At 39.7% G+C, this 144,179-nt stretch overlaps 1 protein-coding gene across 4 annotated transcripts; it reads left to right on the top strand.

Annotated features, from left to right (window-relative positions):
• The first annotated feature begins 34,537 nt into the window (after positions 1 to 34,537).
• On the top strand, positions 34,538 to 115,289 carry LOC143173118 (transducin-like enhancer protein 1). 4 transcript variants are annotated; one of them, XM_076363182.1, is made up of 20 exons: positions 34,538 to 34,839; positions 35,535 to 35,635; positions 37,318 to 37,381; positions 37,475 to 37,519; positions 56,551 to 56,613; positions 57,552 to 57,626; positions 76,416 to 76,617; positions 77,363 to 77,379; positions 85,652 to 85,768; positions 88,897 to 88,950; positions 90,487 to 90,639; positions 91,471 to 91,615; positions 92,333 to 92,523; positions 93,946 to 94,022; positions 102,372 to 102,621; positions 104,398 to 104,645; positions 106,636 to 106,783; positions 107,205 to 107,355; positions 107,799 to 107,875; positions 108,036 to 115,289. In XM_076363182.1, exons 1-20 carry the CDS (start codon positions 34,816 to 34,818, stop codon positions 108,141 to 108,143), a joined length of 2,310 nt encoding a protein of 769 aa, XP_076219297.1. In that variant the 5' UTR covers positions 34,538 to 34,815; the 3' UTR covers positions 108,144 to 115,289. The 4 variants fall into 4 exon arrangements, with proteins under 4 accessions (XP_076219297.1, XP_076219296.1, XP_076219295.1 ...); XM_076363181.1 differs by having other exon boundaries at positions 76,413 to 76,617; XM_076363180.1 differs by having other exon boundaries at positions 57,552 to 57,656.
• The last annotated feature ends 28,890 nt before the right edge of the window (positions 115,290 to 144,179 follow it).

Below are 144,179 nucleotides of genomic sequence, written 5' to 3'. Positions count from 1 at the left end.
AGAAATGGTAGTGAATTGTACTCAGGTCTTAAAGCTGAGCAATTGAGAAAACCGTGAACCATGCCACTGCTTTTCAAGTATTTTTCTCCAGGTCAACCTTGAACACCCAGAGTACTACATTAGGTTAGGTTATATTTTCTTCTTTATTAACTATATTTCTGTTACTGAGGTCAATGAGCTCCAATGTTCTGAATTGAGGCACTTACCTGATCAGTAAGTCCTAAGTTCTTTAGTCTTTGCAAGGACAGGAATCGTGGTGCTTGGGTGCTACTCTAATGCCTGTGCAGTTATCTAAGCAAGTTCTTTGGGAGCTGTAGGCCAATTTTTTTTAAAGGTGTCTAGATGCCTAAAAATATGATAGAAATAAAGTAAATCTATAGGGATCCTGCAGTCTTTGAAAATGAAACTAGTGATGGGATTACTCTGTCCAAATTGACATGTCTACATATAAGCTAGTTTTCTGGGCTTTCCTTATAGTCAGCACAGAAAGGCAATTCTAGGTAGTCATTCCTCTCACCCTAAGGCATTTTTTTTGCAATAGCTTAGATGAATCGTGTTCTAGAAGTGCCCATTTCTCTCCATTGACCCTCAGAGGTTCCTAGCTAAGACATAGATGTTCACACTGTAAGCCATTTAGGTGAACTGCACCTCACCCTTGGTGCCTGCTTGCATCTCTCAATGTAAAAGAAAATCTACAAATCATCCCACTGTGTTTACAGATTCTTAAATTCTGACTCTTCATGTACTTAGCAAAAAATGTTGCTACCCTCCAGCTTCCCCAGTGAGATTACTATCTGAATCAGTACAGTGATATTCAAGGTTTAAAAATTATTACAGCAACATGTAAACACATTCTTGACATATTGCAAAAAGCATTCTTTCCTAGCAGGCCGCTGCCATTCATATGTAAGAGGGCATACTGTGTTATTAAAAAAAAAATTTCGCAAATGAAAGCCACAAATTGGAAAAGAAGCCTATAAAATAAAAGTGCATCATGTTTTGTCTGGTTTTGAAATATGGCCAGACTAAACCATTAAATAGGGATCTTATTGCACAAAGTCTGCAGAATTCAACCACGAAGCCACTACACCAAGAACGTTGTGCCAAACAAAACATATCAAGACTAGTTATGCTCAATAAAATCTCTAAATCAAATGAATGTTCTTCATGCTCAGAACACTTCCTGATGTCAGGGAAAATACATATGAGTTTGCTTAGATATGGGGACGTCTTTTGGTGTCAATCTATTAATAAATAAAACAAAACAAAACAAAGTCCAAATTCAAGATAGAAAAAAAGAAAGGCCAGGTAATTCTTTATCCAGCTTAGTAGATTTTTAGTGGGTAAATTTGCATCAGCCAAGGTATGCATGGGATTAAGGGTTACTGTAGTGGGTGCAGAATCTTCTTCATTTCTGATGAAACTTGGAGGCAGGGATGTAGGAATTATGACAAGTAAGACTGAACAGTTTGTATGAATATACATATATATATGTGTGTGTGTGTGTAAGGTTTGGGGAGAAGCCATATAAGCTCAAACTTGAGGAAGGAGTAAGGTAATCTTCACATGCCATGACCTATAACAGAAGTACGTTGTATGTTTTATATTTATAATACTGTGGTGGGTTGACCCTGGCCAGCAGCCAAGCACCTACACAGCTGCTCACTCACTCCCCCCTGCCCAGCAAGACGGGGGAGACAACAGGAAGAGCAAAAGCAAGAAAACTCATGGGTCAAGAAAAAGACAGTTTAGTAAATGAAGGAAAGATAAAAAACAAGTGATGCAGAGGTAATCAATCACCACCTCCCACAAGCAGACTGATGCTCAGCCAGTCTCTGAGCAACAGCCACCCTGGGAAACATAAAAACCCCAAACATCCCTTTCTTCTGCTACACCAGCTTTATTGCTGAGCATGACGTCACATGGTATGGAATATCCCTTTGGCCAATTTGGGTCAACTGTCCTGGCTGTGTTCCTTTCCAATTTCTTGCCTGACCGCAGCCTACTCACTGTGGAGTTGGACAGAGTGGGAAAAAGAGAAGGCCTTGACAGTGTGCAAGGACTATTTAGTAACAGAAAAAACATTGGTGTGTTATCAACACTGGTTTAGTCACAAATACAAAATACAGCACCACACTGCCTGCTAACAAAAAAGTTAACTCCATCACAGCCAGACCCAGTACAAACATTGAAACAGTTAAATGGCAGAATGCGTAATGCATTCAAATAATTTCTCTCTATAATAATTGTATCCAGTTGCATTGCTTTTATCAGCAATCATTACTATGTGTCATACAATATGCTTCACTCAAAAGGACTCTGGTTTTCTTCAGTGCATTCCAGTTTCTCTACAGCTTCAGCCCTAGAAAAAAATTATTCAAAATACTGCTTTGCGATACACAAACCTTTATCAGCCTGGTTGAAGGATTTCTGCCAATTACCGAAACTGTAATGAATAAAAGAATGTACTACATTAAGTGCTGTATCTGTCTTTCCTTGGTCTGTTTCAGAAACATGTTAAGACAGTAACATTGTCCTCATTTGGAGAGGAAACAGATCTCATTATTCACCTCTGTAAAATTCCTGGCAGTCAGATAGCTGACCTTCCTACCTAAGCAAGGTGTTAAAATGGTTAACAGATTTGTTGAAAATGACTGGTAACAGAGAGTCTATGCTTAACATAATCCTCTTCAGAAAGCTATTTGCTGTTCTAGCCACAGTAATGAAGGTTGTCCTGTCAAATCAGGTTCTTGATTATCTTTGCATAGTTTTATGCATCATCACAGGTCCAATAACAAATTGATGATAAAATAGCTTTGTTAAACAAAATGAACTTTATTGGACATTTCATGCCTCCCCCCCAAACCTAACACACACATGCTTTTTCTATACTTACTTAACTATTTAGAAATCACAGACTTTGTGGGTGATTACATTTTCAGTTTGGGAAAGAAATAATTAAAGACTGACTGTACTTTTTAAATCATTGTACTTGATTCTATAACCAGCCCTTTTAAACTTCTTCTCATAGGAGTATTCTTACTGAACCCAATAAGCTTTCAAAGGCAAGAATTTGGAAGACCAGGCTTTACTAGGTGAATAGTGTTTACATGCACAGTACAAAGATCTATTAGCAATACCTAAAAATCTTCAAAGAGCTAGTGGCCAAAACACACTAATTTTTACAAGCACCTATGAAATAAAGACTACTACCTTATTTTATGGATAAAACTGCTGACAAGCAAGGAGATCAAGCTGGTTTACTCAAGCTAAATTTAATTGTATGGCGGTGAACCTTTTACCATCCTCAGCCAGACTATTATTAAAAAAGGCTGGTATAGCATTCTTGCGTATAATGAAAACCTGAAGAAATGTAATAGTCAATCTCAGGAACATCTCTCATGTCTTTCTCAAGAAAAGTGATGAAAAGGCTTGTGGAGAATAGTATTATTTCTGCATGGTGCTGGGAACAAAATTCCCACAAGAATTTTAAAATTTTGACTTTTTTTGCCTTCATTTTGGAATGAAAAATAGAAATTATGTAAAAGTTTATGAACCAAAAATCTGAAGAAAAAAGATTAGGATCTGATCTGCTAACACTTTCAAATTAGACTCTTTCTCTGGTTATCTATGCACGTGTTTGTGTGTGTTGTGTTTATGATGGTTTCTCAACGAATGGTCATTTTGACCTGAAAATCAGAATATTTTCTGAGGAAATCTGTGGTCAAGTGGTCAAGTTTCTGTGAAAAATCTTCAAATTCAAAATGAAAATTATACAGTGAGGAGGAAAAATTTTTAAAATGCAAAATTTTAATGCAAATCCAATTTTGTCCATCAGAGATTTGCAATGGACATTTCATCAATGGCATCATGAAGGCTGCTGCATTTCACCTGCACCTGCTTGCAACAAATGACTTTGTGAGCATAGGTTATAAAAGTTATTCAGAGTTTAGTAAAATGCATACACTTGTAAGCATATCTTATTATATCTGCAAACCCCATAAACAAAACTGTTCCCTTGCAAGCACAGTTTCTGGGATTCATGAACTTATTCATACACATAGTTTGCACAAGACACACAGAAGCTTCATGTAAACTAATGCAGCATATTTTAAAAATACATTAAAATAAAGAAATTTAATTTGAAAATAATCTCTGTAAGCATACGCACAGTTAAGTAAGGAAGTAAATCAGATAGCTCTTCAAGGAAGATTCATTAGAAAAACTGATGGGCATAAGTGGCTTGAATGTCTCTGTTTCCACAACAATACAAACTTTAGTTACTAATTCTATAAACAAAATAGTATTTTAGATTGCCCATGTCAAATGCTGGTTTGCTTTAATCCATAGAGAACATCATATCTGAGGTTAAGGATTTATTTTGCGGTTACCATTTTGAGAAAAAAAAAAATTCAGAAAGCAACAAGAATGTTTTCCCTATGACCCTCAATGTATGTTCTGGCATCTTAAGCTTGTCGCTGCCTCTACTCACATTCTACTACAGGAAAAAAAAAATAGGCTGGAAAAGTTATTTCATTTCATTTGCTGCTTCTCAAAAATCAGGAGAGGTAAAGCAATATTGGTAACAAATTAATTTTTCCTGAAGTATACACATGCATTTAATGACTCTCATGTAGTCCTAGACAACTAGAAAACTAGCAGAAACACTTGGACCTGTTGTTACCTCCCTTTTGTATGTGGAGGGGAAATAATTCAAATGACTTCCAGTAGGAAGAATTGGTTGCACATTTTCCTGCAAACTTCCATCACTCTGTATGAGGTGGTATTGCGATCTAATTCATCATCTAGTCATAACTTCACCATCTCTTGGCACCATATTCTAAACTTTAAATGACTGCAGTACTTCTTTTGATTCCTGAGTGAAGGCAATTATGTGTAAATCAGCCTTCTAAGGAATCCATAGATATTGCAGTGTTTTAAAATCCAGTTCTTGTCCCATTATTCCAATGCAATACCTTCCCTGCTGTTACTTTAAACATTGTAAATAATTTCAGTTCTTTTATAGTAATTGGGAACTTATGCAATTTTGTCACTTAATATTGCATATGTAAATATAGGTTAATTGAAATTGCCAACTAATAAATGTTCCTAATATAATATTCATAAACCCAGAATACTTCATACAAATATTTGGTTGCATATGAGACATCTGAATTAAATTTTGCTTTGAATTAAATAAAAAATAAAGGTGCTTTCATTTTATTGCATTAGGCTTAAAATGTCGTACTAGACATTGGAAAAGTGAATGAATTTGCACAGCAAGATTAAGGCAACTATGAATATCAGAACATGCATAATCATATTGCTCTTCTTCAGTCTTATTAACAATTTATACTATAAAAAAAATCTCTGGATAAGAAACTGCAATGGTTGGTAGTTAGAGGCAAAACACAATCATGTTTTTTCTGTCAACATTCCTAAAAATGTCTCTATTTCAGTGTATATCAGTTGCGTTGAAAGTTATGTCCTCAGCTTGCTTGTGGTATATTGCTGCTTACAGCTTCTAAAAGGCAGCAGGTGTGACATGGGACTAGTAAATTTGCTAGTCAAAGTAAGAATTATTTTAAAATAAGAATATAACCTCATGAAAATGTAAGCCCACTGCACTCTTTTTTATACTGTATGCTTTGTAAGAAGCACTGTTGCATGGCAACCATCAGGCAGCTTTACCACTAAGCTAAAAAAGCCCCTAACACTCTAAACACTAAATGTGCACTAAGACTTCAGGCAGCCTTTTTCACCGTTGCCTGCAGGCTGTGTCGTGGGTAACTGCCTGTGTCCTTCTCCGCACTGATGGCCCCAGGCGATAGAGAAAGGCAGACTTTCCCCAAAGGTACTAGCTGGAATATCTGGACTAATAAGACATTAACCAGACCACTGAAATGGTGAATTGGAGTTGGGGGGGAGAGAAAAAAAAAGGGAAAAAAAAAAGTATGAAGTGTAGTAATATCTTTGTCAATAGGGTGCTAACTCTAAAGCAGAATGACAGCTGAGATGTAGCTTTATGTATTGTTTCCCCTACTGTTTCTCACATCACAGTAGCCTGCTAATGTATAACAGGGTGATGGAGTTCGTACAGTATTAACGTAATTATGAAAAAACCTGAAAATTATCTGCTATTGATCTTGAAAGGACACAGACATCTGTGAACCAAGAGCTCTTGGTTTTACAGAAACTCTCAGTGTCCTGTGAATGGGTCGCAGTATTTGGCGAGTAGGTACTTTCGGGGAACCAGCCTTTGGCGTCTGCACTGGGAAGTGCAACGTGGCTGTCTGTGAGTTTGCAATGGCACAATACGTCTTCTGGCCATACACCCACCGGCGTTTCCTGTCCAAAGCCATCCACAAAGTGGCAAAGAAGTTGTATGTGATTTCTCTTTTCTCTGAGACACTTTCCATGGCTGGATTCTCTGAATTGGAAGCATTGCTGGCTCTCAGGCCACAGAGAAAATTAGCCTTACATCTGTACAGACATGAGGGTTGTATCTGTGCACACAAACCTTTTTCATGTCTGTCTTCCCAAATAGCCTGACTTTTTTCTTAATGCACGTGGCTTTGAGATGTCAGCAATCTGCCAAAAGCTGAAGACTTGGCCAGGGCAATTTTGGTTAGCAAATTGGTCAGCATGTGTTTCCAATATGTATGCTATTGGCTTAATTAGGTTTAATTAACAAGTGTTTATGTCTGTTGTAGGGACAATGGCCATCTAGCGAAGGCCTATTTATTGGCGACATATGGCATTCTGGTGAATGATTGCCAGAATAACTGTAATGAAGCATTTAAAATAACTTGTTCAGTTCAGACTTCTGGAATAGTAAAAATGTTTTTCAGATGTCTGGATAGTCCAGGAGGTGCCTCTTAGATCAGTTCTTTGAAAATGGAGCCAGTGCTCCTTTCAGCACCTTATGACCTAAGGGGATGGGAGGTGGGAAGAAACTGTCATAGTATTAAATGAATTAAGCAAAAATTTGCATAAAAACCAAGAGATGCCAGAAAGCATAACTAATAGTATTATATTAAAATATTACTAAAATTCCCTGTATATATCCTAACACCGTTATTATGCCCTAGACTTTACAGCGATAATCAAAGAAGTAGGGCGTCCATTTCAAATGCTGAAATTTAGCATGAACTTTAAGTAACTTGTGAAGTAAGTCACAATTAGAAATGTACACTGCTCATGGACTCTATACAACCACAGATACTAACTCTAGTTAAAAAGATTTGCCTCTAAAATTTATCTAAGAAAAAAAAATAGGCACATCCCACATAACAGACGCTGGTCTAAGCAAATAGAGATTTTGTAATATAATGCTTTTTAATAGGATTGGCCAGTAAAAGCACCAAATTCAGAACAATAGTTTGCCATTAAAGTTAATCTTCTGATCCAGGGTCAATGCTGACTGCATTTCTGTCTGGATTTTAGCTAGGAGCTCATTGGCAATTTAACTGCCTCAGAATAAAAATCTTTATTATTTCATGGAATTATCTTGAATTTTGCTGGAAACAATGGGGGTGTTAGCCTTCATCAAAGCTCTTTTTTTTTTTTTAATTACATCTTTGAATTCTTGCTCTCAGGCCTGTACTTGCAAACCAGCAATGAAAAAAAGAGTCACACCAGTTCTGGCACCCCTGTGGCATAAAGTGGCATGCAAACTGAATTTACAGGCTTCTGAGGAGGTTGCCTTGTAAATGGAAATTTCCAGGAGCAATTCTTCATTCTGGCTTAGTCTTCTTACTGTCAGCCACATCCCTGATATTACCGAGAGGAACCTACACCATGCCCTTCCCGCTCCTCACAGAAAGAGAGATACATCTCTTGTCTGTAGGCAGCTACCACAGCTCCTCTCTCCCTGGGTTGGCAAAGTATGTGGTCTGTCTCTGTGGCTCTCAGGCACAGGGAGATTTTTGCATGCAGTCCATAGGGTCAGGACCTTTGCCCACCCATGCACTACACAGCTAAATTTACTTGCCCTCCTTTTCACAAACTTCTGCCAGCTTTAGCTTGGCCACAGCTTAGGTAAGGGGCCAGCATCCTTCCCTCTTAAAGATTAAAACTTCCATATATCCTGTTTCCCCAAGGCCATGTTGGCAGTTCTGCACCTCAGCAGAAGGTATCATACTTCTGAGCTTACTCTTAAGAGGTTTAGAGGGAATCTGACCACATCCTCATGTGCACACACAAGTTTGAAAAACTGCAGCTAAAAATTTTACAACAAAAAAAGCTTGTAGCTTATTTCATGCTGGTTGTGCTTAAAAATCTATCACCAAGGCTATTCCTACCTCTGATTTGAACATGATTTAATGTGATGTTGTTAAATTAAACTGTATCTTCAGATTATATTTTACTATTGATTCACTCTCCTATACTTAGTTTTTTCTTGTTTGTCCCCTTGAACAGTTCTTTCAGAGTTGCTCTTTGACTTTGCTTCACAAATACCGAATTTTGCATCCATCTTTCCTAGAAATAAAGAAAAAGTCATCAAGAAGTTGTTTAACAGAAGAATCTTTGCCCTTGTTGTGGGCAAGCAAGCTAAACACCACACAGCCATTCATTTGCTCACTCCCCCCGCAGTGGGATGGGGGAGAGAATCGGAAAAAAAAAGAATAAAATTTGTGGGTTGAGATAAAGACAGTTTAATAGGACAAAAAAGGAAGGGAAAATAATAATTATAATAATGATAAAAGAATATGCAAAATAAGTGATGCACAATGCAATTACTCACCACTTGCCGACTGATGCCCAGCCAGTCCCCCAGCAGTGGCCCCCCCGGCCAGCTTTCCCCAGTTTATGTACTGAGCATGACATCACATGGTATGGAATGTCCCTTTGGCCAGTTTGGGTCAGCTGTCCTGGCTGTGCCCCCTCCCAGCTTCTGGTGCACCTCCAGCCTTCTCAGTCAGTAGAGCATGGGAAGCTGAAAAGTCCTTGACTAGTGTAAGCACGACTTAGCAACAACTAAAACATGGGTGTGTTATCAACATTATTCTCATGGTAAATCCAAAACACAGCACTGTACCGGCTACTAGGAAGAAAATTAACTCTATCCCAGCCAAAACCAGGACAGGCCTTCATTGAGTCAATGCCATTTTACACATAAAAAGATGCAAGGGGCATAAACACTTGTCAGAATTTAAGAAAGTAGATACTTACAAAGATAGTTTTTGGTTTTAAGAGAAAGGAGGATGATAGTTGCCATTTTGCCAGGTTAGCAGTCAGATTCATTTCCCAGCTGTACTCCTACAGTTGCCCATATTTTTTTCCTCTCAGATCAATGTTGGTGTTCCCATATATTTTTTACTTAGCTATGTCGGGCAGATCCTATATACAAAGAGCAGCCTTTACCTGTAGAGTTTAACGAAGATCCTGAAGTATAAAATAATAACACATATGATGAAGCACTTCAGATAACCAGCAAGTATTCCTAGAAGGCAATTAATAAATACAAATTTGGGGGGAGGGGGGGAGGAAGTGCTATATTCTTAAATTGTAATCTCTTTCCTGTACTTTTACAGAACATAATATGTGACAATCCTAAACTAGATGAACCTAGTACTAGGGTCTACTTCAAAGTGAATACTTTTTTTTTTTCCCTGCCCCCTCTTTACATTGTTTTTCTACTTTACAGATGATCCCACTAAAACTAGAGCAGCTATTTAAAAATAATAGCTTCATTCAACACAAGGAAGGGTAGCGAAACTGATTCAGTATATTTAATTATAGTCTACCATACTGTTACACCATTGCCAAGAGTTAAACATTATCAAATACTGAAATGTATTTACAAGTGACAAATAAGATATCTAAATTTTAAGAGACTGCATGGTTCAGGGCAGTGGCAATAGGACACTTACAACACCAGTTTAAAGATGGCTGGTTCCAGTGTGGACAAAGACAGGCATGGGATCAGAAGTCCTATGTGATTATTTCTGCGAAAGTATTTTATCAGTATATCATTTATAAAGAGATGTCACAAAGCCTCTAAGTCACTGAAATTTAGCCAAGACTGGCTAAAAACAGATGGCATTTCAGTTTCTTGTTCTGAGAAAAGACTATAAAATACTCAGAGGGGGTAAAAGCTCACAAAACTGATTTTTATAATGTTGGCAATATGTTTCCAAGAGGAAAAAGGAGGAACTATTTTGAAGTGCTATTGAAACTAGCACTAACTAATTGAAATGCTATTACTCATATGCAGTATGTAGGACAGAGTTGATTTTAAAACTATCACAGTCCTTCAGTGCCTTAGGAGCTAATGATTCATGTGAAGTTTACATATTCAGGGCAAATGCAGCCCTAATACAACCCCACAGAAGTCAGTGACATTACACTTCTTACACCAGGTTTGATTTTAGTATGTACTTGCTTGTTTTAATAAGTAGACCTGCTCCTTGATTGATACTACAGTTATAAAAAAAATAAACAAATACATTAAGAAAGTTAAAGGATATTTTTTGAAGGAGAGTATTTTTGTCATTACCTTTGTAATTGGCCCTCCACAGTTACTATTACTGAAATACTGGAAGACTTGAGCCACCATTTTGTACCCAGAAAATGTGGGCAATAGTCAGGTTTCCTCGTCAAAGTTTTATCTGGAGGCTCATAACAAAATGCATTTTCAAAATAACAGTTTACTAGTAATGTGGTAGACAGGAACAGATCAGCAGTTTTGTTACAACAGTTTGTTTGTTTGGTCAGATGCTATGTGAACTAGAAAAGTCCTCTGAAATATATTCTTATTTGTGGAAGGGTAAGAGACATCTTCCGAGAAATGCTGTTGTGGTTATGAAACAGTATTTCATCAGAAGATGCAGAAATACTTTGGGAGGTTGAACTGTAGCTAGGATTTTTTTTTTAATCCACTCCAAGGAAAGGAAGGTAAAATAACATACGTATAAAAATTATACTTGAAAGCAACATTATAGCAACATTAAAGTGGAAATTCTGGTTGTCCAAAAAGTCAAGAAGCTCCAAGCCAGGTTTCTCATTGTAAGCATGATAGTGTCCCTCATCACTTCTGAAGTTCGTGACTGTTTTCATTATTTATAATTGCCTAATATACACACTGAACGAATTCTCATAACTTAATGGTTGACAAGGAAAAGAATGTGTTCCTTTCCACCTTATAACTTGCTGAACAATGTGTCACACAGGCCTTTTAGGTATGCTGGAGCAAAGACGGAAAAAATGAAAGTATCCTCACACAAGAATAGCTTTGAATTCTTCAGGCTGATCCCTTTCCCGGGGGAGTACTCCAGCGGCTGGCACTAAACTGAAACATGGTGCTATGCTGGAAAAAAGGGAGTGAAATTCCCCTCTTTCTCTCTCCCCTCTATTCCTTCAATGCACTTAAGAGACTCTGCCTTGCCCAACTGTCAAAAGAAAAGGCTAATGCCATGGGCTGTGGGTGTAGGTGCTCCATGTGAGAAATATCCCCCCACACTCCCAAGCCTAAGCGATGGACTGAGGTAGAAATTAAGACGTTGACTGTCCTGAAATTTCCCTACATCCTAGTTCAGGCAGCTCTGTTTTCTATCCAGCACTTTCATGGGACCTCACCTTTCACATGCATTGTACCAGTAGCCTGGATGCGTAACACGAAACTGTGCATTCACCATGGAATACAAGGGACAAGTGCCTCAAAACAAGGGTCGTCAAAAGTCCTAAATCCCCACATGGACCAGGGCCTCAGCTCATGGCCTAACCATATTCCTACCCAAGTCTACAAAGGAGCAAGCTGCACTACAAATAAGGCTTCAGTTTTACTTGAAATGCAGGAAAGTGTAACTACAAAATATTGTAACGATTTTTTAACCCAGAAGGCTCTTTAAATCATTCTCCTTCCTACATTCTTCAAAATCCCTATGATTGTGGCCTTCATCTTAACACCAAGCACAACATTGCACAGAACCAAGATTAGCCTTGTCATAGTGAAAAATAACCATCTGGCAGTCCTGGTACAGTGTAACTGTGTACTACTTTGAAAAGAAACAGCTCATTTTAATTATGAAAAATTAGTCTCATATGCAATACTGTTACTGTGTTTAAAAAGAACTTTAATTGTTGTCACTTTCCCTAGGAGGATCAATGACATTTTTCCATTAGAAAGTGGGTGGTGACAAAATTGGAGGGGTGTGTGCAACGAAATTTAAATTTTGTCCCTCTGTTCAAAAGTCTCCTTGCCTGAAGAAAATTATAAAAAAATATCTAGTATCTGCCAGAAATTCAATCCCAGGTGTCAGCTTTCTGCCTCAGAGCAGTATTTCCATTTGCCACTCCTCTTCTGAACATGTCACGCAGCAAGGCAAGCACTGCTGCTGACATGACCCTGATAGGCTGACATACAAACAGAAATGAAAATTATGATGTTCAGTCTCCCGCTCATTGCCTGAATGCCCTTATAATGATACTATTCAGAATGAATGTTTACTATTGAAAGTGGGTGTTTGCTCTGTATGTCTTGCATAAGACTACCATCACATTTTCTCTAATGTAAAGTGACTTTCAAAAGTTGTTTTAAACCCTGAAGAAGCAGGATTAAAACTAGGAACTACTTCCTTTCCATACGCTGACTCAAATAAAAACTAAACAAAAGAAAAATCTCCTTAACAGTTTTAAACTAGTTCTTGTAGGCCAAACAATGCAAGAGCATACCTGTGCAGATGAAAAGGAGTGATAGAAATAATAATTTAGGATATTATTCATCAGATAGTATACTATTCATCTGATGTTTGACTGTATAGGTCTTGAACTTCCGACACAGCATCTGCTACAGTAAAAGCTGGTGTTAAAAAGCAATGACTTTGAGATGGGCAGAGCTTTAGTCTCCATGCAGTAGCTGACCAACTTTGTAAAATCAGCAAAAGGCAAAGTCAGAACAGACATAAGAATAATTCAGAAGCTCTTTTCCTCTCCTACTTCTTTTCTGTCTAGAAATAATTCCACTCCTCCGTAAAGTATTTTAAAGATAATCCACTAATTAGATGATGATTACACACTTGTACATTTTGCCACTGGATTTCATAATATTGGTTCATCTAGACATTAATTGTGTTGTCAATTCAATTAAAGAGCTTACCCAGCATTTATTTGTTATGTGCATTTCTGAATTGTCCATGACAGCAGGATGCAGAACTTTGGCATGCATTTGTTTTGTGCAGTTCATAGAAAGACACTTAAGGAGAGCCCACCTTTCCCTTTTCTCTTCCTGCATGGCATCTTTCATGATGACTCAGTCTGCAAAGAAGGTAGATCAGATTTTGTTTATCTGTTAGAAGAGAAAACATCTTCCAGGAGGGATGAATGTAAAGTCTAATTTCAGATTGTGAGTCTCTGAGGCAGGAAGTGTCTTGTTTTTCTTTTGCGTTGTGTGTATCACAAAGAGATTCCAAGCCTCACCTGGGGCTGCTACAATAAGGAGACATTAATGATTTTCTGTAAAAGGCACATAGAAGCACAATCATATAAGCACAGATTTTGCAGCATAAAATGTCTATCATACATGTAAGATTGCATTTTTTTACAGCATTAAACAATTTATATTTTTAGAAAAAAACAAGAGAAGCCAATAGGCCAGGAACATAGCAATGCCTAAAAAATTCTCACAACCCCTGTGAATTAAAATATGAATAATTCCAGTATAAATTAATATAGGCAATTGCAAACCCATGAAAAATGGGTTCCATGTAATGGAAATGGCAAATGTGATGCTCTAGTAATTATCTCCAAACAGAAGCCAAAATTGAGTTGCAATATTTAAAAGAAAAGTATTTAAAAGAATATAATTAGGAAAAAATATTTAAGGTAAATACAAGGCTCATAAGGAATTTTTTAGTTATTAAATTTGTATTCTAAATTGAATCATCTTCCAGTCTCAAAGACTTTCTTTTTCTTTAAGTAAATTGAACTTACTTTAAGGATCAATCAAAACTCAATTGTAATATAGCATAATGAAGTCCCATACTATAAAAGTGATACTCAGAACTGAAAGATGCATGTGGGCATTTTTGTTTGGTTAACTACTAGATACAGAATTCTCAAGGCAGACAGTTTAATCTTACAATTCATGTAAGGATATTTTTATGATGTGGCACACTGGGTAGCAGGGAACTGGACTCTGTGATCCAGGCAGTCCCTTTCTGACATATTCACATACCAACCTTTCTCATTCCCCTTAACACCAACAGAAGCCCCTCTCCCTCTCCCTCTCCCTCTCCTCTCCCTCTCCCTCTCCCTCTCCCTCTCCCTCTCCCTCTCCCTCTCCCTCTCCCTCTCCCCCTCCCCTCCCTTCCCCTCTCCTCTCCTCTCCTCTCCTCTCCTCTCCTCTCCTCTCCTCTCCTCTCCTCTCCTCTCCTCTCCTCTCCTCTCCTCTCCTCTCCTCTCCTCTCCTCTCCTCTCCTCTCCTCTCCTCTCCTCTCCTCTCCTCTCCTCTCCTCTCCCGCTTCTCCTTTGGGGTGAGTCTCAGCACAGCTGTTTTAGTGGTGGAGAGCACAAGCAGAGAATAAATGTGCCCTTATTCTTTTGTTCTGGCAGTCTGGTTACTAGTCTGCCAGACAGTCAGACTTTAGGGAAATGTCATTAGCCACCTGCTTTTACACACTCCAGAATATATATCTGTATTTTTCAGAAGTAAAATGTAACATAGATACAAAGAATATAAACAGAGACATGTTATTACTAATAAAAGGCTTTGAGCAGTAAGGAAGTTAATTCACTTTCTATGAAGGCGGGGGTTTTTAAAAACAGTGTTTACTCATAGGAGTGGATTACTGGAAATGAGAGACAGGTAATTGTTTCTTTCGGTAGTAAACATGAATTACTACTTTGTTTCCAAAGGAGTTTCACACGCCTTCTAAAGCTGAACGGCATGTAAAGTGAAATCCAAGATTGGAAAGATAAAAAAGTTGGTTGTTGATTTTAAGCTTAGTGGAGAAGAGAGAGACAACGGAGCCATGTGTTAGCATCAGACATGCACGACGCAGGAACATTAGTCATGTAAACAAGGGAAACTGAGAGGATTAATAAGATAAATTATACCCTAGTTATCACTACCTGAAAATCTGAAAGAAAATATTCTATTTAAACAGCACGTTACACATTCCACAAACAAAGGATAAAAGGTGATAGTCTAGCTAATAAAACAGATTCTTGCAGCTAAGTTACAGGTTAAAAAGGAATGGAGTCCATGCTCCTGGTTTTGCAGTGGCATACATCTGCCTGTTTGCCTACTGGTGGGCATTTCTCTTTTAAGAGAAATATAATAATTTCCTTTGCACTAACCAAGAATTTGGGCCAGAATTTTCAGGCACTAAACCTCTGAAGAAGTTATTTTGCAATTTAAACTCACCATGATATGATTTATTAATTGTGGAAATCAGTTGAACCAGGCTATCAGAAATTTGTGCTTGCTTTCTTATCAATCAAACTAGCGCTGATTTATAATATGGAATGTATTAACATTAGTCCATAATATGTACAATTAAAGTTTAATCTTTTTCATCGAAATAGCTTATCTGTCAATGTTTGAAAACTACCTTACATGTACTGTATCTTCTTTAACTACTGAAGGCCTGATTCCTCATCACTTACTTAATACAATATTTTGTCATTAACTGTGGCAGGCATGGGATTAATCCATACAGGAAAATGGATAGGTTTTCTTTACATGGAGATACCTACAAAAGGAGACTCTGAGAGTCCCCACTGGAAGCCTTTTGCAGAGATTTTGTTAATCATTGACTGAGAGAAATCGGTATTGAACAGAACATAAATTTTGTTCTCACCTTTTTTAATGTGTTTTATGATGTATTTTGTGGAATATTTTGGCACAAAGTGTGCAACACACTTTTGTTTCAAGGGAAAGATGCATCTTAAGCTCCATAGATCAAGAAATCTTAGCTACCAAATGGAAATTCTGCTTTTCACCTAGCTTGAACTTCTGCATAACATTTTGCCCCACCCAGTAGTAATCCTGGACTACCTGTCTGCCTGGTATCCACTCAGCCTTACAACAGAGGCAACATGTTCTCACAGAATTTTTTTTATTTTGCAGAATCAGCATTTTGAGATGAAATACTGTTCCACTGGAAGTTTTCTAGTAAGCTCTAAAGGCAGTAGTTCTAATCTCATAGATCTACCACAAGAAACCAAGGCTATCTGTCTGCCGGCCATGTGCCTGAGCACAGGCTCTGTGGCTTTATGGTGCTCCTAAATGTTCCCCAGAATTATGAGCAGCTTCTCCATTACTTTTTATTTTGATGTTGGACCGGAAATTTTCCTGTTGCATTTCTACTTTTTGAGGCCTGCCCTCACAGCCTGTCTTTGGGACTTGCCTGCCCTCTCCGCACAAATCCCTTCTAAGTCTTCTTAAGGGGGTGCTTCCATCTAACAGGCAAGTAGTGGAAGTCATGTGCCTCATCTTACCAGTCAGAAACCAAACAGCTATGGATTTTAGGAATGCAGTTTATTTTGCATACCCCACTTTCTTGACAGCCACTGCTTTGACATTGTTACAGGGGTCTGCCTCCTAGGGGGCTGAGACAGGGAAGCATGCTTACTCAAGAGTCCTGCAGATTGGGATCTGCAGAAGTAGGATCCTTCATAGGGGCACCCAGATGTTGCTCTAGGTTCTTTGTGGGTGAATAGTTCTATAGCATTTTTATGGTCTTCTGGAATCCTATACATATTAGTTCTTTACAGGCAAAATCAACTGTTACAGAAACAGACATAATGCAATGGTAAAGTCCCTTCTCCAGTGACTAGAGTCTAGAGAGTCTATCAGTACAACAGAAGATACATCTGGTGACATACTGGAACAAATTGGTATTTTCCACTTGCCCAAGTTATAAAACTCGCCTTTAAACTTATAAAAAGTCCCAAGGGCATCTGTCATTCTCTGAGTCAAACTGAATACAGCATGCTACAAAAGAAACATGGTGTGCTATCTCATAAATACCTTACTTTACTCTTTCTTTTGTTGCTTCTTAATGCTTCACTCCTCTCATAATAAGAAAAAAAAAAAAAGACTTTTTTTCCAGTTTAAAGTAAGTGGGTCTTTTTTTCAACTGGAAACCTTGAATAGTGGCAAAAAATCCTTCAAGGAGATATGGAAGATATGGAAGTAACCTATGTTTCCAAACAAAATATTTATTTCCAGAAGACTTAGCCCACGAAAGGTTACAGATCTTTCAACAATTAATGCCCTTCTTGGGCTACTCCACACCAAAAATTGTGACTTTTCAGTGCTAGTAAGTCCTTCCTGGGTATTTCTACATATTGATGCGTAGCAATGATGCTTGTATGCAACGAACAGCAGATGACTCAAGGGAACATAAAAATTTCTCAAAAGTTTACCAGATCATGTTAATAAAAAATTATTTTCCTTTAGGAAAAGTGATATTTTTTTAAAAAAATTTTAAATTTCAAGTGCTTTCAACCCCGTAATGTGCAAATCTGCTGATAGGCATAGTGGGAATATGCTATCAAGAAGCAATGACATTACATTACAAGATGCAGAAATTGAATGTCTCTTCTTTCAAGCAATTTGGATGCACCTGCATTTCTATAACAAGCCATTGTTTTTTTATAAAAAGAACTAAAATAGTTGATTTCTAAAGGACAAGGAAGTAAATTTAAGGTAATAGCAATAACATGCCAGGAAGTGCAGTCAAGGTCATTGAATACTGAAAGCTGTGACCATTGTTGATCAATCTACTAATTCCAGCTGAGAGTACTATGAAAATGTAGGTTTCCATCCTGAGAAAATATCGCCCATGATTGACAGAGAGGTATTTTTTCCCATTAGAAACAGTCAGACTTCCTTGGGGACAGACTAGCTCTCTGCTCTTCCTCACTATGCTGGATTTCAGATGTGAGAATCTAAATGAAGAAGGACACCTGGTAGAGGTTCAAAACAGTGTCTTGGTAGATAGAGAATTGTAGAACTGAAAGATAATTGAGTTTGACTTCTACCACATAACAGCAACTCACAGCCATTAGGTTTCTTTCTTATTTAAGCAAGGCTTATCAATTCCCACTAAGCTTCAGTCACAGGTTTGAGAAACCTGAGTCAATGCTTGTAAAATGGGTAATATGAAAAAAAAAAAAAATTCCAGAAGTTCCCTTTGTTAAATAATGCAGGATATGAACAACAGTATAAAGAGAATCATACTAACATTAAATGAGCTTTATTATTTCAAACATACATATAAACATGTAGAAATACCTGTGACTTGCTGTTTATGAGAAAGTTCAACATATATTTGATTTAAAACCTAGATCGATTGATTTTTTCATACTTTCCATAATTTTTATCATTTAAGCATACTTAAAAGAGAGCTTTTTAGTATACATAAACCAAACCATGCACTCTGCATAGAAATGTCTGCTTATATTCCCCAAATTGCTATGACTTCCCACAAAAGATTTTTTTACAGGTCTTTTTGGCTGAAGATTGAGAGAAACTCCACCAGACAGAAAACATGGCTTAAGACCACACATTACCAGTGTAGCATGGGGTTGCTAGCATGAAATCTGTGTGTCTGCTGACATGGCTCCTTCCCTTTGCAGTTACTGCAGCTCTATTAGATCTAGATGTATAAGAGCACAAAGCTGTCATCCATGATGCCTGGAGTTCTTTCTTCTCATATTGGCTTTGTTGCTGTATCTCTGCGTACATCAGCTGTCTTTTACTACTTCTTCAGTTGCATCTTTTTTCTCTCTTGAATTTCTGTCTAAAATGTCAAAGCAAATATTTGATGAAAACAAACAAACAAAAACCAAAAGGAAAAAAAGTGAGGTATCTTCATGATCATACCTGACTATGCACCCGAAATTTTTCAAGAAGTAGAAGGAAATTGTGGCAGTACAGAAGGACCCGCACAGGCCCTTTCCACATCAGAAAGAACTGTTATGCAGCTATCAAGTCCAAGTACCTGATAATAGCACCCTCCATTTACACAAGGAGAATGGAACCACTGGAAGTGTTCCTTGAAAAGGAATGTACATGCTACTCTGTTTGGAAAAGCAAGCTTCTCGTCTTGCTGTTGTACCTACTAGCTATCCTGATGTTCTGTGGAAAGGTGAGACAGGGTCCATGACGGCTACTGTTGCTCCTCTCTCATGTTGGCACATTATCATGTTGTGCTGGTGTCATTCCAGCAGTTTGCATTAATCAGTAAACTAGGGTTGCTGTTTCTGTATGTCAGCAACTATAAACGCCAAACAAAAAATTCAAGGTTTTGACTGATGTTTTTTCCAGTGGAGGCCTGAGTGTGATCTTTGGAAATTATTTTAATATATAACGTTACCATCCAGTCATATTTCTTCAGTTCTTCAAGGTTGTTTTGTGGTTATTCCAGCTAGTTCCCCACTGCAATGGGTTGAACTACCTCACCCTTACTCCACAAAGTAAGTCAGTGTACTGCAAAACTGCATCCCATCACAAAAGCTTTTTTCCTTGCAGAAAAGCTCCAAGGACTAGTTCCCACCAAACTACCCAGTACCTGGTTGATAACGAGCTCTAAATGAGGTAGCGTGGACACTGGAAGTGATCTTCCTGTGACCACTAATTGCAAAGCAGGTTCTGAACTGGGCCTTTTTACTGTATTTTAGCATGCTTCCTATTCCATTTTAAATCTTCTTTTCCACAGCTGCTATGAGCATAGACCCATATGTTTTGAAGCAGATTCTTAAATAGGGTTTGTGAAGAACAGTTTGGTCACATCAATCTTTGTTTCTGCCCCTTAAAGTTCACCTCTGGTGACATGGGGGGGGGGGGGGGGGGGGGGAACATTGTTTTTCTTTTAGTGTTCTTAATCCTATCCTCAGTTCCTACAAAGATGGCACAATGTCGTGGTTCAACCCCAGCTGGCAACTAAGCACCACCCCAGTGGGAGAGAATTGGAAGAGTAAAAGTGAGAAAATTCGTGGGTTGAGATAAGGACAGTTGAACAGGTAAAGCAAAAGCCGTGCACATAAGCAAAGCAGAACAAGGAGTTCATTCACCACTTCCCATCGGCAGGCAGGTGTTCAGCCATCTCCAGGAAAGCAGGGCTCCATCACGCGTAACGGTTACTTGGGAAGGCAAACGCCATCACTCTGAACGTCCCCCCTTCCTTCTTCTTCCCCCAGCTTTATATGCTGAGCATGACATCATATGGTATGGAATATCCCTGTGGTCAGCTGGGGTCAGCTGTCCCGGCTATGCCCCCTCCCAGCTTCTTGTGCACCCCCAGCCTACTCGCTGGTGGGGTGGTGTGAGAGGCAGAAAAGGCCTTGACTCCATGTAAGCACTGTTCAGCAAAACCGAAAACATCTCTATATTATCAACACTGTTTTCAGCACAAATCCAAAACATCATCCCATACTAGCTATTATGAAGAAAATTAACTGTATCGCAGCCAAAACCAGCACACACAAAAATCAGATAGGTGAAGCTAAAACCTAGGCACTTTGCAAAATAATCCAAAGCAGTTATTAAAAAATACTTTAAAAGAAGTACTTACTTTTTTAGCCAACATTTTTAATGTATTCTAGTTGCCAAAGATATAGCCCTAAATTTAAATTCTATGTGATTTCTTTTTGGTAAAAAGAAAATCAAAAGGGATAAAACCCAATCTTGGCTATGTGATTGCTTCCCTTTAATAACCTTCAACACCTACAGATGTTGTAACTGGAACCCTGGTACTTCATTTCCAAACTACGGACTCCTTCCTTTTGAACTAAAAAGGAGAGGTCTGTGAGCAGTAGCTAAGTCTTCTAGCTGGACCTGTAAGTCCTTACTGAACTGAAAACAATCACTAGACACATAACTAGCCCTATCCTCAGCGACAGAAAACCCTCAGTCCTTCAGATATCCATGGATAAAAGGCTGGGTTTACAGCAAGCAGGGAAATGACTCGGCCCAACCTACTTGCAACAAAATGATTAATAACTCCACCTGACTAAATCCCCTTTCTTAAATACCTCTGGCACATTAATATTCAGCAGATTTAAGTAAAAGATAAGTTTTAAGTGGTAACGCAACAACAGACTCTTTGATCTAGACTAATAAAAACAAAATTTTGAATTAAAATAATTTTAATATAATGAAAAAAAAAAATTGACTAATTTTTTTCTTGCTTCACAGAAACATTCTCACTTCCCTTGAAAGTAAATGGGTTAGACATCAAGCCAAACATTTTTTCCAATCTGGAATTACAAGACTGGATGAAACAGCGTTTCATAATTGCGGCTGTTTTTACCCTGAAACCTGGGGGTGTTACTTGGCATGTTAAAAAAAAAAAAAGCCACCTAGTGGTGCTTTTGTGGGACCAAACCAACACGACTATATACATCAAGTACCACAGGAATCTCTGAATTGACTGACTCTAGTGTTCTTTCATAAAACCAGAGGAGTACGCCACAGTGGAAGTTGCTGGATTCCCCTAACGAACCACTGACTCTTTCATTTTGTTGTACAGCAGCTGGAGAGCAAGACGTAACTTTTGAGCACGTCCCGTTGTAATGCGCTGCAGCCTTGCAAGACACCTCTTTTCCTTCTCTCACCAGTAGGCAGCAGGAGTAATGCAAGCGGGAAGTGAGGTAATGGTGTGTGGAGCAGAAAAAGTGTCATCTCAGAAAAAGCATCGTGTATTCTAAAAACAGTATCTGAGAGTTTCAAATTAACAGAGGAAATATAGACATATCACCATCCCGTATGAGCTCTAATACGTTGTTCTTCACTATACTAAAATCTCAGTCTGGTACTGAGTACAGCAGACAGTCACTTCGCTCTTGCCTACCAGACCCAGTGTGAACTATACACAAGCTAGCTACATGGTCTCACAGTTTATCCTTTCTCTGCAGAGGAAAGGCACATCTATTCTCATGCTCTCCTTTAACCAGACTCAAGGATGAATATAAGTTTAGAGCTTGTTTGCTTCCTATCTATAAATGCATAAAGCATCATGCCAGCGTCCATTTAATAAGCTAAAGGACCAAGCATATATATCAGCTAGAATATGCTTTCCACCAGTACACAGTCAAATACTTTTTACAGTTTCTTCTACTCCGCATAAATTGATCACAAATCCCAGTGGCTTTCCGTCTCCATAATCATGAAACATCTTTTGATTAGCGTTGTATTTGCTTGTGTGAATATATGAATGCGTGTGAGTGTGCACACATGTGCCTAGAGAGGGAGAGAAAAAGTTGAACACCACATTCTCATATTTAAAAATGTGAATGTTAAATCCCATCTGCATGAAGCATATTGTCCCAGAAAAGGACAAACTGGCTTGAAAGGAAAGTGCAACAATAAAACACAATAGTCTAAAGCACAACTTTGAATGAGTTAATATGGTGGCAATTTTACAGCTGAGTTTGCATTTAATAAAATCAGATTCTTTACTGAAAAGGGAGAAATATAATTTGTCTTATTTTTGTATAAAACTTTGGGGAAAAAAAAGAAACAGGAACTCTTTACACTGCAAGAAGAATGTTTCACAATTTTTTATCATATGATAAAAAGTTAAGGTCTTTTGGCCTCTTAATTACAGAATTATCTTAAGGAGCTTTTTTCTTCTTAAGCTATCAGCAGATATTCATGATTTCATTTAAATTATTCTCCAAGTACTGATTTGGTGGTAAAAGCTACATTAATATGTCTGTTTTCACAGATATACACATTTGAAAACAGATGATCTAAATGAAGTTGGTATTCCTTCAGGCAGGCTGTTTGCATTTATCAACATCATTCTAGTACTTCCAGTGTGTTTTAACACCTTCTCAGGTGCCAGTTGCAGTTTGCCATTTACACTGAGGAACAGAAGGCATAAAATGGTGAAAGCAGAAGACAACAGCATTCCCTGGCATCTGACGCTCTAACAGGGACATTTTTAAGCATTCTGTGTTCATTTTGAATAATCGTTTGGAACAGGGATAGGAAAAAACAATTTGAGGTTACTTTGGTCTGACTTTCAATTAATCACGGCATGAACTGAAAGTTTTACACCTCTAGATCAGGTTCTCTCTTCCCAACCCTTTGGGTTCACTGAATGCCCTGCCTGGGAATTGAATGGATCAGTTGCTACCTCATGCTGTTGTATATGCGTACATGTATGTGTACACATATGTATATTACCAATATATATGTATGTATGCATAAATAACTTCCCGATTTACTGAAGAACATATCTTTTTTTCAAAAACATCAAGAAACACAAATTTATACCCTGTATTGTGCAACCTTTTGTATCATATCCATCATTTAGTATATACCACACTTAGTGCCCTAAATAGTGCCTGTGAGTCTCCCTTTCTTCTTAGCTGATATAAGAGAAAGATGGGAATAACATCTATACATTTTTGCTATTACTTCATCTGCACAGGATGCTTACAAAACTGTGCTTTTCCAGAAAATTTGGGAAAGCCTAACACTCACTTTTTCATTCAAGTAACACTTTAAAAGTGATATATCTTATTCACGAGTGGGCAACTAATAGTCACATACTAGATAGAAAATAGAGTTCAATCAGAGGCTTAAGGCAATACAGTCCATCTTCTATAAAAGAATAATCTTTCTGGCTTGGGCCAGATGCTAGTAGTCTAGCTTTTCTGTAATAGTCTTCCACTCATTAAGAAAAGATCTAATTAGGACCAAGACTTCATGTAATGGTTTCTCAAATGTTTTCAATTAAAAAAATAATAATCCAGCAACGCAAATATCTAAAGTAGCACTTAAAAATAAATTAAACTTTATTTTCCACTCTCTCATGCTTTTCAAATACTTATTATCCAGATAAATGTGTTCTTCGCTTTTACTGGAGATTTACTGCAGTTTCAACTTCTTGCAATGATATAACAATGTTCCAGGGCACTGCCAACATAATAAGCATTTGATTTGAAGATTTCTATTTTTAAAGTTCCACTACGTTCCCGTTAGAAGTTAAAAATTCTGTGAAATTTAAAAAAAAAAACAAACCCAAAAGTAAGTGATAGAAGGCTATCTAGAGAAAGATGTCTTTTTTTCTGAACAGCTGCTGATAAAGTATTTTCCAGTACTGAATTCCAGAAAAACTATATTCTAGCACTTCTCTGTGCAAGTAAGTAACCAGTCCCAGATGTCCTTTGCAGGCAAAAGAAGGCGGCATTCATGCAGGGCAGCAAAATTATGAAAGACCTTAAAATAAGAAAGAGTGGACAAAGAGGGACGAACATTCCCTACAGCAAAATACTGCAAACTACACCCAGCAACATTTCTGCGGTCACACAGGTTTCCTGAGAAGAAAGCTATGCTTGACAATTAGGTTAAGATAGGTAATTCTGGATGGTTGCTTTTATCTTTCCTTACATATCCCAAGCAGGAAAGTCTCAGTATATCTTAGGACATTCAGTGTATTTTACGAGACATGCCAGGTACCTGGGATGAAATCCTACCCCAGCTGAAGTGAATGGGACCTCTTGAATACATAGAGCAAGATATCTACACAGTTGGTATTCCTATAGTTAGCCCTGTACCTCATGGATCGAGAGTCTCTCATGCTTTATGACCCAGGACACAGGGACGCACATCAGCTTGATTTATGATATTAAACAAGGTAGGGTGATGTTTGGGACAGAGAAAAGGAGACCAGATTTATGGTTGTGCTGCAACCGGCAGCCCACATTCAAGGGAAACCATTAGAACACAACCATCCCAGTGCTATATCCCTTCTTCTGCATATGACCTGTTCCCCTCCTAGGGCCTTCAGCGAGGTGTCTCAGAGCTTGTGACAGAAGTAAGTCAGGAAATATGCTTCCCGTTCCTATTGTTTTCAAACACAGGGGCAAAATACGCCAGGCTTTGTTGAGCAATTTGCTTGTGGGAGTTTTGCTCAACTGAGGATTCAGAAGTTGTCTTGTGGTTTGGCTGGCTAGTTTGGAGAGAACCAACCAATACTCAAAAATTATTTAAAAATATGTGTGACCTTGTCTGCACCATCTGGCCAGTTCAGCAGGAGCCCTATGTGAACCACTTAAAGAAAACCAGTTTAGAACACGGCCTTTTCTCTTTCCATAGTATCTCAGCCTATGACAGACCTAAAGTTGAGCAAGGAGCTGAGCGAGGAGAGGGGAGGGGAGGGGAGGGGAGGGGAGGGGAGGGAAGGGGAGGGGAAAGGAAGGGAAGGGAAGGGAAGGGAAGGGAAGGGAAGGGAAGGGAAGGGAAGGGAAGGGAAGGGAAGGGAAGGGAAGGGAAGGGAAGGGAAGGGAAGGGAAGGGAAGGGAAGGGAAGGGAAGGGAAGGGAAGGGAAGGGAAGGGAAGGGAAGGGAAGGGAAGGGAAGGGAAGGGAAGGGAAGGGAAGGGAAGGGAAGGGAAGGAAAAAGAAAAGTATTGCCAGTATGTTATGACACAATATAATGTTTTCAGAAAAGGTGCCTGACTTCATAGGACTGCACTAATAATGGTCTACACAACTGCTGGCTTTCTCCAAATCCAGTTCTTGTTTTTCAATGACATCTCACTTGCAGATGTGAAGAGCAGTGGTAAAGTGCTCTTGTATTGAACCACCTTCAGAAGACTAATTATGTATCTCTTTCATTTAAATGAAAGACTGTAATTCAAAAGCAAAATACTGACACTTAACTGTTATCTGTCCATATGGGAAATACGAGAACATTTAATCCAATGTATAATATGCCAAATGGTGTATATACACATCTGTATGCCTTGTGATGCTTACTCCCTGCTTTTCACAGTTTGCATTGATGAGATTTGCAAACTATTTTTTTTCAAAATTAATGAACATATAATGATCCCACTATGTGATCCAGTCTGTTCCCAAAGTACAACCTACTGCCAGTTTTAAGGTAAAGACATTCTCCTGAGATACGCTCTGGGGTCATGTAACATGGAGATTTTCTCCTGTATGGATGCTACTTAACTCAGATAGCTGAGCACCTAAGTATGCATAAGCATATTAACAGACAGTAAAGCTACAGCAGAAAATGTGAGAGGCTGGATAGAAAATATCTTACTACCAACTGCTGAATTTATAATGGTAAATTATGGATGTGTGCATACTTTTCATCACTTTTGAGCTCAGGTGGATAGAGTTGGAAAATCATTCTTGTGCAAACCACCAAAAAAAAAAAAAAAGAAAAAAGAAAAAAAGCCCCATGCAACCACTCCCTCCTCACCCAAGCAACTTAGTGTACAATGTCCTATATACTGTACTCATTAGGCCTCTGTTTTCACAAAAAATGTCCTTTCAGTGGCTTTGGCTGCTCTCTCCTCAACAACCAGTATAAATCTTAACTCTTCATCATGCTTTCTATCTGCTAAATGTTCAGATATTTGGATTACTGGTGCAAGGTTACTCTACTGTCTGTGTAATCGTATCATGTGGTTTTCTGCGGTAGAAGGTTTATTGGTATTTTAGAGGCAGTAATACGTAAGTGGAATTGCACGGGGTGGATCTGTTTTTCCTCTTCTTTATACCAATTTTATACCGGGTGATGCCACTGACTACAAGCATACCAGCGTATCAGAAAAGATCAACAGTTGCAAGACATGTCTTTTTGATGGGATGCTTCATTTGAGCATTCTCTTGAGGGCTGAGTAGATCATCCATATTAGTGATAGTTCTACGTGTATGTCAAACTATGGAGCTTACGATTTCTTATTTTGGAGGATGGATATGCTCTACTAATAATCACAGTTGTCATTACATATTAACCCTTCAGGATATAAACTGAGACACCTGTATTGAAAGTAGTGGAAGGGCAGTAAGTTCAGAGTGAGAAGAAAAAGAGAGAAGTGGACAGTGCTGGATGACTGAGACATTTAATTACTTTCTTTTTATACTGTGAGCAACTGTAACTGTTTACAATCTTGCCTGAAGTTCAATGGTGTTTTTCTAAGGAAACTTCCACATTTGTTAAGAATTGCACCACGTTGGTACTGAAATGTTCCCTCCCCATATAATTCCTTTCCCTCTCCCCAGTTCTCCTCTCCATCACTACACCTGTCCAGCAACTTCTTTCTCATAGTCTCTCCACTTCCCACTGGATCCTAAAAGACATATTGGTAAATCCATTCCCTCAAGAATATGGGAGCCCAGAGCTTTTATAGCATGGGGAAAGTTGGAAACAGACCTGGTGCCTCTGTGCCACCAGTGCAGGAAAAGCATTTCCGCAGATGTTGCAGCCGCAGCATGCCAGCACATTACAGCATCCGCTTTATGAAGAGACAGCAGGACAGCACAATCTGCTCTCAGCTAGACTGCACCAGACTGAAATCTGAGGTCTGAGTAGAAGGTTGGTATGAGAGCAGCTCATATGCGGTTTATAACCTCAGTGTAGGCAAGAACTCAAATTCTGAAGAATTGAGAGGCAGAAGTGTTAGAGAAACATCTGCCAAGCTCCAGACAACTTCCAGTTGAACCTAATTCCTATTGGCTGACAGAGTCGTGATTTTGCACACAATATTTCTGTGTCACATCTGTACTTAAAAGATTCTTCAAGGCTGTTGCTTTCATACACAGAGAACAGATATTAGAGTAAAGGACAGGGCTTCATGTACCTTTGCAGCAGCAAGGAGTTGTTGCTCCTAACCCTGAAATGCCAGTGCACTTGGAGCCATCTCTCCCTCTCAGATAATCTCTTTCTTTCTAAGATGAAACTTCCTTCACTCATTTCAACAAATGTTGCGGAAGAAACATTTCCACAAGACCATTTATCTCAATGCTATTTCCCCTGTGGTTTTAAGTCTAAGGGTCTTTGGTGATCTGTAGACTCTTTCTAGGATGTTACTAACAGCTTAGAAAAAAAATTTAAAAAGATTCTACTATTCGTGTCAAAAGACAGTATTTTGCAAGTCAAGGAAAAATAGTGTACCACGACTAATCCACTGAAGTGAAATGGTTAACTGTACTTCTGTGACACCCTTCCCTTTTAGGTAACTCCCACAAAAGGGGATAAAACCCAGTCTTCTACACTTGCGTAGCCTCATTGGTAAAAAAACATGTGTTTTGCATATGCATGTCACACACAGCCTTGCATTCGGTATGCGTGGCCCTGATCTGGTGAAGTCTGACACAGAGATACCCTTTTTCATGCAAGTCTTGTCATTGACTTCAAAGGGACTATTTCCAGGAGTAAACTTAGTCATGTGTGCGAAGACAGCATCAGGGAGCTGGTATGAGCATGTGTCCCCATTTACTGTACAAAATAGACACACATTGCTCCTTTTGCTGTCATCTCCTGTGGTGGAGACCTCATTCTGCAACAGACCGAAGTGTGGTATACTGGCAGGTGGTCTTTATTACAAAGGTCATTGACATTGCCAAGCATCTTTTGAAAGGTGACATTGCACCTAGAAGGTTATCAGGCCAGAGCCATGAAGTCTACAACAATTTCTCTGACAATATTGTAAACAGGTAATATCTCTGACCCCTTTTTAGACTTAACAAAACACAGGAGATTAAAGTTCTTCTGCACCTCTTTCACCCCTCCATCATCCATGTATACACTTTCCCTAAGCTTTGTCTTGAAGTACCCTGCAGAAGTAGTGAAGTTGTGAAAGAGCTACTTTAATTGTAAGTACCACAGTAATGAATTCAAGTACACTCATTTATCATAAAGGGCTTCCCCATCTGTCTCTAAAGTATGCTCAAAAATGCTGTGTATTTGATAACATGAAGGTTGAGAATTTAACACATTTTAGTTTTAAACACTCTGTTTTGGTTAGCTTTTTGTAAGATTGTACAACTGCATTTTGACTGAAAGAGAAGATTGGGGGTAGGGGGTGTGGGGGGTGTGCGCGCGCTTACGTGTGTGTGGTCTCTTCCTAATTTATTTGCACTTCAACCCATTGGGATCAAGCTGCAATCCCTGTAGGCAAAAGAAGATTAGGGAAAGCGACTGACTGTTTTTTCCCAGACACAGAAGGGAAAGCGACTTCTCAAGTACCGCAAGTTTTTCTGGCCACTGTACAAATTGTTCCTGAGTATGGAGAGTTTCCAAAAGACCTAATTAGCAACTCGCTGCAAACATTTCTTTGCATTAGCTAATGATCCGGCTACACTTGTAAGCAAACAGTACCAACATATCTAATCAATGCAGAAAAACCAACAGAATGCCTATTAAACATCTGGATGTAATTTTCTAGTTAGACTTAGAACAAAACGAAAACATATGCAGGTTTCTTTGATCTATGCCTCAACAAAGAAATTGTCGATAAAAAAACACACTGGCCAGTCAATGTGTCATTTTCATAAAGCCTGGTCATTTCTCTTCAAATGTTCCCAGTTTAATTTTGTTGGTTTCCTGCAATCTCTAATTTTACCATATTGTGTGAAACCACAAGGGATTCTTTGGATCTGATTTTATTTGAGGTTTTACTGCTGCATGATCTGCTACTGACTTTTTTTTTTTATTTCAACTCGGGGAATTTTTAAGGGTGAAAGAATGGGGGAAGGGAACATAGACATGATGGTAAAATGACCTAGTGCAACTTTTTGAACATTCTTGCCTACAAGGAAAGCTACTAATTAAAAAGAAATCAAATTACAAAGAGAGTATGCAATGGCTATTAGCCAAAAGTTAGCGAATAATTAGAAATGTAATTGCTTTACCCTGCTCACATAATTTGCACTTCATAAATAAATATTTTAAAAGTGATATTGTTTTGCATGCCCTCATAATAATTATTATTCTTGCAGCTCTAGTCACTTGCATATAGTAGTCACTACTATACCACATGCACTGTATGTCTCAGATACTATTTATTTCTCTATTCCACCTGTGCCGTCCTGCCATCAAAAAAAATAGAACCACCCCCTCCTCCCATGCACATATACATAATTTTTAAATGTACTCTGTTTCTCTTTCAATTGAAAATCCAATGATCTCTCAATCTAAAACTTTGAAAGCATAAAATCTATTGAATTCTGTAATTGCTTCCTCCACTGATTTGCTCTCACCACATAGGTAGTAGAACAGTGGGATAAATCACAAATTTGCTAAATTGTTTCCCGCCCACCTGCAGCAAACTCCTAGTGATTAACATCAACATTTTTAGATGTGCCAGTTTGTGGGAAGTTAAAAAATACTGTTTGTAAATAGTACTGTTAACAGTAAAGGAAAAAAATATAAATAGTATGGTAAACAGAACATCATATAATACGTCATTTCTCTAAAGAACAGATGCTACATCTAAACCCCTTTCAGTATGTTCAAACTACATTTTGGACCCAGTACTGCTTTTTTCAACTCAAAGCTCCAACTGCTTCCAGCGTGAGTTTTTAGTACATAGTCAATGCAGGATTAGACCCTCTGCTATACAAGGTAGGAACACTATATTAAAATCTTTACAGTGGAAAACAATTGATTTCAAACGACAGAGTCGAATGGATGATTAAACAGAATGGTTTGGGGGGGGGTTAATACTGAAGGCAATCTTTTTATTGTATTTTTAAAACACGAGACAAAGGTTTAAACACAATTATGTTAATCCAGTTTGAGAATTGTGTAGAGTATGTACAGTATTGTGGCATAACAATCTGGTATACAATACTACCTTGAGTTGAATACAGCTCTTTCCAACATGCTTAGCCATATTTTGGCCTGTCTTTCAGTGGTATAAATAGTGAGTACAGCCATGGGATGAGGATGTTCACTTTTCTGGGATTAATCCAGATTTATACCCATTCAACAAAAAGGAAATTTTTATGCTCTAATCAGCCAATGATGATGCCTTATAAATTAGTTAAGTATCAGATCATGTTGCTTATTGTTCATACTATGTAATGTCAGTGACTCTCGTTTGGAAAAAAAAAATCATCACATTTGATTCGACTACTGCTTTTACAGCTCTTCTATCTTGATTATAAAGGAGAAGATTCAAAATGCCCTTAAGTGTCTGATTCCAGAATCTAAGTAGGTTAAAAGCACTTGTTAAAAAAATCAGGAAAATAGAGCTTTTCTCTTTCTGTTAAAACACGCCTTGGACATTTTAATGATGACAAATAAAGGTTACAAGACATTTCAACTTTCATGTAGGCAAGCAATTAAAAAAAAGCGCTTTTGTTTATGTTCCAAAACATAGTGTTGTTTTAATGTCATATCTGTTAATATCTCATTAACAACTTGTGCCAGCAGGTTAAGCAAAGTACAAGCAAAGTTAGGTAAGTGTTATGTTATTACAGACTCCATAGCTACTAGGTACACACACAAAGTCTATAATAATAGCTTGCATTTTTATGGCATCTTTCATCTGAAGATCTAAGTACTTTATAAGCATTAATTAATTAAGCTTTCTAATGCCACGAACAGAGCAGTGAGTTGGCTTGTCCAAGACTACAGGGGAAGAGCTGGGAACAGAATGCAGGATTTTTAGCTTTACTTATGCACGCGGAACACCAGACAAGTTTACATTCCCATCCTGGGAACCACAATCTATCAAAGGTCACTATCAAGGGTATTTTGCCTCATGTCTTAAAAAATATCAAAAGTCCTCACATTTACGTATGTATTCACAAAGACGTATGCACATATATATTATATATATAAATATGAACACACACACATACATATGTATAGGTACATACATATGTATAGGTACAGACACCTGTAGGTAGAGAGACTATTACATGTACACATATACACACACACAGACACACGCACAGAGACACACATGCATCTGTTTTCAGTGTCAAAACTCCGCAGTCCCGGAATGAAGTCCAAACTTCACTGCAGAAGGCTGAGGGAGTTTAATTTTCTTTTCCTTTGGGCGTTTCTACGTAAGACTGGGAATAATGTAGTATGGAAATTCGCACTCTGACTGAGTAAAGCTGTATCTTGATATTGCAACACATCAAATTTCGTATCAAATTTTAAACACAGACTGCTCTTTCTTTAGGATACAAGATGAAGCGTAATACAATCCTAAATAAGTCTATCTAGTAAACATTAATGGGGAATTGTAAGAAAATGCAAATTATAAAATCACCCTTACTGTGTTTAAATGATGCAATATACAACATTTTAAGGCCTCTTTTCAGGTAGTATGCAGGTATACTAACAGCATAAATGTCTTAAGGCGTTGTTTTAAGTCTGAAGGTACCAGCGTTTCACACTTCATCGTGTAATTCTGCTGTGAATAGGGTGGTTGTTAATAGAGAGTATGTTTTGAAGTTTACTTCCCACTGCAAGACGTGTCACCATTTGTCATCTCAGCAGTCACACACACAGAGTGCGGAATTTGTTTGACCCTCATCTACCTCAAGTGGGCCTATAAACCATTTACAACAGCAAAGTTCTCGACAGCTTTCCTTCAGCAGACCCCTCTGACAAAAAAGCCCATTTTCCCCAGAGGACAACTTCCGCCCGATCAGGGGGTGAGGGTCACTCTGACCAACACTTCAGCCGCTGTACTGGAGTGACGCAAACCGGCGTGAGGTTTCACCCTCCTCCACGGTGTTTTCTGCACAGCCGGGAGCGTTGTCAGCAGGCGCCACAGCGCGCGCCGGTATGGCCGCACCAGTGAGACGGGGAAAGGTGCCCTATCCGCCTCCCGATCCTCGGGACGGGGCAGCTTCGCCCCTTCCCCGAGCGCCCTGGGCCCGGTCCCCCGTGGGCGCTGGCCTGGGTGCGGGGCCGGCTCCTTCACGCGGCGGCAGCCGCGGCCGGGTCGCGCACCCCTGTAGTTAATCGCAAGAGATGGCGGACGCCGACCTGCGCCCTGCGAATACCCCTCAGCGTACGCACGCCGGGCGCACAGAAGCTCCCCCGCGGGCGGGCGGGCGGGCGAGCCGCCCCTCCCCACGGAGCGCCTTCGGAAAGAGACCTCTTCGCGGGCCGAAGGCGCAGAGCCGGGCCGGGCCGGGCCGCTCCGCACCGCCGGCGCCGCACGGCGCGGCCCGGTCTGCGGCGAGTTCTAACAACACGCCCCGCGTCAGCAGCCGCGATAAGGGCGAAGGGCAGAAAGCACGGCCCGCCGGGGGGAAGCGGCGTGGGCCGCGGGGCCGCCTCGCCCCGCCCCGCCGCGGAGCCGCCGGCCCGGGCGGCGGGCACGCGCAGGCGCCGCGCGCACGGCTCGCCGGCAACCCCGCCGCCCCGCCCCGCCCCGCCCCTCCACGCCCACCCGCCCGCGAGCCCCACGTTACTTTGATTGACAGCCCAGCCTCTCCACTCTTCTTCCCGCCGACCTTCCCCTCCTCCCCGCGGCCCGGCGCGCTCCGCGCCCTCCTATTGGCCAGCTCGGAGCGCCCCTGCCGCTCCGCCAGAAACGGTTCCCAGCGAAAGGCTGAGAGGCGGCGGGACCCGGGCTCTCGCCATTGGTCCGCGGGGCCGGGGCGCATCACGGCCCCACGTTGGTGCCGGGGACGGCGATTGGGCGGCGGCGGCGGCGGCCCCCTCCCCCTCCCCCCCCGCGCGGCGGCGTGGGCGGGGCCGGGCGGCTGGTTAGCTGGCGGAGTGTGAAACCGCGTGTTAATGTAAGCGGTGCGGGCGAGCACGGCGCGTCCCGCTCGGCCACGGCCGCGCACCCGTCCCGCCGAGCGCCTCCCGCGGGGCCGCCCGAGCTTCCCCTTTCCCTCGGCCGGCGCGGAGGGGAGGGGGGAAGGAGGCCGGTGGCGTTTCCGGCCGCTCGGGTCCGGATTTGTCAGCCGGGGCGAACTTTATCCCGGGTCGGCGAGGAGCGGTGGGGCAGCGCGGAGGAGGGGGAGGATGAGGATGCTGCTGCTGCTGATGCCGCCGCGATGTACCGCGCTCGGGCGGCTCTGGTGAGACGCGCAGCTCCCCGATGCGCGCCCGCCCGGAGGAGGCTGCAGCGGCGCCGTTGCACGAAGGAGCTTCCCGTCTGATTTAGCCCCGATACGGACGCTTTTACTTATTTATTTTTTTCCTTTTTCTCTCCCCCCCTCCCCCCGCTCCCGACGGGGCGGGCGGTTTGGCCGGTCGGGCCAGCGGGCATTTTGAGGGGTTTTGTTTTTCTTTTGTCCTAGGGACCTCTCTGCAACTAACGGAAGAGTCTCTGCTGCGTGTGTGGTTCCCCCTCCTCTGCCCTCCTGCGTTTCGTGCATGTGCTACTGGAGCAGCTCCGATCGGGGCCGGCTGTGCAGAGCCCCCCCCCGCCCCCTTCCTCCTCCTCCTCCCGCCTTCCTCCCTCGTTCATCGCTCCGTGTCTTGCCGATGACCTGTCCCCTCCGCCGTCGCCCGGGAGCAGCGCGACCCTCCCTGGAGACTTTCTCTCGCCCCCCCGGCTTGCGACGGTCCCGCCGCTGACACCGCGTCCCGCTTCCTCCGGCTGGATTTTCCCCTCTTGGCAAGAGGCAGAAGTGGGGAGAGGAGTCGCCTCCGCCCGGGGTTTCCGGCCTTACAATTGCATCGGCAACTTGCGTGCCCGAGAGGGGGATTATTCACTCCCGCGGCGGAGAACGGCGGGGCGGCCGCGGACCCCCTCCCCGCCCCGTCGGGTCCCGTCCCATCCCGCCGCGCCCGGGCGCTGTGGGCGCCGCCCGCCGGCCGGAGCGCCGCCGAAGGAGCGCGGAGCGGCGGTGACCGTCCCGCGCGCGGCCCGTCCGCCTCCCCCGGGCACCCCCAGCCCTCCCCGGAACAACAGCAACAAAGGGCGCCGCGGCCGGAGGATGTCCCCGCGGCGGGGGCACTGAGCGGCGCCTCGCCCCGCTCGTGTCCGCGGCGGCCGAGGGAAGGCGGCCGGCCGGCGGGTGTCGCCGCTCCTGCCCCCTCGGCGCCCCGGGTGTGAAGCCGGGGCAGGGCGGGGGGCTCGCCGCGAAAACCGCGCTGCGAGGGAGCCCCGCCGCGGCCGGAGCCATGTTCCCCCAGAGCCGGCACCCCGTAAGTACGGCCCGGGCCGCCGCTCCGCGGGGGTGGGGGCGCGGGGCCGGCCGGGGAGCGGGGCGGGGGCTGGGCGGTCCGGGCGGCGCCCCGCTGCCGGCGCTGCCCCGCCGGGGCGCACCCCCGGCTCCCCCGCCCGGCTGAGGGGGGGCGGGCGCCCTCCCAAGTTTGTCCCCTCCTGGGAGGAGCGGCGCGTCCTGCGTGCCGGCGCGGCCGGGGACGGGACGCGCCCCCTCCCCTCCCCCGACCCCTTTTGTTTCGCGGGCAACTTACTTGCCTTGGCAATGACGGCGGGGGGTCGCCGCCGGGCCGGGCAGCGTCCCCCTCCCCGCCGAGCGCGGCGGCCAGGCCGGGGCCGGCCGTGCCCCCGCGGCGGGGGTCGGCGGGGAGGAGCCGGCACGCCCCGCTTTCGGGTAGACGGCGGCGGCAGGAGCGGGTGGGTCGGGGCCGGAGCGGCTCCCGGAGCGCGGTTAGCCTCGCCCCTCGCAGATGAGGGACGGGAAGGTGGGTAACAAGTGCGCAGCGCCCCTGGGGCGGGGCGGGCCGGGCCGGGCTCTCCCTCCTTGCCTCCCTCCCTGCTTCCCTCCATCCCTCCGGCCCGGCCGCGGCGGGCAGCGCCGCCCCCCCTTACCGCGGGGCGGCCGCGCTGTGTCTGAACGTGCCTCTCTCTCCCGTGCCGGCCGCCGCCGCGCCAGACCCCGCACCAGGCTGCGGGCCAGCCTTTCAAATTCACCATCCCGGAGTCGCTGGACCGCATCAAGGAGGAGTTCCAGTTCCTCCAGGCGCAGTACCACAGGTGAGCGCCGGCGGGCCGCCTCGGGGCCGGGGGTCGTTGCCCCGTCCCCGGCCGGGCGCGGGGGGGCTGCACTGAACGGCCGCGTCCAGGCGGTGGCGTGCGGCGTCGCGGCCGAGCCCCGCCGCGGGACCCGGCCTCCCCGGCACCGCCGGCCTTTGCCGGCCGGTTTGGTAAGGGGTGGCGCGGGGAGCCCCGGTCCCCAGCGGTGGCGGGGGGTGCCCGGAGGACGGGGCGCTCAGGAGGAGGCAACCCTGCCCTGCGCGGGTCCTCCTGCCGGTGTGCTGCCCGGGCGCCTGCGAAAGGGTGGTGAAGTCGAAGCTGGAGCGGTTCGACGCTTCTATGCATTTAAAAAAAATAACATTTGTTAGGGATCCTTACGTGGAGGACTTTTTAAGTATATCGAGAGAAGACCGGTGCTAATTCTGTGGCACAGCATGAAGGAGGCTAATTCTCATGTTTGCTCATTTGTGTGTGGTGTTAATGCAAAGATTAATAAAATGCCAATGTGCGGTGCTTGAAGAGCCAAGAAGGATTGTTAAAGCACGCAAGTACTGGAGTACTAACCTAAAGTTGACGTGAATCTACTGAAGCCGTGACATGCGTTTCTGATTGCTATGCTGTCCTTCAGACGTTCTTGTTGTGTTTGTGCTTGCTGCTGAGGTCCCCACAGAGATTTAGGGTATGGGTTCTTGCATACACAGGGCAATTGGTGTTAAGGGGCATTAATCGTCCTTAATTTTGTACTTAGGTGCACCTGCAAGATCTGGCTAGGAATAAAAGCTTTGCAGGTTTCCCAGTTAGAAATAGCTTGGTTTTGATTAGGCTTTCTCTTTCTTACCTATGATACTGTAGTCTTAGCCTTACCTAAAGTTGTTAACTTGTTTAAGCCATTTATTACTTTAGTAATTACTTTAGAAATGCAGTGTAAACTATAAACATTCAGTATTGCAGCTGTAAGTGAAAATTGCTGGCTTACACAGTGTTCCCTAGGATGCTTACTAGTGTCATACAAAAAAACCCCAAACAAACAAAAACCAAAACCAAAAAACCAACCCAGAAACAGTTTGCCAGAGAACAAAGGGAATGTTGAGGCATTTGCCCTCAGTAAAGTAGTCAGAATTATACTGTTGCTAGTGATGAGATATGCAAGTGCATCATTTATGAAAACAAAAATAAAAACAAACTTGCTAGTAAATGATAGTCAGTTACTGATTTTCAAGCTGTGGGCAAGATAACATTAGCTAGAGCGTACTTAAGGTTAAGAATTATAGACATACTCAAGTTGTAATTGTAAACGTGAGTGGTGGTGTTACTTGGCAGTAATTTACTAAATGTCCTATACAGAGAAAGACCTTTTACTACTGAGAAGTAGTAAACTGGAGAAATTCAGATCCTGTTATAGCTTGAAAGTTGTAGCGCTTCATAGCAGCTCTTTGTCAAAGCATGAAGATTGGATGTGCCTGGGTTCTGGAGACAGTTTGGGTCTCATACAGCACCCATGAAATACCTTTTAAATTTCTTGTTCAGTCTTTGTATTTAAAGTATGAGTTAAGTCTTTCTGTGTTTGCTTGTTAGTTTATGAGGTTTTTTTAATTAGCTGCTTCTGTCAAAATACAAATAAAGTGGGTAGATGTCAAAACGAATGACATAACAGTTACATTAAAGTGTGATCTATTTTGTAGCCTTAAATTGGAATGTGAGAAACTGGCAAGCGAAAAGACAGAAATGCAGAGGCACTATGTGATGGTAAGTGTATTTGTTTTTTCTTTATTTCAGTAACTATCTCCTAATACAATGTGAGCCAGCATAAGAAAATAATGTATGCTCCTTTATTTGCAGTATTATGAAATGTCGTATGGATTAAACATTGAAATGCACAAACAGGTAAGGCATTTTGTTTTCCAAACCACAAAATTTGCAGTCTGTCTAGTGCATTTAAATGTAGCTGTTCTGTTTATGTTCGGATGACTCTATCATGTGTCTGAATCAATAGGCTGATTTGTAGCCGTGAGTAGTAAACCTTTGCCTACCTGCTGTCAAATGAGGTATAGATTAGGTTGAGCAACAAGGCTTTCTTGGTATTGGTTCTGAAAGACATTGGCAAAAATAGGAAAGGTCTTGTGTCTGCGGTTTCAAAAATATAATTCAGTGCTTGACACGGGTTTTTTTTGGTGGTGGTAGAGCCTTTGATGTGTAGAACTGGTCTTATGCATGTGTAGCATATGTAGTGATAGTTGCTCAAATCCTTGCCATTTTAAGGTATGAAAAGATTAGTGACTTGGAAAGCTCTAGTTATGACTATGAGTTTGCAAGTTCCCATAAAATTCACACTTATGGCCACTATAATGGTGAATAAAAAGAGTATTGAACTGAAACAAGACACTAAGGACCTCATAAGAGAAGAAAAGCTAAATGATTGCTCAGCCCAGAGGACCCTCAATTGAGTAGTCATTGTCTGCCAAATAAAGCATTAATGGCAGGGTGTAAGTATTCTGTAGATATGCTGACATACACTTTTTCAAGATGCTGGTACAATAAGTCTTTCAGAAATCGATGGCCTCTTTAAAAAAATTATCATTAGATGAAGTTGCACAGTTGGACACATTTCAAAGTGCAACAATACAATTCTTTCGTGATGTGTATGTGCTATTTCATCTAAAACTCTTGTTTCATTAAATTAAAGAGCATGGCTGACCGGCTAGGGCACAGCGAAGAAATTGATTAGTTCAGGCTTCGGATCTTCAGTATATTCAAAGACTTTCATTAAGCAAGTGAATTGCAGAACTGAATTTTGCTTTTGTAACTCTGAACTCTTTGATTTTTTGTTTTGTTTTTCCCCTAAAAATATTATATTTGATAACGTGTTATTGTAATTCCATGATAACGTTCTGTCTGCAAAGCTGGGTAGGTATTCTCTTGGTTTTTAAAGGTACACTTGTTTGAATCCAAAATGCTGGTAAAAGAAGAAATATTATGACAACCTCATTTTTTTTTTAAGTAATGCACTGAATAGGTAGATGGAACAACTAGAGCAGTGTTTGACTTGGTTCTGTACTGTAGCTGCATTAGTCTTCTTGTGTCTTGTGTTTTAGAAGAATGTCAGTTTTTCTATGAGGTGACTTTTTTCCAGGCTTTGTGATTTGGACATTTCTTTCTTGGATTTTTTTTTTTCTTCTCCTAAACAACTTTTTGGCACACTGTAACCTGTGAGGAAGCCAACATCTGTATAGAAGCCTCATTTGGTGCAAAATGGATGTTGTTTTCAGACAATCTTTGAAGAGAATGTGTGACTTCAGTAAATGTACTAGGAATTAACTTTAGATAAAATCAATTAAGCCCACAAGATTAAAGAGTGTCAGAACTGAGGTTTCCGCTTTGACCTTAACATCTGTGTATTGCACGGGTTTAATGTTCTGTATGTATGGTAACCATAATTACATACTCAGTAGGCAGTGATACTTTGGAAGCTTTTAAGATTTATGACAGAGCATTATACCTATGTTGGTTCTAGCCGGGGAAAGTAGAGCACGCTTGCTCTGTGTATGCTGTTAAGAAAAGAATAAGCTTTTGAGGGCATAAATGCATTTCCCTGGATATGAGTCTCGGATACTATGCTTTTACATGTTAAGTAATTCTAATTTCCAATAAAAGTAGCACCTTCTTGTTAAAGGCTCTTGACTTAGATGCCTGCAGTGAGGATGCCAAGTGGTGTTTACAGTTCAGTATGTAGGTGGTCTTAGGTTTTTTGTTTCCTGTAATCTACCAATGACATTCTTCTGAATTTCCACCGCTAACGATAAGTTCTGAGGAGGCTTTTGGCAGATAGTAATCATAATTCTTATTAAAACTGGTGATGCCTAGCCCCAAGGGTGTAGCCAGGCTCAAATTGATGCTTTTTGCTGGCTGATCACCAGCATGGCCTAAGTGCTCATTATGTTGTAGAGAGGGCCTTTGGAGCTCTCATTACGTTTGACAGGAATTCTCTCTAGGGGGAAACTGGGCATTAGCTAGACTCCTGACAGGCTGAAATTATTCCTGCTTTATGGCTTATAACCAAATGCTAGCAAGGCATCATCAGGGGACACGAAAAATTGTCATTTCTGACAACATCTTTGTTACTGAAAAATGCAGTGATGGGGAAACTTTCCACTGAACAAGCTTTAATGTTTTAAGGCCTGCCTCCTATGTGGATGCTGCACTCACTCTGTGTGAAGCCCTTCAGACTGCTTGGGCTGCTGATTGAGAAACAAAAAATTACACTGCAGCAGTGTTTCTTTATGCAGTGTGGTGCATACATCACTGTTAAGGTAGAGTCACATTGATAAAATGAAGTAGTTGCAGTTTGCCTGCATGTGAAAGGGTTGCTTTCTTGTACTGATACAGTTGCATCTGCAGTTCCCTCTTCATTTGATTTGGTAATCTATTACAATTTGACTAAAACGAAGTTAGTCAGGATTTGAATGTTGCTATAAACAGACTTAATTGAGGTGAACTTTACATACACAAACAGCTGTACTGCAGAGCTTTCCACTTGAGTATGTTGCATTTGAGTCCAGAAATGCCCATGATAAGGCTTCCTTCACAACTTTATCTTTTAAGGCTTCCTTCACAACTTTAGCTTTGGCACTTTGCATTGTTTAATTGCATAACTGTGTGCTTAAATGCAGGTATTGCTGCTGCATTTCAACCTGCTGGCTGAACAGTGGTCAGGAAATAATCTTTTGGCATGTTTGTGGCTGGTTTGTGAGGGTTTTTTGGGGGCTTTTTTTGGCCTTGTTTCTGTGTGGGGTTTTATTTTTTAATTTTTTTTTTAGAATTTCAAAGGTTCATTCTTAAGAGGATGTTGTGTGTGGATTCTTATACTGTTTTCAGAGATAATTATTTTAAGGTGAATAGTTACTGTCTATGGTTTGCATACCTGAAACAGAAACAAGCACCTGACGATTCATTTAGGATAGATGCACTTGATTCAGATAGCGTTTTCATATGTGTCAAGAAGACAGAATGAATAAGGACGTTTTGTGTGGTCTTAAGTTCCTCTTCTGTGTTATACCGTCCAAGTCAGATTTTTCCCACTGTGACATCCGTGGCTGGCAAAGCAGATGCATCAACTGTTAGTGCCAAGATGCAGAGTTGGTTGGGTGTTAAAAATCACACTGTACTTAAAGGGTTGCTGCCCTCGGCTATTAGGGCAGCGCCTCTTTATTTTCAGCAGCTCTCTCTTGTCATCTTCTGTCATAAGTCAGAAGATAAGGCTTCCTGTGCGTTTAATGCCTAGATTGTTTAGGTGCAAGATTAGCTTTTGTTCAGTGGCAGGCAGCCAAAGAAAGACAAATTCATCACTGCTAAACCAACTGACAGACTATATAAACTACTACAGTTTGTGGGTTTCTGCTATCCCAATGGTGACGGCTAGGTTTCCCTCTCTTTGGGTGGGTTATTGTGATCTCTGTGACCTGCCTGGAGGCAGACCTGTCATTCAGTAGCTTGCCTCTTGTAGAAAAGTATACAAACTCCCAAACTGCATTATGTTAACCAATTGTACAAGAGTTAAATGTCTGTTTTAGCTTGGACTGTTTTGTGGAGTCATTTCTAATGCTCTACCGCAAAGGACAGAATCTGCTACTGATATCTCATTAGAACATCAGTCTTCAGGAGTGGGTTAAATAGAAGAGAATTAAGGAGCTTAGTTAGCTCTCTACAGTTCCTGAGTAGGATGGCTGTGCTGTTGAAAGGGATTTAAAGATAAATTAATTTTTTTCTTTTTTCCTACTTGCATTTTAATTATTGGAATGAAAAACTTCATGAATCCTTCAGGTTTTGGTGGTGTGCAGTGAGTGTTTCAAGAGCATTCTACAGTTGGCACTGCCACATAAGACATGCAAAACCTGTTTTTAGTTAAAAGAGAAAATGGTAAGTTTGATTGGGACATAATATTTTTCACTCAAAAAATTGTACTTATTCTAAAAATATTTGGTTTCTAAATGAGTACAGTTCTATCACCAGTGCAGCCACTTCAACCGCAACTAGAGTTGCCAGTTTGAACAGGGAGGAAAGACTAGAGTAATGACCTCAACCTTCTCAACTTTTGAACCACATTCAAGCTTGAGACCAGCATTATTGTTTAGGAGTTATCTGACAGATTCAGGGCACTGTGTGAAATACATCTCCATGCGGCTTTTAGATAACCATATTGTCAGATACCATCTATTGTGTCAACTTCACATACAACTTAACCAGAAAGTATGTCACAGTGTAAACACTGTACATGTGTTAAATACTGCCTGATCATCTCACATTGTAGACTTTGTCTACCAGGTTTAGGTTCCTCACAGAACGGTGGAGTGAGAGAGGAAATGCGTTCCTACCAGCTACGTTGTTAAGCTTCCCTTGCATTGCTGGAACTTAGGTTGCCAAATGTCAGTTGATGTACTTTATGGATTGGTTCAAGTGGACAAAAAGAAAGTCTTGGTATTTTGGGGGGCAGGGAGAAGAGTAAGAAGGAAGATGCTTCGTGAATGTGCAGTACCCCTTCTGTCACAACAGATTCCAGGAAAAAAGCTTAATGCTTTTCCTCCTTCTGCTAGTAGTTATATCAAATCAAACTCAGCATTTGAATTGCCTTTCCTCCCACCCTACTCCAGCACTTACGTGTTTTGTGGCAAAGCAGTAAAATTGCATTGTGCCTCCTGTGCAAAATGGAAGATAGGATCTTCTAGGTTTGATAGTAGGTCACCATTGTCATACAGTAAAAGCCTTTAAAAACAATTTTAGGTTAACTGGCACTTATCAGAAGACTGCACAGTACTGTTATTTTAAAAATTATAACAGCTTTGAGTAAAACTAATGAGGTTATCTTTCCACTTGAAGTAAGATTTGGGGATATCTAATGGCAATTATGTCAAACACTACTATTTTTGTCTTTTGCATCATACCTCTTAGCTGGACTTTGGATGTAGCTATTTGAACAATAGTAGTTGCTCACATAGTTCCTTTCAGAAAGGGGAAAACCAACAGCAGACAGGGAGAATTCCCGATTCTTCAGCATGTATTTGTCAAAACAGCTAGTTTAATGGATCAGTCCTTATGGTTACTCGTAAGCCATGGCTTTTAAAGTACTTGCAGGTTGGTCCCATGTTCAACCCGAACTTGCAACCTGTGCTTTTGCAAGTATCAAATTTCCATCTTAAGTATTTTGTGGAGGTAATCTTTTGTGACATCTCTGGGCAGCGCTCTTTGTGTTTGACCGACCCTCATTGTGAAGAATTTGTTCCTTCACTAACTGGGACTTTGCCTTTCTGTGCTTGTGACCATTGCCTGCCTTTTGCTCTTCTGCTGTGCACCTCTGAGAAGAGCCTGGCTTAGTCTTCTCCATAATCACCTCTTTGTCAGCAATCAGATCTCCTCTCCCATTAATCCTCCTCTTCTTGAAACTAACAAATCTAACTTCTTCCTGGTATGTTGTGTGATCCGATTCCCTGATCATCTTACTGGTGTCACTTAGTGCCTTGCTCCAGTTTGGCAACATCTTCCTTCCTGCCAAACAAGGGGAACAAAAAGGGGAACAATTTATTTTAATCAACCAGCTGGTTATAGTCATACTATTGCATCCTAGTATGAGGCGTAGCCTTCGTAAACACATGGGTGTGGGGCTGATGTGTATTCAACTTGTCCTCCAAGACACCCGTGCCCTCTTCTGCAAAACTGCTTTCTGGCTGTGCTGTTGTGGGGAGGAGGTTGTCCCAGGTGCAGGACAAAAACCAACCTTTGTTTGCTTTCAACCTGGTTTCCACTATCTTTATTTGATTGCCCCTAGTTCTCAGAATAGACAAGTGGTTGATGCCTAGCTGCTTTTTCAATGCAGTCAAAATTTTATATCTCTGCTGTAACCAATCTGTGTTGACTCTTTTTCAGGTTGGGCAGTCCCAGCCTGCACAGTTGTGTAGCTTGCTTTGATCATCTTCCTTGATTTTCCCTCAACCTTTTTCATTTTTAACTTAGCCTGTTGAAATGAGGGGACTAGAACTACTAATTTTTCTTTCTTTTTTTGTTTCTTTAATAAAGTTCCCAGTATCAGATTTCTCTTCTGACTGCCATGAAATGCTGAACTGCTGGAGTCACCTTTCACATTTGAGTTCTTGTCTCATGAATGATGATTGTAAGCTCAGGAACCATCACTTTACATTGAGGCTAGGGATGGCTACTCCCAGTGTGCATAAATTTTGTTTATATACAATGCTTTTCATTGCCCACTTAGACTTGTAAGGTCTCCTTGCAGTTCTTCAGCCATTGTTTTTACGTTGAATGAATTCTCTTATGGAGCAAGCTTTCTTGCTCACCACTTGCTGTCTTTTCCAGGCTGCACTGCTGAACATATTCATCAAACAGATTGCAGTTAAAGGCCCCTGTGAAACTCCACCAGTGACCTGTTTGTGGCATAGTGCTGGAGATAATGGAAGAGTAGATTAGAGCTTGCTGAAATTGAGCTTATTCTTAACTGAACTCTAGTTTAAATCTGAATAGGTTTAAAAATCAGTTATTTCCTGAGGTTGTCTCTTTTAAAAGAAGGCCTAGGGATGCACTTTTTTGGTACTTAAAAAAACAGCCTGCCCTGTTGCTGTGTCAAGATTCATATAAACAAATGGAAACAATGTTGAATTCTCTCACTTGGAACAATAATCACAGTATGCTTAAGTGAAATTGGAATAGAAATAGGTTTATAGCATTATTTCATAGAGCAGGAGTAGTATTTCAAGTTTGTAAGTGTTGAGGATTATTTTAGTTGTTAGCAAGCCTAGTTATAAAATATACTTTCTAGTATGGGGAAAGTGGTTCAGGAAATTAATCAGTTTGGTAGGTTTCACTGAACTTTTTATAATGATAATAGTATTCTGTGGCTAATGATAAATTGCACAGTGTTTAAGAAGACTCTAATATCTAATTGGGGATTGCCTGAATTATTTTCACCTTTCTTTATGTTATTCAGATGTGAACAAATTAGCACAGAAGATTAAATTACAAATTAAAGTTCTTTGAGGGGTGTTGGGTAAGCTTTTTGTGAGGGCTGCTTATCTGGAAATGTCTTGTACTTCTCAGGTGATCTGAAGAGCTAACTAGCCTTTTTGGCTATGTGATAACAAAACAGAAAACTGAGGTTAATTTGTGTTTTGGTGTAGGGTTGGGGGTTTTTTTTGTTTGTTTGTCCCCCTCCCCCAGCAGCATGGATGTTCTTTTTTTCTGTTCAGTCTTTTTTTATTCCTCTCGAAGCTTTTTGATGTTTGTGTAAACAGTTGGTCAAAGCAACTTACTTGTAAGGTGACCAGTCAGTGTATTGACAAGAACAGACACAATAGAAAACTGCATTAGGAGGCAGGCTGTTGGGATTTGCAGTAAATATATTACAGAACACAAGTGAATTGCCGATACTGCTTGTTTAGCAGTTTGCAAGGGCAATGGTAGTATGGATTTTTGAATTAGAAGGGAAGGACTGTTCTTTCTCTGTGCTGGAACATCTAGTTGATGGCTGAGGATAAAATTGATTTAGAGAACAAAATGCTGCCGCCTCTATTTGTGCCATTTTAAAGGCTTCTATGGATTAGCAAGCAAAAACAAAAAGATAGCTTTCAGTTTTGGAGGAGGGGAGCAAGAATGGGTATGCTTGTTCAGCTGCATCTTGATTAGGTATTAAGTCTATGAGGAAACCTGCTTTTGTTAGGTCAAGAAAAGGAAAGGACATCTGAAACTGGGTGGTTTTTATGATCTGTGGAAATCTGCCTATTTATGAAATTGTTTTGAAGTGTTCTAAAACCCCTGAATTGCTGTGGTCTCTGCTTTGTGGTATGATGAGCTCAATTTTTTTAAATGTAGAAGTCTGAATTAAATCCCGGGAGGGAGGGGAGGAAAACCCCACAGTTTCTTGGGAAAAATAACTAATAGATCATGCTTTTGCAGTGTTGCCACAACAGTTCCCATTTACAACAAAGTTTTTTGTTTTGTTTTTTTTTTTTAAAAAAAAAAACCCTGAAGCGTTTATCACTGTTCTTCATGTGTGAGTTTGGGTGTAAGGTCATTCTGAAGTTCTATTTTTGTAACTGGTTATAAGGCTTCCAGCCGTTACTTTGCAGACAGCTAGCTGTCTGTGGCCTCAAATGATGGACGTAAATTGCCAGTTAAGCAAACACAAAATCTTTAATTAACAAGACCTATGGGAAGCTCTTGGGTTGGTTGTTTAAACTGAAATATGAACTGTAGAATCACAGCACTAGAAAGCACCTAGTGCCTCCCTGTCCTAGCAGGATTGGCTATACCAGTGTCATTCCTGATAGAGTGCTTGTCATATCTGTTAGCAAAGACTTAACAGTAGTGGCGACTCACAAGCTCTCTAGGTAGCAGAGTGCTTTTATGTCCTTGCTGTTGAAGTGCTTCTTCAGTTACAACTTCAATCTTTTCTGTTGCAGCTTCAGCTCTTTACTATGCATTTTCTTCACTGTGGATAGGGAGAGCAGATCATTCTCCTGCCTTCCAGAACCATTTTGTATGCCTCTACAGTATAATGTTCATTCTCTGACTGTTGTTGCCCAGATGAAATCCAGTGCCCGAAATAAGTGCAGTACTCCAGGGGAGGAAATGCTGTGCTGAGTAGCATAGAAGGTTGACTTAGTGTATGGCTTACTATTGTGGCAGCCTTTTTTGCAACAGCACGCTATTGACTTATGTTCAACTTCTGATCTGCTGTGACCGAGAGATTCCTTCCTGGCCCATTATTTCCTTTTCCTTTATGTTCTTGTCTAGGCATGCTATGGTCCTTTATCCCTATTTATCCCTATCCTTCTTTTTCCTTTGTAGTGCATTTTTCCATTCACTGCAAAGTGAGTTCTGAAGCTATTCTCTGGCATATTCTGCCTTTCTCAGCTTGAAGCTCCCTGCAAATTAACGATTAGGGCAAATGAAGAGATCTTCATGCTTATTAGTGGGAAATACTGAAAAATACTGGGCCTATCATGCATGCAGGCCTTCTTAATTTACAGAAGAGAAGGATGTATTCATACATGGTTTAATGATCAAGCAGTTTTGTACTTGTTCCTGTGAAGTTTTAGCTGTGTTGTGCTGTTTGTGTTGCTGCTAAGAGTGCTACGACTGTCAAATTCTTAGCAAGGATGTTAACATCATCTGCCTCTCTTAGCCATAACTACTTTACCTTTTTGGACATTACATAATTCTGATGTTGTTTACTGCTGAAAAATACTTCCGAGTTGTGATTTATGTCCCTGTTTCACCTAGATATTTATGGATAAAAAGCTTTTTAATGCCCCAAACTTAAGAAATAGTAATTAAGCTGGAGTGTCTTTGCTCCTTCACTTGCTGTTTTCTGTCTGTTAGGCACTGTCCTTTCCTTGTTTCCTATCCACTTGACATTTGCAGGTTCTGCAAGGTGTCCACTAGCTGCTCAGTCTTCACTAATGTGCTCTTTTTATTTCATCAGGCCGAGGCAATTTGAAGACATTTTACTTGGAATGCTCTGATCTGTTCCTTTCCTGTTTAAGCTGCAGTGTTGACCTTGCGTAACTAGTAATTTATATTAATTATGAGATTGGTAATGATTCTTGTATAGTTAAGACAGATGCAAAAAAGTATAGACTTTTTGGCGTTCTCGGTGTCCTTTGACCTTATTGCTTTTCTAATTGAGGGGATCGAACCACTTTTTTGTTCTCCTCCGACTATTCCAACCTGTAGAGCACTAGCTTTACTTTAGCTGTCACTTAGTTACAGCTGGCACGTAGTTACAGAAATACGTGCTTGTGCTGTATATGTTCATACTGCCTCACCTGACCTAGTTTCTACTTCCTGTACGCTTTCCTGTTTGTATGAAGGCAGTTAAGAATTTGGGATTTAGTCTCTTGGCACAATTCCATCCCTCCGCTTTTTCCTCTGTCCCTTCTTCCATTCTCAGGTGTATTAACTGTCATCCGTGTCCTTAATATTGTTTCATAAAGAAAATGTCAGCTCTCCATAATGCCATTTTATCTCCACCCTCAGTAACAGGTCCTATAAAGCTGATCTTACTAGTTGGCATTTGCTTTCCTGAAGTCTTACTGGCTTTTTCATTCTTCCTTCCTGTCCCGATGATTATAAACTCTGCAATGATTGTCAGTCTCAGTCAAATTAGTTTCTATTTGGACAGTTTCAATCAGTTCTTCTCTATTAGAATGTAATCTAGATGGTATCTTTACTATTTTTTTCTATTCTGTGAGCAACAGAATACATATGTATATATAAAAATAATAAAATGGGGAATAAACTTATTGACATGTTCCCAAGGTTTTGCTGAAAGATTTCCAAACCTTTTTCCCACATAGTGAAAATCTCCATTATTTTCACCTTCCTTCCAAATCCTGTGTGGTGGATAATTCTGCTAGTTGCTAAGAAAAGAGTTGTCAATCTTAGTGTTATTCATTAGTGAGTCACCTGATGGCACCTGAAGCATTGATATGAACACCTTTTTAAGGCCTTAAATTGTTTCTCTGACTTGACAGATTTTTTTGAAACTGAGCTGTGAATATATTTTGTGAAATGGTGACATTATATTTAAGATACAAAAGTGCATGTGACTTACTTGGTAAGTTTAATTTGGTAGTTACTTCTAAAGTCCTGGTGAATGTAGTATATTGAATTTTTTCCCTATATTTCAGGCCCTTGTCTTGATGTGTCTTGTTTATTGTCAGATGGCATGCTTGTTGTTCTAGTCAAGTCCAGATTCTACTGCTATTATAGTCTTACTTGAATGTAGATAAGGACTGAATCCTGACTGGGAGTTTTGTTATTGACTTGCATACTGTAAATGTATGTGCTTGGTTTGAGGAACTTTATGCTCTAATTTTTAGAAGCTGTGTGGTTCTAGGCATTTCTCCAGCTGTGCAAGAGCTCTGACTTTCTACTGCCATCCCAGTAAAGTGGCTCAGTGTGGCAACTGCTGCAAGGATGTATGCAGGAAGTTGGATGTGGCTTGTGGGAGTGAGAGCAAAATAGGAAGTAGCTTTAAAATAATGTCCTAAACTAAATGAAAAGCCAAAAGGGCTCTTTTCTGACAGGGGTGTAGCTGTTGCAGATAAACTTTTCTATGCCTCCTTTCTTTTTCTCTTCTTTTTGTTTCCTCCTTGTTCTTGTATAGTGTAGTGTTTCTCGGTTGTCCAGAGTAAATTAAGTTCTTAATGTCCTTAAGGGTAATAATGCAGAGCATGCTGGATAATTTCAGAGACCATGCTGCTTCTAGAGCACCGTAAGAGCACATGAGTGCAGTCCTGTGGGAAGACGGAAGCTCATCCAATAGCTTACTGTTCCCCTAAAAAACCTCTGCTCCTAGCTCGGTTCTCCTGGTACTTCAGGCCGCTCTGCTACCTGATGAATGCCTCCTGTGAGCCTATTTAACTTGCTGATGTGGTGGTCTACTAAGCTGGCCCTTTCCCTCCTCCTATAGTAATGTTTTCTGCTTGACTAGTTATGATGTTGGACAAGTCCAAATGTCTCCAGTGCGGTTTGAAGACTGTGTGTGTCTGGAAGCAAAGGTAGCAAGACCTTCTCTTCTGGATTGGAGTCAGCCTCTGACTTAGTCAGCATCTCATGGAATCTAAATAAAAGTGGGAACTGTGTGTGCTGGAAAACAACTTGAAAGTAAAATAAAGCTGTATGCTCCCTTTGGCATTTAAATACTTTTGTGTGTATTGAAGGTTAGCTTAGGCATGGAAACTAAGCTGTGGAACTAAAATTTGGATAAACACACCTTTTGTAGTTGTGAGTGCTTGAGCGAGATGGGCTAAAGTTGGATTAAAGGAGAAATCTGATAACTGTCCTGTTTAGTCAAGTTTAAGAAGAGTCTTGACATAGTGAAGATGTGTGAAAGGAGCACTTTAACATCCTGACAACAGCTTCTTTGTTGCCAGTTGGCTTGAGTTCCACAGGATTTACAGCTGCAAATGGGATGGGCAGTTGTGTACAGTGGTTCATTGAGAGCTACACAGCAGCCTCTCTCTATTGTTATAGAAAGCATTGAAATCAGACATCTGAAATATATCCAGTCACTTCACTTTACAGTTGAACGAAGTCCAAACCTGTAGGAGATGTTTGGCAAGTGTAGCTGTTGACTTGTGCATCATATGTAGCTTATGTTTAAATTAACATGACCTTTCTGTAATTTAAACTGACATCTAAGAGGATTCAGATAAATGGAGTTTAGGTACTGAATTAAAAAAATACTAATTTCACTTTGGAAACTATCTAGCATTCTGTAGCTTTATCATTTTGAGTTTTTATTCTGTTAATATTTCTGTTACTTCTTCTTCTCCCCACTCGCAATATGGTGATGTTTTGGTTTTTTCATACCTAAAGATTTTTCATGCCAGTCTTCTGGGGTTTTAATATCATCATCTTGTGGGTGGCTGATCTCGCAATTAAAATGAGTAGCACAAATGTGGGGCAGAGGGAAAGCTGTATTTGTTAATGATATGTCATGTTAAACTGACAGCTTACGCCCAAAATACAGAGATTGTTCCTGTCGCTGAAATGAGCGCTACCCAGTGCCGCTTGTCAGATTGAATTTCAAGTATCTGTTGAGAATAAACCTTCCCACCCCCTCCTATTGGTGAGAATATTAGTAATGACAGTGTTTATAATTTAAAATAGAGTTTGAAGGCCAACTTCCACAGTTTGTCGCAGGGTGGTTAATACGGCGGTAAAGGGGAGATGAATGTGGCTACTTGTGCGAGTCTATTTCTCAGGAGGCCTGTAAATTTGATTGGCTGCTGCAGTTCTAGCAGAATCATTTGATTTGAGAGCAATAGAAAGATAAGATATCCAATTACCCAAATGATTTGCAGGGTTAGCCAACGTTGTCATGGAGACGTGAGTTGGAACAAATTAAATTTTAAGCAATAAAATAATCTTAAAGCACGTCTGGGAACAAGAAAATTTGGCAGTGGCACTTACCTGAATTGAATCTTAGCTTGACACGCTGTTGTTTGACATTGATATACTGTGGGGGCCTAAACTTTTAAATGGCATGTTGCCTTTATTTTTTTTCCTTTTGCAGCCATTGCCAAAACAGATTGTAGTGTATTAGTTTTAAATAAAAGGGCATTAATAATATATGCATATCTCAGTGCTCAACATGGATTCAATAACTCGTGAACAGCAAAGTTCACAGAATGCTAGCCTTAATCATTTGAGGCTTTTGAATATTTAAGTTTTGAGATTTAATTATACCTCCAACATCCCCTCACCCCCCAAATTTTTTAGCAACAAGTTTTTGGAAGTGCTTGAATCCTCCTGTAGAAAAGTTCTAACAAAGCATGCAGAGCGCTAAGCACAGTGGAATGTTTCTTTTTCTGTAATTGCTCTGCGAATATGTGTGCTTTTTGTTGTCTTTGAAGATCTCAATCACAAAAAGAATAAAGGCTACATCATTGAAGTGTACTGCTTGTTTCAATGATTCTGCTGGAAAAATGAAAATACTAAATGGGTACTAAACTTTAGCTCAAGACTAAAATATATACATGCAGTTTCTTACCCAAGGACTTTTGAAATGTAGTATTTAACTGATTACTGGCTTGCAACAGGGATTAAAAAAAATGGTCAAGCATGTCCCATAAAGAGGGCTTTTATCCACGTCTGTTAGACAGATGGAGATGAAAATTGGTCTGAGGTCAAGCTATTTGCAGCATTCTCATAGCCTTCGATTTTCTTCTCATCCCCACCACAGATAATCTCAAATGATTCAGTAATGACCATAAGTGCAACATTGACCTTTACTCCCTAGCGGATTACTGTGTTACATGCTGTAAATGGCAGGAAGTCCATTTTGTTCTTCCAGAAGGAGTTCAGTGTTGTACTTGGCTTTCTACATGTTGAAAGTGTAAGTGGAGGCAGAGTACTTAAGCATTACCTTCTAAAGCTTTTGTGAATGTGATTTGTCAGTATATTCTTTTCTGTGCATTAAAGACTGATTCTCTGATTCTTTTGCTTTAAAGGAATGGATTAGGACATGGGGGTTTTTTGTATCATCAGAACTTTGGGTTTTCTCGCTTTACTTTTAATCATCTTGTTCCTAAGCTGTATTCTTCCCAATCTAATGACAAATGTGATTCTTAAAATTGGGTTGAAATAACTGAAGTAAATAAAAATGTAATAAATGAGAATACATAAGCCTGTTCTTAAGAAGTGGTGATAGAGTGCTTTCAAATACTGATCTAACTTTGTGATATAGGAAGTGCAGTTTCCAAGATAGAGTAACAAGCTTCTGACATACAACGAACATTTTTAGCTGAGCATTGTTTTGTAAAGGTAGGTCTTGGACAGCTTTGAGGAGTCTCAGCACTAATAATAGAGCAGTTGTCACAATACAACTGATTGTTAAATATAATATGTCGTTAATTTTTGCTTTAGATCACCATGGATGCTATAGCTAAAGTCACTGCTGGGACATGTATAGTAGACACTGATTGGAACAAAACCAAAATTATTGTTGAAACCTCTGAAGCTGAAAGGTGATTAATTCTCCTCAGAGGAAGGTTGTGTTCTTCACTTAGAAGTGAGAGTGGTGGCTCCCTTAGGCTAGGGCTTCCAGCATTAGTGATAAAATACACATGGGTGTTAGGTGTGGTGAGAAATACAGTTAGAGTTTGGATACTTGTATTACACTTCCTTCTTTTCATTCCAGTGCAAAAATCTGTAGTTGTTTAAGAAATCATGTTGATTTAAGTTTGATATCTTACATGGTGCTTTGGAAAGTACAGGCTGTCAAAATGCAAAATGATCTGGAATAGACTGCTGTAGAGGCAAACACTTCAATACTTTTTTTAACAATGCAGAAGGAAAAAGATCACAATTGTATATACAAGCTCTTTCTTAACTGCTTAGTAAAAAGACTTATTTAAATGAATATTATATTTAGTAACTAGTCTGGCTGATTTGTTCTTTGTCATTATGTTAAGAATTCACTTTAGCAAGAGACAACCTTAAGTACAAACACTTGAGTTTGGCAATCGTTAGGTCAAAACATTTAAGTCCTTAATTAGATGGAATGGAGGCAAAAAAAATTACATGAGTGAAAGAAAAAAATCCGTCAGCTCAACTTAATTTTACAAAATGCAGCTGAATTCCTTCATGTTAATTTTTAATGATACTTCAGAAAGGAGGGTAGCACTTCAGTCAGGGGTCTGACAAGCTTGTCATTTGCAAATAAATCAAAAGACAATCATTTCAACAGCAAGAACCAGTGAATGATGTAGTTTTGTCATTCTTTGATGGGCCCCACACTCAAGTCCTCTATTAAAAATGAATGTATTCAAGAGGCTCTGCATTAAGAAGACAAACAATTAAGAGCACTTCAGATGCTTTGGTAAGAGCTGCCATAGAGCTAGGAGGGCTTTCATGAGAGATGCAGGCTTCTACAGTCTGCTTTACCAAGGAGCCAAAGAACGTGGGCAATTAGTCATGTTTGTCTGTGCTCGAGCAGCTTTCTGCAAAATTTTCTTTGTTTACTCATTCTTCTGACTGCCCTACATGTCTCAATATCAGCAGTTAGATAATAGCTGTGTTATATTGGGAGGCCTCTAGAAGTAACTGATAAGTACCTTTCTTTTAAGACTTTCAAATGCATGAGCCCCGTATCTGGAATATATAGCTTACTCTAATGCCACCAATTACTGATGTCTAGTCTTGATTAACGAAGCTTTCCTAGACTCCTTAAAAAGAGGTTTTTGCTTTCAAGAATGAATATATATATACACATACACACGCATATATATACTCAAAGATATTTCACCTTGAAAGGTGAACATACATTGCCAAGCTAGATTTATATTTAAAGTAATGAAAGTTCCTTTTTCTCAATTCTGAAAACAACCTCTTGCAACTCCTGATGGGCAAGATTAGGTGAATTGCGCATTAAAACCTAAGTCTCACAATTCACTGGAGAACAAAAATATTTTTTTAACATGTTTGTGAATAAGAATGGTTTTGACTAAACATTTGAGGGCAGCAAACAGGAGATGTATGAAATCTCATAGTGGATAAATAATATTAATTTATTTAGTTGTGTGTGTGAAATAGCACTGGTAGGCAAACTGCCTTTTAAATGTAAGCAGACTTTTGTTACGAAGTATAGAACAATCTTTTCAGTTTCCTTTCAGTGTAAATGTCTCTTAACTGGCACTTGTAACAGCAGCAAGAAATCTCAAAATAAACTTATTTATGGCATGTACATTTAAGTTTACCTAGCATTGTGGATGAATATTAAGGATGCTGTTCGTATATGATCATCAATGATGCCCTGCTTTGGTAAAGAAAAACTCAGAAGGATACATTTTTTTCAGTTCTGTTATTAAGTCAGGTATGATAGTACTAAGACAATAATTTTAAAGTAAGATTGACTGGGAAATGGGGAAAGTTGATCATGCCCCCTTCTCTAGAAAAGAAATAAAAATTTAAAAGAATCTAGTCAACCTGCATTGGGACTGGTAATTATCACATGATGTTGCATTCTCTTGTCTTACTGTGTGCCGTCCTGTATGCTATGTTATTACAGTGAAGCTCAGATATTTGCGACCTGTGCAGGAAAATCCAGTAACATGGACAACTTGAATGTTTTATAGACTCTACTGAAAACAGATTTTTTTTTTTTCTTACAGCTACGATAAGGACACTTATCTCAGTATTACAGACTAAGGGGACTTTTGTGTAGGCCATACAGGCGAAAGACCTTTTCAGTAGAAACCAAATGAGGTTCTTTACTTTTTTTCTTTCCCCTCTTATCACCTGCTATGATGCATCCTGGTTTCTGTCCTGAAAACAAAGGTAATCCCACTGGTCTAGGGCAATTAACTTCTTGCACCGTAAACATCTTAGCTAAACATCAGCCAACCAGGTTGCTATGTAACAGACTTTCTTTCCATAGCTGACATACCTTGCTTTCGGGAGAGACATACTAGGTATGTGGAAGAACGCCCCTTAGTACATAGATTTTCACAATCATGTGTTTTTTTCCTTGTAAACAGCTGCTGTGAAAGTACCAACAGATTTGCTAATAGTTAAGTCTGATAGTAGTTAAGCTGGTAACTTCCTTGTATTGCCTTTGCTGGTATGTATGTAGTGCCAGTACTAAAGGCCACACACCGAATGATGGGTATTTTATGGTTGTGGCCCAAACAAAACAGAAACAGGCAGCTGTGATACTGTGTGAAATGGTGGCTGTTTCTATTGAGAATAGAGATCTGTTCTCCTTGTTGTAGGGGGAGAACGGTTTGCTGTAAAGCAACTGTCACTTCATTGCCCTTGCTAAGGGGTACCTTTTTGTCCTAGGAAGAAACCATCCCGAACTGCTTTGGAGACTCTTGTCTCTGCAAAACTTTAGAGTGGATGTGTCAAATGCCAGACTTTGGTCAGGTGGAGTACTTCAGCTTACGTCCGAGAAACATGGTGTTATGCAAGTCTCAATGCTATCAAGTATTTTCCCTGAGTCTGTCAGAGGTGGGGAAAGAGGTGTTAAAGCTTGCTAGTTGTATTTAGATCCCAGATCACCTGTCTGCTGAGACATAAAAGTAGAAGGTGGCTTTTGTATCCTAATTACTGCTTGACTGATGTACAAGGATCAGCACATGGCAGTGTCTTCCTAAAAAAACTCGGGATGATGGGAAGGCTCAGGGAAAGGCTCGGCAGATGAGTTAGCAATGTTTTCATCTGACTTCTTTGAACGAGTTTATCTTTGCTCAGGTTTATGCATGCCATTTCATGGAAGGCCTAATGATTCTCAGCAGGGATCTCTTGTTTCTTGTGTCATAAAACGAAACAAAAACCTCAAATATCTATATGGATTAATGTTATGACAGAGACTGACAAGAGCTGTTCAGAGTGTCTTGTATGTAGGCTCTGTTCACATCTGGATGCTAATTTTGGTTTTGTGCAACTGTGCTACAGTGACTGCAGATGTTTTTAAGGAAAACTGTAGGAGTTGTGCAAGTACTTTGAGGGTTAATTATAATGGTGGTTCTGAAAGGCTGGCAGATGTATAAGTCTGAAAAGCTGTAAGCACAGGTAAGACTGAGTAATGAGAGAAAAAGATCCCTGTGCCCCACCAGAAATCCTGTGTTCAAGTTGACATGCCAGAAGTGGGAGATGTAAAAGTAGGAGATACATAAAGCTGTCAAAGTGGGACTCAAACACTTTGTCCTGCTGTCTTCTCTGATGCTTTCAGTGAAGGATTGTTCTGTTCTCTGCTGGTTCCTAGCCTTACTGTTCTCCCATTACTCACAGTTTCACTAAGTTGCTGTTATTGACTATCACATTTTCTGATCTAATTCTTTTTCTTGTCTGCATTATTTCAATTCTCTCTCAATATGGATGTTTTAGAAGTCTGTACCTTTTGTCTCCATTCTGCCTCACTTCTGGTTTGGTATTTCTTTTGTACTCTTGATGGTATGTTTCTGTCAGCAAAACTAATTTTACCTTCTAATAGGTAGATAAAATTGATCATGAAAGAAACATTTTTCTTCCGTGCCTGTCACCTTCATGTTGTGCTGCTTGGTAACTTGAGTAATAATAAATCTACCTTTTAAAAGGCTTTATCTTGGACTTAATGGATTTCAAAAATGCTTTACTTGTTAATGAGCTATGTACAAGGACCAGATTTGTGCCTAAATGTGTACAAAGATTAGGTGCTTTAGACATGGCAGATGTCCTAGAGTAGCTAACTAAATCTCTGTCCTCATCTAGGCTTATATATTAACTATTTATATTTGCAGTAGTATGAAGATGTGGATTTTTTGTTACTTTCTTCACTGTGTGAACTTAATATAATCCTGTACACTAGTTAATATATGGCAACAAACCTAAACCACAGTTTTAATCAAAATACTTTTCCTCTATAGACAGAAATCGCCAAGAGATTGAATACAATTTGTGCACAAGTCATCCCATTTTTGTCTCAGGAAGTAAGTAAAACTGTTCAGCTGTTAAAGTGCAATTATGTTGCTTTTCTGTTTGCAAATTAGCAAGTTTTAAGATGTTAATTTTGTCACAATACACAAGTGTAAGGAACATCTGTTATAGCTGAAGTGTGCAAACCCCCTGCTACTTTGGTCTAACAAATCTGAGTTCAAACTAGTGACAATGGCTCAGTCTCATTCATTGCCTGAGGAGAGTGGGAGTCTGTAAAATATTACCAAAGCAAGAAAATGCTTTTATTTCTAATCATGGTGATTGCTTATTTGATATTGAGTTGTCAAATGTGAATCTAGTGAAATAAGTGTGCTTATCTTATCTGCATATTATCTTGTCTACATAATTTGTATCAAATTTTAGTGTAAAAGGTGAGTAGTTAGCTCAGATGCAAAACACTGTTTAAGGTTACAAACCTGCATCTGAATGGTCTGAATGACTGCAATTGTAGCATATTGTGGGCAGCTGCTGTTACATTTTGAAGCCTGTTATTTTGGATATGCCTCTTCAAACTCTACAAAGAGTACTTGTAGTTTTTGTTGAGTTCAGTGAAGCACTTTTCCCTGTTTGAAACTTCAGTAGGTTTTGCTGTGTGGGTACAGAGTGTATAAATGTTAAAATTGACACTAGTGTGAAGTTGACATTATTGTCCTGTCAACTCAATTAGAAACTGATTATTCATTTGCCAGAAAATTAATATTGAAGTGGCATGGGGGAAGAGGTGAGCTGGCTGCCTTCAGGGCTCTTGTTTGCTTTTGAACAGGTGAGAAATAGGGCACTGTTACCTTTTACCTGCATAAGATGTCTTGCAATAGGTAGCCTGGGCTTCTGCAGACAACCCGGTTATTCAGGTGGTTTTGATCCTGGTTTGATTTGGTGCAGTCAATACCTTAACACAAATTCCTCCCCATACCCCTTCTTCTTTTAATAGCATCAGCAGCAAGTGGCCCAAGCTGTAGAACGTGCCAAACAAGTGACCATGGCTGAACTGAATGCCATCATCGGGGTACGTGGCCTTCCAGGTCTACCTCCTACAGTGTGTATAACTTGCTTTCATATCTTACTGCTTTGCTATTTTTAAAATAAGCTTAATGTTTTAATATCTAACCCTGTTTTGATGCCCAATGTTGCTGAAGTGTTTGCCTTGCTTCACACAGATTCTAGCAGGGATAAAGTTAATAGTTTACTTTGTCAGAACATCATTTTGTGCAGCAATGCTGTGTGTAACAAAACTTTTCCTGCAAGAAATATAATGATTAGGAGGGTTGCTTGTTTATTTGTAGGTATTGTATGTCAGTTGATCTAGTTACCTTTGCCTCATGCTTTTTGTTGCACTTGAGTTCTTGGAGCCTGTACAACTATTCATTCTTCTTTCTTTCCCTTTCTTGTGAATCTTTCATGAATTTTAAATTAGCAAGCTACTGAAAAGAAACTTCACTTGCTTTTGAAGTAGTATTAATTGTCTGACACAATGTTCTAATAGCCTTTCACCAAGTATGTGCTTCTAGATATGCTGAAATAAGTTAATACTACTTGCTTGTGACTGGTTGTCAATCACAAGTCATTTGCTTTGTATTAATGAACTTTCTGAACCATACATTCCTTCCACTGCATGAGTTCATTTCCCTCGCCACTAAGTCTAGAATATTTCTCATGTTTTCTGCCCTTCCAGACTAAGTGAAAGAAGTAGCTGAAACAAGAACCCGTCCTTTCTGATTTTATTCATATGTGAGCGCCTTGAGCAGATTCAAATTACTCATTTATCAATTTATGTTAATTGCTTGTGAGAAGATGCCCTGCTGGTCTTTATAGTTCCCTCAGACACTTTGTAATGATAATTAGACATGCTGCTGTACGGATTAACAGTGCCATAGTCCAATGACGTCTACAGACAATGGAACCAGTTAATCCATCTGTGCTTAAAATTACATCCCAACTGGAGATGGAAAAAAAAAAAATAGGAATGAAGGAGGATTAAAAGAATGAGCCTCAGCTTGAAAACTCCTTTCATCAGTTTCTCAATTGCAGATCTGCAGTCGGTTTGCCTGTGGTAAGCTATTGGCAGTCAATTAGGTGAAATAAACTGGTAGGGTGACCTTCATTTCCTTTTAATAGCTTTTCCTCCCTGAAATGGGGAGCTTCAGTGGATTTTCAGCTTAAATTTTATTCAAGCTGCTTTATTACACTTGACAGATTAGCTTTGCATAAACATACCCCCCCCTTCAAATGTGCGCTGTTTTTTCCCTTCGTATCAAATTTTGACTGTTACTTAGTTGATTTGCTAATCACATCTTAGAAACCCACACAATTACATCTGTACTTGTCACAATCTCCTCTATGCTTTGCTTGTGTAATGAATTACTTTATGAATACCTGATTTGATCTTTGAAATACAGCACATGTACATTTGTGGTATTTGATTAGCAAAGATTAGAGAACTGTACTTTCTTGCATTTTTTAAAATGAATTACTTATTTAGGATGAAAATGGAATGGAAATCGCTTTTTAATGAACTAGTTTTAAAAAATATTTTGTGCATTAAATGGAAATATGTATTAAAATATATTTAAAAACATTCTTGCTGGACTTAGTGCTACTTAGCTGAACCAAATTTTGCTATCTCAAGCATGTTATGTACCTCTTTAAATTCTACACAATATAGTCTTTTAAAAGCAATAGGATCTACAAATACCACATGCAATTAAGAACTTTTTTTTTGAGGGGGAAAGCTCTTTGGAAGCAGGAATAGAAGCCTCCACCTTTTTCGTTTTTAAATTATTTAAGATTCAGCAGAAGAGATACTTTCCTGTGTCTTCTGAAAGACTTCTGAATGATGCCATACAAATCCAAAACTGTGAATGAAGAAATGAACACGTTGGGCACAAAATTTCTTTTACCATGTAGATGCGTGCATATACATAATGCTAAAATTAGATGTATGTCAGAGTGATCTTTTACAGTCTTACATGATCAATAATTATCTTGTGCCACACAATAAGTTTCATGCTCTGACATACGCTTGTATTTGTTTGAAAGGGATGGTGTGCGTACTGAAAAATCTGAATAGCATAAAATTGGGTTGACAATTCAGTGGACCTTTGCTCCCCCTCACTGAGCACGCAGTGTGTCAAGCCCTCTCCCCAGAGGGGAGGACACATCAGAAGCCTGTCTGTTCCTACAAGCAGCAGCTGCACTGAGAGTGAGCGGGGCCCAGTTTGGTAGCAGCTGTCAGTATTGTTCAGGGACCCGACTTAGTGTAAAGAACAATGGAAGGGCCATGCTGTTAAAGTGCAGTGTCTTTCAAGATAAGAAAAGAAATAGTAATTTAACGGTTTAGACATCTATTATAAGCATGAAAGATCATGAAACTTCTTTTCAGAATGCAAATAGGCTGGAGCAATCTGTAACAGTATAAGATGCAATCGAGTAGCCTCTGGCATCATACTACTGGGGATATTTATGTACAATAAATTTTGAGGATAGGAGGAAAGTTTAATTTTGCTAGCTGATGTTCACTTGTATAGTTTCTCTCAATTAGATAAAAGCTGCATTTTTGTCGGGGTTTGACTTTTTCCCCCCTCCTTCCTTTCTCTCTTTATGGGCCTTTGTTTCCTGACACTTGATGATTCAAGAGTTTCCCAATTGGCTTGCCTGAGTTAGAGCAATTCCTGTTGCTGCTGGGCCATATGTGAATTCTGGACAGGAACAAAGCCTTTAATTAGTGGGAACAACTTTTTGAAATACACGATGATTTTGAACTATCTTTATTTTACACTTTTTTTATTTCCAGTTGAAAAGGTGGAAGCCTATTAAAGGACAGACTGTGAGGATAGGGACTTGTAGTCTCATGGGACTGAGATTTTTTCAATTTACCTGCAAAGTCAAAAGCCAGGCTTTGGAATCGGTGTATATTAAGCATGTACAAAAGAGAATGAATTGACACATTTAAAAAAAAAAAATTAATATAGTTGGACTCAGTGATTTTTGTAAGCAGTGCTAATCCTCTGTGTTGATTAAAAATTCTTACTTCAGGAAAGAACTGTGGATGATACTTGGTTATTAACAGTCATACCTCTGGCCTTATACTTTTCCTGCATGTTCTTGAAAGTTTTAACTTGCAGAGATGGGGTAGCAGTGTGGCTAAACAACCTCCTTGCCAATTTTTTTAAATGGAGCCATTTAATATTTGTTATATTAAAGTTGAATGAAATAGCAATTTTGCAAGATAAATAATAAAACAAACTTTTGACTTAAAAGGCAAGTGCACCTGTTAACTCCTTGGTGCTGCTGCAGCTGCAGGCAGTGTCCACATTTGGGGTTAAGGAAGAATCCAGACCATGGTATCAAAGAATTAGGTAGATTATCATGGTTTAACTTGAAGGGGTTTGGGGTTTTTTTTTTTTGAGATACACGATCTGGCTGGAAAACCAAAGGTACTCAAAGTTCAGGAAAGCTAGGAAGTATAAGGGACAGTTAAACTGGTCTATCTAGATGTAAACAATGCAAAATTTGTTAGATATACTTTCAAATTAATAAGCTTTATGAGTAGAATATGCAAATATCTGAATGGGAAATATAAGCAGCAAGCTGGAATCTTTTTTAGCATTGCATTTTAGATGCACGATTTCAGTGTATCACTGAGTAGCCAGTTACATCTTATTTTGCCTTTTGAGGTGGATTGCTAATGGTTCTGTGTGAAATATGTATCTTTTGGATTGACAGTACTCTTGAGACAGATTGAGTTGTAGGCCTCTGAGAAGCCTCTCCACTGTTGCATGAGGTGATTGGCTAAAGGATTAGCAAGATGTGGGATTATTTTTTTTCTCTCTTGGCTGTGGTTGCCAGCTATCTCTGGGATTGTAGTGTGTGAAGCTTAAGAGGATGAGGTTAACCTCTTGAGGGTTTATTCTTACGAGTGTGTAGTTAATCCTTAGAAAGCCTATAAATAACTAGGCTGTATGTTTCGTTATAAAATAGAAATACAGACTAGAGCAGAAATGAATGCAGAACTTAATGCAAGGGAAGAGCTAAGCAGCTGTAGCATTACTTTAGATCCTCCTCAGCCATGATCTGCATTATGTGCTGAGGGAGGGGAAATTGCCTAGTTCTTATAAATTAAATAAAATGAGATCTAGTGAGCACAAGACACTATGTCCTCACTTTTAACATAAACTAGCTAACCCCAAGTCTAAGTTACTAAACTCTGGCAATAGGAACTATTGTGTGGCAACGTCCTGGGTTATTCTTCATATTTTGCTTTTTTTAACGTATGTAGATACCTTAATTACATGCTAGGATTCTGTCATGGTAGGTGCTTTTAGAATACAAAGACTCCAGACTTGTAAACTAAGCTTAAAATGGGTAGCAAAGGAAGAAGGTACTGGTAAGCATGACAACTGGTATTCTCAAAATACCAGTCCCCAAACAATGGTCAGAGTTTTGTTAGTGCCACTAAGTTTTGAGGAAAAATAAGAAAGCGTTATTGATGTGTATTGGTAGTTTGTCCTACTCAAAACAGAAAACCTGGGAGAAGGTGTGTAAAATATGAATGAATAGGTAGTGTTAACCAAACTTGGATTCCACTTGACACACACACACACATTCTCTGTGCACTCTGGACTGATGGGGAAATGGAGGACCTTGGAGCAACAATATAGAGGAGGGTAGTGTCTAAATGAGACAATAATTTCCTGGAGAAGATATTCTCAGGCATTCTGAAGAGGGAAGGATTGCATCCAAAAGTTAAATGTAACTGAGTTGCAGGCCAGACCTCCCTTACCTTGCAAGGTTTCACGTGTGGGTGGTTAGAAAAAGCTGCATCTTGCATCTTGTCCAAAACCAAAAGACCTTTCAGTCGCTCTCATCTAGATCTAATATCTAAGCTACGAGTCAAAGGTGAGACCAAGTATATGGTTACAAATTTGTGAAGCTAAACAGCTTTCAAGAAAGGAGTGAAAGGGAGATGGTTGGGGAAAAAATGTGGTTAGCTAGAACTCAAACCTGAAGATACGCAGCTGCAACTGTGAGTGTGGAGAGAAGGTAGATTCTGAGATGAGCATGTGAGGTACCAACAGTGAATTGGTACCACTTGCTAGATTACTGTCTACTGAGCAGGTGTTGAGGATATGGGATGTACATGTTGAATGGTGTAGAGCTATAAATTGGTCTGTTTTGCAGCAGGGGAGAGGTGTGGCGGGGACTGGTAAGATTAGAATAACCTGTGTATGTGGCAATAGTAAATAGAAGACCAGAAAAGTCAATGGAGAATTTGGTTTCAGGAAGGGTTAGGTAGGTAGAAGCAGAGGAGATTGATATGCTAGAAGAGATGATTCCTTCTTTTTGTGAACTTTGCTCCAAATGGTTCTGTTAAACAGACTGGTTTGGAAGGAATAGTTTCAGTGGAATGGAAAAGACTAACGTTGGGTCAAAATGCTGGAATAGTACACTTCAAGGTAAGGATTTACAGAAAGTGTGTTCAGTGAGCTTTAACAATATGGAAGGGCTATCAGACAAAACGGGGGTTAGAGATGATGGCTTTGCTTTTGAAGGTGGTTGAGGCAGAGAAGCGTCAATACATACATATATGTAATTGGCACGGAAGGGTAGGTTATTTAATCCCAGAGGAAAGGATTACTTCCTCTAGAGAGTGATTCAAAGCACCTCTGTTGATTAAAGCATATGCAGGCAGAATAGCTTTCCATGTTTGAAGATAGTTTTTGTGAATATTATCCACTTTTTCCCTAAGTTATCAAGAAAGTAAAAGGAGACAAACTGAAGACATCAGTATACCTTCTTCTCTCTTACAAATGTCTGCTTTGCATTCATACTTGAAGTGAGACAAGTGGGGGAATTGGAGTAGGTGAAGAGTCAGTAGGCTGAGATAAAAATGTGATGTGACCTTCAGTGCTACTCTTGAAAGAAGTTTGAGGTATGGTAGGTTTGGAGGAGGAAGGAGTTGGATGGGAAGAATGAATCGTTTGGCCCAGACAAAAGAGAAGCTCAGCTGGGACTGTACATGAGGTAAAATCAAATGCAAAGAAGTTAGTTGAGTAAGGATGAAGCAAAGCACGGTCACGGAGTTGTCCCGCAACATGCGTAGGAATACAGAAAGGGCTTGGGAATTTATATGTTGAATGATGTAGGGCTGTAAGTTGGACTACTTGGTAGGAGAGAGAGGTGCAAAGGATGAAGCATACAGATCTGAAAGGAACTAAGATCTAGTTTTGAGAAGCAAACACTGATACGCTGAGGTGAGCTAACTGTCAGTGTGCCAATGGGAGTGGTGTGGACCACACAGGCAAAATATACCTGTAACTGGGTGACTGACAAAGATGGAGTCAGTGGGAGTAGAAGAGTGCAGAGAGATCGGTGCAGAGGGACTGGAGGAAGATACAGGGGGACACAAGTAGTGTAAATATTAAAAATTGGAAATGTGCAAGAAAACAGCAACCCTCTGTTTTTCATGGGGGAAGAGCAAGGCAAACTGTTGAGATAGGGGGCTGTGTGGGAGGACTGGAAGAGAAGGGAGAGAAGCTTGCTTTCCTTGTTCTTGCACTGAGCGAGACTAGCATAGGCATTTAGGATAACTTTAGGAAATGTTAAAGGCAGGGCGAAGACACAGTTTGTACAGCAGTTTGCTGTAACTCTTCAATATGCTGAAGAGTTTGTATCAACTGCGGGATTCCTGGTATCTGGTAACTGCATTATTTTTTCTTTTTTTTTTTTTTTTCAGAGTACTTGCTGCACTACCAAGGTTGCTGTCTTATATAACACTTAATTTCCTGAGAACGTCCAGTACTGTTTTTAAAGGTGCTGGCTAACTGTAGCTCTTTAAATTGAATACTTATAAGCAGCAGTATTGAATTAGTAAAAGCAAGGATTAGCAGAAGTGTATTGCTCAAATGCATGTTCAGAAGTGATCATCATTTGGTAGGTGGAAGCTGTTACAGGAATGTATAGGAAATTTCCAAGAATCTGGTCTGTGGCTTGGAACAGTAAATAAAATTCAATGTAATGCTTTTCTCGTGACTGTCATATTTTTCATTCTTTGATATCTCCGAAATGTTTTTGTAGTTAGTAGTAGCTGGGACAAAAAGGGTGATGAGCATAATTTAAAATACTATATTTAACTTCTGGATTTTAATTTACTGAAAAGCCTTTCTACTCCATCATTACCATCTTCATGTTCAGCAAGACTTAAATTTCTGGAGACTAAGAGAGCCTGGAAGGAAAATAAATACTTTTTAAGATAATCATACATCAGTAATAAAACCCACTAGAGTAATATCTTTTAAGTCATTTCCAAATTGGTGCATGCTTGAACTAGCTGTTTTTGGCTGCTGTGGCAGCAGGAACATGCTTTTGAAGTGTCGTTGGCTGGTAGCTGCATGCTAACAGTAGCTAAAAAGGCAAATATGTAGATTTGAGGTTAGAAGGTGAGTAATGACAGGAATTTATGGTTGCCCCAGAAAAAAAATGTGCTGGCACTTTCTGCAAACCAGAAGCAATGTGTGCTGACAGCTTCATTCTAGAGACTTAAGACTTGCATCTGAGTCTTCAGAGAAAGCAATATGGACTTGTCTGAAATGAAAGAAAAGCTTTGCTCTCGAACTGACTTACACTGACGGTGATCAGAAGAATGTAACTGGTTTCAGAAGAGCAGCCTTTTTCTTGTCTGTACCAAGAGAATTTAAGGTCGCCTTCTGTGGTTTTTAGAATGTGGTTTTGAATTTGTTAGTTTCCTTTAAAGTCTGGGAAGTCCTTTGGTGAAGACATGCTTTCCTGCGCAAGGATCATTTTTTCCGCTTTTACTCTGACTCTACTCCTCCGTTCCCTCCTGCCCTATGGCATCTGTCCTTTACAAAGGCTTCTCTGGTTCCTCCATTGTTGCAGAGTCTTCTTCCTCCAATGTGACTTCAGCTTTGCTGTTTGTCCCTTATTTCTTCAGAATTTAGCCCGAGGGGAAAAAAAACCCAGCATTATTTAACCTATGGGGAAAAAAAAAAAAACAAAACACATTATTAATAGAAGGACCTTTAGAACTTGCTCTTCTGACTTGTTTCTATTTCCTTTTTTTGGTACAAACTGAGACAGGAAGTGTTCTTAAGCCAGCCCTGTAATACATATTTTTAGAAGAATAGCTATCAATGAAAAAGCTATATATACAAACACACAGAAGAACTTTTATATTTTTATATAAAAGTATAAACAATATATATGTAATGTATTCAGAATGGTATGTATAATATACAATGTATATTATTTAGTATATAACAATATATTAATGATATATTAAGACATAAAATACATCATTGTATATATAGGATATATAAAATGTTATAGGTGTGTATATACATATAAGGTTATGCTAGTAAACATGGGCTGCTTGTTGTGTTGCCAGCATGGCTGCTGATACAAGCACTAGCCATGCTTCAATGGGTCTGCACTCCATATAAGCTACTAAGTTTTAGGCTGACTTACAGTGCCTAAAAGCATGGAGGAGGGAAGAAAACCCTTTTCTGTTGGCAAAAGCCCTTACGTGGATGCAGCTACACCACTGGCGTGCTAATGCGCCTTGGGGAGAAGATGTCGCTGAACTGGAAGAATTCCATCTACTGGCAATATCCTGCGTCCTCGCTGCAGGGCTCTGCCGGCGTGGGATGATCCACAGAGGCTCTACAGCATAGCTAGGCTGCTAGTGCAGATCTGCTCTTGTGAAAGTGCCAGTCATGCTGGCAGTACTATATAATTATTCCCTCTATGTCAATGGGATATTAAAAGTCTTGCCATTTAACAATTATCACTAAACTTTTGTTAAATAGTTAATTGCTGATCACTTTAGCAGAAAAACAGCTGATGTGCTCATTCACTGGGTGTGGTGACAAATCATTTGGGTGGGGTCATCCACATCTGTCATCACTGCTTACAAGAGTGATCTTTTTGAAGAGCCCAGAAGTGTAATACCTCTTTATCTGTCTAATTCTGGTGCCTGGGCTTGCCCTCCAAATTGCCAGAAGGACGGGCAGAGAAACATAGCTGTTTAAAGTGAGACAGAAAGATACAGCAAAGGTTAGAGTTGCTGCTCAGCATAGTGCTAAGGAAAAGATAGTGCTGCTTTCTCCCTTGCAGTCTGTATGTCTGCAATCTATAATGGTGATGTGGGAACTAATCAATGGTTAATAAGCTACCCTTGGAAATTATTTTTGCATTTGCTCTTCGCATTATATTGGGGAGCATTGAAGACCTGTTTCTCAGTTCTATAGGTGTAAAGCTAACTACAGTATTAAAATTTAAAAATGGGATCTTGTGATTCAACAAAAGTACTGTGTGTGTACTTGTGGGTAGGCTGGTACTAGCTATGTAATTCAAATTGATAGCAACCTGAGCCTTTCTTGTGTTGAGAGACTTCATTTTCCTTGTTTACAAAAAAAAACCCAAAACTATTCATGAAATACAGAACATATTCTAAGATACAAGCTAAAGAATATATTTAGTATTTATATGTCTTATATAATAATTTTAAGGAGCTTTCAAAAAATTTTCCTGTCGTAGTAATGAAAAATTGAATTTAGAGTTTTGCTAGATAGATGTAGGCTTCAGTGTAACTGCTTTGACCCTTGTTGGCTGTCTCGGTTGCCTTCTGTGGGCTCTTTGGAGGTGACCCATGTACCCCAGTGGTTTGCTGGCCCCACATTAGAATCTGTGTTCTCTTCCTATGTTGTAATTTTTTTATGGAATAATTTTTCTCTTGAACTACACCGCCAATCAATAAATATATACTTTTGTTTCAGAGGAGTTAGTGTGGCAGCTTCATGACTGCAACTAGTTTTTATTTTCTTTCTTTAGATAGAGAAGAACTTTTAGCCTCGTAGAGCAAGTGAATGGGGAATTATGCTTGTGTTTATGCTAACTGTGCTAACTTGAGCAAGATTAAAGAACGTAGCTTAATCTCTAATGCAAGGAGAAAGAAACAACACTCTAGAGCTGGCCAGGTTTAGTATTCTATGGCAAAACTGTGTAGCATAAATCTGTAGAAGAAATACATTTTACAGTGAAACAGGTATGCATCAGTGTAAAAGTGTAGTGAGAGCACCAGAGCATTAAGTGGTGGTTTTAATCTTCATAAGCCAGTTGAAATCAGCATTGCTTTCCCTATTTTGAGTTTTCTGAAGAACAAAGAGGAGACAAGACTTGATTCCTAAAGGAGGATCCCATAGCAGAGGACTGAAAGTGAATTCTGAAAAGGAGGGAAATAACGCAGGGAGGAAGGAATCAAGTGACCAAGTAGAAAAGGAGTTAAAGGAAAACAGATAAAAGACTCTAATTGAAAACCATAGACTTCATGTTGTTTTGCAGTAGCTTCATGGAGTACTTTGGACATGCTTGTATCTGTTTTTTTTTTTTTAACAGATAAGGTGGCACAAGGGCTTAGTTTGTTAGTGTTCTTATAATCGCTGTATCAGTGGAGCAGTGAAATACAATTCTCAGCCTTATTTCAGTTACCTTAGAGATGAAGTTAACTTGTGAGAAAAGGACTGCTTGGGGAGTGTGTGTTGGGGGGGCAGCTGCCTTTATCCCAGTATAGCATCAGTTTTCTGGTTCATGTGAGGCAACTTATGCAAACCCTTACTCCTTCAAAAAAGTTGATGTGCAGTTGAGACTTATTAGTGTGGTTTGTGTTGTTTGAACAAGTGGAAACAGGAACTGTTAAAAACTTCGAAGAGCCTTCTGTTCAGAAATTTAACATTAGTTTAAAGCAGATTCCCATAGTAGAAAATAAGAACAAAGAACAAACTGAAGATAACTTTTTAATCTTCTTTCTGATTTTGATATTTGATTTGACATCAATCCTCTACACAGTAAAAAGTTCGTTTTTTTTTTTTTTTGTGGGAGTGGAAAATATGCATCTTCTGTAATAAAGCACGAAAAAGGAACAAGATTTTTCCCATGAGACAGTTGGGTCTTTAAATAATCATGCCACTGCCATACAAATTTTATATGTATGAAATATACGGCTTTGGATAGCTTTTGCCAATACTGTCCTTCTGTGGACTTAAATCTCTGTAGTACAATGACATTTCATGTGGTTTATAGACGGAAGAGGCTTGCTGAAGACACTGTTTCTTTGTTCTGAAGGGACATTCTCTTCCCGCACCCAAGGCACTGTGTTTTGTTCACATAATGGATCGTTTTCAAATAACTTCTACAAAACTACACAGTCTCCATTCTCAGCTCACTAGCTAGAGATGCAGTGGTGGGCACTTTCAAGTTTGTTTACTGTGGTATGGTGTAGCTTCCTATCTGTCAGAATAAAATCTAAGCATTTAGAAGAAGAGGAAGTAAGGAAACAAAATGAAACAAAATAAATACAGATGTTTCAAAGGAATTGGGTAGAAAATTAAGCAATGATAGTAGTAGCTGACTCTCATTTTTCTAAAACGTGTTTAAACAGGGAGAAAACAGTAAGCAACAAGAATTGCAGAATCACAGAATACCTGAAGTTAGAAGGGGCCCCTGGAGGTCATCTGGTCCACTCCCCCTGCTCAAGCAGGACCACCTAAAGCCAGTTGCGCAGGACCATGTCCAATGGCTTTTGAGTATCTCCAAGGATGGAGACTCTACAGTCTCCCTGGGCAACCTGTGCCAATGCTTAGTCACTGCCTCTTGCCCTGTCATTGGGCCATCCGATGATGGGCCACAAAGATGAGTAAGGGACTGGAGCATCTTGCATATGAGGATAGGCTGAGAGAGCTGGGCCTTCTTTAGGCCCATCATTGGATGCCCTCTTGTATGTCCATGTATCTCTTGTACTGGGAAGCCCAGAACTGGATGCAGTATTCCAGGTGTGGCCTCAACAGTGATGAGTAGAGGGGAAGGATCATCTCCCTTGACCTGCTGGCAATACTTTGTCTAATGCAGTCCAGGATGCCATTCACTTGCTTTGCCACAAGGGCACATTGATGGCTCATGTTCAACTTGGTGTCTGCCAGGACTCCCAGGTCCTTTTCTGCAAAGCTGCTTTCCAGCTGGGTGGCCCCAGCATATATTGGTGCATGGGATTGTTCCTCCTGGTGCAGGACTTTCCCCTTGCTGAACTTCATGAAATTCCTGTCAGCCCATTTTTCCAGCCTGTTGAGGTCCCTACGAATGGTAACACAACCGTCTGGTCTATCAGCCACTCCTCCCAGTTTTGTGTCATCAGCAAAAGAAAGCAAACTCAGAGCTTAGTTTTGCAGATTGCTGCTATGATACTGAAGAATAGGGTTGGAATAGGTCAGAAGGAAGTGTCTTGCAGGGACTGCTAACGCACTTTGTGATTAGTTAGTCTAATGGTGATATTATCAAGGAAAAAGAATGAAGAGGAAACACAGTTTCTGCTGCTGAAGCAAAGTCAGAAAATGGAGTAGTAAGCAATCCATATTGGGTAGCTCATATATCGGTCTGTTCACCTATCATAGAATGGTTTGGATTGGAAGAGACCTTCAAAGATCAAGTCCAATCCCCCTGCCATGGGCAGGGACATCTTTCACTAGATCAGGTTGTGCAAAGCCCTGTCCAACCTGAACTTGAACGCTTCTGGGAATGGGGCATCCACAACTTCTCCAGGCAACCTGTTCCAGTGCCTCACCACCTGCATTGTAAAAAATTTCTTCTTTATGTCCAATCTAAACCTACGCTCTTTCAGTTTAAAACCGTTGCCCCTTGTCCTGTCACAACAGGCCCTGCTAAAAAGTCTTTCTCCATCTTTCTTATAGGCCCCCTTTGAGTACTGAAAAGCTGCAATAAGGTCTCCCCAGAGCCTTCTCTTCTCTAGGCTGAACAACCCCAACTCTCTCAGCCTTTCTTCATAGGACAGGTGTTCCAGCCTGCTCTGATCATTTTTGTGGCCCTCCTCTGGACCTGCTCTAACAGGTCCATGTCTTTCTTGCACTGTGGACCCAGAACTGGATGCAGTACTCCAGGTGGGGGTCTTGTGACAGCGGAGTAGAGGGTGAGAATCACCTCCCTCACCCTGCTGTCCACGCTTCTTTTGATGCAGCCCAGGATACGATTGGCCTTCTGGGTTGCAAGTGCCTATTACTGGTGTATGTCCATTTTTTTATCCACCAGTACCCTCAAGTCCTTCTCCACAGGGCTGCTCTCAATCCATTCATTCTCCAGTCTGCACTGATACTGCGGATTGCCCCAACCCATGTGCAGGACCTTGCACTTGGCCTTGTTAAACCTCATGAACTTCTCATGGGCTCACTCTGCAGGCCTGTCAAAGTCCATCTGGATGGCATCCCTTCCCTTAAGTGAATCAACTGCACCACTTAGCTTGGTGTCATCTGCAAACTTGCTGAGGGTGCACTCCATCCCATTAGCTATGTCATTGATGAAGATATTGAATAGTGGTCCCATTATGGACCCTTGAGGGACACCACTAGCTACTGGTTTCCACAGGGATGTTGAGCCATTGACTTTTTGGATTGAGTCTCATTGACTCTTTGGATGCGGTCATCCAGCCAGTTCCTCATTCATCTAACAATCCATCCATCAACCCCATATCTCTCCAACTGAGTGGCAAGAATGTTGTGAGGGACCATATCAAAGGCCTTCCAGGAGTCTAGGTAGATTATATCTGTAGCTCTTCCCTTGTCCACTGATGCAGTCACTCCATTGTAGAAGAATATGGATATATTCTTAAGGGAGGTTGTTTGTCATCCTGCAATATGTTCTTCCCTGTAGCTGAAATACTCTTTTGAAAGTACCTACAGAAACTTAAATGCAAGTATTAATTAATGGCTTAGACTGTCTAATGAGTTTACTCCTGCTAGATTTGACTGTTGGTAGCGTGGGTGGTGTGTGCAGGGTTTGGGGTTTTTTTAGAATGAGGGAGAAGATTGGATCTGACATGAGCATAATCTTGAGTTTTTTCCTTTTTTGGAAGGTTACATTTGCAATGTTGGTTTTAAGAATATTTCTAAACAGTGAGAGAGAAGGTTATGGCTTGGTCGGCTAGATGTATGTGCTCAGACAGTGGTCCTCATGTTCATTGGCCATAGACGTTTGATATAGGCTCTCACTTCCTTCTGCTACTTAAGCAAGGAAATAAAAAACCCTGAAGATTTCCCTTTGGGAAGGGAGAGAATATGGCAATGAAATTGAACACAGTAATACTTGTTTTTCTCTCATGTCTTTCTGCCTGCTTGAGTTTAACAAAATCACATTTCTTCAGTTTTACAGAAGTTGACATGAAATAGTGCCCTTTACATTTTAGGTTTCTAAATGACTTTTGTGCTTGCCAGATATTTTTTCAGAACACCTCTGTGGAGCTTGGGGGAATCTGTTGATAGTATTACTGGTGCTAGTGCTGATAAGGTTTTTGAAAACTTTTTCTGCTCTCAAGTGTGTATTTAGAAGGGCACAAGAGAAGACAGCTATTGTAGTTTGGGACCAGGTGTAACCTTTTTTCCACTGTTCACGTACAATCACATCCGAATTTTTAATTCGGTACTTTTCAACAGAAACTGAATAGTAGATTTCAACAGAAACTGATATACTATTCTGTTCTGTTTAAGAACAGAAGAATGTGTTAACTGTGTAATGCTAGGAATTCAAAACTAGATGTTTAAATAAGCCATAGGTGTTTGTGACCTCAGTGGAGCTACTTCAAGGTGGGAAGTGGGATTGTAGGAGCTCATGCTCTATCTTGATAAGCAGAAAGCCTAAAGGAGACGTGTCATTATTTATGTATAGGAAATCTGTTTCACAAAAACTTACTAACTCTGTCTCTGGAAGTCTCTGGCAGAGATTGAAAATTAAATCCAAATTTTAAGTCCTAGTTAAAGAGCTCTTTATAGCTGGAACTTGCCCAGGGTGGTGGAGGTGAAAAACTGTACTGCCTTTAAAATTGTTAGGAGGTGCTTGCTCGGAGAAGCAAGTGCTGTGTTTTTCATATGTTGATTTTTTTGTCTTTGTGGTCTGGTTAGGGGGATACTGGGAAAAAAAATTGAGGCAATACAACCTACATCTAGACAGTACAAAGCTGAATTTGCCGTTCCTTTTCTCCCTTTGCAAATATGAACTGTTTTTGCAACAAAATGGTGGGTGAACTACTGATGCTTTTAAAATCAGTACTATGGCTAATTATCTCAGTGCAGCCACTTATGTATGCATCATTGCACTCTTCTCTACCTTTCCACTTCCCTCTGAAAGTGGACACAGCCCTTGCTCTGCAAGTAATGATAATAATTAGTAGTAAGACAGACCTGTTACTCATCCTTTTTTGAGCACGTTTCTTATGGCAGGTGTCTAGTTTTTAATTAACTGCTAATGAACATGCCTAGTAGACCATGGTACTGCTGCCAACTTATTCCGTTTTGTATCTCACTGCTGCTAAGCTCTTAAAAGGTGACAGAGCAGGCATTAGTGTCTTTGAAGTGACGGTAAAGTGATTATATGCATAACGTAATTGTTTCTAGGATCTACTATGGCAAATGTCTAGTTACTAAATACATCTGGTGAGCGCTGCTGTTATCCATCTCCCTGGTCTTTAGTTTCTTCCTTTGTGTGCAGCACATACTCCCTTTTCCCCTTCTAGAAAGCGAATACAATATACTTATAACAATTCAAGTTTTTTAAATAAAAGGAGCATGAACTTCTGGAAAGGATCGTCTTTATGTGTTAGGGAGAACTTTAAACCTATTATGAATAGGTAATATATAAACAATAAATCAGTATACTTCAGTCTTAAACAGCAGCGATCCTCAGGTAATAAATATTAAATCACAATATACCTTTGTCGGCTTAAAAGACCATGATCAGGTTTTCAGTCGTAAGTCTGTTTAACGTAGTTGGATATTTAAGCATCTTTGGGTACCATTTTCCTGTGCTACCCTCAGTAACCATTTTGCAAAGCTTCTAAGATGTTATGCAGAGTGATGCGTTTCCACTTACAGCTCTCATATTCCGTTCCGCACCTTGCACTGGGCATTGCTCCCCACCATTCGTATGCAGTACCGTCAGACAAACAGGACATAGCCCTTCTTGTCACATGCTTTCAGCTTCAGAACCTGTTAGAGGGGACTAATCCATTCCTCATTTCTGGGACTCTTGAAATACCCTGTGTGTAGGCTACAAAGCAGACCCAGGGAAATTGTAGGTAACGTGTCCCTAACGGTTTGATTTCTAAAGATGTTAAGCTATGCTTCCTGAAATCACGCGGGTTAACTTGTTTGCTAATTAAACCAAGCAAGAGAGGCATGAATAAAGGGAATCTTCACAAGCTTCCTGAAGGGATAGGGACAAGAATGGAAACAATTTAACTTCATTTCCCTGTTTTGACCTTCCCATGCCCACGCTGCAAAAGAAGCTAATTTGAGCTCACTGTTGGGAGAAGGGAGGAGGTTTTTCTCCAGGAAACCAATTCGGAAGGCATAATCACTTGTTGTTCTTAGCTAATTGCACACCACAACTAGGTAATCCAGTGTGATAGTGCAGATGGGGACAAAAGACCAATGCCATGAATGCAGTACAGTGCTGCTGATGCATGTTGTCTCATGGCTAGAGTGCAGATCACTGACCTGGCTTAAGTCAATGAGGAAGGGAACAACTAAGATATCATCTCTCTGATAGAGTCTGCCAAAACATGAGGTTATCTCCTGATTTGAGGAAACATGCTGGAAACTACTAACGTCTTGATAAAATCTGTGAGAAGAGCGATGTCCTCTTGTTCTTTACAGGCTGGATGAAAAACCAAAAAAAAACAAAAACCCGGCAGTCCTGTCAGACTTTACAGTGCTCTTTACTGAATACTTCTTCAGTTAAATGAAGTTTCACTAGCAGTAGCTGCTTGATTTTGTAGAAGGTAGCTACTGCTTTAACTACTTAAAATAAAAATAATACTTAATACTTCCTTCGAAATGTTACTTTTTGGGTTGTTGCAAACACATTAAAATAGAAGGATAAGGACTACCTCTCTCTTACCTTGCTTTTCAAACATACTGAAAAGTTAGCAACGATAGTGATCAGATGTACATATTACAGTGAAGACTAGCGAGGCTATTTATCCAGCATGTGAAAAGAAATTCCTGATACATGGTGTGATAAAGGTTTGGTAAACTTGTGGCTTTATAGAATTGGCTAAAGGGATTGTGGTAAATTTTAAGATTTGTCTTGTATATCAAAAATAAGTAAATGATGGCTGCATTACAGTTGGGACAGCAGAAAAGTGAAAGATAGCAGGTCCAGCCTAGAGTTCTTCAGTGTAAGTCACTTGTGTCTACATAAATTTATAAACAGCTCAAGGCTTGTCTTGGGATGGGGTTATGAGAAATAAAAGTGTAGGGGTGCAGTGGTTATCTAAATAGTAATAAATTAAGTCATTCATATGCCAGTAGATGTTTTGCAGGTATTGTTGACAGTCTGTCTTGAACAGTCTTGGGACCTATGGAAGCAGATGAAATATTTTTGGATTATTTTGAGTTATTTTGGAGTAACTTGTGAAATATTGTGAGCTTTAGTCTAGGTATGATTTCAGTAGCTGTCAGCGGTACTGTAACAATTTTGCCTGCTCTTACAGGACCACTAGCATTCACCAGGTCAAACTCTCATGTCTAGCTGAGCTCATCCTGTTCAGACATTTGCTTATCTGTCTTCTCTTTGATCCCATGAATTGGGTGGTGCTGTAGCTTTTTTCATGGTATCTACCTTCAGCAGAGGGATGGTGGAGCATGGCCAAGGTGGAGAGGTTTGTTCTGTCTTTTGTTCATATGCCCAGGCACAAGGAAGCAGAAAAGAGGCAGAAAATATGTTGGACTGTAGCAGACTAAAAGGGAGCTATGACTAAGCCAAAGATGGTTTTGAAGCTTAATTCTCTAAATAAATCTGTGCTTAGCATTTTGGACGAATTAAATGGTTAGCTGAACTTGGAAAATATTAATAAAACCGTAACAGCTTTAACTAGAAAATATCTTAATATTTAAACTATGGGGAAGTCATTCCATTATAAGGACTCTGTTTCTAAAATTGCATACAGCTTATTTTGCCAGATTGGTTACAGGGCTGTATGTCCACTCATTATGATATTGATCTTACAAGCTGCTTTTGAAACAGATGGAGGTATTTTAATTCATTAATACCATGTTTCTTGTTGGGAATTCCATGACCTTATTGATGCTATCTGGAATATCTGGATTTTAAGCTCAAAGCTGGTTCCTAAACACAGTGTTAGTTCATGAATATTTTTTTTTTTCCAAAAGTTTGGCTAGAATAAAATATAAATTTAACTACACTAAATATGAAATTGAGCAGTGTCTTTTAGGCTTTTTAATATTCAAAACAGAAACCTACTTACTGTTTCCAAACTGGGGGAAGAGAGAGGGGTGAGTTTAAATCAGTCTTGCCAGTGAAACTTGTTTTTTTCCCAGAGCAGTGATACTCCTTTCTATAGAAAGGGAAGGATATTGGGGCCTTCTGCTGCTGCTGTTTGTTTGTCACCAGTGACACTGTGGCAGGCAGTAGCTGCCCAAAACAACCTACAGTAGCTGAACCTATTCCTCGGGCTGCAGGACAAGTATCCAGCTAGCCTTTTTTGGTTTATGGGCCATGAGCAGAGCTGTCCACAGACAACATGATATAATGCAGTATGTATAGTGTGGTGGGACAAAGAGGAGGTGCTAGATTTAAAATAAACAAACAAATGAAAAAATCCACTGTTGATTCTCAATAATTAACCAAACTTCTCCCTTCTCCTTCCCAAACTATGTGCTATGCGTTGTTCTTCTGGGGATGATGATACTGCTGGGAACAGCAGCAGCAGTTGCAGGCTCAACATCTCTCCCATGGCCATGGACCTCCAGTGCCTCTAACACCGCATCCATCAGGACTTCAGCCTCCAGGAATCCCTCCACTCGGAAGCAGTGCTGGCCTTCTTGCCCTTTCTAGTGCTTTGGGTGGGCAGTCTCACTTGGCAATAAAAGATGACAAGAAGCATCACGATGCAGAACACCACAGAGGTGAGAGGCATGGCAGGCCTGATTAGGACATTGTCACATTTGCACATTGCTGCAAATTATGTACATCTCTAAAGAATTCAAGTTATATAGAATGAGAAAAAACTGTTTGCAAACTTAAAAATGTCTGCATATATACCACTGAAGCAAAATTCAGCTTGGAAGTTTTCAGTATTTTAAAAGGGGATCGCTAGGTGTCACCTGCTCTGTAGTTTGCAGGGCATTTTGACATCCTGGTCAATGCTTAGTTGTAACACCAGTGGCCTGCACCATATTGTGGAAAACTGTTAAACTGCATAATGGGTAATTTTTTCAAAGAAAGTAATGTTGTTAAATGGGTGGGTGGGAAGGTAGGGGAAATGAGAAGTTAAATTTTGAAGTGAATGTGTTCAAACAGAAGATTTAGATAATTGCATCTGTTACTTTAGTTTCATAGGCTTAAATTCTAGTACGCAATTAAATATTGGGCAAAATTGCACTTGACTAATTTTTGAGAAGAAAATAATTTATTCTGTCATGAAATAAAACTAGGCTTTGTGTATGGTTAAACTGTAAATCATGTTTACAAAATACTGTAATTTTCAGGAAATCACTGTATTAGGAATGTGCAATGACTTATATAAATAAAAGCCATTTTAAAACTGTTCGCGGCTTGTGTTCTAATTTTTTTCCCCCCTTTTTTATTTCTGTTCTTGCCTCTGTGTCTGAACGGGCATGTCTGTGCATTTCTTGGTTACTGCGGGAGCAGACAGAGAGCCAGGCACAGTAAGTACCAACATTCCTGCTAATGTTTCCACTTCTACATAATGTAATAATCAGACTTTGCACTGTTTGTCTGTTTTTTCTTCCTTTTAGTCAGTTTCATGATACTAGGCATATGTGTTTTCTGTTAAGATATCTCTTGGTTTATGCAGAACAGCAAGTCATTTGTTTGGAGGACTGTATGAATCAGGTTTGTTTGTGAGCAGAATGATTTTGGGGAAGCTTGAGCTTTAGTTTGCTTATTGGGGGTGGAGGGGGAAGCTGCAAATCAAACAGAATGTTGACAGCAACTTAAAGTATAACATTATTAGCCAGAGTTAAGATTTTTCCTGTAGGATTTTCAGGAATTAGAGTTGCAGAACAGGTGAGAAATTTAAAATTCATGTGTCATGGCGGTGTTTGGCCCTAGGAGTTTCTTTAACTGAATCTGTTTCAGCCGTACTAATGTCTTTACTGCTTAATTTGTGCTTCAGGTGTAACTTCCATAGCAATACTTTTTTCCCTTTAGACATAAGCTGTAATAGAATTGGTCTAAGACAAATCTTATCCGAAAACCAGCCAAAGAACTACTTTATTACAGCTTTTTATACTGTGGTGTTTTGAGTGATATTGCTATATTAGTCTGTTCGAGATGGGCATGTGCAACTTTCACGTCATTTCAGGTAACAAAGCTAATTCTGCTTGTTGATGTCATAGGTGAATTTGGGCTCTATTTTGTTTCTTTTTCTCAATTAGAAAAGACAAGAACTAGGAAAAGTTATCTGGCAGATATCTTTATGGTACTAAACTTCTGAATTTTATTGCTGCTTTTTTTTTATACTAGGGCCTGACAATTATTTACTAGAAACTTTCTGCATATCTTTTGCAGCAGTCTTTTTTGTTTCTAGATTAGTAAGCAAGAAGCATTCATTTCAGCTTGCTTAATGTTATTAATGACAGTATAACTGTGGAAATGATTTTAAGCTAGGTTTTCCTGAAGCCTCAGACTTATTAAGGACATGTTTCTTTGAGTGGGACATATTTCTTTGAGTGATGTTAGTCAAGTGCAGGATTCTCAACAACTTTTCTTAAGAGCTAAGGAAGCAGGTTTGCAGTCTGTGTCCGTGTACATACACATGCACATGTGGGAGCGATGGCTTTGTGTTTTGCTTTGGTTGTTATGTTTCCTGTCCTGCTGTCTTCCCATCCTCCCCTGCCCTGTCCATCATGTACTTTGCTAAAGGGTTTTTGAGTTTAAAATCAGATGCTTCACAGTGTTGTGAAATTTGGACTCAATTCATCTTGTAGCTGAAAATAGTTCTTGCCTATGGAAGGAGAACTGTCAAAAATTAAACCTGGCTTTTGTGTTGTGGGAGATTTGCAGTATCACTTGCTTAGTTTACTATATATGTCAATTATGTTTAATTAGTGTACATAAAATTGTTGCTGCAGTTACTTCTGTTTCCATATGTGTAACTCATGATTGCTTGGTTACTATCTGTTGTAGGCTTTTTAATGCTTTTTAAGTAACCTTGAAACAATCTGAGACTTTATTTCATAAAGGAACTTTGCCGTATGGATATATTGAGTTCAGGTTACTACACTATGGTGGCCATAGGTTCTTTTTGGTCCCAGTGGAGAATAATACTTCATAATTAAATTAAACTTTAATAGCTGAATACAGGTGGACTTAAACTTGAACTTAAAATTGTTTAAATACAGTGTGGCATTAGAATCTTGGCTTAACAGTAAATTATATCTTCAGTGAAAGAATTATAATTCAAATGATAGTCAAGTTCAAATCTGTGGCTAAAATGATCATCTGGGAATGATTTGCTCTTTGAACTTCTCTAATTCTCTTGTATTTTTAATGGATTTATTTTTAATTTAAAATATATTTTATAAGGATAATGTAAAATTGGTCACAAGTACATAAGGCATACCAGCAGATCTGTTTAATTGCTACATGTTGTTCCAACGGAGCAGTAGGCTCTTACTTTGCAAATTACTTTATAAAGTGTGGGTCACCAAGATAAGATCAATTTGATTTTCAGAGTAACATTTTAAGTGTAATGGTGCTGCAAGAAATCCTGATAAAGGCTTGCTTTCATTATCCAAGACACCAAAACGCATGCTGTCTGTTAGTTACCTAAATTAACCATGATATTTGGTATTACTGTGCAGTTCTACAGTATGATTTCCATCAAATATGTCTAGTGTGACCTTCCAGTATCATCAGTAAAAGCTGACAGCTTTAAATGTGCAAGGTTGAAATACTGCAATTTAGCACTTGCCTATTTGGTTTTAAATTGAGTTTTTTTGACATAACTTTGTGTTAAAGCATATTGTGGCATATTATTTGAGCATATTCATTTTTAAATGAGGTCTGGTTTTATTTTTTTAAAGTCTCCTTAAGCAAATAAGCAGTCACGAGCTTTTATGTATTGTATGTTTAGAAATACTTCATAATGCAGTGAGATTCATGGATTTGTAAAGGAATATAAAGATGTAGTGATTTCATTATTCTTGATTGTGATCAGTGTCCCTTTTACCTACTTTTGCTATATCTAAATGGCAAGAGCTACATTTTTCTTTTTTGTACTACTTAAAGTTTCAGGAAGTAAAACGAAAGGAAGTTCTTTGTAAATGCATGTTTGTGAAATATATAACATTTAACTTAGTAATAATAGTATACTTCCTACATGAACTGCTAAAATTATTTTGTCAAAATTAAATTATAGGACTACATGGATAACGGCAGGTGGCTTTTGGTTGATGTAGCTCTAACCATCCAAAACTGGGTCATGTTATTGTGGGAATGCAGGCATCCCTGCCATTGTGACACAGTCTGGCTGCAGGTAATGAAGCCAGGCAGAGTAAGCAAGTTTTGCAGCTGAAGCTTAATAAAGTTTTGGGAGACATCAATACGAATGAACTTTGATGTCTATGTTTTTTTCTCTAGGGAACATACTGGCAACATTTTTCAAACTCAAGTGTTCATTTATCACTTGTCTTCCCACTGTTCTAGTATCCTGTTTGGACAGCATAGAAATGCGAATATTCTGAAGCGCTCTATTGTATCAGTAATAATTTGTAGACAGTGAAATCTGACTTCGTTATGTGCTTGAGATTTACATTAAGGTTGGTGTTTATCTTTTGTCCTCATGGAAAACATTGAGCTTGTTTTCTAAGACTTAGGAATTACTCATACATTTTCCAAGAAATTTTTTTGCCTTCATTGTTAAGCATAAATGTTGCTATTGTTTTGTAACGCGAATACTCTTTTCTTACAGCAGATAAATATTCTGTGTCCTTAGTTCTCTGTCCTATTATTCCCCTCCCACTCTTGGAGGAAAGGGGCATGCACAATTGAATGCTACTTTTTGGTTGATATTATATGCAAGCTGTTTTTGTTTTGTGTTTTAATTCTTTTAAATGGCGGGAGAAAATCATAAAAGGAGTTATATGAAAATGTAGGGTACTCTTCAGTGTAGCACATGTATGCTTCTTGGCCTTTGTGAAGAAAGTATTATTTTCCATTATATAGCTTGTAATCAAAAAACTTGAATTTCTTTAATCAAATCCTACAGTCTTTATGGATGCAAACCACAAATTAGCTTCAGCAGGAGTTGTTCACACAGAAGAGCTGTGAGATGCTGTGTTGCAGTTTAGTTTGTAGCTGATACAAAGCAGCATGAGGCTGATGACGAAGGAGAAGAGGATTGGGGTAGTCTGGTATAAATTTTTATGGATACTCTGATTCTGATGAACATTAGCTAGAAAATATTGAAAACAACAGAAGCTTTATTCTCTGTTAATGCATCCCAGTTATTCAATCAATGTGGAGAGTGATTCAAATCTATTTAGGTTTCTAGATTTCCTTGTTCCTAATATGAACATACTAGTCTAAATATAACTTAAAATGGTGAGCGAAAAGAGGGCAAAGTCAGTAGCTTTCCATCACTGGTAATTTAAAACAAAATCTACTGACTTTATAAGTCAACTTTTGGGTTGTTGACGTGTGTTTGCAAGAAGCATATTCAACAAATGGAAGTTAATGATTCTTGAGTTGAATAACTTGGAGTGCAATCTTCTTGTGCCTTGCTGGCGGATGGTTAAACACTAGTCCCTCTTCCAATGTCTACTATATTCCTATCAGTGAGTCCTGACAATAAGGAGTGGGACTGCCAAGCAACTGATGTTTTGGTTTTAGATGTTAGACTTGATCCTGTTTTGCCTGCTCAACAAGGGATTGCATTTGTTCCTGTCTACATATGGATATCTGTAGGTAGGACTCGTGTGTGGTGCAGCGGCACAGGTGCAGTGCAGTGGTTAAATAAACACAGCGGTGCTGCTTGGTGATAGGGGCAAGCACAAGTTGTCAGCTGTAATAACTGGCTGTAATGGCAGGTGGGTGCAGTCGGTTTGGATGTACAGCGAGTCAATGAATGGCCGAGCATAGAGCAAGTGTGTCTTTGGGGGACAGGGGAGTGGGAGGGCTAAGAAGCCCAGCACTAGAGAAGATCTTAATTGAATTGGGACCAGGTGTAGTTGAACCACGGGCACAGATGTGATGTAAATACTGTTATTTAATTGCTGTAATGATCAGCATAAAGTTAATTGTCAGTTCTGTATGTTCTAGTGAGTCGTCTGTGCTGTATTATAACTGGGGCTAAATGAGATACTGTGGGCTCTCAGCCTGTACCTGTGGCACACCTTGTGGTTTGGAAGTAGTTCCTGTGGGGAACGGCATGGCGGTCGAAGAAGTACATTTGAATAATGTGCATTATATTCCTAGTAGGGAGCCTGCCTTCTTTCTGTTTATCATGACTAGGTTTCCGTTTCACATTTGCTGCTAGTGGTTTCAGTGTTTAACTTCTGCTGGCAGCAAAGTTGCTTTAGGATCCCAAGTTGCCTGTTACGCAGCCCTTATGCAGTCTGGAAACTCTGACAGCAAGTGGTGCTACATTAGGCTTTTTTTACTCTTTTGAGACTTACTTGAAGAAAAGGGATTCATGTGAATAAATTTTGAATTATTGGAAGAAAAAGAAAACATTTACGTAAAATTGATTCTGACCATTTGTTCTGATCTGAGATTCATGATTTACAGATGTTGCATTGGTAATCCCTAATAAAGTGAACTTCCAGTATGAAAGCATATGTATCTTTTTGCCCTTTTTGTACAAACTGATTATTATTGAAGATCAATCCCAACCTAAAATTTCAGTAGCATTATTAAAAAAAAAGTATAATTATTATAGCTAAAATAAAAATGCTTGTCCTACTTCTGACAGTAAGTCAGATGTTAGTAGGCCTGGTAGAAGAACTAAACAGACTTTTTTTTTTAAAGAGACGATAAGGAGAACTCTATCATTGTGAAGATGTTGCTGCTATTTCCTAGCTGGCCCGATGCTTGATAGTGAACATATAGCAAATATAAACTCTACCAGAGCTGAAGTGAGGAAAGGTGGCTTTTAGTAGGCTGTCCTCACTGATCCCCGTTACATCAGTAAGAGATGTCAATAGCCCAAGGCTTACATGATCATCTCTTTCCCAGTTCTTGTCTGTGTTCTCATTTATTTCCTTTGTTACTTTAGGGTTCTGGATCTACCATATGCACTACTTAAAAAGATGCATATTTTCATATTGTTGAATGAAATCTTACACAATTGGTGGTTTGAATTATGGTAGTAGGTTACAGTAGCAAGCTATTTTTTCATCAAAAGTTATACTTTACCTTATTTTAGTCACAGTTGTTAGAACTTCCTTGTACTCGGAAGGGAAACAAAACAGTAACTTTTTAATTATTTAGTTTACTGATAAATGTTGCCAGAGTAACAGCACAATCTTATTTGCAACTGCCAATATAGATACTGTGAAATAAGCTGCTCTACAACAGCTTCTAGCGTGAATGCTCTGATTCCAGAGAACAGTGCTTTAAATGAATGTGGTAAGATAGAGAAAGGCAGTGTAAATATGATCACAGGGGAGACGTTTTGCAGAATAGGCTTGTGAGGACTGTAGTATTGTTATATGTTTATGGGATAAGTAAGCCATCAGTCTTTTGAGGAAAATTCAAATCTAATAATTTTTGTTTAGCATTTAGGACACAGTGGGAACTAGGTATACCTAGGAGTTCCTAGGTATGTTTCACAGTATTGAAATTCTACAAGACAAACTGTACAAAATATCATCAGCATTGTCTAGGTAGACTTTACATTAAACCAGAAAAAAAATATCAGCCATTGTAGTTCCACATATTTGATGCCAAAATTTGCAAGCTGTTCCCTACACTTCTGTGTAGTAACGTCAAATAGCAGCGTTGCTAACTTTTTCCCAGCTGCTGCCTCTTTGCCACCTTTCCGTTATTTATGCTTAATTTTGGTAATTTAAAATGAGAAATGGAGTTTATTCACTTTGCTACATTTGCCTTCATTGTTTTATTCTAAGCTCTTCAGTAGTATAATCGATGTTTTTTATGATTTTTGTTAAAGGAAGTATCTCTTAACTAAAAAACTTTCCTCCTTAAGAAAAGACATTTGCAGTACTCAAATATGTGGTCAAGTTTGAATTGACAGCTTGCTTCTTAAGATGTTTCTACTGGTACAGACATGAGGGATTCAATATTAAAATGTTGAAAATGGGTTTTAATGTTTTTCAAACTCGTGAATCCTGGAGTTTGTGTGCATCTAGGAGGAGATGAGGGGTTAAATTCAGACTGTATTTGTCAAGGCAATTAGTTCAGTGATCCAACAAGCCCACCTTTTAGCTGCAAAACATTGGGGTAAAGACATTATTTTGAGCTGCTTTATACTGAATTTCATTAGACCTTCCTATATGCTCTATGTAAGCCCCTTGGCATTTGTTTAGCTTGAACAGTCATGAATAAAAGAGCTCAGATTTGGCTTTAAAGTGCAGCTTCTGAAGTAGGAAAAAGAGGATTCAGATTGCCTTATGCACCCTGTTTTGTTTTCATTCTCCTTGGGACTAAACATTAATGTCTGAGCAAAACTACCGTGGTGTCCTCACGTTTTAAAGGGGTAGCCATTCAGTGCACACTTCACTGGCTATTAGTATATGTTTATGATATATTAGGAGTAAGTATCTCTGACTCTTGGGTAGATCTAAGTATTTCTTTTGAGGGCTTACGCTTATAGTATATATGTCGGTATTAGGTTTTTCTCTTGTGAGAGATGCGTGTTTGTGTGTAAATACGTATTTACTTATATATTTATGTGAGCATATATTTATTTATGTAAGCATGTACTTGGCTCTTAGGAACTAGGCTTACCAGGTCTTTGTGAAAGGAGGTTTTTTTCTCAACTCATTCAGTATTGTTCACAGCATTAACACATCACTGAACAAATTGCCCTCTTGCATATGCTAATCCTGCACTTAAAAGAACTCTTTGTAACACGTTTTAATGCTTTAGCTGGAACGGAGATGGAGATGGGAATCGCAGGCATGTCAAATTGTCATGTGACTGAAAAATGTCTAAAATGCCTTTCTCTTTGGGTCAACAGTTTGTACTTAGCATAACTTAGCGTGAATGAAAGCAGTCCGTGTAGTTTGAGGGAAAGATTAGTCTTTGCTTTTGTCTTTTGTGTGTGTGTGTGTTGGCCTCAGTTTTTCAGATCAAGTCTGATTAAACAACACTTTAGACTTAATTTCACACTAGTAGTGAATGTTATGCTGGAAGTAAAAATATTTGATCTTTGTTTGCAATACATTTGTTGAAGGCATCCCGTTGGAGTTTACAGCAGCTAGTGAATGATTATTGCATAACCTTATTTGGTAAATATTTGTTATTTTAAGAGTTAAAGGCAAGTTGCCATATATCTCTCTATGCCTGCAGGTGTAGACATACCAAAGCCTCATCTGTTTATGATGGTCTAGAAGTAAGCAATCAATCAGATTATATTTAGTAAGTCTCTTTTATTATATGGGATCTGTATATTAAATAAATAAATAAATAAATCATTGTTACCTGAATCATGAATAAACAGCAAGCCTGCTTCTCCGAAACAATAAATTCAGTTGAATTAATTAGGTAAATAGATGGTGACTGACAAGTGAACTAAACTTTTGATAAGTTGAACAATGAAAAGCCAAGCTTCTTAGAATGCATGAAGCTGTACATGTTTGCCTGGAGGACTTTGAGTTGAATTAAATGGAATGAAAGACTATGTAGGTATCACATTTCTAAAGCATCTATCACATCCAATTTGAGTTTTTAAGCATATATGAAGGAATCTTGAAAGGAATTTTTGATTGACCTTGTTTTTTGTCTTTACAGAGTAATTCTCTGTTGGTCCCAGACAGTCTGCGAAGCACAGATAAACGCAGGAATGGCCCTGAATATACCAATGACATCAAAAAGAGAAAGGTGGATGATAAGGATTCCAGCCACTATGTAAGCAAATCTGTGTCAAAGAAATGATTAATTTATTTGCACATACTGAGCTTGTATGAGGAGTAAAAGATCTGTGAAGAACAAGGCAATGTGTTTCCTGTGGCTGATGTAGTACATGAATATATGTGCCAGAGAGACCATTATTCATGTTGTGGGAAGAGTAGTGACTCAATAGTTTGGGCTATTGTCAAGTAATACTCCTCAACAGGGAATAATGAGCCAGGAGTAGCTGTCTGGGATTCACAAGTGTTCTGGGACATTTCTCAGAGTTGGAGCAAGGGATCCTTTCTGGACTGCTCTAAAACCTGCAGGTTTGTTCGAAATGGAGGATTTTGTTGATTTGGAGGGTTTTAGTACACTTTTCTGATACTAGCTATTAACCACGTTGCGTAATAATTACCATTGCAAATTGCATATGGTTATGAGGCTGTACCAACTTCCTGAAGTTTGCTTTTGGTTGATATGGCAGTTTCAGCAGAAAGCAAATTGAAAAGAAGTTCGCTGTTTGTGTTCTGCATTTTTGACTAGCTTGCTTGTTCCTTGGTTTCAAAGAGACACTTCAGTACAACAGTGTGGCATACGTGAACCTCAAAAGGTACACACAGGCTTTCAACTTCAAGTCTAAAAGCTCAGCCAAATCACAGGATGATACTTGAACAGGCTTTAGAGACTAGGACTGGTGTGAAAGAGTACTGAAAAGCAGAACTTAAATCTAACAGAAGGTATTATTCTTTGACATAGCAATAATGTGGCAAACTATCTGGATTATATGAATCCAGTCACTAATTACCTCCTGGTTACTGAAACCCAAGAGAAAATCAGGTGCCACTTGATTTCCTCAGTATTTGGTAGGGCAATTTCTCTCCACTTGGACCCAGAATATCTCTGAGCAGCTATTGGATATCCCTGGAGCCACTGACAGTAGATGAGGTTACTTTCCCCTTTCTGCACATTGTGGTGGTGTAGTACTGTCACAGTTTTGCAAGTTGTATTTCCACCACTTTCTAATAACCTTGTTTTGATTACAGAAGGGTTTGGCAAACTTCCCCATGTCACTCCCTCAACTTTGAGGGTTTGATAGTCTATGGGCATTTTTCATTTTAAATATTTGAAGATTAAGGATTCTTAAGCTACATTTGATATAAAAATAAAGGAAGAAAAAGCTTAACTTCCTTGTTTTTCTTGTATTTCTACTGGAAAGAAATGGAAAGGATATTACTGCACTGTAAAAACAGTTTGTTTTAATCCACATTTTAAATGTGTGGTTCTGTTTGCTGTTCACTTAAAATGGATTTTACAGATAAAGGCAGCATCAAAATAAAGAATTGAGCAAAACAAGGATATTTGAAAGTTCCAGATGTATTCTAGTCTGGAAGAAGATCTTTCTTTTTAAAGGTTCCCTGATTCTGCAAACACAGAGCTGCTGATTTCGAGCTCATTTTAGATGAGGCCCTTGTAGGAACAAGGAAGTACTCCTTTTGGCAGAAGGGAGATAAACGAGTTGTAGGAATTGTTGCTTTTGGAAATAAGATGCAAAATGCAATTTTTTTTTTTTCTTTTTGAATTCTGACTAATTTTCATATTAGGACCTGTATAGTTTCAACCTCTGGGTTTGTTAGTGAGGAGAATCTTCTGGTATTAATAGTACCTATAGGAGATGCCTTTGATAGTCCCAGTAAATTTCTGTTTCTCAAGATGACAAGTCAGTGGAGTACACTTAATCATTGCTTGGCAGCTATTTTTGCCCTCCTCAAGGGAGGTATTTCTGGTGAACAATTGTCCCACCTACTGTGCTCCCACGTGCTCAAATGTGTTCTAACCTATTCTTGCCTTCTGGGTGCTTCATACTTTTCAAGAGGTGGCAGATAACCGTGGCTGAAGCTTTCCTGTTCCTTCTCCTTTTGCACCCTTTGGTTGGACAGCTTTTGAGTGGCAAGTAGAGCCACCATTCTGTCTTCACTGGCACTCTTGGGTCCCTAACATGTTTGCGGTATTTCTTGGAGCAATATTCAGCTGCTAAAGCAGAAGGGAAGGGTTGAAACTACCTGTTGGGGTTTATTGGTTTTTGTTTTGGTTTTTTTTTTTAAACATATATGGCCTGAAGTGAGAGGAAGGAACTGGTGTTTTACTTTCTGTCTGCCAGTGTTCAGTGTGATAGCCCAGACACTTTGAAAGCAAGAGGTGGGGACAGTTTGAGCAATCTTGTATGTCTGATTTGTTTGCCTAGAAACTTCTGAACTGAAAGTATTGTTATTGGAAATGTCAAACTTGCCCACACAAAAAATTTAAGTTTTATCACTCACTTGATTTTTTTGTTTGTTTTTGAGTCAAGACTCACCTTCTGGTTGAACCACCATGGTGCACTGCGGAAATCGCTAGACCACTGTGTATCGTAGAATGTGTCTATTGGGGCATCCCAGCACATTCTGGAGATAGGGACCAGGAGGCACTTGAGTAACAGCTATCGTGAGGCACTAGAGCAGCTCAGGTGAACACAGATTTATGTGAAACAGTCAAAATGCAGCTCGACAAGCCACAATAAATCATTTCCATTTAGGAATGTCAAAGTATTTTGGTTCTGTTAGGCAGAAATGTTGAAATGCCTTGGCATTCTGAAGCTTTTTCTTCCCCAGAACTTTCCATTTCAAAACTTTCCTTTCTGGAAAGGAAGAAAAATTGTCCTATCACTTTGAGGAAGTTGATTCATCAAACAAATGCCAAAAAGCTCCAGTTTTCTGAGATCTGTTGTTTTTTTTAGGTATGCACAAGTAGTAATTTCCATAAGATTAACATGTAAGATTAGCATATGAACAGAATGAGTTTCTCTTTTAGGAGTAGTGATAACACTGATTATGATGGTAATAAGGAGGGATTTTGGACCATCTTGCACTGATGGTGAGACCACCACCTTTCAACTAGTTCTACCTTATTTGGGTTTTATTATTGAACCAGATATAAGGTGTTGTGTTCCTGTTTTCATTGTTTTCCCTATTGCTAATAAGTTAATGAAAGGCTGTTTGCTTTTTGTTTAGGAAAAACAAAAAATGTCTGAGTAGATGCGTAGTCTTTCTCTCTGGGCTCTTAATGTACTAATTGAAATGAACACTATATTTATTTATTTTTAATAGGACAGTGATGGGGACAAGAGTGACGATAACTTGGTTGTAGATGTATCCAATGAGGTAACTTTTTTCATTTTTGTAGTCTTGACATTTGCCCAAAGGTTAAAGGAAAAGTGCATTTAGATGTTAGAAGAAAAAGAATCCTTTGTGTGGATATGTTAAAATATTCACAACTTCTTTTTGTTAGTACTGCAGTTACTATGTCTTCCTCTGAGCTTTATCTGGTTGCCCTCTCGGCTCCTCCTTCTGCTGCTTTGTCCAGGTCTGTTCCCTCTGCAGTTTTGTTCTGACGCTTCACAGCTGCTCTATAGTGGAGAGAGTTGTGGTGAGACGCAGGTGGAGGGCTGAGGTTTTCAAACTACTGTCTTCACATGAAAAAGGAAGACAATACCTAACCTTGTATTTAATAGTAGGAGTATTATTAAAAACATTTTTGGTACCTTAAAAATTACTAGTATTTTAATGTCCTGCGTTAAAGATGGCATTTTCCAGAAATGTTTGGTTTTTAGAATGAAGTCAGCTGAAGTCAGAATGAAGTCAGTTAGTTCACAAAATTTGCCAGAGGTTGTAGCCACTTTTTTTCTCCAAGGCAGAGATTTGGTAGTGGCATCAAGGTGAAGGGATGGGGCCCTCCCTTTTATTTGCCTTTTATTTCATACAACAAAGAGATTTAGGAAGCCTGAATATGGTTGCGAGGTTCTTCTGCTCTGTGAAAAGCACAGGGAGAAAAGCTGACAGAGAAGTGTCTTCAGCAGCTCCAAGCACCCAAATTATGTCAGCCAAGTAGAAAAATGGGTATCCAGCTAGGGATTTTAGTAATCCTTTCAGAAGCCCTACTTACAATGAAACTGCTCAATAATCAATCAGTAGACTTAGTGCCCTCTTGTGAGGACTGCTTCCTCCCTGCTGCTGTTCTCATGAGCCAAAGGAGCATGGAGAACCTGCAGAGCTCTGATGGCATTGTAGCTTGCTGGGCTGGCTATTTCAGGTTAAAGTAAATGCAGAGAGTGCCTCTGGAAGAGAGAAAGATAATCACCTGAGAGGTGATTTCAGGTTTTCCTGTAGATTTAAGTAGCGAGGCAATTGCAGATGGTATTTAGAAAGAAGTGACAGATATTATGGCATATAAAGCATGCATATTTATCTCTTCTTCTGAAGATAAGATGAGCAAGGTTTGTATGGCCTAAAAGAGATTATTGAAATGTTTGTTGTCACTAACAGCGCGTGGAGAATGTACACGGAAAAAACAGTGTAAACTTCCTGCAGTAACTGTTGGTCTTTCTTGCTCTTATCATGTGTCATGCACGCTTGCCTTAGTTTGTACTTAGGTATGCTTAGATTGCAAGCTCTATGCTTGGAAACAGTTTATGATTTCATGTAGTGTAAAATAAAACCAGGTTGCTTACTATATGAACTTACTTATGTCTCTAAATTGATGAAGGGATTTCAGCTTTTTTTCTGTAGAGATAAGAAAATGTATTTGTCATTTGAACTTACTGCTTAAATTCTAGTTTTTTTCCCATAGACACCTTAGTGGTGTTTGTGTACCAACCCATGACACGGTTCTGTGCTGTTCTTCCCTTCCCATTGTTTTAGGATCCTTCTTCCCCAAGGGCAAGTCCCACTCATTCACCACGTGAAAATGGTATAGATAAAACCCGCCTGCTGAAGAAAGACGCCTCTAGCAGTCCAGCATCTACAGCCTCTTCAGGAAGTTCCACTTCCCTCAAATCCAAAGAAATGAGCCTGGTGGGTAGCAGTCTGTTGTCCAGATAAATGTTGTTCTTTCTTGTAAAGTCTAACTCTCCATTCTCCTGCAACTACTTGTGGCAGAAAGTACATGGCTTTAAACATTTGAAGCTGAAATTGCCTGTTTTTCCAGACCTTTATAATACTATCCAGCTTTCCTTCTCAGCAATATTTTCTGCTTCATTTTGATTTCTTGTATTTCCTACATTTCTGTCAAATTAATTGCAAATTTATTACAAAGTACAAGAGTCGCTGAAGCATTGTTTATTTTTTCTTGAGCAATAGCTTATGGTTTAACATGGTCTGTATATAGTCACTAAGAAGTTCTCCAGGCTTTTGTTAAACTCTTCTAAATAAGCTGCTACTCTTTGAAAACTTTTCCTGCAGTATCACTAATAATTTGATCAGATTCTCTGTAGCTTTTGTGTCACACATTTTTGATACTATCGGCTATGGTGGTATTTTGTTTTTGTGCTTGGATTTGCTGTGTCCAATAATAATTGAGACAGTAATGATTTCAAGCTAAAATAATTTGGTGATGCATACTGTATTGTCCTGAAAAAAATTAGCTCAGGCATTTTTTTTTTTCCATGCCAATGGAAGAAGGAAAAATAACTTTCTATGTTTCTTTTCTTATTTGAATTTTGGCAGCAATCAAAAAGGTCAGCATTTCTCTCTCACAAGTTAATGTTGTCAGCATTGCGTGGATTTATGAAAATTGGCTGAGGGACTAGGTAGTAGGTGCCCAGCATCCCAGCTGCTGTTGTGATAAATTGTATAATATGGCCTGGATTAAAAATAATACTCATTTAATTTGTTTAATGATACCAGCATGAAAAAGCCAGCACGCCTGTTCTGAAATCCAGCACACCAACTCCTCGAAGTGATGTGCCAACCCCAGGCACTAGTGCAACTCCAGGACTTCGTCCAGGCCTTGGCAAGCCTCCAACAATGGACCCTCTGGTTAACCAAGCTGGTAATGCATTACCTCACATGTTTTTATGGTCTCAGAATTAATCTTTTTTTACGTATGTAGTTCTGTGCGAATGTTAACTAAATGTATTGCTTTGTTCTTGATATCAAGAGAGGGCTTGATGAGAAGCAGATGTTTGGATTATCAAGAGTTTGAATATCTTTCTATCTCTTATCCTTCTTTGTTTACTTTTGTCTTTATCTTTTTTGCAAATAATCCAGAGACTGAATGCAATAAAAAAAGACTTCTCAGAAGTTTCTGGTACTTACTCTGAATGCAATCTCTTTTCCAGCTCTTTGTCTGAGTCTGCTAATATTTGCTGCAGTGTAAATCTTGACAAATGCAGGGGGAAGTTTACTTTCACTATTCAGGCTGGTACAGCACAGTTGCTTCAGACATGAGCTGTGTAAACCATGTCTGTCAGCTTTACTGCTTAATTTGGCAAAGGAGAGATTAATGTAAACAGGGAAATATTACAGAAATGGAAATAGGTAATGCTAGAAGAGATTGTTTAGAAGTAATCAGCAAGTTCAGACTTCAGTAGATCTTATTTACACTGAGTGAAAAGATGTGGTGGTACTGATAAATTATGGCAATGTTTCTTGGCAGTCTGTGTATGTGAGAGGGGAAGGTTAAGTATTGTAGGGGGAAAAAAGGGCTGTTTTCTTCCCTGTATGTAGGAATATATAAATAAAACTACTTGATTTCATTATTCCGTAGCTGCAGGTTTGCGGACACCGTTGGCAGTACCAGGACCGTATCCTGCTCCATTTGGAATGGTACCTCATGCTGGCATGAATGGAGAGTTAACCAGTCCAGGGGCAGCCTATGCCAGTCTGCACAATATGTCACCCCAGATGAGTGCTGCTGCTGCTGCAGCTGCTGTGGTTGCCTATGGAAGATCTCCTATGGTAGGCCATACGTTGCATGCAATCTCAGTCGTGTGAGTTGTGGTTCACTGAGAAGAGCTACATGCTTCATTTAGCACTGTCGAATTCCCAAGTTATAACAGCACCAGAGGCTTGACAGCCTCACTGTGTGTTTCACTTTGCTGCGTGGCTGGAGAAACAAATTTGCACCTTGAAAACAAAGAATATCTGTGTATTTATGTAAGTGTCCTTTTTTCTTCACCTTCATCAATGCTTTGACTGATTAATAAATTTTAAAAAATTATTTTATGCTTTAAATGAGAAGGTAGTTTTGGTAGCTACGAAGTATTTAATTGGTGCTGCGGACATCTGCTTTTCTCTTGCTGAACCAGATTTGTGTTCTGTACAGACATACCAAATTAATCTTGAAGCATGTAAAAGTCTTTTTATCTTCGTCTCTGTCCTTGTATTTTGTTTTTTGTGGAAATCAGCATGAGAAGTTGGTCGGTAAATATCTTGGAGCTCTGTGATAAGGTGTGTTAAGAATAGTTGCTGTTGTGGGTATAGTAAGTAAATGGAGCATAGTAGTTACAGCTGCTGTTGAGCAGAATAACCTAGGGGCCTGATTCTGCAAACATGAGCTTGATGGCAATTTTATGCATTGACAAACTTACCTGCTTGTAAATTTGCAAGATTGGACTTAAGCTTGTCATCTTCTCATTATTGTAGATATGGCTACTTTTTTGAGCCTGGTAAACAGGGCTTTTATGTGAAAATGTGGAAATTCTGAATAGCATATGCATTCCTTAAAGCAATAATAATTTTAACTCAGGTATAGTGTTCAGAAGAAAAACTAAGTCTGCTTGGTCCAGAATTTCTGTTTGGATTATTTGATGTACATATTTATTCAGGATATAAAAGTTTAGTGGAATTGCAGTATGTAAAGAGAGCATAGTATATTTAAGCTGTAGACAAATTTGTCTGCACCCTGCGGTGTAGCTCTGTGAGAGATCTCTCAGCTGATGTGCCCACACAGTGCAGTGTGGAGCCATGCAGAGATTCTAGCTGGGGCCTAAATCTGCTTTCCAGCACCGCTCTGTGCCAGCATGGGTACGCGCTAGCTGTTGCAGAGCTAAAGAGCGCTGGTGTGGCTACATGCCCACATGCCACGGACTCTAATTCCAGGGCTAGCTCTGTGCTAACACAGGGGTAGCTGTGTTACGCTCAGTGGTGTGAATGCATGATATACACTGTTGGTTTTCTATTCGCATATGAATACTTCTAGCAGAAGCATGCCTAGGGAAAACGTCTTGTTTTTCCCTCGCTATGAAGGGACATGAACTTACCTAATACTGTGGGTAAAAGCTACATTTTGGTTAAATGCATAATACCTTGGGAGTGAAGAAAAGGGGCTTGCTGAATGAGAAATTGCAAGTGTGAGATTAATTCATTTTTCATTGTCAGGTTGGGTTTGATCCTCCTCCTCACATGAGAGTACCTGGAATCCCTCCAAATCTAGCAGGGATTCCTGGGGGAAAACCGTAAGTAACTTTTAACATTTTGGTAACATCTGCAATATCTAGAGAGAATAGAGTTATCTTGTGTCAGTGAACAAGAATTCCAAAGGGGGTAGTGTCCGGTTGTTCCCAAGAGATTGTTTTAGATTTCTCCTGGTGAGAGGTGCAGCATATAAATTCTCAAATGGTAGTTGTCATATCCCAAAACAGGTGTGCATATACCTATTTCCAGGGAAAAGCTGTTGAAGGTATACTTTTAAGTTGTTTTATTTTCTCCTTTCTGAGGGAAGTGAAGGGGACTACAAACTGGTAGACAGTGGTAAAATGTGTAAGGTAATAACATACTGAAACTAAACTTCATACTATACTGAGCATAAATGTGTAGTGCAAACTCACAGACTTCTTGCCTGGCACCTGTATTATCGGGCATGAGAGTGCAACTGTTGATCACAGTGGGTATACGAAGCAGTTACTTTAGCAACTGATGCACACCTTGCGTAATGGAGCAAGCTCTTTAAAACGATTGTGTAAGCGTGCAGCTGGTGAGCAAAAGGATGATGAAGCAATTGTGCAGCAGGTTGTGCATAGATGTAGGATAACTTTCACAACAGGTTCTTTTTATTTAAAAGTTTTAATAATCGATGAAGAGGTGGTTAAATAAAATACTTCCGTGATGCTGTGGCTTATTGATGTTACAATAAAATAAATTCACCAAAACAGCATACATCAAATTTTTCAGTAATTTGGCTTTAGTAGACTGTTGAGACTGAGCTTATGCATCGGCAGTAGTCATGAGCATGTATGACCTCTTAAAAAATGTGATTATTTTTTAAGTATTTCTGGACAACTAGTCTATGCAGGTACAAACAGAGCACTCTCTCTTGGAGAGAGTGGGGCAGAGAGAATTATAACAGGTTTTTCGACACTGTTGGAACCTGTTCTTTGTCCCTTCATGCTTGGCATTCAGTCCTGTCTTCTTTCAACAGAAAGTTGCAGTTATGACTAGTTTCTCTCTATTTAGGTACTTACATAATTTTGAAACTCACTTAACACTTTGCACTTCTATGCTGGGTGTTCCTGTTACGTACTGTCATCTTTACCGATCTATCATGGTTTAATTTTTCCTTTTGCAGCTTCAGGGAAAATTCAGAAACTATAACTTTTAGGATACTGTCTAAGTTATAAGACACACTGTGGTGAAAGTTATATACACACATATTTCTGTTTGCCTTCATTTTGGACTCCTGTTAATAGCTAGTGATATATTGTAGTATCAGTCATGCAAACATCCTTAAAAGTACCCCAGATTACAGGCAAAAAAGTGTGTATTTTCTTCTACTTTTTTTCCATAACTGTAGGAGAGCAGCAGACTTAGATTAGGAAAGCCATCCTGAATGTGTTTTCATTGTTATCCACCATGCTTCTGAGAACAGACTTTGCTATCTGTTGGCAGTGTGAGAAACCTGTTAAATCTTGGATTTACTTAAAGAAAAGCTGGTGGTATGTTGACAAGATTGCCGAAGTGAGGGCTCAGTGAGTTGGTGTTATGTATCAGATGGTGGTGTATTTAAATTTAGTACAGTAAGGAACAGGATTTGTTCTCAAAACATTCTTTTATTAAGGGTCAGACTCATTCTTGCTGACTTCAGTAGAATTTGGCATACTTATATAAAATATTTTCAGAGAGCACATAATCCAGTGGCTCTAAGTTTTTACTTTTAAACACGGATACTTATAAGCTTTCAATGACTTATTCCATTAGTAATGCCTGGCAATATTTTAGATTACAAGCTATGAAAATCTATTTTTGTTCAGTCATAAATTTTCTGTGGCTGAGTTCTAGTTGTTGCACTATTCAAGGCACAAAAGCGGTGCATGTATGGTGCTATATTTTGTATCCTGGTATTTCATAGCTAAATTACAGTCTGTGTGATTTTTTTTTTTTTTTTAATCTTTTTATTTAGTGTTCTCAGCACTTTATTCACACTGCTTTGTAGATCGCCTACTTTGATACATACTCCCTACTCTCCACTTGATTTGATGTGTTCTGTAACGTTTCTTTGTGGTTGTGTTACTTGGAATGAGTCAGTCATTTCCTCTAAAGTGACTTCTTTGCTTATCTCTATTGTAAGTGAGACAAAGCTAAAATTCCTTAAACTGATCTGTTACCTTTCCATTGACAGGTTTAGAACGATCTCTTGTTTTAGTCTTGATTGGCTACGGCTAGCTAGATGCTGCCTGCTACCTGCAGCATCTTTGAGTACCTCTTACCTACATTAGGCAAGTCTCGTATATTTTCTGTACAAAGTACATGGGTTATATAATCATGCAAACTAGTGGAGTACTCCTGGTTTATTTTCAAAATCTGCCTTTTCGTGGAGTGCAATTAAGGTGCCACATTGAATTTGTTTTATGAGATGTGGGGTTTTAGTCTGAGGCTTTTTGCAAGTGGTACAGAGAATTTTCAGATTGAACTATTGAATCCCCAGCCATATGTGTATGCTCACGGCTGCACATTTTTATCAATGGTTATTCTGGGACTGGTTTTTTTCACCCAGCCCTGCTTTCAAGAGAAAATTAAGTTTCTTTCTTTCCAAAGGAATGACATTTCTCATAGCACCCAGTTTTCTTTAACCCCTGTGTATTCTGAGATTTGTTAATGACTAGCTTGTTAGAAAAATTAATAGCCTCTTAAGAACCCACTCCTACTTGTCTATCTGCTTTTACCAAGGGACTGTTGTCTGGAAAGCTTGTCTTTTGCTTGCCTTGTTTTGTAACCTGATTAAATGTAAGTCTTTACTACCATCTTTATGTGTATCTTTCAGTTTTGCTCTTTGCAGAGTCTAACCTTGTTAGCAGTGGTACAGATGTACTTGGGAAATTGGGTAGCAATCTAGAAAGTCAAAGTGTCTTCAGCAATTTCTTAATTGTACAAATAAGCTAGTCTTTGCATTTGGTAGCAGGCTGTGTTTTTTTTTTTTTTTTTTAAATTATTTCCTATGAGGCTTTTCAGGTTTTTCGTATTATTTTGACATTTTGGTGTACACACATGTGATCTCATATTAGTTGTTTTCTCTCTTCAGCTAGTTGTAGTTCAGTAATTAATTTTATGGACAAGGACTTGATATCTATATGTGTGTATGAATGTGCATAAAATAAGTTTTCATAGACTTGGTTTCAAAGTTGATTCCCATCAGTAGATTATTCTTTTCTTAGCAGCTCTTCTGGTTTGTTGTTTTGTTGTTTTTTTTTTTTTTTTTTTGGGGGGGGGAGGGAGGTGTTTTTTTGTGGTGTCTGAGTCTTGCATGCTGTCTTTTTGGTATATTTAACTATGCCTTGGACAATAAGTTCTTGGTGTGTTGCTGTAATCACATTTTTTTGCTTTGCATAGCCTTTCTAGCAAGGTACTTATTTAGCTTTTAGTCTTCTATAGCTGCTAAATTAATGTTCTTGTGGATTTCTTCTTGATGTGAACCACACCTTCTAATAGTTGGATCGTGCACTGAACACAGATTTTCAAGCCCAGTGGTAAGATTTATGTCCACAACATTGCTTCCCTGGTGTCTAAAATTGTGAATTAATGGTAGCATTGAGGACAAATGTATTTCTTAGTATTTTTTTCAAATGTGGTTTTAATTGAAGCATGAGGTGTTAGACACAGACACCAGAAAGAGCTGAAAATACACGTTTATCTTTTTAGTAGGAAAGGGAAATTTCATGTGGTAAATGTTAACTTTCAACTTCTAGTTATAAGCTGACTTTTCTTTGTGTTTTTGGAAGGGAATAGTATACTGTTCTGGAATTGCTCAAAAATTAAAAAGATTTCAGTTCTCCTGATCTTCACACTTGTTCAGTGAATGTATAATGAGGAATATTTTAAAGGAAGGTTAATTTTATTATATTCTAGAAAAACAGGTTGGCCTCCCCCCCCCCGCCTTGTATCTCTGGATAGAATTATTTTATGACATGTATGAAGTTAAAGATTTTGTTATTCCTGTACAAATACCGTTATCCTCATTTCTTGGCATTTTGTCCTATGTAATGAAACACCATACTCAGATATTCACTGTTTGTTGTGGTAACTACAACTAAAATAAGCTGGAGTACAAAGAAGAGCTGAAAGTAAAATGCACTCATTGGTAGAAGGAACTGTCTGCTTTTGTGTTTTGCAGTTAGGGTATTTTTGTGCTAGTTAAAGAATTCTGTTTGAATTGGAGGGATGAAGTGGAAGCTTTTTTTTTTTGAAGCATGGTACTTTAAGTAGGCAGGAATTGCGTGCATTATATCAATGTGAATGTGAATACTTAGAGTAGCTGGCAGTTAGGTAGTTTAGTTGATTTGCCACGTTCTTGAGCGGTGAATTAATTATTCTGAACTCTCCTCAGCACGTCAGATGACACTTATTATATACTTATTTGATACTTATTTGGAAATTGGAGGGCCATAATTACCAGATTTAAGTTGAGAAACTGGGTTGTATTAGTATCACCTACTATGTTGTAACGTATAGGAACTCTGCATGTTCTCCGTGCTGCTTTGACACAGATGAGGAGAAGTCTTTGGATGCAATAGATCAGAAGACTATTTCTGTTATTCAGAGAGAAGATAATCATAAGTGACAGTATACTGTTTCTCAGAACTCTTTCCTAAATAAAAGGCATGCAAGTTTGTTTTGTAACTGTTCTTTTCATAATATACAATTAATTACAAGTGTATATTTACATATTAATTGATATGTACTTAGCTTGTTTTATGTTAAATTGTAATTACATTGTATAAGAATTTTTTCTTTGTTCACTTGGGTTGTTAGCCCAACGTGAGGAAGGGCTGTCTTAGTGCTAACAGTCACTTGACCAAAGATGGATAATCATGGAACCCAGTCATTTCATAGAGGCAGAATGCTGTGAGTGAGACAGAAATCCGTGATCGTCATGAAGCTGAACAGCAGTTTCTGGTGTACACTTGTCAGTTCTAAGAGATAATCGTAAAAGGACAAAAATGCACATTACATTTTTGCAGTGTTATGGAATTCAGATGTCAATAGCAATTTGTTGAGGAGAAAGATGGGGGGGCAAGGGGTGCCTGTCAAGAAATACCTTGAGCTTTAGAGAACTCAAGGATTTACCAAATTTTACTATTGACTCTTTTAAGGTTGGACAACCAAAATGCTTATCTGTTGTGAGAATTCAGGCCTGTGAATATATCTAGTGCATTAAAAATTGAGTCATTTCTTAATGGTATGTAAGTACACCTACAGCTTTGTAGGTGTAGCACTGGAAGTACAGTCCTCCCCAGAAGTAGCAGAGTAGGCCCTCTATCATGGTGACCTGATGGAGAGGTAGCCAAGGACAACAGTGATTAAGCTGCAAATAGTCATTTGCACTGCTGTCTCCAGAACTGTGTTCTTCTGGAGACAGCAGCTTTCCTTGCCTAGGGAGTGTCAGTCTTGCAAATGATGCAAGTTTTTTCAAAGTAAAAGGTATATGTAATGAAAAGTTATACCATAATACCTAGTAGATACAAGTTACTAGACCACATAAGTGTGCTGACAGTAGTGATGTTAGCATGACATGCCACACATCTTCAAGAAAACAGGAACATTTACTTTTTTGTGTGCTTGTCTTGGCAGGGGCAGAGGGATTTGGCAATGTGTAGCCATTTCTTTACACAGTGGACTGCTGGTAACTTGCACTGTAGAAAAAGCTGTCTTGGCTTGTAAGAAACTGTCACTGGTCTGTTTGTTAGGCCCTCAAACTCAGTCATACTGAGTCCTGACCAACCAGTCTTGGAAGCAAATGGCTGCTCGTGATGACAAAAAAGAGAGACTACTCTTATGATCTGTATAACCGCACTTGAAACACGGGCATACTGGTAAAATTCAACATGATTAAAAGTACAGTGGGTAAGTCTCTGGTGTTTCAGAGCAGAAGAGTCATCGTAATTCTACAGTATGCATGAAGCATTTGAAAAATGTTCCTATTGTCTTCCTCCCACGCCATCTCAGCAAGATCTGAGAAGCTGTGTGTATGCACAGAAGCATTTCAAAACACCAATTATTTAGGTATCTTGAATTGAACAGAACATTTACGCTGTAACCTTCCATTAAAAAAAAAAATCATGTACAAGTAGATTATTCATCTTAAACATGCTGGAAAAAATTGCTTAATACTTGCTTAATTGTTTTTCTTCCGTCCATAATAAAAGCAAGGGCAGGCTGAGACTTCAAAGTTGTGCAGTTCTGTGTACTCTTCCTGCTAACAAATATTCTGCAACTGACTTTGATCTGGAGCCCAGGATGGGGCCCAGCTTTTCAGCTTCTTAAGTGCTACGACTCTTTAGTTGGCTTCTGTACCTGAACCGCAGGAGTTGTTCAGCCTCAAGCAGTCTTGTTGCCACTCCTCTTCTGCTTCATCTCCCATCCTGTGTCTCATCTGTTTAGTGAATAACTACTTTGGGACAGTCCTGTCTCTACTTCACAGAAATGATACAGATTTCTAGTTAAGCCTTTATCATTACTGTAATTCTTCATACAAAAAAAGAGAAGGGGTCCCATGGGAAGAAATACATTTGATATACTGTGCATCTTGTATACATGTAAGGGAATGAGCTTTGCACTTCCTTTCTTATTTTACATTTCCCATTGCTGACATTTCCATGACAAAAAAGATTTGTCATCTTCTGCACTCACTCATCCTCCATTTCTGTGTATTCTCTGAGCAGGCTTTCAACTCACATGTCCAACCATGAAACACGAATGAGGTACAGGAATTGCATGTATACGCACTATTAATTTCTTCTTTGTTTAATAGTAGTTACTGTTAACCAGTTTTTACCCTTCCCTTCTGAGAAAACTGTGATATTGCATGGGGTGACTGTTTCCACTGTTACCTTCAGTATGAAAGAATTGTAGAGTTCCTTCACCTCTCCACTTCTCACTCTTTTTTAAAGGAGTAACTTCTGCTCTGCTCCTGGGCATATTCAGTTGCTTTGTGATGTCTGTTACAGATCCAGGCATCTTGCTTGTTCCTTCCTCTCAAACTGTGCAATACTTGGAAACATGCAATAAAATACTTTGAAAATACTAGCTCAGAGCTCAGAACAGAAGATCAAATTGAATTATCTATTGTTGGGTCCTTGGAAGAGGGATGCAATACTAATACTTGAGCTGCAGTGACTGAAGATTTCTGAGGAAGAAAGTACATTGGAAAAGAAAGGGCAATTCTGAACATGAGAATATATTAGAAAAATAAAGGTATCACTAGGGAGATGGTAGCTCATCAGTAAAAAAAAAGAGGATACTCATATCTCACCATTTTTTATCCACTTTGGCCTCTTGAAGAATGCTGTTAATGTAACAAGCAGCATCAAAAACAGGAGCTATGGATGTGCTTAAAACAGAAGCAGCAAAAGGAGCTCACCAGTATAACAAAAAGTAGCCTTTTGCAGTAGTATTTTCATTATTATTTAAAACAAACAAAGAAACCCCCCTGCACCTGAAACCTTTATTAGCTGCTGTTTGTGCCCTGGTCCTTGAGTAGAGCTGACTTTAGACATTACAGTGAACATGAAGAAATAATTTTGTGTACTTTCCCCAAGGAGGAGCGTTTTTATTCAGTGCTGGGATTCACTTCCTCAACCCTCGGTTCCATATACTTGAAATCATGCACTCAATGCAAATAAAAGGTGTTACAGAAGTGCCAAAACTACCTGGGAAACTGAGCCTTTCAGCTTTTCCAAAATATTTATTCGAGAAAACATAATTATGAGAAGATGGTATCAGCTTTCTGATGAAAGGTGTGTGCAGCCACTCTGCGTGTTTCTGTTTTCTGTTTAAAGCACTAGTTACCAGCTGGAAAGAGAGGCATGCGAGCACAGCTGGTGCTGATGTTAAAGATGAGGTGCAGAAATGGAGCAATAGTTGAACTTTGGCTAGTGCTACTGCAAGGCAACAGGTGCAAGCCTCATGGAAGAAGGCTGAAAGAGTAGTGCCTGGTGAGGGATTGCTGCTGCAGGACTTGCAGTGCTGAGACTTGGAACTGCTGGCTAGAAACCAGGGGCTGAAAGATCTTTTGATTATCCAGGTGGCTGAGGGATAGCAGCCATGACCTTGGTCGTAGAGTTAAGGGTAGAATTTAACATGCTTCCCCACTGCACAAATACTTTAGGTGAGGCAAGATGAAAATACCTATTGTGAATCCTTGCCTCCCTCTGAGGTTTCATGTGCCTGTATTACTTGGTACTGTAGCTCTGATTTTCATGAGAAAAAGATTAGCAAAGAAATCATATTAAAAACATCGTGTTTTTCTTGCATTACAGGACTGTAACTGGCTGATTTTTTGTTTTGTCTTCTCTCTTCTTTCCCTTCCCCGAAAGAGCCTACTCCTTTCACGTTACTGCAGATGGTCAGATGCAGCCAGTTCCTTTCCCTCCTGATGCCCTCATCGGTCCAGGAATCCCTCGCCATGCCCGTCAGATCAACACTCTGAACCACGGGGAAGTTGTGTGTGCAGTTACCATCAGCAACCCCACGAGACACGTGTACACGGGTGGGAAGGGGTGCGTCAAAGTCTGGGACATCAGCCAGCCTGGCAACAAGAGCCCTGTCTCTCAGCTGGACTGCCTGGTAGGTGAACAGGAACTTGTGCACAAGCATAGCTTCTCCTTGGAGACTCAATAAGGAAATAGCTGTCCTTGTCTGGATTTTGTTCATATTACAAGGAAATAGCAGGCAGTTCTGTTTCCTGCTTTACGTATTTAGCTGTCTTTTTTTTTAAACACGTAACAGGTGGAGTTACAGAGAAGAGTGCTGGTTTGTGTAGGGATAACTATAATCACTAAGGGTCAAATAACAGATAAGATTTCTGAGTAGAGAGTATACCTGATTTTTTTTTCTCTCTTTTTTTTTTTTCCTTCTAGTCATGCTGATGATTTTTGTGCATGAGTTTAAAGGAATGTAGGCTGGCTTATGCAGGGCTGCTCAGAACCTTACTAGGTGTTTCATTCACCAGGAGTGACAGACTTTTTTTGTAAGAGGGTAGCAACCACATAATGAAATAATGTGACAAGGTACCAAGATCACTTTAAGTCTCGCTATGCTTTTGTTGGTGATCCACAAGTTACACATTCTGGTTGGTTGTTTTCACATCTGCAGGATACAAAAGGGACTGAGTGCAGTAGTATAGGTAGCTGAAAAGCTAACTCCAAAAAGTTGACAGCTCAATTAAAGATGCTTCTCATATTAGAAGCAGCATAGATGTTTGTGAAATGTTAACTGAGAAGACTTAATGTTGTAAAGCACAGTAATATATATTCTGAATGAAAATAATTCTAGCGTTAATGTTGATCCAATTAAATGTGGTAGGTTTTTTTGTTTTGGTTTAGTTTGATTTTTTTAGCCTTTACCCGTTATTTACTGCTATGCTTATGTTAGTTGTCTGATAGTAAAAGTATGGTTGAATATGTATTCTGTTCTGTGGCAGGTATGTGTCTGCATGCACAATCCTAGCTGCCTTCATTTTAGTTATGGAGCAGTAATGGCTGACTGAGCCAGCATTTCCACTGCACTACTTACTGCTCCTTTGCTGTGAATAAAAAAAAAAAGAAGTAGTAGTAGGAATGCTGTTGACTACTTCTTGCAGTGTCTTTTTCTATGTTTTGAGTAACAGATCTTAACCCTCCATTTCCTAAAGAACTGTTACCATGTTAATTTGGCAGCTGTTATGGAGAAATGGACATCCAATACACTTACGGAGTCAAGCTTGTAATAAGTGAAGGTTGAAATGTTTTCCGCCTCTAAATCCCTTGTAGTACCTCTCGATCAGCAATGGTATCACAAAAGTGAAACTAATAATAGTATGGTAAGAATCATGTTGAACAACAAAGGACAACAACATAAATCCAGGACCAGTATGGGAATACTTAATATTTTAACTTTAAAATGGTGAATGCAAAACAGTATTTGAAAGAAAACTCCAAAACCTGAAAGGCATGAGACTTGAACTGCATTTTCATACAGGGTTGCCTAAATGCCAAATGAAAGGCCATTTGCGTTAATATTTCTGTTGTTGGTGACCTTAGCTGATGGAGTGCACTGCAGAAGTGCAAGCTTACTTTGGCTCTGTTTTTGTCTAATGAGATGGAAAACTTAACCATTCTTCAGGTTTAAAACGGAGTAGATTGTGGCAACAGGATTCTGCAGTTTAATTTCTGCAGCTGCAGTCTCTGGTTAGTGATGAGAAGTAGGCGTTTGAAACCTTTTAGGATCTGCTGGTTCCTCTTCAGTACTTTGGTAATGGAAAAAATAGCATACTGTTTAAAACTTGGATGCAGTCAGAATCGTATTAGTGGTCATTACTGGCAGGCATGTATTAACATAACTGAGGTGATCTGTGTTGTACAGAACAGAGATAACTACATCCGCTCTTGTAAATTGCTGCCTGATGGATGCACCCTAATAGTTGGCGGGGAAGCCAGCACATTATCCATATGGGACCTGGCAGCACCAACTCCTCGTATAAAAGCAGAGCTGACATCCTCAGCACCTGCCTGCTACGCTCTGGCTATCAGCCCTGATTCCAAGGTGTGCTTTTCCTGCTGCAGTGATGGGAACATCGCAGTGTGGGATCTGCACAATCAGACGTTGGTCAGGTGAGTCATTACTTGTTTACAGAAAACTTTAATAGAAGTTACTCTTTGGACAGCTACATAAATATTTATCTCCCTGAATAGTGGTTCATGGCAGCAAAGTAAATAGTATTTCTTATCCAAAGAATGCAGTTTGCACCCGAGTTGGGCAGAAACTGGTTTTGGTAGCTTCAGCCTAGTCTTGGAAGATGCACTTTCAGGGCCTAAAGGGTTGGTCCATAGCCTGTTACAGTCAATGTAAAAGTTCCTGTTGGTTTTGGTTAGCTGGGTTTTGTCTGCAGTTTTCTACAAGTAGCATTTCTGCTGGTTTGTGATTGATGTAGACTTAACATGCCTTTTAGGGAACTCTTTGAGGTTTGTTCTTTTCCTTTGTCTTAAGCCTTGTTAAGTCATGAAGAGAATTTTCAGTTCTTATTTAGTGATGATAAGTAATAAAATTAATCTTACAAAAGCAGTTGAAAGTGTGGATCCCCTCAGTTATTTAGGGAAGCATAAAGGACCGATGACGTTTGGTCATTCATGAGAGAAGGTATTTGAGTTTGGGGGGGAATTTGATCTCTAAAGTTTTTCAAATGGGTTGCAAAGAATATAATGAATGGATTGCCATGTAAATTACTTCTGAAATCTTTTGTAAAACCTTTGGTTAATGAATATATTAGTAGAAGATTAAAGTGTCTGCCAGGTCAATATTCAGCATTAGTGCTATGACAGAGAAAGAAAGATAGGGCCATGTGTGAAATGGCTCGTAGCAACTAGCTGTGTAGTTTACTAGAAGATAAATTGTGGTTTATGCTTACCAAAGTAGTGGTGGCTTACAATATTATGAGATGAGAGAGCCTAAATTGGGAAAGGCCGTGATATTTTAAAAGTTCCGAACACGAACACTGAAGAATCTGCTTAGTCTGCTGTTTCAATTAAATTTCCTGTATGTCAATAATTAGCCTAAACTTATGTGCAGAGAGTCATATTAATGTAAATGCAGATTTTACTTTCTGTTGAACTTCTAGGTCAACAAAGAAGATTTTAGTTATGTAAGATCTTCAGTCTGCCCTATGCATACTTAGTCTCTGTAAAGGTGCACTCTCTCCACCGATGACTGTCTTGTCTCTTGAATGTTTGCTGTAGGTGTTCCCACCACTTGCTGGCTGATCTTGCTAATTGATTATACGTGGAATTTTGAGACCAGAGCTACAAAACAAAATGTGCCGCGTGACCTATCTGTGGCAGCTCTTAGTGATTCATACCCTTCATTCCCAAGCTAGTTGTCTCCCCGCCCCCCCCCCCCCCCCCCCCCCCCCCGCCTCCACCTTTCACATTGAGGCATAGGACTTTCCTAAAGTTAATTGCTGATGAAAAATGCAGGAGCCTCGGAAGGCTTTTGCCAAAGGATTAAGGAAAACTTGAGATGACCTTCTGGTTGCTGAAAGCCGAGAATTACTAATGAGAAGATTTTAAAACAAACTGCACCATTTAAATTTTTGTGATCTCCTGCCACAGAGAATGCAACTTTGCTGACTCAGCAATGCTTGTGCTTAACTGTCTGGATCTCTATCTGGATCCCTTCCTATTAATATCTCTGCTTATTATTTATCATCTTGACTTGCAGCCAAAGAAAAATACAGAAGCTGTTTTCTGAAACTGGAGGAGTTTTGTTCCCCCAGCACTTGTTTTAATCTGAGTTGTCCTTAGTGCTTTCAACTATAGTTACTGTACTTTAATGTTCTCACAAGCTTTTTTTTCACTTTTCAAAACCCGATAGGAAATATGTGACTTTGTTCGGCTAGCCATGATGCAATTCATTTCTCTAGCACCTGGAAAATGTTTTTGTAATACTGTTGTATTTCATGCTGAGTAAGAGGGAGGGGCTGATTTTTGCCCATCAGCAGACACAGAAGAGATGACACACACATACAGCGTCCAAAACTAACACCATGACAGTGTTTACCTTGAGCTCTGGCAGGAAATCATTATTCAGTCTGGTTTGTTTTATCAGGCAATTCCAGGGCCACACAGATGGAGCCAGCTGTATTGACATTTCTAATGATGGTACCAAGCTCTGGACAGGAGGTTTGGATAACACTGTCAGATCCTGGGACTTGAGAGAGGGGAGACAGCTACAACAGCATGACTTCACATCACAGGTAACTGGATTTTCCTACAGCTTGGGGGAGGGGGAGTGCGGTGGGAGGGAAACATTTAGGATGAAAGCTGAGATTGAGCCCAGTGCAACTGGCAGATTGTTCCCTCTCTTCCTTTTGGCTGCTCACAACACAGTATTTTGGAGCTTTCATATGTTTAGCTTCCAGAACAAAATGATAGCCTAACACTACTCTATTTTCCTATTTTTCCAAGTTAATGGGTAACAACAGGAGTTATTTAGATGCTTGAATTTTGACCAGCAGTCTTGCTATTGAAGTATGTGAATTTTATTTGGTCCTTCTCTTTCTCCACCCCCACCCCCCCCCCACCCCCCCCACCCCCATTAATTCAACCACTGTAGAAAAAAATAAAAAGTATATCTGTAGGAAAAAATAAAAAGTGTAAACGTGGTTTAATTTTCAGATATTTTCCCTTGGTTATTGTCCTACTGGTGAATGGCTAGCTGTGGGAATGGAGAGCAGCAATGTAGAAGTGCTGCATGTAAATAAACCAGACAAGTATCAACTGCACCTTCATGAGAGTTGTGTATTGTCACTCAAGTTTGCTTACTGTGGTAAGTTGCCCTGAACAGAGAATTGGAGGTCAGGGCTCTAGTTCATGCTTTGCTGTTTAGTTATTACATAGTCATAGCTCATTTGATAATCAAAACTTACTTAGTATCTCAGTTTCTTAAGTTATGAATAAATATCTCTGCTTCATGAATTCAAACGTACTTATCTACAAACAACCATCCATTTGTCTAAAGGCTGCTGTGAGTGTTGATTTGTATGTAAAAAGCTATTTCTACTTACAGAGTCTAGGGATTTCCTAGTATGTAACACACTGCAAAAGCATGAGTGTCCACATTGATTGTAAGCAAAAGTACTATGTTGATTAGTGGTGAGAGCTTTTATAATGGTAATTAGTTAACAGATTTCATAGATGTGAATCGAAAATCCAAAATCTGTCAGATGTCTGTTTCATATGTTTTCATAGTCCTGCTGTTTTATATTCTAGGTAAATGGTTTGTGAGTACTGGGAAAGATAACCTTCTCAATGCATGGAGAACTCCTTACGGAGCCAGTATCTTCCAGGTGAGGATGATGATGCTTTTAAAGAAAAAACTAGAACACCCAGAGTCCCAAGAGTGGACTCAGATATCTTCACCTACGTGATCTACCCAAAATGGGATGCTGAGATGAGGGTAACAGACTTTTTTTTTAATTATGTAATATATTTCTATTTTTCTTCTAGTCCAAAGAATCTTCGTCAGTGCTTAGCTGTGACATCTCTGTGGATGATAAGTACATAGTCACTGGCTCTGGAGACAAAAAGGCTACAGTCTATGAAGTTATCTACTGAAAAATATGATGGGGATATAACTTTTAGAAGTTGAACTGGGCCAAAATTGTTCTTAATTGTAGAAGTAGAAAGGTTTTGCCTTTTAAAAAGGAACAAAAGTATTGAGGTTCCAGACCTTGCCATGAAACTACTCCAATTTTGCAAAATAGAAGGCAACATCCAGCGACTAAATATTGGCTACGTGGACCAAACGGAACACAGAGGCAAGATGGACAGATGTAGCCTAGGTTTTTGACATAGTTTTTAAAAGCCGAGTCTACTGAAGAATGTTGGAGCCTTTTATTTTTTTCTTTCTTTGTGACCTCATGCAAATTGTTCTCATTGCCTGAATATGGGGGATAAATACCTTTCTGTTCCTTGCAGTTCAAGTTGCATTCTGTCCTGTGTAGAGCAGTGGTGTCTCAGATGAACTTGTTTCCTGGTTTTGCATCTTGTGATATGTTTTTGTATTTTTGTTGAAGGTCAAACATTTGTATAAATTGTAAATATATTTAGTTTATTACAGTAAAGGCTTTAGTACCAACAACCAGTCTTCCCCCCCTGCCCCCTCCCTGCCCACCCTGCTTATTTAAAATTAAAAACCTTTTGGGGATATAAGTACCTTTTTAGAAGCAAAAGCAAACACTATGTATAGTTTGAAAATGGTGTCTTATTCTTTATAACTCTTCCTAGATTCCTTTATCATACTTCAAAGTAGTTGTTTTGACATATTAGGGTATCAAGTCCAGTAGATACTGTCTTGTGCTACAGAAAACTTAAAAGGCAATTTTGTACTAATTATAGTGTAAATATAAAAATTGAACGTTTCATGAAGTTGTGCATTTTATTTTAAGTTTATTCTGATGTCCCATGTATATGTTCTTTGGCAGATAGAGTAATATGTGCCTGATCATAACTCATTTGGTCATTTCTCTAGAAGAGGTGACTTCCCTCTCCTTTCTCCCCCAGCTGAACAGAATTCATGCGAGACTACATTTCAACTAAGTACATCAGAGCCTTTATTCATTAACTGAGGATGTCTGTGATTAAACAAAGCTAGATAAATTGCATCCTTCGTATTTTACAGAGAAGTGGTAGTTAATGACCATTTCCTTCTTAATGTCTTGTCTATACTTAGATACTCAGGTAAATTTAATTAAATTACCAAAAGTGTGAGTTTTACAGGGGATCACTTAAACAATGTTAAATACTTGCAGGGCTGCAAGTGAAGTGAATTAACGTAAACTAAGTTAAACTCGCTTCTTAATTTCTTGTGAGAATATTGACAAAGGAATATTTTGATTTTTAACTAATCCACTGTACAAATTAATTAGAATTAATTTTCCTGAGTGTCCCACGTTACGCAGGCGTATAGGCTCTATGTATTCATACTGAGCAATCTTTGAGTCCTTTCCACTGTTGCATTAGTGTGTGACATCTGTGAAGAGCCATGCTAAGCAGCCAGTTACCAAAGCTATGCATCTTCACATCAAGTTTTCTTGGTGTACTCAAGAGAAATGGATGAGGAGAGAATGTGTACATTTTATTCTAAGTACGTTTTTTCAGATTTATGAGTTCTACCACTGTGTGCTAGACAAACCTAGCTATTGCACCAGTGAGGGCCATACATTTCCTACATTCTGTAATTTAATTAGAATTTCTGTGGCTAATGGAGAGTACAGATGAACAGAAGGATATCTTTGAACAAATAATTCAGATTACATAAAAACTGGCAGACAGGTTAAGACTCATCTGTGAAGAGCTGCTTTCTCATTTGCTAGCATTTGACAATGTCCTATATCGCTGCTCTTTCAAAGACATGTAACTAGGAAGAAACAAGCTTGACTGACAGATGCATTGACTGGATAGGGAATTTCTCATCTGGGGGCAAATTTTCTCTCAATTTCCAGTCTGAAGAGACATCAGTTTGCTTTTCAATTTACATGACCGTTCTACTGAAACCGTTTTATAGCATCTAGAATTGTAATAGCCTTAATACGTTAACTTTGCATTTGGAATGTAAAATATTAACCATTCAGGATAATCTGGTTTCCTAGACATTTAAAATTAGTGTTCTATCCATATGTATCTATACCTTTGTCTATTGCTGTGTTGTGAATATCTATCTGTATGAAAATGACAGACCAGCTTAGGTGGTGTTCATGTTCCTTTCACACATAGGCAAAAAGCGAGAATCATCAGGCTTTTCAAAGAAATAATTATATTTGCTATATTGAAATACTGTGAAGTGCTGTGCCATTCTAAAAAGGGAAAGTTTAAAAAAAGAGTATATACTAGGTTACTTGATTTTTATGCTGACCCTATTTTCATATTGAAGTTTTTCCGAATGTCTGACTCTGCCAACGATCATTGCATTTGTTTAGCAGCACTGGCAAATTTGCTGTAGTTAGGAACATTTGGATTTCTTCCAAACTACTATCACCTTGGCTTTTACTTTATAGGTGTTCTTTTGCCTTTCTTAAAAGTTGATGTCAGAGGAACCAAGAATGCAAGTATTCTAACACATTCATGTAACTTTAAAAAAAATATACACATTTATATAATGGATCTGCTATAAGCTGTGACATAGTGGTTGTTAGTAGGACCACATTCTTGGCAATCAGGATGTTCAAAATCATAGTGTCAGGAAAATCATGAAATACCTTGTCTTCTCTTGTTAGCTTCTAGAATGCACAGTGAGTCAGAGCAGTTATGGAATTGGACTTTATTTATGCATGTGAATGAATTTAATAATATGTACTATAAGTTCCTTGGTTGTAATTAAGAAATTACTTCTTTTTTTCCCCAATCAGATCTACTTTAAGCCTTGGGTCTGAAAACTTGGGGACACATCATACAATAGTCCTCTCAATTTTTTGTTTCAGGTTTCACTTAAAATTTATGAAACTTTTTTTTTATTTGTCAAACAGTAAAGCCTATTCCACCAGCAGATGTAATTTTTAATGAAAAGATACATTTGGTGAAATCTTGGCATGCCTACTATGCTATTACCTACAAGATTTAAAACTTGTAGACCTTAAAACTTCTGTAAGTTCTTAGAGCCCTGTGTAAAGTAGTGGGTGGAAATAATTGCATATTGAATGAAGAAACAGACCAACCCAGACCAGCACTAACAGAAAAGGCACTAGGAAAAGCACATGGAAAAAAGAGGTACAGCAGTAACTATGATGTAGGTAATTACAAAAATTTTTTTTTTTTTTGTCAATTTAATTACAATCCTAAAAGATTCCTTTGATTAGCCCCTTTCTGGGACAGTCTTTGTTTGCTGGGTGGCCCTCAGTATTCAAAGATGTCTGAATGCCAGTCTGGCAAACACTAGTGCCAGACAGAAGCAGGGAGTCCTTATGAATGATATATTGGATGTCAGTGCAAACAATAACTGATGAAGAGGAGATTTGTGGTGGTATCAATTCAACTGAAAAAAATCCTTTGCCAGCTCTAATATGTATATTTTGTGTATGTGCACTAGGCATAACCTTTTATAAACCAATTGTGTGGAAAATCATGATATTATTCCACACAATGCATTTGTCAGTGTGTCAGAGCACCTCTTTTCGTATAGTTCCAAGCAAAGGTAGTTCCCCACATCACCCCACAAGCCACTGGTCCTTGAGAGAGAATTTTCATCCGCGTTAATTCTTTTAAACTCACTTGGCATTTCAAAAGCTTTTGTTCTTTTAAAGGGAAGAGTGAGCACCAAATGAATATGAAGTTCATAGAGTGTTAAAATAATAAGTGTTATTTTTAATATAAACATCAAAGTAGAATCTGTATCTGATCACATGCATATTTTTGTGTATAAACGATTAACCATAATTATTCTGTCACATCTTTGCATTGGAGATGCAGGTAGAATTTTCAGAAGCATCTAAGTTACTTGAGTAACTTAAACCCAGATTGACAAATTGATTTTGTTTTGGTGGGTTTTATTTTTGTGGAAAGACTGCCTCACTTATGAGCCTGTGGGATCATGTAATCTAGTTAGAGTAGTCCTTCATATTTTCTATTATATTGGTGCAATTTTGAGTCGATGGGGAAGTTCCACCATTCTAGCAATTAAGAAAGGTGGATTTTAATGTTTTCAGGCTAAGGAAGAGCCTACTTCGCACTACTGATAAAGTGTTTACCCCTTAAGCCACTTCACTGGAGAAGCTGGACTCGCTCCAACTGCGCTGTCTCTTTGAAGGATTTTATTTTTTTTCCTACCACAAGTGCATAGAAAGAATGTGAGAATGTAGGTCTATACAAGACTTGAGGCATGGTGTCCTGCCAGAGAGAGGTCTCTTATTACAGAATGAGAAAGACGAAGCAGCTCAGAGTAGGACCTGATCAACGCCAGAATGACAGAAAGAGTTCATGTCAGGGAATACATGGAGGGACGAGGGAGAATGGGAACATACACACACATACATTTTAGTGGTAGTCTAACATGTAATCTACAACATTCAATAGAATGAGATTCCAGTATGCAATTTCACTGACTTCTATTTCTCCATAAAGTTGTTCAGATGTTTCTGCACAGTAATTCAAGGACACCTGACCTGTGTATTGGAACTGGAAGTGGGCATTTCTTTGACATCCATAAGCAGTCATCTAATCCTAAGAGGAAAGAGAGTTAAATCACAGCCAGTTCTCAGCATTTCCCATTACCTAATATTTTTGTAGCTCAAGATCAGCTTTCCAGCAATTGATAATCCCATTTTCAGCAACATGCTCCCAGATGTCCCATTGCAGCTTAAGTGCTCAGTGCAGAGTGGTAGATTTTGCTAGGGAAACCAGACTTGTAGGAACTGGGTGCTTTAAAAATCTGCCCTGTGGGTCTAGCTTACTGACGTTTCTGAGAATTTTACTCAGAATTTCTGTTCAACTGTATAGGAGAGTTCAAACACTCACTTAAACATTTTCTAAACCAGCAAAAACTGTGCTTCGAACACACTTTAAGCACATGGGTGTGTTTTTTTTTTCTTTTTTTGTGTTTTTTTTTCTTCTTACATAACTTCAAAAAAATCTGTGAATTGAATACAACAAGAAAACACAAAGCGAAATAAGAAGAATGAATGAATAATTCTTTTCAGAGTGCAGATTGTTCTTAGAGATGCTGTATTTCAAAACAAAAGAACCTATTGCTTCTACGATATATTAATTCTTGAGAGAGCTGGATTTGTGTTTCCTTGAAGCTAAAGTGCTATTCTCAGAAAACTGAATATCAAAAAAATGGTGGTGTGGGGACCAATCTTAGTTATCATTTCCAAATCTGAGCAGATTTTTGTTTGGCCCCCCCCCCCCTTCCTTATTGTCAGGTCCCACAGTTCACTGCTAGAAGCTGAAAAACGGGCTGTGCCCTTTCTGGCTCGTGCATTAGTAAGAATTTTGTTGCTAAGAAGTCTGTTGGTGATATGTAGACTACAAGAAAATCTGATTGAATCTTTTAGTGGATAGCTGCATGATAATATCAGCCAGTGTATGTTGTAACAATTTCCCTTACTAAAGCAAGCACCCAGAGACAAGATAGCATCATTGTTCCATATTCATACTTTTATTGTTTGTGGAATTGCTGGTCAGTGTAGTTGACTCACCATAGAAAAATTCTGTGGTGGCTTCTGAGGTAAAACTTTAATTTTGAGATCTTTCCTCTCCTAAAATTTAACGTGATTTTGCGCACAGTAAGGTTATGTTGATTCATAGAAGAGATGCTGCAAGGAGCGCTAGACAGTTGCTATTGCGTAGAGCTTGGCAAGGATTGCCTTTGCTGTGTTCACAGTACAAAGGTATAGTATCTCTTGAACCTCGTTTCTATATCTGTTTTCTGCCAAGAATGAGTTAGAGGTGAAGATAACACATAGTTTGGAGATTAAGTAATCAAACATACTGTTATCATTATCCCTTTTGTATACTCTGTCATTAGCATAGAAAGTGGAGATGATAGCTTGTAACTGCAAATAATAAATGCTGGTTTTCCTTCAAGGACTGATTTTAATGGCAGTTTAAAAAAGTTAACAAGCAGAATGAAGGGGTCATAAATGGAAGTTAACCCATAGCATTGGGAAACTCAGAAAACACTTGTTACTTTCCTGGTAGTGAGCCTAATTTGTTGAAAATAAAATCCATCTGTTCATTTCACAGTCTTTGTCCCACTTCCTTACAGCAATTCACAGTGGACTACCCCATTATGTTAAAAATTGGCTGCAATTATGATAAGCTAATAACTCTTATTTTGTGGTTTGCTGTAGCAAGATATTCTGGAGAGCAACGAAGCTTCCCTTTATTCTTAAAAAATAATCAGCTATTGTTACTTTTTGCAGTTGGACCTGAGTATTTTCTTAATTAGGTTTCAAGTAAATATACAATCTGATGACTTTGCAAATTCAGAATATTTTTGATTGTTAATGAATCAACCAAACACTGCTGTTAAGTATGTAAATGACCTTAATGTCAGTTTGGTATTTGCTCAGCATGCCATGCATGCAACAAAACTTTGGAGTGATTCAACTTTTGTGGCCACATTAAATCTACTTCCTGGAATAAGTTTCCTTTTCATACAGGGACCAGTTTACTACTGTGCTCCCCTGTGTTTCCTCCTGAAAATGTATTAGTCCTCTAGAGATGTTTTAATGCGTTATACATACATAATGCTTCTACCTTTCTCTGTCTTTCTGATTGTTAATTATGTGAGATGTGTATTTCTGACAGCAGTTGAGTGAATATTCGGTAATCTATGATATAACTGAGTTTTTGAATGTGTACTTCAAGACGTTTATAGACTTGTATAGAGAAATCATTAGTTTTCATTTGTTAAATTTAAGATTCTCAAGTCCTGATACTTTTTTGTGTTTTTATCAGTGAACCTGTTTAAGGAAGTACTTCTGTTTTTTTAATGGTTTTCATAGCTTTTTTATTTGTTTATGTAGACACTTTTCTTTGTTGAGTGCAAGTTATTGACCTGGTACTCTATTTATAATTCTGCCTGGTTATTCAGTATTTTATCTAGCTGTAACTTATTAAAAACCACAAATATGAAATGGGGATATTAATGACAAGTGGTTTAAATGTGAGAGTTTCAAAATGCATGTTAGAATATTTCAACACTTTGTTCACTGTAATTTTACATTTTTTCATTTCTTAAGTAATTAAAAAAAATCCTTAGGGTTGAATTATAGTAAAATTTTATACATCTCAGTACTAATTTTGTCTCCCAGTGGACAGCAATAATTTAGATGGGATTGTTTTTACTCTACCTAATTTATTCTTGCGGGGGGGGGGGGGGGAATATTAACCTTGCAAATTTTGCTAATGATAATAATTTCATGAATATTGTTAGTTGTTTTTAATAATCTCCATGCCTTCAGAAACTTGTTCTTCTATATTTTGAAGAAAAACATACAGAAATACAGGGTTCTGTAATAGAATGTGTTTACAGTATTTATCCCCTGGGTTTGCTGTAATAGTAAGGGGAAGTACAGTGACAGATATAACTTGCAATAGTTGCTAGTGTTATGTGCCTTTGAATAATTTTCTTTAATTAATTATTTTTTTTATATCTTAGGTGAGAGTTTGCAGCTTTAAATCAGTTTCATTTCTATTAAAGTGGATATGGTGATAACATTTAGAGCTTTACTAGTTTTACTAACTAAATAATTTTAAATCTGTAAGGTAAATGGTTGTATGGATGGTTTTGAACTAATCGTAGACTGTTCAGTTTAACTTTTTAGGTTTCAAGCACTGCTAGAGTAGAGGGAGAACTTAGCGGTCATATTTGGCTTTTTTAATGCTTTCATTTTGTACTATATATGATCAGTGGGACTTTCTTATCACAATAGGTGTGCTCACTGTAGTGGCTTTTTTAAATGTTCCCATAGTTTGCACCGTGTGATTCATTTGAATTTAGCTTACAAATCAATCCCTTTCTGTAGGCATCTGCTTTGTACCTTGACAAGTATGAAAATAATGAAAAATATCACTGTGTTTGACAGTGAGACTGTATATTTCTCTGTTTCTGAGTGTGAATAGCATTTAGCAAGGCTTGTCTAGTTAAAAGGCAGTTAAACTAGTAATCATACATGATCTGTGTTTAACTGTCGTTTGTAGAAAAAGTGCTACAAAGTGATATATGGTGATAAATTCAGAAGGAAAAGAATATGAAATTCAGATAGCAGCTTGAATGATTTGCTGTTAGCATGGGGCCCAATAACACTACAAAGCTATAAACTCTGTCTTTCTAGATTGCCCAGTTAGGTGGCAGAGATGCAATTTGTCTTTTCTGAAGCTGCCTGCTGCTTGCTAGCTCCATCTCCTGTCACAGCCTATTAGCTCCCCGAGAAAATTGGTGGGAAATTGCCTGCAGATTGTAGGAAATTGCATCTCCAGGCCCTGGAAAAAATGTAGGATAGCACAACACTGATCCTCCCAGAGCAGCTATTAATACAGCAAAAGCTGACCTTTGGCATGGTGTGAAACGACTTTGCTATTTGCTGAATAAAGACTGTATTATGTGTGGTTGAAAGAGGGTACAAATTATTATCCTAGCTATGCTCGTAGCCAGCCTGCTCCAGGAAGCTTAAGTATTAGTGATATGTTTTGCTGCCCCCCACTCCTTCCTATTGGAAGATGGGAGATGAGATCTTAGAGCCTTATCCAGAAATTTCATTGTACAGATGGGCAAAAGCCACCATGTATTTAAATGATGTTAGTACATATGAAATTCAAAGGTTTAGTGACAAAACGGAAAGATAATTTATGAAGCTAATCTCAAAAAAATTGATCATTGCCTCTGCTTGGTCTAGCCTTGGTCAGAGTATGAACGGCTTTTTGGCTATTTTGTTCTATGTGTATATCCATAATAAACATTAGATTTTGAAGCAGTTACAGTGAAATGGAGTTGATTTATACTGTAACTGCTGAGTGTAAAAGTCATGGGACACACATTAGTCCTGATAGATTTTAGCATTAAATTTCTTGCCAGTAGGAAACTCACCTCTGTCTTGTTTAAACAAATTCCTAAGTGTTCTTTATGGTGTGATACGCAATGAGTTTCATCCTCTGTCATTTCTACTAGAGCTACCTTTCTCATCTTGCACTTTACCTCAGTTTTACAGGGCCTTTCAATAAAGGAGTCGACTTTTCCGTGAATTCTGAGCGAGGGGATATGTAGAATTAGTTTGCAACATAAAAAAAAAAAGCCAACATTTTCTTTGAGCTTGCAATTGTACTTAGTTGGTTCAAAGCCTCCTGAGGAAGATGTGTGTGTGAATCAGAATGATGTATTGATCAGAAGTGAGCATGGGGAGGGCAGCAGCAGGGAAAAAGTCATTTTGCAATCAAGAGCATTGCTGTTTTCAAACTCAGCCGAGATCTGTTGGTAACTGGCGGCTGCCCAGGGATCTGAGTGAAATCAATATGTTCATTTCCTATTGTATTAGTGTCCACTGATGTAAATGAGCTGACAAGGCTTACTAACACTCACACAACTGATTAGAGAAAATTAGTGGCCTGCCTTATGGAGCTGAGGCAGAGGAGCTGAGCACAGACCAGCATGACAAAACAGGTATTGCTCGTAGTTCAAAGCACAGCTGAAGGGGATCAAGAGCACTTCATGTTACAGGGCTCTCTGGGCCCGTTTTGAATTCTTATGATCATGCATGCACACGTATGTCGATCTGAAATGCTAATTTGTTGAGGCATTGTCTTTCTAAATTAGTTATAGCACCTTTTATGGAAGTTATGCAGTTTAGTGTTGTGTGTCTTTTCTTGTAAAACACAAATACAGGAACAGAAAAGCTATGGTGCTTGAGCCTTGATTCTGTATTTACAATAGCTGTTCATCTTCCAAGGTATTACATACTAATTGCATTCTCAAAATAAACCTTGCCATTAAGTAACAAACGTGGGTTTTTTGTATAGTGCAATACCAATATTGGAATGAGCAAAGAACATTTAGAGGATACAAAAAATCTGCCCTGTTTAGAGGACACAGAAAATCTGCCCTGGCTAGTCACTGAATTTGCCTTCTCTTGTAACAAACAAACAAACTAAATTGAGTGATATAGTATCCAGAATTCATTTCTCCTGGCTGATGGGATTAAGAATACTGTTACCTGCATGCCTACTCTGGCTTTAATGAGGCCAAGCCCATTATTGTACACAGAGCAAGGAGGTAACAAATCATTCTTGTATGAAAGCAGAAGCTTCTTGTCATAAATTCAAAGTTGCAAGCTCTTGCTTTGTTATGGAAAGAACAAAAATTCAGACTGGGCTATGAGGGATTTGGAGTGCACCAAATGCTGCTCTGGATAGTTGCGTGGTTTAAGAGAGGGTTGGTGGGGAAAAAACAACTCAGACAAACCAGTTCTCAGCCAACATTTAATGACTGGAAAAGACGTGCAAGCCATAAGTAGCATCCTTCATCCTGTAACAGCTTATGAGCTCCAGCAAAAGACAGGATGCTAAGTTGTGCTTGCTTTCTTTTTCTGTGATTAGTTCAAAGAGAGTTTGTTGTCAATTGAAGCTCTGGTCAGTCTGAGTTTGGTCAGGCCGTGTTTTTCCTATTGCATAAATACAGCCAATAACACATCAGAAAAACAAAATCCGAGTTCTTTAATCAGCCTGACTTGAGGTTTTTTTTAATGATGCCTTCCTGTGTAACACGTCTCACTTGCTACACTAGGAAAATGCAGCTTTTTTTGCCTGTCTTTGTTAAAATTTCCAATATTCTAAATGTCATTAAATGGTTCTAATTTACTGCAGTATCCTGCTGAATATCAAATGTTTTGCTGGTGTCATTTTTCCTAGCCCCAGCAAAAATTTTTTAACTATGAATTAGTTCATTGTACCAGAATCATATTCATGGTCATTCATTGAAACAAATCACATTTTTTTTTCAAGTTCTCCATCAATGGCTTCCACTGGGTGTTTAATTTTTATGAACTAGTTGATCTGAGCATTTCTGGGTTCTACCAAAATATCCCTTCTCCTGCGCCATACCTTTCTGATACTCCAGCTGAGAGTAAACCGTCAAGTCCCCACCATTTGCTCTTAAGAACCCAACACTACGAGACAAAATGCTATAGTGCTTGGTCCAGTTAGCCAAAGAGCTTATTTTTCTATGAAATATCCCAAAGCTTTTCTTTATTAATAAAGGTTCAGCTTTCTGCTTATAAAAAGGCACTAAGCAGGCATGTAGCATGACCACAGCCCTTCTTAATGCTTTCGGTGCTGGGATGGGGTGGGGGGCAGGTTGAAATAGGGAGGAGGGGGGGATGAAGATGAAGAGCAAAGCCTCCCTTTTGATGAGTTTTTTTGCATTAGCGCTCGGCCGTGAGGTGGGAGAGGCTGGAGAAGCACGTAGCTTCAAGGACAGGGCCAGCAAGGGTTTGGAGGGGCCCAGGTGCCATGTTCTGGTGGACCCCCAGTAATGTCAGGGCAGGGTGGGTGGGTGTGTGAGCAACGGTGTGCACACAAGGTGGTGGGACATAGTATGGCCTCCAGCTTGCCCAGCTAGCCCCAGTGCTGCTGGGGAAGGGGCTGGGGCTGGGGTGCTGGGCAAGGAGCTGAGGGATGGGGAGCTGCAGGAGGGGGACTGGCATTTGGGGCCTGCTGGGAGAAGGGTCACTAGGGGAAATTTAGGAGAGGAGGGTGCGGGCAGTGGGAAATTGGGGTCAAAAGATGCAGTATAAATAAATCTCTTGCAGATGAGGGTAAGCTAACAAATTTATGAATAAATAATTTATGGCCCCAAGTGGTGTTTGGGGTCCAGACTTGTCCAAGATGGTCCAGGGGGAAGTAAAGAAAAAGACCTGGAAAAAAGGGGTTGTGGGGTAGCATCAAGTGTTTGGCTTGTTGTGGCTGCTTCCACTTGTGGGGTGTCCACTAAATTAACAGCAAACTTGTCATCTCCCTCACCTCCCTGCAGCAAGCTGCTCTGCAGCAGATTTGAAGCACCGGAGGGGAAGGAATTGCACACCCTGGCTCTGCTGCCTCTCTCCAGCCAGGGCGAAGAACTGCTTTATCTGGGGCTTGTTTACTGGAAAGGAAGGTGACTGTGGATTGGATTGGAAAGGAACATTATTTTTCTGCCAGCAGGGAAGACTTTTCCATTTACAGAGGAAATGGAGATATGTTAGAAATAGCGCACTCAAGCAGCAATGAAGATGTAACACCAGAAAGGTAAGCCAAGACTTTTTACTTGATTGAAGAAATCTGCCTGGAATATTACATCTGTGTTATTGAACCAAATACAGTGAAGCCAGGACACGCTGTTGGTTGTTCTGATTTTTTCTTAGTACCCTCAGGAAAGAAGGCAGTGGAAGAGCAATATCCAAGCAAATGTTTATCTGCATGTTTGATAAGTTCCTGAGAAATGGTTTATCCAACCAGGTGATGGCTAACCACTGTGGTTAAAGTATAACGTGCTTTTGGCAGACACCTCAACGTTCTGGTTTGAGCCAGCTTGCTTGGAATTGTTCTAATGAAAATAGGCTGTATATAGGTACCATCAGAGGTCCTCCTTTCTGTTCCTAGGAAAACATCTTACTTGTAAGGAATTTCACCTTCCTGTTCAGGAACTCAGTATCTAGAAAAGACTGAAAATTCCCAGTGCAAGTATGTTGATGATTAACTCTTGATCAGTCATTCTGGAGACTTTGGAACCTGGATATAGGGCAGGAAATGGAAGAGGTATTTGTGCAGGTGAAGCCTCTGCCTTTTGCAGCATGGGCAACTATAATGTGACGTTAATAGGTCCTGTTTCGGAACTAATAAAGGCCAGTGTCACAAAGTGCTGAACATTGTATGGCATTTACCTCCAAAAAAAAATAAAAAATCCTTTGGCAATCCTGCTGAAAATTCTTTGCTCTCTAATCTTTGCAAACTGGCAAATAATACAGAAAATTGCAGGTATCATTCAAAATCACTGTTGCTTTTCTAGGACTGGTGCTATAGAAATCGTTAAAGTGGGTTTTATATTTGTGTAGGTTCTGTTAATCTCATATATAGTGACAGAATCTTCTTCTGTCAGGAACAGAATAGTGTTCTGCTGTGTTGCTTTGAAATGTTCCACAATATGTGCTATAGCAAAGTGTCTTCCCCACTACACTACTACTTTAAAGTCTGAGGCTTATCATAGCAATTTCCCATGCTTTCATCCAAAGCTTGAAAATATGCCTCAAGCAAGACGTTCAATCAAAAGTAAAACATTGCCAGTTATTTGACAGTCTTTCCAGCTCCTTGGGAGGTAGCTTGCTGCTACGCCAATATGAAGAAACTCATGTTACAAAAGCAAAATGAAAGAAAACAGAAATTAAACAATAAGAACAGCTTCTGCTTTGAGCAATTGCCTGAGTATCCCACAGCAATCAAGTTTCCCCTTCTAGAAGAACTTTAATTTGATCTTACTTTCACTGTTTTATTTTCTTTGCAGTTTTGAGCTTTTTAAAGGAAGCATTTCCTTTTTTAATGTCTCTAATCGGAGATGGGGAGGATTTGAAAGGCCTGCCTAACATCTGTAACTCTTCTGCTCTTTTTTCCCCCTTGATTTTTGTTTGTCTTGGGATTGCACACAAGCAAAATACCCATTTCTCTCTTATCCAGTCCTGAGGAACCAGTGTGATGAGTGGGTTGGGCTGCTGGACTATTCTGCACGAATTGGTAAATCGGGACTGACCTCTTTAGATGAAACTAGTTAGAAATGGTATTAAATCCCTATCTGCTGGGCTTTGGCAGCTTTGGAGGCTACAGTGTTTAGTATCTTCTTGTACTGGAAGAAGGAGCTGTTTTGTTATTTCTGTTAGCTTTGCAATGAATGTCATGTTGTGCAATCAATATATGCTTGATTTCCTGCTGTGGGTGGAGGGAGGTCATCTCATAACTACCAATTCAGGCATCCAGCAGGAAATCCATTGGGGAAAAAAAAAAACAAAAAACCAACAACCAACTGGAAAAAAGCCTTTTTCTTAGGGTAGTAGACCTACGTGCCCTACCGAGGGGAGCATGACACATGCACATCCACCATAGGTCTCCTCAGCTATACATCTGTGTCAGCCTTTGCTAAAAACTAGTTATTTTTCAGCTACTTCTCTTGTATTTGTCCCATAAAACTACCCCATTTATTTAGTGTAGGCCTCTAGCTTCATATCTTCTTGTTCTTGCTTCCTAGTCTCTATTCATGACCACTTCAGTAAAAGCAAGGAGGAAACATGATCCTTATGTTGATGTTTATCATAAAGACTGCTGACCTCCTACTAGATCCTTTTCCCACAAAGTCAGTTCTTACCAAAGTTACTGATTTAGCTTGGAAAGTCTCAGGCAGTCTGTCTGTCATAAGATCATTGAATAAAATAATTTAGGTCAGAAGGGATATCTGTATGTCTTGTGCAACATCAGCTCAGACAGGGCCAGGTACAAAGTTAAGTTGGGTTGCTTAGGACCTGTCCAGTTGAGTTTTGCATAACTGCGAGAATGGAGATACTACAGGTTTTCTGGACAACACATTTCAGTGCCTAACCATCCTCATTATGACTTTTTTTTTTTTTTTAACCCAGTTAGAGTAAGGACTGCTGCCTCTTCTGCTTTGGCTGGGCAGTCTGGAGAGCTGTGCACTGTCCTGACAGGCAGAAATAGTTTGATGGGGCAGAATGATTTGTGGGCTGTTCTTTCTCCCTAGGACTCTTCGAGAGACTGTCTTCTTCCTCTTCATTGTTCCACTTGTAGTCCTTGCTCAATTTTTATTATGTATTTCTCATCTCCTGGAGGGGGACAAGTGGTAGCTTGCATTCACTGATGATGGCAAGGTGTATCACCTGCCATCCTGAGTGGTGGGAGACAAATGAGATGAAGGAGTGAACATTAGATGGGCATGGGGAAACAGCAGTGAAGGTGGTAACCAGCTGGGATGAGAGGAGCTGGAAAAGACAACCTTATGTATGGAAAAAAAAAAATGGTAATTTTAACTCCTCCATGGGTATGACTCAATCTTGAGTGGGCTGTAAAATCCTGTCATGTTTTTTTCCCCTTTCGTTATATGAAGAAGGAATTTATACCTTAAAAATACCATTGTGGTTTCCACCCTTGAGAACTGTTAAAGCTCTTCTGTATATAAATCACTCCCTCCCATGCAGTATCTGAGATTATTTCCCCCTAACTGCAAGCACAGCACTTGCATGCAGCACTGACTTTATGGAGGACTTACTCTTGGGTAAACTGCAAAAGCACTAGAAAGCTGTTATGTGCTCTTATGGTGTCCAAGTTGTTCTAAAAGCTCTTTGTATAACCTGAGCAGTCACAGGAACATTGTATGTACTGGAATGAGCTTGGCTAGTGATAATAATACAAAACATGGATTCAAAAGGATAGTAATCTTAGCATGCCCATCTTCCTCTGTGCATACTTATGGGGAAGACCTGGGAGTACTCAGCTCTACTGTTGGTGCTTGGGAGTATTCAGCTCTGCTGGTGGTGCTGATACACGCATGTGTCCAGCTGCAGTGTGGTGGACCAGAGGAGATCCTAAGAGAGCTACTCTCCTCCTACTCCTTATTCAGCTACTTGTAGCTTCAGCTATTGCAAAAGCCTCACTGTGTTCTTGTCCAATTAGACACCATGTTCTCTACCATGGCATTGGGATACACAGATTATATTTGCTAGTTATCAATCGTATGGCAAAGTTCCTGTGAGGCAGAAACACTGTTTTTCTGGTGTAATGACCATAGATCAAAAGCTATGTGCGGATATTGATGGTGAGATAAAATGTGGCCTACCAGATGAAATGTGGCGCATAATGTGGCTTGTAGATACAGCTGAACAAATTGCTTCAGAAGCTTCAGGGGTCACTGCAGTGTAAACAGAAAGCAGGGGTGACCTGTGCTGTGTTCTCAAGACATAATAAATACATTCTTCGTGCTGCTGCTTACCTTCTGCTGAATCAGGTATTTTAAAACACTGTGGGATTCCTTCTCTGGGCAAAACTTTGAGTCTCAACTTCCTGTATTTCAAACAGGATTTCTTTTTGTTATCCTTGAAAAGTTGCATTTAAGTATGTTTGAAGCTTCAAAGTCTTTGTATAGTACAGTGTAATGTACTGCTTGTAAAATTCTTGCTTTTGGCAGCTGGCAAATCTGTCTGCCAGTTCCAGGATGGAAAATTAAAGGGGGTTTAGAGCGATGAGTCTGATCTGGCTATAAGTATTACATAATTTTGTTGAGTTTGGTGAAGAGCAAGTACCTTGCGCTGAATGAAGAACTGAGCTACTTCAGTAGCTGTTGAACCTATTTTTTCCCACTCAGCACTTCTCATGTGCTGTCTGGGTACTTTTATTTGTTGGTTTCTGTGTTGTTGTTTGTTAATTCTAATATAAAAAATATAGCTTATCTGTTCCTCCTTTCAGCTGAGTAGGGATAAAAACTGGAACATGCATCTGTCTTGAGGAGAGTGGAGAAAGTGTGATGAATTCAGATAAGTTCTTCTGACCTATGTATATTTTGCACTCCTAGGAGCTCATGAATAACAGGGGTCTTATGGGCAGGTACTCATTTTGTCTTGTTTTTTTTCTTGGTGTAAAGCACTCATTTTAGACACTAACTGGTCTGATATACTGAGTTGCCTGTCTGTAGACACTGCTTGCTGAGTATATGCTATGGCATCAAAAAAAGAAAGAGCAATAGTAGTGGCTATCTTAAGCAAAAGAAAATACAAAATGAGTCTTTCCTTGACTGTCATTTATCATGATGATTACCATTCGACTTCTCAAGTTTGGAGCAGGTACCAGCAGGCTTTCAAAAGAGCCACGGAGCCTATCACAGGTTACTGCTGTGCCAAATATGATGTTGCTAGACATATACGTGGGACTGAAGGAAGAAAAATACTCAGCAATCTGCCATAACTTAATCCAGATGGTCAAGTTTATGTTTTCTTTAAAATGCAAACTGTCTCCAGTGAATTCATTAGAACCATATTGTAGCTTTCTTTTCTAGTATAATTTTAGCAGCTAGGTTAAAAAAGCCTGGGACTGCCAAACTAATCTCAAGTGCCTGATAATTTTCTTTCTGAAGGATTTAAACTGTTCAACAATTATTTCTCTGTCTTTCTTCTCTTTCTTTCTTTCTTTCTCTTTCTCTTTCGCTCCCTTTCACTCCCTTTCGTGCTCTTTTTCTCTCGTTTGCTCTCTCGTTCTCTCTTGCACTTTCTCTTGTGCTTTCTCGTTCTTTCTCTCCCATTCTTTCTCCCTCTCATTTTCTCCCATGTTCTCTCTTGTTCTTTCTCTCTCGCGTTCTCTCTCGCCCTTTCTTGCTCCCTCTCATCCTTTCTCGCTCCCTCTCTTTTGTCCTTTCTCGCTCCCTCTCTTGCCCTTTCTCTCTCGTCCTTTCTCACTCCCTCTCACCCTTTCTCATTCCCTCTCTCCCCCCTTCTCTCCCCCCTTCTGTCTCTCTCCCCCGTTTCAGTCTCTCTCTCCCCCTTTCTCTCCCCCCCTTTCTCTCTCTCTCTCCCCCCTTACCTCCCTCTCCCCCTGCTTTCCTTCTCTCCCTCTCTCCGCCTTTCTCTGTCCCCTTCTCCCCCTCTTTCTCTCTCTCCCCTCCCCTTTCTTTCCCTCCTTGCCCCCTTCCCTCCTTCCCTTTTCTACTTTTTTTTTTTTTTTAATTAAACCAGTGTACAACCCTGTGAATCATTGGCTTAGGTTATCTAGAGATAGCTAAGACATTGTTTTTGTCTGGGATTAATCTAGATGTTTGAATAACAGGGAGCTGTAGTTGTAATGTATTCAGCCAGGGTATCTGCCTTGTTCTTGTCATGGATGGGTCACTTATTGAATAAGAAACATTGGTCCTAAATATGCTAGATGTCTTTGTCTATCCATGTTTCCAGCATGTTTCTTCCTATACTTTTTTGTTGTTTTGAATTTTATTTTTAATTTGTTTTAAAGATTTGCCAAAAGTACCCAAAATTTGGTACAGGTGTTCTTATTTAGTCATGTAATCAAAGTAGGCTAAAGCTGAAGCAATTCTGAGAACCTAAATAAAATGTTTTTATACAAATTAATTCTGATAGAATTAGATCCTTAAAGAAATTCTAATACCTACTACTAGTGATGTAAAAAATTTCATCTGAGTAAAAAACCAAGAAAACACAAAACCATCAGTGCTTTGCACCCAAATGTCTCATGGAAGAGCACTAGGTGTTATTTACTGATCTTTCCTGGTAGTGACTTTACTGAGAAACCAGAAAATCAAATTTCTAATGAAACAGAACAAGCACATACTGGGACAATAATAGGATACTCACTGACTCATCTGTAAAGGGACAGTGTCTATTTTTAAACTTGGGAAAGAACAGGGTAGAAAAGATAGTTCTGGGTGTCACTACTTTGTAGATTTTCTTTTTTTTTCACTTTTAAAATAAAACTAGCTTTCATCCCTCTATTTCATCCGTCCTAAAAGATGAAGGAGCTGAACTCTGTCCATTTACAATGAGAAGAGCTCCTACGCTTGGCAGTTCTCAGTATGTAAATAGTATTGTACCCCTTCCTTCATTTCTTTTAGGAACTTATTGTCTAAGTTGCTTGCAGTAAATAGTATGACTATTCCCTGGATGTACAGGAGAAGTACTGACATGAGTAAGTCAACTGATGTTGTCTAATGCAGTATGACAAGGAACTGAAGGGAATAGGTTGCATGTTTTTTTCTTCCTGATCTTTGTTTAGTAAGGAAGTAATTCTTGAAAGGGGAATGACATTTAAATTGATCATGTCCTCTGAACTACCCAATTCAAATTAATTAATTAATTGGCAAAACATCAAATAAATATATATAAATTGGAAGTCATAGGATGAAATTTCCATTTGCTTACCTAAGTAGATCAGATTCTAACAAAAGCTGTTTGGTGCTGGAAACAGAGTTTCTTTCCCCCCCTCAAAACAAGCGCAGCAGCTGTATAACATGTCCTCTTTGAAGGTGTCTGTCAGTCCAGTTCAGACTCTGGCTGTTGGCCACTGTCTGCTATTTTTTCACACTGAATGCCCTTGAATATGCCAGGTGCAAAATTGCTGTGCCCCATATGCATCATAATAGTCATGCAGCAGAGCACCATCTCAAGACTGTTTACAGCCCAGTAATGGGCCAAAGTCTGATCTATTTCTGTTGCAGAATTGCATTGTGCTGTGGTAGCAACACAACTCGAAAATAAAGCACTGTAGTACCCAGGAGCACATAAACCATCTGCCATGTACATGGTACCACAACAGCGAGTCAAAGATCAAAGGACGAACAGATTATGAGTGGGGTAGGAGTACCGCAGTAATATCAAATGTATTAGAAAAGTGAGTATGCTTGGATTTGTTACCATATATATTAGGTGATTATTAAGCAAAACCAACTCTGTTTTCTAAAATGCTTCAATTTCTACAGTGAATTTGAACTCAAATATACAGAGACTAGTGTCTCATATGCACATGAGACAGATGCAATCAACCACAGTAATGTTTAGACAGTGTTTGCTGTATCTGGTACAATGGGCTTCCTTATTTTTCTGAGGTTCTGCTTTCAGTATTACAGCAGTGTCCAGTAGGGATTAGCACTCCATTAGCCTCTACGTTTGAAATGAACAAACAGAAAGGCATCTTATGCTTAAGACCACAGGATCTGCTTTAGAAAGAGTAAATTAAACAAAATGGGAGAAAGGTGGAGAGGTGACCTAGGTTAAGCATATTTTAGCACTATAAGTGCTTCTTTCTAAAAAAAAAATGTTTGAAAGAGTAGCTTCTCTGTAACACAAGGGAAATAGGCACTGATGCATGCAAGTTGTTTGTTCTTATTTGTGAGGTAGCAAAACACCCAAGGGAACATGCCAGTGTTGGTCCAAGAGAGTGTTGCAGGACAAGGGGTTGTGTAATGATATCCATATCCAGCCTGCTTCTGACAAATCTTGTCTTGTGTGAGAAATGGAGCAAAAGTTAGAGGTTAGAATCAAGATGCTTAGAAAATTGTCACTTGTCCCAAAATCTTTACAAGTGCATTTCAGATGTCATGGGATGGAAGGCTCTGAGATGCTGAGTAACTTATGTCTGCCAGGAGATCTAGGAGCACAAGATAGACAACTGGTACAGGTTGCCGGAATCATTACAGTACGACACATTCCCAGAAGCATGTGGGATTCAAAATTTGGATACCCGATGGAAAGATGTTTTTTGTAAGCTTGTGAAAACATGCATACATTGAAACTTGCACAAATGTTGCCATTGACTTCAGTGAACCTGGAATTTTACCACATTTTCTATGCCATATTTCTAAAAGCCAGGTCTGCCTGACAAAACAGCTGTATGTACTGTCCCTTCAGTCTCTTCAGGGCTCTGTTGCAGACATGCCTGAAATATTCAGGATTGCATCTCAGAAGTTTATAAAAAGACATAAGAAACTTTCTTCTTTTGTTGGAATTTTTTAGTTTGTCAGAAAATGAAATGCTTCATGATGATGAATTACCTGAGATGGTTTAAACCTGTTGGAGCTCTTGCCAGCTCGCCCACCTAAACTTCCAGTAGACTTTTTTGCTGGGGATGCCAGTGTTTCCCAGGTCTCATGGGAAACATGAGTCATAAAACAAGCTCTTTTCCCTCTGGATGCTACTTCTAATCTCAACAAATCATGCTTTAACCAAAGTCTTGTTGGACCCAACTTCCAAAAACCTGTATCTCTTTTGGTGAAGGATTTTTCTGGCAAAACCCAAGGAGCCTTCCTCTAGGAAAGCTGCTTTCAGATGGACTGTCACTAAGAGGAAGCCGAGTAAAAGCTAGGTTTACTATATGCCAGTGGATGGCCCTAGGCAGCATGAATGCTTTTCCCCACTTAATAGTCTTCAGTTTTCTCTCTGGCTCGATAGCCTGCAACTCTTTTGTGAAACAACAGTATAACAAAGACCATGACAGCACAGCTAGCGCTTTTAACTTACAACTGTACCCCATACAACTTCATCCTTCTGCCTTTTTTCTCTTCTGCCAAGAAAAGAACTGAATAGCCAGAATTAGTGCTCCTTGAGTACCAGTTCACTTGCCTAGCAATTTTATTCAGAAAACAGATGGTTCAGTATGTGAAAGAGGGCTGGTAGGGACCTCTGTGTGAGGTCCTTGGCAGGGTAATCTCATTCCAAAGATCTAGGTGGCTGGAATTCCCTCCCCCTCCCCTTTAATACAAATCCTTAAGTGTTAAGTCAGGCAGAAAATGAGTCTAGTCTACATTTATCTTACTGAATGGTAGACAACTCCCGCCTAATCTTTCAACATATATTTGTTCAATGGATCAACAGATTGTGTAAGCAGCATGACGGACGGGTTTAGAAATGTGTCTGCTTATGTTTGGTTTGTACTGAACCATTGACCATTTTGTTTGTGAATCCATCATAAATTACATCTCCAGGTTACTCAGTACGAGTGAGGAGGGGAAATACTTGTCCTCACTGTGTTGAAAGGCATCTTACACAGCTGTCAGCCTCCAGAAGGGAAGCTGAATTGCATCAGTACTACTTTAGCTTTGTTTTTCAAAAGCTGGATGGATATGGCTCTGCTTTCACAAGTAATTTGCTAATTGCAACCGTACTTCTCATTGAAGATAACAAAAGGCAAAAGGCAAGAACTGTTATTGTCAAATAAATATGTAATAATTTGGGAACAAGGCTATAATAGTGATTGTGTATGTTATTTTAGCTGTATTTGACAAAACCAAGGCTAAATAACACCATATATATGTGACATTTTTAATAATGAAAATATATATTAACATTTCATTGTTACAACCAAGGCAAAAACGACCTGACGGGTTATATTTAATGATATCTGAAAGCAAGCTAGGAAGGTGGCACTCCCAGCATCGACAGGAGTGAGGACTGTGTCAATGCTTCAATTAACTCTCCCTAATCTGAAAATTGTTTTTAACATAGTTGTTATGTGACTGCTGCTGCCTCATGTGGGAGATGAAGGAACAGGAGGAAGTTCAAGGGCCTAGAAACAGCTCTTCTGCAAGTGGGAAGAGCTTGTCTGAAAGCAGGTGAGGAGCAGGGGACGTGGAGGCAAACAGAGTCCTGCCGAACACCCCTTCCCAGAAGCCAGAAAGGACAGAAAGGCGAAATTCAGTATCTGACACTTTTGGTGATTGCGTTGGCTTTGAGCCACTGCCTAACCCAGGGAGCATAGGCATGTGGCACAAAGCTTCCTTCCCTATATGCACCCCTTCACCAGGGTTGGGGAATGGCTTAAAAAAAGCAAAAAGATGAATAAAGGGTCACCCTTATCGTTGCTACCCGGCCTCATTTCCAGCTAAAAGTTAAAGCTTTGAAAATAATTCTAAACAAGAAAGAGGGTCACCTTGTCCTAGCTACGTATCTGAAGGCAGTGAGCCTCAGGTGTGACTCCCTGCAGCCTACCCCAAACTTTGTTTAAGCGGGTTTGAGCTGCAACTAAATGGCTCTGGAAAAGAAAGGCAATGAGGAGAGAGCTGGGGAAGGACACTCGGCAAAGGACTAGGTTTCTTTATGCAGTCAGAAGGAAGAAACTGCAGGAGAGTAATTGCTGTTCACTACTTTGCTCTTTTAGATAGTTACGTTCTCATGAAGGCAAGTTTTTGGAGTCATGCTTTTTGTGTGATTTGTGTTAGCCTTTTATGCATTGAGACTTTTTGAGATTGGTAGAAACTGATTGAATTTTTTGTTGGTTGAAAGCTTAAGCTTCAGTGGAAAGTATGTACTGAACTGTTTGTTTTGTTTTTTTTTTTTTAAAGAAAGCACATGAAAAAAGCTGGTTTTGGCAAACAAAGTTCACATAATTATCTTTGAATTTCCTCTTTTTTTCCCCTTTGTGGCAGAGGGTAAATTTGTCATTTCTCTGAAAAAATGCTTCCAACTGTTAGTTCAGCTGAGAAAAATAATCTCTTTCTAACCATCTCTAATAGGATTTGAAGAAACTGGTAAGGAAGAAAGATGAGAAGGAGGAAAGCAACCTTGAGAGTATGAAGAAGAAACTAGGAATGAAAAGTTGAGCATTTTTATAGAACTGGATTTGGGGCATAGAAAGGAAAATGGAGCTTGTAACTCAGAGAGTAGTGTGAATGTTATCCTGTGAGCCTGCAACCACTTTTTCTTAACCCTCGTCCTCTAAAAAAAAATTCAACATGTATTCAGTACAGTAATCCCTGGAGTACCATTTTAGTAATTTTACTTACTGTATTTCTTTTATATGGGTCATAATGTTGACTGAAATTTCCCTTCCCTTCTCCTCCTCTGTCTTAAGAAGATGTAGAGGGCTTTAGGAATTGCTTCTAGAATACAGTGTCTTCCAAATATTAGCTCAGGGAATAAGATGGCTGTGAACTCCCATGTTTGCTGGAATAAATAATCCTACACTGTCCTTGTGAATACTTTTGTTGTTTTTTCCATTGTCTTTTTTTTTTTTTACAAAGTTAAGAGTGGGGTGGTTTGAGTACCATCTTATTGCCATTAAAGCCTTTGAATATCATATTCTTACTTTTATCTTCTGTTTATTTTCAGCTCTACCTCTAGACAATATGGAGATTTCCTTTCTTAGCGAAAAATGATAGCATTATTGCCAGTTTCTCAAAGTTTTGAAAAAAATAAATTACATGACATAAATAAAAACAAAAAACCTTTCACCCAGCAGCAAATGCATAAACTTACCAATGCACAGATACAAGTATCGATAGATATCTTCACTACTTCTTTGACGGCTAGTGCTTAATATGAAATACTGGATACTTTGGCTGTGACGTTTAAGTGTGATTGACTGAATGATGCCACTTCTTCCCATGCTCTTGTGTGTGTATACAGTAAATGTCAAGGGGGGAGGGGGAAGGGGGGAGGCGGGACACACAGAATTACTTAGGCACCAAAATTCATAATTTTCTCTCAGTGTGCATTATCTGTCAGGCTGGCAAATTGAGAATTATAGTACAAGAAATATATTAACCTTTCATTTGTAAACTAATTCCTTTAGAAGTGTATATTACTTCCATATCAGTATCTAACTAGACAATATGTTATTTGTTGTTACAACAATTAATTGCAAAAACTTGGTTAGAATAGCTGCTGGCCCTCTACCAATAAAAAGGGATTTGCTGGTTGTAAGTAAGGCTAACTGAAAATCTGAGTTTTTGGCAAGAAGCATGTTCTTCTCCACAGCAAATCTATTTTTGTTGTTGAAAATGTAATTCTTTTTATTCTCAAATGCTGCAGCCTTCTGGGTCCTCAGGTTCCTCTTCTTCCTGGTGCTCACAAGTCCTGACTGGGCTTCAGTGGGGGGGGGGCAGGGAGTGAAAAAAAAACACTGTAAGATACAAATGATGCATCACAGGAGAACTTGGGCTAACTGGGAAGACTGATCTGTACAGGAGAATATGAGCATGAAATGTTCAAACTAGAAGCCCCATGTAGTATCATTACGAAATATATTTTTTAAACTTTTTTTGTCCTTTAAAAGTTTGTCTCCTTCTTGCTCTTTTCTTCCTAATATATTGAGTAATTGTGAGGGGGAAACACGAGCTCTGATTTGAAATCTGCCATTGCCATGGAAGTCCAGCAATTCAAAAGTAGATCTTAGAGTGTTTTTCACTCTATGTTTTGAGTGCTGTACCCTGGGTATGCAAATTAGGATTTTAATTCTCTCTCCAGCTACTTTTAAACCATGTTATATGGCTGAAGCAGCATGAATCAGCTCTTCAAAGTGTGCAAAAAGACTTAGAAAGAATAGGCAACAGAAAGCCTATTCTGTGTCACACCTATCCCTTCTCCAACCTTAGCAAATGTTTAGGTGTTGCTGAGACAGAAGAGGTGGTACTGAGGCATGCACACGTGTAAAGATGTTAGATAGTACTGTGGTCCTCCCTGAGATGCCTTTCGAGTATTCTTCAAACATGTCAGACGTATAGGGATTCAAAGCTGCTTAAGCATGGTCCTCTAAGCATGCTGTGCGTTTGCTTCCTACTATAAGCAGCCAAGAATTTCAGCTCTGGATATCCATTTCTGCTTCACAGATTTCTCTTGCTTGAAAGCTGTAGTTAGATTTTTGTTTGTTTGAGCCACAGCCTTCTCACCAGGATGTTTTGAAATAAACATTTAAAAAAGGTGTTGACTTTTGAAAACTAGGGTCCTGCTATTTTTGCCACCTTACCTCTAAACTGGCATAAACTACCTTTGTTGTATTCTATCAAAAGGATGTTTAAATATGCTTTTTTTTTTAGTTTTCTGCTGCTTAACCTGTCTTTTATCAATGCTAGAGACTGCATGATTAGTAAAAAAAGCTTCAATATGCTTTAGTGAAGGAAGATAGCGGTCTAGAGTGCCTGGCTAAAAGCCAGTTTGGTTGTAATCATCTGCTAAATAAATATATTGTAGTTTAAAACGGTTAGTGGCATTTTCATATGAGAGCACATTTTGGTTAGAGACTTACTTTGCTTTGCAGGTATAAATTGGGAAGGTTTCTAGTGGTTTCAGCAGTAGAAACTGCTGAAATTCAAACCTGGAATGGAGTCTCACAATATGGCACTGGAGTATGCTAGAATGGAAAAGCACTCCGGCTGAAAAATCAACTGAAAAAACATTTTAGGAGAAGGCCATTCTGTGGAAATGGATTTCTGTAGGGAGCCTTGTGCCTTGCCTTTTCTCTTTTGCAGCAACAAGAGCTTGACATCCATCACAAGGCATGGAAACCCTGCTCTTTGGACACATGGCTGCAAGGTGTTTCTGAAGGTTTGCCGGCAGGCAGGCAGGGACCACCATTGTTCAGGATGTTACCGACCCCAGTTTGAGTGGCCAGGAACTGCTCTTCTGAGCAGCCTCTGGCAGGCTGTTTCACCATGCTGTCTCTCAGTCTTTTCTGTCTGCTAAATGGCATGTTGCTTACCATCTTCTGTAGCGTGCTTTGAGATTCACAGCTAAAATGCCATGTAAAAGCTAGGTAGTACTAATCTATGCTGGCAGCTCGTTAAAGTGTCATGGTTTCAGTGATGCATTTGTAACCACTCTAACATAAGAGAACTGTGACAAGTGCTAATTCCAAACACCCACGTTATTGAAACTGAGAACAGCTTAGCTAAAGCACTTTGAATTTCCTGAGGACATCTGAGGTCTATAGTTACAGCATCTCAGGCTGCTTTTACCTGAAAAATGAAAATGTTACATTAAAGATCCAAGACTAAAAGGCAAATGGTTGTTTTAAAAGGGGTTGGGGGAGAAATGCATATGCATGTGTTTGAGACCTGCAAACACTTCTCATTCTCTGGAGGAAGTGAAGGAAACTGTAGGGTAAGAATATGTTGATCTCCCTATGGGAAAAGAAACAAGCTAATGCCCAAGCACCAAGTCATGTGCATTAGCACAACTTCATTTGTGAGTGTCCCTCTCCGTGAGATTTTCCTGATGAGTCTGTGTCATGGACAAGAGAAGTACCCATGTGAGAAGGGGGCCAGCCGGAAGAAGGAAGAGAAAACTATTCTTCAGTTGATGTGTTGCCAAAATGAAGTAAGTGATGCCCTTTTCTGGCTTGAGTGGGAAGTTGTGTACATGACAGTGCTGCAAGGTGGCCCCATCAGTGTCCATCGTAAGCAGTGGCATTTGTCAGGATTTGTAAATTCTGATTTAAAAAGAAAGAAAGAGAGAGAGAGAAACTGCATCATTTTCAATTGGCTTACCTATGGGTTTTCTGTGTGGAAGATGGAAAAATACTGAAATGCCTGATGTCGTATTACGTGAAAGTGCAAGATGTCAACCAAGTACTGAAGAATCATTGAACCAACAAGTACCTTGCTAGTGCTGGTAACTCCAAGAAGGTGAAAGTCCCCTATATGACAGATGGCAGAAGGTGTTTGAGGTGGTGGTAATACTGTGCCGCTGCAGAACAAGCATGAGACAGTGACAGAAAAGCGAAAGCAAGAGGTGAGTGAGTGGTCTGCAAACCACAAGGCAGGGTCTCAGCTATACTATGAAGGGTTTGCAGATTACAATATGGTTTGGGCATAACTGCCGGAAAAGAGTGCAGAGAAAACTGTTTTGCACAGGAAAAGAAGGAAGCTTATACTGGGGATGTGTAAAGCGACACCATCTGGGGCATGTATTTCTGCAGATACTGCAGAACCTCCTTCTGAACAGTGGAACTGTGCAGAAAGTGGGATTCCTTTCCCATCATAAATCTCATACCTTGATATTTTTCAACCCCGAACAAGAATAATATAAAAAAGCCTTACTAAAAGGACAATGATTATGGTGTCTTTTCCATTGTTCTTTCTAGACTATTCCACTGTGAAGTTGTTTTCCAGAAATTATTGCTCTCTGTGGATATTTAGACATAAAGAAAGGTTTTTAGATTCCAGTTCATAAACAGTTGTCTACCTAGAGAAAAATTCCAAAGAAGCAGGGAGAGGGATAATGAACTTTCATCTATTTGCCAAAATTTTCACTTAGCCTTGAAATATAGTTTATGCAATATTTATCTGTTTAATCTTTTTCCTTTTTTCCTCTTGCTCTTAACTCATGAAAATATCCTAAAAAGAGTGTTTCTTTTGGTAGAGAACAGTATTTTTCCTTTGCTGTTTTCTTGTTCTTCTGAAGAATGTATTGCGGTTATTCTGTATTCTTATAGCAATTTTTCCTGACACTACAGCTAAATCTTCCTTTGGTTTTTGTTCCTTCATGTAATATACAGTTTCCTTATTTAAGTTATAATGAGCTTATCTCCATGAATCACTAGAGATCAGCCAGGCTAAACTGTCAATGTTAAAGACTACCCAACAGTGACACTATTCACTGTAACACAGTGTTTAACTGAACACATCACCTTATACAACCTGAGTGCAATAATAACTACCTTAAAATGACAGATTTGTCAAAATAATTTACTTATTTTTATGGCAGAAAGAATCTGTAAATGGTCAGAAGATGATATTTTTCTCTCATGTAGCTATTTTACAATTAAGAATGGTGCAAACTTTTAATATGTTTCTGAAGTACTAGTTCTATTGAAACTAGTTCTATTGTTGTGGTGAATGGAGTTACATCCAGTTGGCGGCCGGTCACAAGCGGTGTTCCCCAGGGCTCAGTACTGGGGCCGGTCTTGTTTAATATCTTTATTGATGATCTGGATGAGGGGATTGAGTGCACCCTCAGTAAGTTTGCAGACGACACCAAGTTGGGTGGGAGTGTTGATCTGCTCGAGGGTAGGAAGGCTCTGCAGAGGGACCTGGACAGGCTGGATGGATGGGCCCAGGCCAACTGTATGAGGTTCAACAAGGCCAAGTGCCGGGTCCTGCACTTCGGCCACAACAACCCCATGCAGCGCTACAGGCTTGGGGAAGAGTGGCTGGAAAGCTGCCTGGCGGAAAAGGACCTGGGGGTGCTGGTCGACAGCCGGCTGAACATGAGCCGGCAGTGTGCCCAGGCGGCCAAGAAGGCCAATGGCATCCTGGCCTGTATCAGAAATAGTGTGGCCAGTAGGAGTAGGGAAGTGATCGTGCCCCTGTACTCGGCACTGGTGAGGCCGCACCTCGAATACTGTGTTCAGTTTTGGGCCCCTCACTACAAGAAGGACGTTGAGGTGCTGGAGCGTGTCCAGAGAAGGGCAACAAGGCTGGTGAGGGGTCTGGAGCACAAGTCTTATGAGGAGCGGCTGAGGGAACTGGGACTGTTCAGCCTGGAGAAAAGGAGGCTGAGGGGAGACCTCATCGCTCTCTACAACTACCTGAAAGGAAGTTGTAGCGAGGTGGGTGTCGGTCTTTTCTCCGAAGTAACAAGCGATAGGACGAGAGGAAATGGCCTCAAGTTGCGGCAGGGGAGGTTTAGATTGGATGTAAGGAAAAATTTCTTTACTGAAAGAGTGGTGAAACATTGGAACAGGCTGCCCAGGGAAGTGGTGGAGTCCCCATCCCTGGAGGTATTTAAAAGACGTGTAGATGAGGCGCTTAGGGACATGGTTTAGTGGGCCTGGTGGTGTTGGGTTGACGGTTGGACTCGATGATCTTAGAGGTCTCTTCCAACCTCAATGATTCTATGATTCTATGAAAACAAAAGGTTAGCCCCTTAAAAATACAAGGAGAAATTATTTGGATAAAAAAATCTGAGAAATGCATCTGGACACAGCATAAGGAAGGAAAGAAGCATTGAAACTCTTCCACTTACGTTATAGTTACTTTGAAACTGTGTGGTTCATGTGTAACTCCTTCTCATCTCATATGGTTTCTAATTGTAAAGTGAACAGGAGGAAGATAAGTTTTTTTCCTTGGACGTGGTACAACAGCAGGAGTCTTCAAGTTAGATCCTGCATATCTGGAAAATGATCATTCTGGCCCACTTTTAATGCATTTCTCTGTAGAAAATAGCTACTTCAGGCTTAAGATTCTGTTTGGCAACTAGGTGTTGTCTGGGTGCTTAAACTTGCTCTTTTGAGATGAAAGGCACACAGTGAGTTGGCATCTTGTTCTTCTGAACTGGGAGATGTCTTACAGAAAGACGTGTACTGTCAAGGGCAGCAGTGAGAGGTGGGGGAATTTGAAGCAACAGGAATACACTCAAAGGCCTCACTCTCTTAAATTCCTGCTCAGGACTACTTTTAAAGGCTAGAGGAGCATGGAAATTCCCCTAAGAGTGTATCTCCAGGGTGATCAAAATCTCTTAGTACGATTTCCGATAAAAACCTTTAAATAAATTTATTTGTAGTTCTTTGGCCATAGCTGTACTTTTGAAGGATTTTTTCCTTTGTACACGAACTATTTTCCTTTCTGCTTCAATGTATACAATGTGGTACTTGTTTGTACAATGCCCTGAGGTTTTATTGTGTAATTAGTCTGCAGTTTTTTCTTAAGCTTAAAGATAAACTTGTTCTATAATATTTCCCTTCTCTTGTTCTACTATTTGCAAATCTGCGAAACGGTCATTGAGGTCAGAGGGAAGCAGTTGGAACATGACCATCCCTGGAAACTCTCCCATGTAGCATCAGTTATCAAAGAGACAGACGATGGATGACTATTTTTCAAGTTGTGTGATTTTAGGTTTTATGACTTCGGCTGTGGACTCTGCTGCTGACTCTGAGCAAACAGCTTAATCACTCTGTGCCTCTATAAAACAGTTATAATAATTCCTTGTTGCATCAATGTTGGGATGAAAATGAAGCAGTGTTTCTAAGTGGCTGGGTAGTGTGGCCGTGAGGTCAGGCAGTGAAAGCTAATCCGATTGCATCCTGATTAGCAGACAAAAAGTTATTTAACAGTAGTGTAATGGCAGTCCTTGAATTATTATGCATGATATGCCCAGCTGTGTGCAGGGAAAGTGATGTAGCTGTAAAGCCATGGCTCGCCATGGTTTGTAAGTGAACAGGGGAGAGGCCGGAGGGGGAGGGAGGGAAGCACTGGGGCAGCTCCTCCGACTGCATGGAGAGGAGAGTACTGATGAGTCATGTCTAGGCAAGGATGAAATGTGTGCATCTCCCTCCCCAAACTTGGATTTATTTTTATTGTTTTGGGCTTTGCAGTAATCTTGATCTCTCTCCTTTTGGCACTGCTTGTACCTCTGAGTAATGCCCATCACAGACATATGGTCATAAACACCAAAATTATCTTATGACTAAATCTAGCTAGCCCTGGATCTTCTCATCTCCCCAGATGGCCACCACTGGCTGTAAGTCAGCTTAGTGCCAGCTGGCAGCTCTCTCATCTCCTCTGGGATGCACAATGGACAGCAGCAGTGGAGCAGCATAAAGAAAATAGGCTGGGAGCAGAGTATGTAACTGGGCGTCTCTGTGCCCCGTAGTCAGGTGACCCCAACTGTGAAGTGACTGCTGCCTAAAATGCTCCTTCTCAAGGTGAGCGTACTGGTTGCATCAGCTTGGTGTAAGCAGTATGGGAGGCCTCGAAGAGGGGTGCCACCTTTCCCCCAAGGGAGCCCGTGGGGAGTTGGTAGCACAGCCAGACGAGCTAGATGTTGCCTTCTGCTGAGAGCTGAGCTGCGCAAGTAGTCTGTGGGTCTCCACTGGTTCTGGTGGCACATCCAGGGCTGGCTGCCTGAGCTGCACTTGGTGCTGCTGCTGGCCTGCCTTGGGCCACATCTTAGCTCAGGTCTTAGCTGCCTTTACCAATCAGGTAGCCTTTAGAACGAAATAAAGAAAAGTCTAAAGTTCTAGCTTTCTGAAACCAGCAGTAGAAATGCCAAAATCTCCCACAGAAAGGAAAAGTAAAGATCTTAGAAAACAACTGATGACTTTACTTGGAAAAATTCAGGATGAAATGGAGTGAGAGCACCCAACCTCTAAGTTATCCTCTTGGCCACAGTTCTTGCATGCCTTCAGTTCCTGCAGAGTCATAAAGTGCTTGTGGTCCTCGCTGGACTGTTTACATGGACCTCTCGATCGGCGGCAATTGGTAAGGGATGTCCTCAGCTGCTACAGGCTGTGCAGACCCGCCATGCAATCTGCAAAATGGCTTACTGACAGTTTTGGTCCGTAGCTGTGAGAATTCAGGGGGTCTTGAAGACTGGGAGCTCCATGCTCCAGCCCTCCTTCATGGCAGAACTACTCTAGAGAAGTGAATTCCTGAGGCCTAAGCTTACCAGCAGGCTTTGGATGGATATTGAGAAGGATTCAGAGGTGGCCATCAGTTTTAACAAAGTGTCAGGAAAACTTTTAGGTCTATTGCTGGTTTATGGAATTGGTTTATGGAACAGTAAAGCAATCAGGAAATTTCTGAACTAGCTCTACCATATAGTGTTTGACTTGTTCAGAAACGTTCCCAAACAGTGCAGATACTCCTGAAGAAGAATAATGTGCATGAATGTGATGAGTGCTAGATGTAGAGTGACCAACAGATATATGGCATGTTACATTTTTCCAGAGTAGATTAGGCCTGTTCCTAATTAGGATTAGAATTAGAATTAATTACACTTATTTTAAATGGTGATAATGCACCCTTGGGGAGCATTAATGTCAGAGAATTAAACCTCATTGCTTATCTCAACTTCATTTGCCATCCTTATTTATGCTTCTTTACTTCAGTTGAAGTACTAGAAAATAATTCAGGTGGTGATGGTGGAGTCTTTGTGTTTGGTAGCAGTGCAGGGAGTTCAGCTTTTCTACAGTATGCCATGTAGAAATGCCATGCCAACATAGTGACAAGGGATGAGGAAAAGACTGAGGTACTTAATGCCTTCTTTGCCTCAGTCTTTTAATAGTAAGACCAGTTGTTCTTGGGGTACCCAGTCCCCTGAGCTGGAAGACAAGGACAGGGAGCAAAATGAAGCCCACATAATCCAAGGGGAAATGGTTAGCGACCTGCTACACCACTTAGACACACACAAGTCTATAGGGCTGGATAGGATCCACCCAAGGGTACTGAGGGAGCTGGCGGAAGTGCTCACCAAGCCACGTTCAACCATTTATCAGCAGTCCTGGCTAACTGGGGAGGTCCCAGCACTGGAGGTTAGCAAATGTGATGTCCATCTACAAGAAGGGCCAGAAGGAGGATCTGGGGAACTACAGGCCTGTCAGCCTGAGCTCAGTGCCGGGAAGGTTATGGAGCAGATCATCTTGAGTGCCATCACACGGCACATACAGGACAACCAGGTGATCAGGCCCAGTCAGCATGGATTTATGAAAGGCAGGTCCTGCTTGACTGACCTGATCTCCTTCTATGACAAGGTGACCCGCTTAGTGGATGAGGGAAAGGCTGTGGATGTGGTCTACCTAGACTTTTTAGTACGGTCTTTGACACCGTTTCCCACAGCATTCTTCTGGAGAAACTGGCTGCTCATGGCTTGGACAAGTGTACTCTTTGCTGGGTAAAAAACTGGCTGGGTGGCTTGGCCCAAAGAGTGGTGGTGAATGGAATTAAATCCAGTCAGCGGCCGGTCACAAGTTGTGTTCCCCAGGGCTCAGTATTGGGGCCAGTTCTGTTTAATATCTTTATCAATGATCTGGACGAGGGGATCGAGCGCACCCTCAGTCAGTTTGCAGACAACACCAAGTTGGGCAGGAATGTTGATCTGCTTGAGGGTAGAAAGGCTCTACAGAGGGATCTGGGCAGGCCGGATCGATGGGCTGAGGCCAATTGTATGAGGTTCAACAAGGCCAAGTGCCGGGTCCTGCACTTGGGTCACAACAACCCCATGCAACGCTACAGGCTTGGGGAAGAGTGGCTGGAAAGCTGCCTGGTGGAAAAGGACCTGGGGGTGCTGGTTGACAGCCAGCTGAACATGAGCCAGCAGTGTGCCCAGGTGGCCAAGAAGGCCAAAAGCATCCTGGCTTGTAACAGAAATAGTGTGGCCAGCAGGAGTAGGGAAGTGATTGTCCCCCTGTACTTGGCACTGGTGAGGCCACACCTCGAATACTGTGTTCAGTTTTGGGCCCCTCGCTACAAGAAGGATGTCGAGGTGTTAGAGCATGTCCAGAGAAGAGCAATGAAGCTGATGAAGGGTCTAGAGCACAAGTCTTATGAGGAGCGGCTGAGGGAACTAGGACTGTTTAGCCTGGAGAAAAGGAGGCTGAGGGGAGACCTTATTGCCTTCTACAACTACCTGAAAGGAGGTTGTATCGGGGTGGGTGTCGGTCTCTTCTCCCAAGTAACAAGCGATAGGACAAGAGGAAATGGCCTCAAGGTGAGCCAGGGGAGGTTTAGATTGGGTATTAGGAAACATTTCTTCACCGAAAGGGTTGTCAAGCATTGGAACAGGCTGCCCAGGGAAATGGTTGAGTCACCACCCCTGGAGGTATTTAAAAGACATGTAGATGTGGTGCTTAGGGACATGGTTTAGGGGTGGTCTTGGCAGTGCTAGGTTAATGGTTGGACTTGATGATCTTAAAGGTCTTTTCCAACCTAAACAATTCTATGATTCTATACGTGCTCTGCAATCCCCTGGTAGAGGTTTGTGAGCGACACAAGGAGGGTTGGGGCTTGGAGTATTGCTGAATCATCTGAAGCACCAAGAATGAATTATACAATTAAAATTATACTTACATGTTGCTGAGGGCATTCTGAGAAAAGCAAGTATTTATAAATAGTTGATCATCTCACCATGAAAGTTAGAGATAGAAAAAGTAATAAGAATATACATAGTCCATGTCAGCTGCTTCAGAATTGCCTCCTTCCTTTGGCAGATATGGCTGACTAGCCCTTCTATCCCAAAGCATACTAAGTGTTACTTTCAGCCAGCATATAAACCAATCAATAAAAGGATAAATGCTGTAATTTTCCTGCATGCTGTAATTATAGTATTGCACGTTTCTAGAACAGTATTTTTACATGATGATGTAGATGTAGGTTATTGTGTCTGTGCTCAGAGAGAATGGTGAAATGAAGCCCGCTCTTCTGCTCTTGGTTTAATGGTGTACTTTGAGTCCAAAGGTGAATTGGATAAGTATGTAAATTGGAAACGGCTATAATGAAATGAGATCTTTTTCGGCATGGTAGATATTTGGATTTCAAAATTTTCTGTACAAGTCCAACTGTCAGCAAAGATGTTCTAATTTATAAGTTCGTTTAGGGAAATGTTTTTGAGCTGAGTTTGTACATACGGATATTGGAACTAAGTTAAGTGTCCCTACCTTACCCACCATACAGAAGTGCGCATAACAATTTGTATTGCCATGCATTGTCTCTGCATTATATGATTCTATAATTCTGTGATATAATGTTTTTACTGTAAATGGTCATTTGATTTATAATCTGGTAGATGATTAGGTAATGGGCTATAGCTATCTGAGATGCCAGCTTTCTTTAGTTAGGGCTACCAGTGTTTGTGTGTTTACTGCATTTCATAGCAGTTTAATCTGAAGAAACAATCAATTAGACTGAGGTACAATATACATTATGGATTTAAAAAACACACAAAAAACAAGAGCAAGTCTGAGTGATACTGATACCAATGTTTTTCTGGGTGGAAAAGAAGCCTGAAGAATGATGGAGGAGGAAAGAACACAGACATCTAATGAGTTCATTCACACTTGCAGATATTTGTTGTTAAATCCGATAAAGGACAACAGGTGTAATTTTGCTGGAGCCAGCAGAGCTGCCTGAGCATATTCCAATTTTGAGAATCAGATTTTTTTTTTCTCTGTGACTAAAATGTGAATTATTTTGTGCCTGAAGTTACCATTTTGAATGAGCAAGAGGTACAAGAATTACATGCCTGTTGCTGATGTTGTAAGAATAGTTATTTTTTAAAATGCACAGTTCTATATATCCTTTATTTACACATACAATTATTTAGTCTGCCAAAAAATAATAGTAAACACAAAACCATAGTCAAGTATGCAGTCACATAGAAAAAACAAAATAGCAACCTCCACACCCCACCAAACAGTGCATCTATAATACTCACTATGAGTAGACAGTTAACATTGCAAAAGGCTATTTCTGGTTTGGCAGATGTTTTTACCTGCTCGCCTCTCTAGTCACCACCATTGCACTCCCATCCTGGAGAACCTGAAAATGAAAGATCTCTTAATACAAAGGTTAACACCTAAAATCCAGTTTTGACTAGGCCTTGCGACATACTGTTCTGTCCAATCTCTTTTCCCTCTCATCCTAGGGCAGCTCTCAGCTGTGCAAACTGTCATAGTCTACTGGAGCCAGAGAAGTTTCTGCAGTTTACAACAACAGATAATCTGTTCCTCCTGTCCTTTGCTGTTCTGTCTTGCGTTCCCTCACTTTTCATGCCCCATACTTGCTCTACTCTCCCAGTATTTCTACTTGCATCCGGTTCAGAAGAACCGTTTGTCTGCTTTTGCAGTTTAACTTTATGCAAGAAAAGAGTACACATGCATAAGAACTTAGGACCTATTTAAATTGCAGTGAAAAAAAGAATATTATATAGGAATTAAATCTTTAACAATTTCTATGACTAGTTTTCTATTTTTTGAGGATAAGTAGAAACTGTCCTTTGTCTAGGGCAAAAGCAAATTTAATTTTGAAAGTGGAGCCGTAGAAGTTTTTTGGAAAGAACAGGGTTCCCATACTTACCCTTCTAGTGAAGTTCATTATCTCTCTTGCAGAAGACTGGAAGAGACCTGTAGCACATTAGAAGTGAAGGC

The sequence above is a fragment of the Aptenodytes patagonicus genome, chromosome Z (assembly GCF_965638725.1).
Source record: "Aptenodytes patagonicus chromosome Z, bAptPat1.pri.cur, whole genome shotgun sequence".
NCBI classification, from domain to species: domain Eukaryota; kingdom Metazoa; phylum Chordata; class Aves; order Sphenisciformes; family Spheniscidae; genus Aptenodytes; species Aptenodytes patagonicus.
The sequence above is the reverse complement of the archived record's forward strand: the minus strand, read 5'-3'. Positions and strand labels throughout refer to the sequence as shown.

What these genes read in the sequence shown, in the direction of transcription:
- LOC143173118 (XM_076363178.1), top strand. Translation starts at nt 34,816, where the DNA reads ATGTTCCCCCAGAGCCGGCACCCC. An exon ending in TGCAGAGGCACTATGTGATG is followed by an intron (nt 37,382 to 37,474) that starts GTAAGTGTATTT and finishes CTTTATTTGCAG; the next exon opens with TATTATGAAATGTCGTATGG. An exon ending in AGCATGACTTCACATCACAG is followed by an intron (nt 106,784 to 107,204) that starts GTAACTGGATTT and finishes TTTAATTTTCAG; the next exon opens with ATATTTTCCCTTGGTTATTG.